Source organism: Ascaphus truei, chromosome 2, assembly GCF_040206685.1.
Source record: "Ascaphus truei isolate aAscTru1 chromosome 2, aAscTru1.hap1, whole genome shotgun sequence".
Classification (NCBI taxonomy): Eukaryota; Metazoa; Chordata; class Amphibia; order Anura; family Ascaphidae; genus Ascaphus; species Ascaphus truei.
The window spans coordinates 482,529,376-482,673,554 of NC_134484.1; the positions used below are offsets into that span (position 1 = coordinate 482,529,376).

The 144,179-nt window shown below is 46.1% G+C and overlaps 1 long non-coding RNA gene and 3 pseudogenes across 1 annotated transcript; 1 reads left to right on the forward strand and 3 right to left on the reverse strand.

Annotated features, from left to right (window-relative positions):
- Positions 1-6,037: 6,037 nt before the first annotated feature.
- LOC142488310 (uncharacterized) lies at positions 6,038-13,773 on the reverse strand (annotated as a pseudogene).
- A 23,694-nt stretch (positions 13,774-37,467) lies between these two features.
- On the reverse strand, positions 37,468-67,472 carry LOC142488035 (uncharacterized; annotated as a pseudogene).
- A 53,456-nt stretch (positions 67,473-120,928) lies between these two features.
- Positions 120,929-124,194, forward strand: LOC142488036 (uncharacterized). Its single transcript, XR_012799386.1, has 3 exons — positions 120,929-121,078; positions 123,734-123,910; positions 123,998-124,194. It is a non-coding gene; the product is annotated as an uncharacterized LOC142488036 (long non-coding RNA).
- Positions 124,195-136,758: 12,564 nt separating this feature from the next.
- Positions 136,759-138,668, reverse strand: LOC142488311 (uncharacterized; annotated as a pseudogene).
- Between the last annotated feature and the right edge of the window lie 5,511 nt (positions 138,669-144,179).

The following is a 144,179-nucleotide window of genomic DNA, read 5'->3' on the forward strand; positions in this document are numbered from 1 at the left end:
CCCCTCCCACTGTCCCCCTCTCCCCACTGTCCCCCCTCCTGTCCACTGTCTCCCCCTCCTGTCCACTGTCCCCCCCTCCTGTCCACTGTCCCCCCCTCCTGTCCACTGTCCCCCCCTCCTGTCCACTGTCCCCCCTCCTGTCCACTGTCCCCCCTCCTGTCCACTGTCCCCCCCCACTCCTGTCCACTGTACTCCCCTCCTGTCCACTGTCCCCCCTCCTGTCCACTGTCCCCCCCCCACTCCTGTCCACTGTCCCCTCCTGTCCACTGTCCCCTCCTGTCCACTGTCCCCATCCCCTCCTGTCCACTGTCCCCGTCCCCTCCTGTCCACTGTCCCCGTCCCCTCCTGTCCACTGTCCCCGTCCCCTCCTGTCCACTGTCCCCTCCTGTCCACTGTCCCCGTCCCCTCCTGTCCACTGTCCCCGTCCCCTCCTGTCCACTGTCCCCGTCCCCTCCTGTCCACTGTCGTCTGTCCTCTCCTGTCCACTGTCGTCCGTCCCCTCCTGTCCACTGTCGTCCGTCCCCTCCTGTCACTGTCGTCCGTCCCCTCCTGTCCACTGTCCCCGTCCCCTCCTGTCCACTGTCCCCGTCCCTCCTGTCCACTGTCCCCCGTCCCCTCATGTCCACTGTCGTCTGTCCCCTCCTGTCCACTGTCGTCCGTCCCTCCTGTCCACTGTCGTCCGTCCCCTCCTGTCCACTGTCGTCCGTCCCCTCCTGTCCACTGTCGTCCGTCCCCTCCTGTCCACTGTCGTCCGTCCCCTCCTGTCCACTGTCGTCTGTCCCTCTCCCGCCTGAAACACACCTCGGCGCGCCTTAACATGCCGGCGGGGAGCAGAGCAGTGGCGGCCGCAGCGGGGCTGACTGTCCTCATTCGCCCCCCCCTCCCCGTACCTCCATGTCGCCTCCCCAAAGGTTCCTCTCCATGTGAGGTGGGGGGGATGCCTAACCGCTATCTTCATGCCGCCTGAGGTGTGGGGGATGCCGGGACGCTAACTATTTGCATGCCGCTGCCACGTGAGGTATGGGGGGTGTGGGGAGGATGCCGGCCTGACCTCTAGCTTCATGCCTCACCCACTCACTAACTCACCCACTCACTCACCCACCCAGTCACTAACTCACCCACCCAGTCACTAACTCACCCACCCACACAGTCACCAACTCACCCACTCACTCACCCACCCACCCACCAGCTGAGACCCCCGCTCACTAACTCACTTACCCGCCCTCACTAACTCACCCGCCCGCTCACAAACTCACCCACCCAATCACTACTGACTAACTCACCGCCCAGTCACTACTCACCCAGTCACTAAATAGGGGGAGCGGGACCATTCAATCCCGGGCAACGCCGGGTATATCAGCTAGTTCTTAATACAATGTAAAAAGCAAATATATTTTCATTTTAAGAATAACAAAGGTTTCAATGAAAATGTTACACTAACTACACCCACACTAAAGCCCCCTTTCTTCACCATTTTATTTTTTATTTATTTATAAAAATGTTTTACCAGGAAATAATACCATTGAGAGTTACCTCTCGTTTTCATGTATTTCCTGGGCACCGAGTTAAGATGACAAATAATACATGGTTACAAATACAGTTACATAAGTGAACAGGGTATACATTATATACAAGACATTGCATGCACAGTTAAAGATAATATATATTACTAGCTGATATACCCGGCGTTGCCCGGGATTGAATGGTCCCCGCTCCCCTATCTCTGCTCCCCATTGCCCTCTCTCTGTGGGTGGGTGATTTAGTGACTGGGTGAGTTAGTGACTGGGCGGGTGAGTTAGGTCAGTTAGTGATTGGGTGGGTGAGTTTGTGAGCGGGCGGGTGAGTTAGTGAGGGCGGGTAAGTGAGTTAGTGAGCGGGGTCTCAGCTAGTGACTGGGTGGGTGGGTGAGTGAGTGGGTGAGTTGGTGACTGTGTGGGTGGGTGAGTTAGTGACTGGGTGGGTGAGTTAGTGACTGGGTGAGTGAGTGAGTTAGTGAGTGGGTGAGGCATGAAGCTAGAGGTCAGGCCGGCATCCCCCCCGCACGCCCCATACCTCACGTGGCAGCGGCATGCAAATAGTTAGCGTCCCGGCATCCCCCACACCTCAGGCGGCATGAAGATAGCGGTTAGGCATCCCCTCCACCTCACATGGAGAGGAACCTTTGGGGAGGCGACATGGAGGTACGGGGAGGGGGGGGGGAATGAGGACAGTCAGCCCCGCTGTGGCCGCCACTGCTCTGCTCCCCCGCCGGCATGTTAAGGGCGCGCCGAGGTGTGTTTCAGGCGGGAGAGGGATGGGACGACAGTGGACAGGAGGGGACGGACGACAGTGGACAGGAGGGATGATGACAGTGGACAGAGGGACGGACGACAGTGGACAGGAGGGGATGGACGACAGTGGACAGGAGGGGACGGACGACAGTGGACAGGAGGGGACGGACGACAGTGGACAGGAGGGGACGGGACAGTGGACAGGAGGGGACGAGGACAGTGGACAGGAGGGGACGGGGACAATGGACAGGAGGGGACAGGGACAGTGGTCAGGAGGGGACGGGGACAGTGGACAGGAGGGGATGGGGGACAGTGGACAGGAGGGGACGGGGGACAGTGGACAGGAGGGGGGGACAGTGGACAGGAGGGGGGGACAGTGGACAGGAGTGGGGGGTACAGTGGACAGGAGGGGGGACAGTGGACAGGAGGGGGGGGACAGTGGACAGGAGGGGGGCAGTGGACAGGAGGGGGGGACAGTGGACAGGAGGGGGGGACAGTGGGGAGGGGGGACAGTGGGGAGGGGGGACAGTGGGGAGGGGGGGACAGTGGGGAGGGGGAGACAGTGGGGAGGGGGGGACAGTGGGGAGGGGGGGACAGTGGGGAGGGGGGATGACAGTGGACAGGAGGGGGGACAGTGGACAGGAGGGGGGGTGAATGTGACAGGAGTGGGGGTGACAGTGGACAGGGGGGGGTGACAGTGGACAGGAGGTGGGGGTGACAGTGGACAGGAGGTGGGGGTGACAGTGGATAGGAGGGGGGGTGACAGTGGACAGGAGGGGGGTGACAGTGGACAGGAGGGGGGTGACAGTGGACAGGAGGGGGGTGACAGTGGACAGGAGGGGGGGTGACAGTGGACAGGAGGGGGGGTGACAGTGGACAGGAGGGGGGGTGACAGTGGACAGGAGGGGGGGTGACAGTGGACAGGGGGGAGAGTGGACAGGGGGGGAGAGTGGACAGGGGGGGGAGAGTGGACAGGGGGGGAGAGTGGACAGGGAGGGGGGTGACAGTGGACAGAGGGGGGGTGACAGTGGGCAGGAGGGGGGGTGACAGTGGACAGGAGTGGGGGTGACAGTGGACAGGTGGGGGGGTGACAGTGGAGGGGGGGGAAAGAGTGGATGGGGGGGAAAGAGTGGAGGGGGGGGGAGAGTGGATGGGGGGGTGACAGTGGACAGGGGGGGTGACAGTGGACAGGGGGGGGTGACAGTGGATGGGAGGGGAACAGTGGACAGGGGGGGACAGTGGACAGGGGGGGGACAGTGGACAGGGGGGGGCAGTGGACAGGGGGGGGACAGTGGACAGGAGGGGGGTGACAGTGGAGAGGAGGGGGGGTGACAGTGGACAGGAGGGGGGGGGGTGACAGTGGACAGGAGGGGAGCGTGACAGTGGACAGGAGGGGGGGTGACGGTGGACAGGAGGGGGGGTGATGGTGGACAGGAGGGGGGTGATGGTGGACAGGAGGGGGGGGAAAGTGGACAGGAGGGGGGGTGACAGTGGACAGGAGGGGGGGTGACAGTGGACAGGAGGGGGGGTGACAGTGGACAGGGGGGGTGACAGTGGACAAGAGGGGGGGTGACAGTGGACAGGAGGGGGGTGACAGTGGATAGGAGGGGGGGAGAGTGGACAGGGGGGGAGAGTGGACGGAGGGGTGAAGAGTGGACGGGGGGGGAAGAGTGGATGGGGGGGTAGAGTGGAGGGGGGGGGAAGAGTGGAGGGGGGGGAAGAGTGGATGGGGGGAAGAGTGAACGGGGGGGTGACAGTGGACAGGGGGGGACAGTGGACAGGGGAGGACCGTGGACAGGGGGGGACAGTGGACAGAAGGGGGGGTGAGAGTGCAGGAGGGGGGGGTGAGAGGTGGACGAGGAGGGGGGGGTGAGAGTGGACAGGAGGGGGGGTGAGAGTGTACAGGAGGGGGGGGGGTGACAGTGGACAGGAGGGTGGTCGGTTTGCTTTAAATTTACGGGTCCCTCCTCTCCACTCCCCTGTACCCCCCCCCCCATGTGTAGCTCCGGTCCCCACCCTACAGACACACACACAGTGTCTCTCACACACACACACACACACAGTGTCACACACAGTGTCACACACAGTGTCTCTCACAAACACACAGTGTCTCTCACACACACACAGTGTCACACACACACACACACACACACACACACACACACACACCACACACACACACACACTGAGACACAGACACAGTGAGACACACACACACACAGACACACACGTCACCTCTCCTGCCGGCCGACGCCATCTTAGTTACTCCGCGAGGGAGGGGGGGTCCTTCTGTGTGCCGCAAACTTAGGTGCCGCGTGGCAGCGGCAGGCTTCCCGCCCACTGCCTGTCCCCGCGCCGGGGAGGGGGGGGGAGTGGAGCGTGAGGTGAGTGAGGCAGGAGCGGAGGTGAGTGGAGCGGGAGCGGAGGTGAGTGGAGCAGGAGCGGAGGTGAGTGGAGTGGAGGTGAGTGCGCGGGAGCGGAGGTGAGTGGAGCGGGAGCGGAGGTGAGTGGAGCGGAGGTGAGGAGCGGGAGCAGAGGTGAGTGGAGCGGAGGTGAGTGGAGCGTCAGCGGAGGTGAGTGGAGCGGAGGTGAGTGGAGCAGGAGCGGAGGTGAGAGGAGCGGGAGCGGAGGTGAGCGGAGCGGAGGTGAGTGGAGCGGAGGTGAGTGGAGCGGGAGCGGAGGTGAGTGGAGCGGGAGCGGAGGTGAATGGAGCGGAGGTGAGTGGAGCGGGAGCGGAGGTGAGTGGAGCGGGAGCGGAGGTGAGTGGAGCAGGAGCGGAGGTGAGTGGAGCGGGAGCGGAGGTGAGTGGAGCGGGAGGGAGGTGAGTGGGGAGTGGAGCACCGGGGAGGGGGGGAGTGGAGCACCGGGGAGGGGGTAGTGGAGCACTGGGGAGGGAGGGAGTGGAGCACCGGGGAGGGGGGGAGTGGAGCACCGGCACCGGGGGGACCTGACACGGGGAGAGGAGGAGGTGCGCACATGGCATCCCGGGGGAGGAGAGCGCCTGGGCACGTGGCGCGTGCTTGAGAGCTGTGGGGGGTGTCCCGGGCGCTCGTCCCCCGATGACTGTAGCGGCGCGGGGGGGGGGGGGAAACCCGGGAAACAGGGGACACGGGACCGGCGGGTAAGAAACCGGGAGATGAGCAGTGTGTGGGTGTGTGTGTGTGTGTGTGTGTCGTCACTCCGCCTCAGGCCAATGAGAGGTGGGGGGGGCGGCGGCCCAAGGGACAATCAGATTTCCCCTAGGACACAGGCCATGCAGACAAACATACAGTCATTCAGAATATATAGTAGATAAGCGTATGTCACAGTTATAGACCAGATTAACATGTGAGAGCCTTAGTTTTGAAAGAACTTAAACTGGTGGTGGATGAGAGTCTCCGGTAGGTTGTTCCAGTTTTGGGGTGCATGGTAAGAGAATGTATAATTACACCCTCGACCCCCTTCTCCTGTACACATTAATAGGGCATAGAGAGGCGTGGTTTAATGGGCATGGGGAAGGAGGGGTCAAGAGGCACGTGTGGGTGAGAGCCAAGAGAAGTACAGGGGAGGAGAGAAAGGGGTTGAGTCATGGTGGAAGGGAAGGGGTAAGAGGCATGGCAGAGGGGAAGTTTTTTTTAATATGGAGGGGTGAGATTACCAGCAGGATTCCTTATAGCTGCAGCATGTGAAAGTCAAGGAGCTCCCAGACTCGATCCCACTCCACTGTCTCTACCAGACCACACTCAGTCCTCTCTCTGACACAGTCCCCATCCCCATGCCTCTCTGCCAGATGCACCCCCACTCTGCAGCTGCTGATAGGAATGCCATGGTAAGAAGTAAGGCAAGTATTGCGTTACCCTCCATTTTTATTACTGCAGTATTACTATGCTACTGGTATATTGCCCAACCCTACTTTGAACAATCACATATTTTATCTCATGTATGAATCCTCATGTGTGTAATGAGGCTGATCCTCTGCGAAAAGCTTTCCCCACACTATGTACATGGAAATGGTTTCTCCCGTGTATGAATCCTGTGGTGGGTGAGGAGGTGGCTCATTTGAGAAAAGCTGTTCCCCACACTCTGCACATGTGAATCATTTCTCTCCTGTATGAGTCCTCTGGTGTATGAGGAGACGGCTCTTTTTACGGAATTGTTTCCCCCACACTGTACATATGAATGGTTTCTCCCCTGTATGAAACCGCTCATGGATGAGGAGCTGTGTCTTCCAAGAAAAACTTTTACTACACTCTGAACATGCGAATGGTTTCTCTCCAGTATGAGTCATCTGGTGACTGAGAAGGTCGCGCTTAATACTGAATTGTTTCCCACACTCTGTACATGTGAATGGTTTTTGTCCTGTATGAGTCATCTGGTGTTTGCAGAGGCTTTCCTTATGTCTGAATTGTTTCCCACACTCTATACATGTGAAGGGTTTCTCCCCTGTATGAATCCGCTCATGGATGAGGAGCTCCGTCTTCCGAGAAAAGCTTTTACTACACACTGCACATGTGAATGGTTTCTCCCCTGTATGAGTCATCTGGTGTCTGAGGAGGTTGCTCTTAGTATTGAATTGTTTCCCACACACTGAACATGGGAATGGTTTCTCCCCTGTATGAAGCCGCTCATGTTTGAGGAGGGTCCTCTTGGTACTTAACTGTTTCCCACACACTGTACAAGTAAAATGAGTCACTGATGTCTGAATCATCTGGTGTGGAAGAAGTTTCCCCTGCACTGAGAAACCGCTCCCACCATCTGTACATGTAAAGGTTTGCTCCCTAGTGGGGACACAAAGGTGTGTGAGCCGGTCCCTGTCCAGTGAGAAGATTTTGCCACACTGACAACAGAGAAAACAGAGAAAAGGCTGAGCACCACAGCTTGTTCTTAAATCTCTCCCATACCTTTTGCTGGACCCATATTTAGAGCCCGTCTCTGCTGTGTGCTGTACAATGACTGTAAATTCACCATCAAGTTAAAAGGGGCCTGTAAAAGTGTATATACCAAAAAGATTTTGGAAAATGTATCCATTTCCACAGGAAGAGGTCAAATTTTGGGAAGCCAGCCCCAAGGTGGATGCTGCTATATCTAGAATAGCAAGGAAGACCACAATTCCAATAGAAGAGTCTGCAACCTTAAAAAACACCATGGATAGGAAAATGGATTACGTATTAAAAAAGGCATATGTCACAGTGGGGACAGCCTGTAAGCCAGCCATAGCAACTACATCTACGGCAAGGGCAATGCGTGTCTGGATTGCCAACATAGAGGAGGCACTAGACAAAGATGTAAAAAGAAGTTCTATCCAAAAGGCACTGTCTGAAGTAAAGTGGGCGACAGACTACATAGCGGAGGCTTCTTTGGATGCGGTCAGATTAGCATCTAGATCTATGGCCTTAGCAGTGTCAGCAAGAAGGGTGTTATGGCTAAGACAATGAATGGCAGACGCAGCATCAAAGAATAGCCTATGCGGATTACCTTTTGAAGGAGAATTCCTTTTTGGCAACAAGTTGGATGCTATAATAACGAAAGCATCAGGAGGTAAGAGCAGCTTTTTGCCACAGGAAAAACAGGAACAGAAGATTCCGTTTTCAGCAATCTGATAGAAATCAGTACAAAGAGGCAAAAGCATATAGACCTGGCAGATAGTCTTCAAGGCAAACAACATGGAGAGGCGGCCAGTACCGGCTTTTTCGAGGTGCCAGAGGAAGAGGATCATTTGCCAAGAACAAATTCGCATGAAGGTCAAAGGGCCCAGCAGTTGCCAGTGGGAGGAAGACTGACGCAGTTTTCTGCAAGATGGGCCCAAACAATACAGGACAAATGGGTATTGGAAACCATTCGTCAGGGATACAGCATAGAGTTCAAAGAAATGCCAAGAAGAAATATGTGCCTAACAACAAGGGTACAGACCAAAGCAAAAAGAAGGCAAATGAATTCAGTTTAAAAAAAGTTACTATAAGCAGAAGTAATAACGAAGGTACCTCAGGAAGACAAAGGAGGTGGAATTTATTCCAGAATATTCCTAGTACAAAAGTCTTCAGGAGATACAGAGCAATCCTAGACCTGAGAAAGGTAAATACATTCTTGAAAATAAGAAAATTCAAGATGGTGTCTTTGAACCTGATCATTCAGGAGGTACAACCAGGAGACTGGATGGTATCGATAGATTTAAGGGACACTTATCTACACGTGGCCATATCAAAGAGACACCAAAGATTCCTAAGGTTCACAGTGAACCAACATCATTATCAGTACACAGCCAGGCCATTCGGTCTGGCGACCTCTCCAAGGACATTTACAAAAGTTCAAGCCCCACTAGTGGCAGAAATGTGAAAAAGAGGGGTAGAAATATACCCATACCTGGACGACATCTTGGTAAAATCAAAAAGTCAGAAGAAATTAGAACAAGACCAGAAGATGGTCATAACCTTCTTGGAACAACACGGTTGGTTAATAAACAGAGACAAGAGTCACCTAACACCCACTCAACTGCTAAAGTTTTTGGGAGTGGCATTCAACAGGGCAAAAGGGCTGACGTCGCCAGACACATGAAGGCAAGACATAGCATTGCAAGAGAGGAAGCTCAGGAAAGCAGGAAAACAAGGAAAAGAATCCCAAGGGGATGCACTCACGTATAAGGAACTCAAAAATAAATAAATTTTAATGATATCAAAGCAAATTACTATTTAAAACCTAACCAACAAGGCGCATGTTTGTCACAGCTATTTACAGGGCACTGACTATCAACCTATTTCTGGATATGAGCACTATTGCAAGTGATCCAGACAAAAGGCTGAGTAGTGATAATCTGGTGATAACGATAGGTATCGCCCAGGTGAAAAATCACAGTCCCATCCACAAGTCTTAACACTCAGACCAAAGAGATAAAGGGGTAGGTGCACAGAGTCAAGGTTGGTGCTGGTGTTCCACTTATCTTTCAATGAAACATGGATTGATACACTTAGCCTTGACAGCTGTGTTACTTAGTAGATCTGCTGACATTGATAGCTATGGAAAAGCTATTAACTCTTGCCTATTTCTTTCAGGCATCAGGTTCTGCTGTATGCAGGTACACAATGAGTTAAAGCAAAAGCCCCCACCCCCTTTCCGTTTCCTAGAGACTGGTGTCACTGACCATGAGGCCACAAAAACGAAAGCAGAGGGAATAGAGACCCCTCATACCCCAGAGAACAAATTAGCTGGCAGTTCAGCCGGGTACCTGATACATGCAGTAATTGCCACAGGGATCCTCCAAGCTGCAGTGAAGGTATTTGTGCTCTCCCTAGCTAGTGGGATCCGCATTTGGCCCACATCTTAGTTAACTGGGTAAGGAAAGTGCTCCACGCTGTGTGAGCAAACAGACCGTGCTACTAATTAGTCGGTCGCGCCAATGACGTCACCCAGGACGTCTCAACCGGCACGTGTTTCGTTCCTGCCAATGGAACTTCTTCGGGGGTGGGCAGGTCAAGTCTCCCTTGTTATAGCAACCTGATAGCGTCGTTGTGGCTCAGTGTTAGATGATGCATAGGGAGGGGAGGAGTGAGGAGGGCTCACAGAGAGATTTGATTAAAACGGGTTCTATTAACCCTTACATTGGTTTTAAAAGGTATGTGTAGTGACCAGCTATATTGCTCATGAGAGGATATTATTTATAATTTATTTATAAAATATTTTACCAGGAAGTAATACATTGAGAGTTACCTCTCGTTTTCAAGTATGTCCTGGGCACAGAGTAAAACAAATAATACATGGTTACAAGTACAGTTACATAAATGAACAAGGTATACATTATATACAAGACAATGCGTGCACAGTTAAAGAAAATATATATTATGAGCGTATGAAACAGTTACAGACCAGATTAAAGTGTGAGACAGCCTTAGATTTGAAAGAACTTAAGCTGGTGGTGGATATGAGAGTCTCTGGTAGGTTGTTCCAGTTTTGGGGTGCACGGAAGGAGAAGGAGGAGCGGCCGGATACTTTGTTGAGCCTTGGGACCATGAATAGTCTTTTGGAGTCTGATCTCAGGTGATAGGTGCTGCATGTGGTAGGGGTGAGGAGCTTGTTCAGGTAGCTGGGTAGCTTGCCCAGAAAGTATTTGAGGGTGAGACAGGAAAGGTGAACTTTGCGCCTAGACTCTAGTGATGACCAATCTAGTTCTTTGAGCATTTCGCAGTGATGTGTGTTGTAGTTGCATTGGAGAACAAAACGACAAATTGAATTGTAGAGGGTGTCAAGTTTGCTAAGGTAAGTTTGAGGAGCCGAGCCATATACTATGTCTCCATAGTCAATAATTGACATTAGCATCTGCTGTGCAATACGCTTTCTGACCAGGAGACTTAGGGAGGATTTGTTCCTGTAAAGTACCCCTAGTTTGGCATAGGTCTTGGTTGTCAGGGTATCAATGTGCATCCAGAGTGTTAAGTGGGAGTCAAACCATAAGCCCAGGTATTTAAAACTAGTGACAGGTGTTAGGGTGGTGTTAGCGTTGGTTCTAATCAGGAGCTCAGTCACTGGAAGCTTTACAAATTTAGTCTTGGTCCCAAATACCATTGTTACAGTCTTGTCAGTGTTTAAAAACAGTTTGTTTTGGGAAATCCAGTTTTCGAGTCTCAAAAAGTCAGACTGAAGTATGTGTTGAAGGTCAGAAAGGCTATGGCTGTGTGCATATAGGATTGTGTCATCTGCATACATGTGTATTGAGGCTTCCTTACAAGCTGTGGGAAGATCATTAATGAACACTGAGAAGAGTAGGGGCCCCAGAACAGAGCCTTGCGGGACACCACAGGTGATATCCAGGGGGTTGGAGTCAGAGCCTGAGATGGACACATGTTGGTATCTTCCTGATAGGTAGGACTGAAACCAGTTTAGAGCATGTTTCCCTATTCCAGAGCTCTGGAGTTTGTTAAGCAGGATAACATGATCAACTGTGTCAAAAGCCTTTGCAAAATCTAGGAATACTGCACCTGGATAGGAGCAGGCATACTGCCTTGTCACACAATAAAGTGCTAGAAACTGGTGTTGTGTTGTATATTCCTAATGCATGCAGACAGCCTCCCTTGTGTGTAAACATGAGGGGGCTGAGTGTTAAAATCAGGTGACTGGTAAAAACTGGGTAATGGATAGTATATTGGAGGTGTAATAGAGCTGGGTTCACAAGAAGGGGGTATAGACAAAACCCTCATTGAGACCCCCTGGGGACAAAGTCCCCAGGGTGTAAATCCATTGAGACTCCCTTCTCAGTAGGGCTATGTCCAAATCACCCTTGCGTATACCCAGTTTCACAGATTCAATTCCCTGGAAAGATAGATTGGAAACATCTCCTCCGTGAAAGGAGTTGATGTGTCTGGCCACGGGCACATCTTTTTTGGTATTGATTGTGCTCACGTGTTCCAAAATTCTCCTCCGGAGCTCACGTGTGGTCTTGCCGACATATTTTATCCCACACCTGCATGTTATGAGATAGACAACTCCCTCTGTTTTAGTTTATGAAATTACGCATATTATAGTGTTTGTCATTGCGTGATCCATTAAATTGTTTAGAGGGGTGTACATATTTACATGCTTTGCAGGCACCACATCTATAGGTACCCATTACTTTGTTGGAACCAAGCCATGTAGTGCTGTTCTGGTTCTGGTTCTGGTAATGGCTATGTACCAGGTGGTCTGCCAAATTGTGTGGGCGTTTATATGTGATTGACGCATGGGGATTTAGCACCTTGCTGAGATCTTTATCCTCCATGAGGATGTGCCAGTGTTTATTTAGTGAATCCCTGATCTCTCTCCATTGTTTATTAAAGGTTCCAATTACCCTTATGACCTGTGTACCCTCACTTTCTGTTTTTTAGGAGTATAAGAGTGTTCGTCTATCCGTGTGTTTTGCACGTTTGTATGCCTTGTTAACACATGATCGACTGTACTCCCTATTTAGAAATTTATTTTTCATTATTGCTGACTGTTTTTCAAAATCTGTAGATGTTGAGCAGTTCCGTCTAACCCGTAGGAACTGTCCCGTTAGGATCCCCTGTATAAGGGGCCTAGGGTGATGGCTTGATGCCAGCAAAAGATTGTTGGTCGCAGTAGCCTGGTGTGTACCGTGGTGTGGAGTAGGCCCAGAGTATCCTTGTATATATTGAGATCTAAGAAGGTGACACATTCCTGGCTAATGTTGTATGTTAGTCTTAGGTTATGTGTGTTTTGGTTGAGCTTGTCTACAAAGGATACAAACATTTCTCGGGTGCCACACCACACCACCAGCACATCATCAATGTAGCGAGATCATAGGTCTACAAATTTAGTGTACTCCGACATAGTGTCAGTAAAAACACCACATTCTTCCCACCAACCCAGGTACAAGTTGGCATAAGTCGGGGCACACGTTGTGCCCATCGCTGTACCCTGGAGTTGGTGGTAATACTTGTTTTTAAATAGGAAGTAGTTGTGGGTTAGTACATACTTTAGAAGTTCAATTGTAAACGCATTATGGTCAGTGTGTTCAACGCTTCTAGTTTTTAAGAAGGATTCCACTGCTCTAAGACCCACTTGGTGCTGAATACTTGTGTATAAGGACTCGACATCCACGGATACCAAGAAGGTATTTGGTGTCACCTGGACGCCGTCAATTTTCCTGACAATGTCAGTCGTGTCTTTAGTGTATGATGGTAAATTTACCACAAACGGTCTCAAAACTGCATCCAGATACATACTGGCATGTTCATTCAAAGACTCAATGCCCGATACTATTGGTCTACCTGGGGGATTTTAAGCATCCTTATGTAATTTTGGCAAAGTATAGAAAGTTGCCACTTTTGGTTTGGTTACCAGGATGTAATTGAATTCCTGTTCAGTGATAACCTTACTGGTTAATCCTGTTTTTAAGATAAACTGAAGTTCTTTCTGGAAACATGTAGTTGGATCATCCTGCAAGATTTTATAACATGTTTTGTCGTTCAGGAGTCTGGTATTTTCACGGACATACTATTCTTATACTTATAACCACAATGTTCCCTCCCTTGTCGGAGGGTTTAATGATTATTCCTTTGAGTTTAATAAGTTCTTGTAGGGCCATTTTTTCTTCCCCAGTCATATTTTCTATGCCTCCTCTAGGTGATATTTGTTCAAGATCTTTAACTACCAACTTGATGAAAACATCCACATTGGTGTTAGAGCCTATGTATGGTGTGAAGTGGCTTTTAGGTCTTAATGATGTGAATGGGCCTTTGCCTAAATCTCTGCTCCCTTCAACTTCGAGCACTATAAGGTTCCTGTAAGCTTCCAGGTCTGTTTCAGTGGCATTTTCGAGGAAGTCAGGGGGTGTAGTTAGCTGTTCCCTCCTTTTAAACATTTTATGTAAGGCTAGCTTCCTACCAAAGAGATGGATGTCCTTGACCCAGTCAAAGAGGTTAAAATTGCAGGTTGGGGTGAAGGAGAGTCCTTTCTTTAAAACTAGTTCTTGTGCAGATGTAAGTGTGATAGTTGACAAATTCACTATCTGCAGTTCATTTAGTATCTCCTCCTTCTCCATGCCCTGCTTCTCCCTCTGTAACCCCATATCTCTCTGTCTCTTAGCCTGTCCGTGTCCTCTCCTTGTCTTGCGCCTCGTCCTCTGTTGTTCCCACCCCCCTGTGTGGTTCTGGGTATGTCTAAAAAAAAGTCCCGTCCGCTAGTGGTTGAACTTGTGTCTGTTCGAAGGGTGTAGATTCCTCATTCTCGGAATTCTCCCACTCAGTGGATGTGTCATGAAAGTCCTTTGTTTTAGTGTTTTTTGGAATTTTGTATATTTTGCCTGTTCTGTAGTCGTCTGTCTCTCATGAGTTTTTTTATGTTTTCTTGCTTTAATATCTCGAGTAAAATTGTCAATGTTTTTTTTGAGTTTATTCTCAAGATCTATGTAATCCGGATTATTCTCCCAAACATTGATGTTAGTGAGTTCTACATTAAGGTCTGTAGTGGCTTGTTCCAGTCTCTTAGTCTCATAATCTACAAGTAGTACCATAAATTCCTTGGAGCAGTTAGACAGAATATTTTCCCACTTTCTTTGGAAAACTTCGTCATCAACTCTAAATGATGGAAATAGATTGATGCGTAAGCCTCTTGGTATAAATTCTTTAGTGATATAATTTCTTAGGCTCAGAGTTTCCCATAATAGACGTGTCTCTTTTTTATAAAATCTTTCCAGATTGTTAAAGAATGACTTAATGTCAGGTGGAGGAGTGGTTGCTCCTTCAACAAAGTCCTCTGAAAACAGTTTTTCTGCTTCCAGAAGACGCTCCCTAAATTCTGTCTTAGAGGTGAGAAAACCTGTCATTGCTGAATTGACGGGCTGGGGTGTAAGAAAGAACAAACAAGTTCAAACTGTGTAATAACTGGGGGGAAAGGGGAGAGAGGTGGAGTAAACCCCGCTCAGTCAATGGCATAGGAGAGTAGAGACTGGAGTGGTGCTATCAGGGACAGAGGGTGTACTGGAAAACAATCCCAAGGGGATGCACAAGAAGGGGGTATAGACAAAACCCTCATTGAGACCCCCTGGGGACAAAGTTAAGTGGAACACCAGCACCAACCTTGACTCTGTGCACCTACCCCTTTATCTCTTTGGTCTGAGTGTTAAGACTTGTGGATGGGACTGTGTTTTTTCACCTGAGCAGATACCTATCGTTATCACCAGATTATCACTACTCAGCCTTTTGTCTGGATCACTTGCAATAGTGCTCATATCCAGAAATAGGTTGATAGTCAGTGTCCCGTAAATAGCTGTGGCAAACATGCGCCTTGTTGGTTAGGTTTTAAATAGTAATTTGCTTTGATATCATTAAAATTTATTTATTTTTGAGTTCCTTATAAGTGAGTGCATCCCCTTGGGATTCTTTTCCTTGTTTTCCAGTACACCCTCTGTCCCTGATAGCACCACTCCAGTCTCTACTCTCCTATGCCATTGACTGAGCGGGGTTTACTCCACCTCACTCTCCTTTCCCCCCAGTTATTAGCTCAGGAAAGCAACCAGAACTTCAGCAGAAGAATGCATGACGCTTCTAGGGAAATTCGCTTCAACACCAAGCGTCATAAAATGGGCAGCGCTTCATATGAGACCGTTACAAATAGTTTTTTTACAACAATGGAACGGGAACCACAAGGATACAAGACAAAGAATCTTGTTACCCCCACACACAAAAAAAAGAATTAAAGTGGTGGGAAGATATCCAAAATCTGGGGAAAGGACGAACACTACCCCCAGTACAGTGGGAAAGAATCACAACAGATGCGAGCAACGCAGGTTGGGGTGCCCAAATGGGAGAAACGACGAAAGGAAGGAGCGGTGCACTGAGGTAAGTAGGTAAGACCAAACGTAGCTCTAACAAAAACGACTATTTATTGAAAAAAGGGACAAACATCAAGAAGCTAGAAACCTCTGACGCGTTTCATCCCACAAGGGACTTTGTGAAAGAGTGAGAAACACTGGTGCAAGGAACCTGGACAAACCAGGAGCAGCGCCTCCCATCAAATCTGCTGGAACTAAAAGCAGTACAAAGGGCTTTGGATGCATTCCAAGACCAAATAAGAGATGGCAATATAAAGATAAAGTCAGACAAACGGTCAGTTGTAAAGTATATAGCCAAACAAGGGGGAACCAGGAGCAGAAAGCTGATGAACCTCACAGCAGAAATCCTCTTATCAGAGATCACAGCCGTACACATCCCAGGACTGGAAAATGTCACAGCAGACTTTCTAAGTCGCAATATTATACACCCAGGAGAATGGGCATTAGACCCACAGGTGTTTCAAGAGCTTGTAGAGCGATGGGGTCAGCCAGACATTGATCTCATGGCGACACATCAGAACCGCAAGGTAAAGAACTACTGTGCAATACTGTTTCATCCCAGCGCAAAAAACACAGATGCTCTCAGCTTCAAATGGGATTTCAAGTTGGCATACCTGTTTCCCCCAATTCCCCTAATTCCGAAAACAATCAGGAAAATCAGGGAAGACCAAGCGGAAGTGATATTGGTAACACCATTTTGGCCAAGAAGGCCTTGGTTCACACACCTGGTAAATATGGCAATAGATATACCATGGCACATACCAGATCGCAAAGAACTTATGCGACAGGGGCCAATATGCCACCCGAACGCCAAAGAATGGGCCATGAAGGCATGGCGATTGAGTGGGAAACATTGAGGTTGAAAGGTTGTTCAGACAAAACAATTCAGACCCTATTACTGGCAAGAAAGGGATCCACATCAAAAGTATACCATAGAATTTGGCTTTGTTTCCAGGATTGGTGCACAAAAGAAACACAAAATTTCTTCTCACCAAGAATTGTGTCAATAGTGGAGTTCTTGAAAAAGGGATTTGAGAAAGGTCTCAGCCTCAGCTCCCTGAAAGTGCAGGTGTCTGCACTATCAGCCTTATTGGAAAGAAATCTGGCAATGGAAAGATTAATCATCCGGTTCTTGCAAGCAGTTAAAAGACTAAGGGCCTCATGCAGTAAGCGTCGATTATGTGAAATCGGCAATCTTACCGATTAGTCATGTTATTGGCGTTTTTTCCTCTCCGTATGCAGTAAGTGCCGAATACATTCAAAATCAACCCGAAAACAAATCCGCCCACTCTCACGATGATTAGCCGATCACACACAGGTGTATCGGCGTGCGTGGCGCGGTGCTGATAGGTTGCCCAATCACAAATCTTGCTGAATCAGGCGAAACAAGCATGTTTTGGATTGCGCGCCATATTTAAAGGCAACGTGTACTGCTATTCATTCTCTGTGTTGTTGGGAGTGAGAGAGAGAGAGACGCACAGAGCTGGCTGTTTGAACATTTGCATATTGACTGAGAGACTTGTTGTGTATTGGGTGAGCTTTGTCCATTGTTGTTTTGTTTACATCTTTGTTTTGTTTTATATGTGGAAGTGTTTCGTGTGATTGCCTGTACATTTGTTGTCTGTTTTTTGTGAGTGCTGGAAGTATGCCCGCAAAGCGTGGGAAGAGTGATGCTGGTGGGAGTGGGAGTGCTACTCGTGCGAGTACGCGTCGGAGTGAACGTACTGTTCAGGGGAGTGATGTTGCTGAGAGTGAGAGTGGTGTTGCAGGGAGTGGGAGTGCTGGTGCTGCGAGTGGTGTTGCTGGGAGTGGGAGTGCTGTTGCTGGGAGTGGGAGTGCTGTTGCTGGGAGTGGGAGTGCTGTTGCTGGGAGTGGGAGTGCTGTTGCTGGGAGTGGGAGTGCTGGTGCTGGGAGTGGGAGTGCTGTTGCTGGGAGTGGGAGTGCTGGTGCTGGGAGTGCTGGTGCTAGGAGTGTGAGTGCTGGTGCTAGGAGTGTGAGTGCTGGTGCTAGGAGTGGGAGTGCTGGTGCTAGGAGTGGGAGTGCTGGTGCTGGGAGTGCTGCTGGTGGCGCAGTTGCTGATGGGGTGGATGGTGGTGGCGTGCTTGCTGGTGGGCAGCTTTTGGAGGCTCTTCCATTGGAAGAAGGAGAGTCCAGTCAGCACCAGCCAAGCTCTGACCCTAAACCTGCTCGGAAGAAACGTGTGGAGAAGCCACGTAATCCTCGCTTCAATGACCAGGAAAATACAGCTCTTGTCACTGGCATTCTGGAGCACTATGACAGTATATATGGACATTTACTAGGTAAGTGTACATTTACATTTATTATTCAAATACATGTGATCCTAGGTCATCTGAGTTTTGTTCATATGCAAATATGGCTTCACAATATCTTTCTATGTTAATTAGTCTGGAAACACAGCTTTTTAGCATGCCTTACAAGGACAACTAAACACAGGCGGTCAATTTTCCATAACTGCATACAATATGAATGCAACCTTGCTTACATGTATAGGTTTAGTAGTGAATGCTCATGTGCTTCACATATTACACATAAAACAGCATGTTTGCTATCTCTTGGAACAGCTAGCAGTGTAGGAAACTGGTGCTTATATTATTATTAATTTACCTCATATATTTGATATGTTTTTCAAGGGCGGACAAGTTCAGCAAGCAGAAAAGAAATGTGGGACACAATAGTCATTGGTGTCAATGCGTGTGGGAATCATGTGAGGGACAAGCGGAATTGTCACAAGAGATTTGATGATATTAGGTCCAAATTGAAAAACAAAATACAACACCAACGCGTGCATGCTACTGGCACTGGAGGTGGGCCCACACCACAACGTCTCATATTAAGTCCATTGGAGGAGCTGCTTCGGGCAAAATTACTTCCCGTCGTCGTGGAAGGCTTACCTGGTGACCGTGATATAGGAATTTACCCCTCACAATTTCCACCAGGTGAGAAATATTACTGTACTAGGCGTGTCGTTGCTTACAGTTATTTTGCATAGTTACACTGCTTTTTATACTGTCTTCACAATATAAGCATACCTGCATCTATATATGTATATGTCTGATTCTGTATATATATATATCTCAAAATAGAGGAACAAAGTTCATCAATAGTGCTCAGAATAACTGTAGAGGAATGTTTGTAATAATGTCAATGTAGACTTTCTTGATTGAAGATATAGTGATGCAGGCGTCTGATATAACTGTGAGTAATGGGTGTATAGGTGAGCGTAGTGTATAAGACATATATATTGAAGTCCTAGGGGTGCTGTGAGTGGAGAATGATTAGCTCCAACACATTACTCCTAATGAGGACAATGTCACACACGCTTGCAACCACCTTGAAAATACACCTTCCAGCAAAGAAAAGGAAAAAAACTCACATGAGAAAAGCCTGTCTTCTTCTTGTTGGTGGCGTGCATCCGTGATGTTGATGAGTAGATGAGTATGCTGCAGGACGCAGTGTGTCAGGGCACAGCCAAAGATGATCAGGATAACAGCTTGTGGTAAAAAGTAATCTTTATTCGAACATCATGGTGCAGACAGGATAATGGAGGGTAGCTCTTACGCGTTTCACGCCTAGCTGGCGCTTCGTCAGACGAAGCGCCAGCTAGGCGTGAAACGCGTAAGAGCTACCCTCCATTACCCTGTCTGCACCATGATGTTCGAATAAAGATTACTTTTTACCACAAGCTGTTATCCTGATCATCTTTGGCTGTGCCCTGACACACTGCGTCCTGCAGCATACTCATATCTCAAAATAGACATATATGTTGTAGTCCTACTAAAAGCAGTAACTAATATAGCACGTGCCATTGCGTGCTCATTTACATGTGAATTCCCAAAATGCATTGCTGCAGTGGAAGCAATTGATGGTGGGCGAAGATGGGGAACAACAGGGTAGTACACATGTGTAACACATGTTAATGAGAAATTATTACTAGCTACAGGTACAGAACAGAAATATGTAGAATATTATTGTGTATTTATTTATTTTACTCCGACAAACATGACATTACTGCCTATTTTAAGCATGCATCAAATATATTGCATGCAACGGCCTACAAACATCACTTGCACTAACACATCTATAGTTGTTTATGAAAAGGTCCATTTTTGCTTTAAGTCATATACAGACAGCATAATGAGGCACACGTATCATATTTTATGTCATTGTTTTCATAACTTCAAAACTGCACACGACTATTTAGCTCATCTACCATTGTGTTAAAGCAGCTGCAATTAATATCTCATCACAGCATACACTTCAACAGAGGGGGTGGGGTTCAGCACACACACTAATTACAGCCTCATTTTAGGGGCAACTTAGTTCACACCATTTTCACCTGTTTCAAGTAATTGAAAGGTGTGGCTCATTAGGCTTTTTGGGGAAGGGAATACCGTTCTTACAACCTGACTAGCACAACTGAAGTTAATCACACTCATTTGAAAGCTTCACTTTAGCTACTAAATGCCCCAACAACTCATTACTTATCAAACCGTACGTCACACATTAGTTCACTCATATCTATAGTTGAACTACTATCAACGACACATTATCACACACTGCATGTGTTGTCTTGTTTAGTCACAGCCACATTCATGTGTGCCACATCTTATATTAATGTACCACACATATCCTCTACCAAAAGCAACACTTTTTGCAATATGACCACCTTCATGATAACCATTGTGAATGGTCATCTCATGATAGTTATGTACATTATGATACTGATATCACTACACAACATATGATTTTTATGTACAAATTTAATGTATTTTTCCTCACGCATTACTGCAGAACCATAGTATGTTGTATGTTAGGGAACTCAAAACTTCTAAGTACACAGGCATGTACATTGTTATTACAACTATTTATGTTCACTTTCACACACACATTTTGGGTTAAGGAAATGATGCTGTTAGGTACTCATAAATACAGAACATACAATAACTGTTTGTTCAATATTTACACATGTAAATGTAAAACTTATGTTATTGTTATATATAGTTGCCCCTGAAGGACATGTGTCACCTGAGACTGAACAAGTGTCTTCACCTGGGTCAGCCAGCTCAACACACCTAGAAGGTGAGTGTATCAGTTGGTGGCCATATAATATGTGCTCTTCTATATGTTATGTTGTCATGTTCATTATTTGTTTTGCACATCTTCTTTAAATAGGATTACTTAGTGTCAGTGAAAATGAAGTGTAAGGCAACTTGTATTGTGTTAGTGATGTTAACTATCATGTAGGAGTTGTGAGTTTACAGCAAGTTTTCATTCACTCATATTTCATTCTGAGTCCAAACATTATTCTTAAGTCAAGGTAGTTTTTAATGTGAGGTTATAAAACGTATGGAAACATGTTAGTTGTTACTTATGACACAGTACAATTACATAGTAACACAGCAGAGATTAACATGACATTTAATAATTTGTACATTTATTTGTAGAACATGATGAAGAGGATTATGATGATGATGATGATGACGCCACCGCCATACACACACAAATAGAAGCAAGTGACCATGAAGACGTTCCAATTGAAACTGTTTTACCGGCAAATCGTCCAGCAAATACGACATACGATGCAATTGTAGCTTCTGAGGGAAAAATTGTGGAAGCAGAAAATCGTCGCCATTCTGACTTCATGACAGTGCTGGAAAGGATGATTGCACTGCAGGAAGAAACAGTTTCACAATTGGCACATCTCCACAGAGTCTTCATTGAAGTGCCGAAACAGTTGCAAAAAATCAACACCTCATTCGAAGCATTAGTTGTTCAGCAAACACAAGCTAATTACTGGAGAATGACTAATGTACCACAATTCAACACCTCCCAGCCAGGATCTGTTCATGCAGGTCAGTTTTCACCACATTCATCTGATATTCATTCACCAGGCCCAAATGTTACCGGTCAAGTAGCAGAGATTGCTGTGCAGGTTCCTGACGACATACTACCACTGCCATCTGTACAAAATCAGCAGCTGACACCTACAAAGGAGCCCACAAAAACAAAATACAAGCAGTTACTACTGACCAGTTTTTGGTCAAAAACAACAAAAGACACACATGAAACAGACCAACCATCACTTGTGCAGTGTCTACCAACTAGCTCACATGTGTCAGTGGGCACAAGCCCTGTCCGTGAACAGTCACTACCCAAAAGCCCTGTAGATGAATCACTGCCCAAAAGCCCTGTAGGTGAATCACTGCCCAAAAGCCCTGTAGGTGAATCACTGCCCAAAAGCCCTGTAGGTGAATCACTGGCCACAAGCCCTGTAGGTGAGTCACTGGCCACAAGCCCCGTAGGTGAACAGTCACTGCCCAAAAGCCCTGTAGGCGAGTCACTGCCCACAAGCCCTGCCCGTGAAGTGCCAGAGGCCACTCAAAGTGGCTCTGCTGTGCCTAAAGTTGGTGGCAAAAGAAAAAGGAAAATTCAAGAGACAACAAGCAGGCCTGTTACTCGCTCGCAAAAGGAACAAAAAAAATAAATGTTATAATTCAGAAAATATGTCTTTGGCCTTGTTTTGTTGACTTCACATTATCTAATTACTATTGTATGTATGCTGAAGACTGTGTTGTTTCCAAACTTTCAAGTATGTTCTTGTACACGTGAAGTTTTGGAAATGTTTACACTCCTAATTAATGAATAGTGTTCTAAATATTTATGTTTTAATCGTCTGTTCAGTAATGGTCCACCAGGAGCCAGTTGCTAAGTTTAGAGAAGCTGCCATTGACTTTGCAGCAAAACATTGCATTTGGGTGTGTTAATTGATGTAATCATTGCATGTGCATATTATTTTCATGCAATTATAAAAGCACCTATTTAACTGCAAACATCTTTCTTGTACGTGTACAGCAGGATTTTGTGTTACATATTACTTACCTTTGCTGCCCATTGTAATGTTGTCCTTTAATCATTTATGTGTTCTTGTTTCAAGAACATCTCTGAATTGATACTAATATATATGTAGTATGTATTGATATATGCACACACACACACACACAGACACACACTGTGTGTGTGTGTGTGTGTGTGTGTGTGTATATATAGTGCTATCTAAACTGGTATAGATGTATTTACAAGAAACATACACTTCATGCTTCCTTGTGAAAACACAGTATTTTAATAATACAGGCCTAATGTTTGAGAAGTATACTAAGTGTGAGCCTCTAACATTATTGGGCGCAAACAAATGTTTATTACTTAATTCACTCATGTTTATCACCATTTAAATAGGTTTCATACAAGGCCTACTTACTGCCATCAATATGTTGTGTGTACTCCAGCAATATTTAAAAAAAAAAAAAAAATTACTTTTATATATATATATATATATATATATATATATATATATATATATATATATATATATATATATATATATATAATATATAAAAAACAAAAAACAAAAAAAAAATTATTTTTTTATATATAATATATATATATATATATATATATATATATATATATATATATATATACATATACACATACACATACACATACACATACACATACACATACACATAGTACAATATACACTTTATATATATATATATATATATATATTTATGAGATAGATATATTTATATATATATATATATAGATACACACGTATTTAAACTCATGCAGACAGGGACTTAAACAGACTTTCAAATACACACAGAAATGGATGTGGGAAAAAAACATTTCATTTTGCAGGTGTGTGAATTTACTGATATGGCTGTCTAAGCACTATTTTCACACAGTGCTCTTTGTTATTTTGCAAGAAAACTCAATGTTACTGAATGAAAAGTGTACTAATTTTTTCAAAAAGGAGATAAAAAAAGGATACATGTTTGTCCCACATGCGGCTATCACAAACCACAAATCTTCAAGCAATTATAACTAGAAATCCAATTGGCGTTTGAAATAAGGAGTTACAGTTTATACTTTTGTTGACCTTGAAAAGGAAACACAGCAATTTGTTAGCCACTGAGCAGTTTCATTTTGATGAGCAAAGAACAGATACCTGCACACATCTTTTGTGCTACTCTGCAATGGCTGATGAATTGGTGACAATTATGAATCCGAATTTAGGTTATAAATACATGATATCAGAAGCTATTTTATCAAGTTGCGGATATCAAGCAAGCACACGCCAAATCTATGATTTGATTCGAGCAAAATATCCTTATTACCAAAACCGTCGGCATGCGCGCAATTTTAATTCATCAATAAGATTCACTTTATCAACAAATGACTTTTTTGAACGTGTGCAGGATAAGCTAGAACACAACTATGGTTTCTGGAAGATTGCCAAAGAAAAACATTTCACCGTGAAAGAAGGCACATATATTGTGGTTAAAGGCATATTTATTCCTAATGCCAATAGCAATGGATCCGCTACTACTGTTCCGTGTGAATCGATAGCTGCTGCAATATCTGCACCCTCCATTCCTGAAACCCACATTGTACAAGAACATAACTACTATGATTCTGTACCAAGCCTTTCAGCTGAAAAAGCATTGGAATGGGTACCCGAAGAAATGAACATACCTCCCGACCAATTGTTTGAAGAAAGCAGTGGCGATTCCTATGAGCGCTTCATGGAGGAGATGTGTGTCATACTGGATTCAGCGGGTGGGTCAAGCGTGGATGAAAAAGCCTTGCATTTCTGGAGCGACCAGTTGCAGCCAGACGAAGAGTTAATTCTAGAAGAATGGTAAATATAACAACCGTTATGAGTTGACTCTGCGTTTAAAGTTTTTTTTTTTTTCTAACCACCATTTTCCCTTTAAATGCGTGGATACAGCGTAACATAGCAGACTGCATAACATGTAGCGATCACAAACAAATTGTTTCCCAATACAATATAGTAGAACCTGAAAGAGTAGTACACATTGCTGACGGAATAAATATACGTACTTTCCTATAACTTTAAACATAGTAGCAACATTTTACCATAACTCTAACACATACCTGTTTTGTTATCATGCTAGATCTACAACATTTAAAAGCGGGTCCACCACGTATGACGTGGGACCCTTGTCATGGCCCAAGGCGTCCTTAAAAAGGATTACGGATGTAAGTCCCGCCCCCAAGCGACGTGCGCGCCTCAAAGCCTATTGGCTGTCATGTTTTGTTATAGTAACGGTAACTGCAGTGTGTCATGTGTGCGGCTCAGTGTTTGTAGCCGTAAAGTGGGCGTTAGCCGAATGTTAATTGAGTGGGAGGAGTGTTAGCGTGCGTTTCACGCTGGTTTAACATGACGTCACACGTATTGCATTTGCGCATTGTGTTATCGCCCGTCCTTTCTGTCCAAACACGTCTGTTTAAAAAGAATACAGATGTACTCGTTTAGAACGAATGTACTTTCGTATTCATTGTATTTTAAATAAAGATTTTATGTTTAATGGTATTTTCAAGATGTATTGAACGCACAACGTACGCTTTGTTTTGCGCATGCGCTAACAGTTAGTGCAGCCAAGCGTGAAGTGCGTGCGCACACTAAGATGTGCGCGCACATTTTTCAGTATACAGGCAACGTTCACATCATATACATAGTTATGCCTGCTACAAATTTAAAGAAACATTACATACTGATGTACACTTGTACTTCTAACATATAAGTGAGTGACGTGTGTATGTACACAATCATATAGAGCTGTGTAACGCGTTGTCACGGATACATATATAGTAAGGTGCCATCTTTGACCATCATGTGTTTGCTGTATTTCAGAGATGTCGTGGAAGATACTATCAGATCAATGTATGATTTCAGAAGAGTCTACCTTTATATGAGATGATTGTGAGGAGGAGCCACCGACTACTATACTACATATGGAACTAATTTTATATTGCTTGCAGCGCTTATTAACAAACAATTTAAAATGTGATACCCTTATGCCTATATTGCATAAGCACTTAATTAACATAATGATGTTGCAAAATAGTGCCTCATGATTTTTTATTGAGTGTTCTTTAATGACTACTATCATTTTATGGCATGGTGTGTTTTATATATAACAACCATTCCCACTCTGCTAACACATTTGTGTATTCTATTGTGTAATGGAACGTATGACTGTCGAAACTATGTAACAATAATAATAAGAATAATAATAATTATAATATGAGCATGTTCATGTATAGCGCTGCTAGTTGTACACAGCGCTTTACAGACACATTTTTCAGGCTGAGGTCCCTGGCCCGTGGAACTTACAATTTATTTTTGGCCGCCTGAGGCACAGGGAGATAAAGTGATTTGGCCAAGCTCACAAGGAGCCGACACCGGGAATTGAACCAGACTCCCCTGCTTCAAACTCTCAGTGCCAGTGTGTGTCTTTACTCACTGAGCCACTCCTTCTCCCAATGTAAAGGACACTTACAACCAACTAGCCCTTTATTGTTAAAAATCTCTTGTTACATGGGTATGTTGATAAAATGGTTTGGGACTGTAGCAATTAATGTTATTGGCCAGATGTTGTGGTCCCCTACAATGCATGCTGTTCTGAATATGACATCAACATCATGTAATGAAGTACGTTTCTGTGTATATTTCATTAACCTAACTAACTATAGTTTACTGTGTTTATTAAACTTTCTAAAAATACATCGTATAGTCAATATGATGATATAAGCTACCATAATAAAGCTGGTGTTATCATTTGTCGGTGTTATACATGGATCCTACACAAATTGATACAGACACAAACAGTTGTCTTAAAAAGTGTGTCTATGCTAATGTGCACGTGATTGACGTTACAATTGTGAGAATACTTGATAATTATCATCATGATAATGATGAAGTGACGTGAATTATATTGCAAAAATATTACCAACATTGTCATATAGGTACATTAGAAATGCTAAATGACAGTAACATTTGCAACAAAATAGTGTTTTCTGTTCACAGTTTTACACTTGGTACATGTAGGACACATCCACACACGTGTGACTTATACATACACATGTCACAAATTTAAATTCATGTTGACTATTAATTCCCAGCATTAAAAAACACCTACATTGCTAAATATAAGATGTAGTACGCATTGTTGTGATTACAGGCATTCATGCATGGAGTGTTATGATCAGTCAATTTCATCCGTGATGAATGAGCTCCCGTAAGTAAACAAATAAGTACAGTTATCCCCTTGTCTCCAAACAGCTCTATATTACATTAATGGAATTTATAAGGAAACATACATAAAATGTGATAAAATGTGAGTAATCATTTTCTAATACAATGCACATGAAAGCTCAAGAGTAGCTAAATGCATATACATGATACAGGAAGTACATATATGTAACATTTGTGTTTAAAACAATATGTTGGGTTTTGACTTCAAATAATTATAGGAAGATAGATGTAGGCACATCTTATGAGAGATGTCAGCAAATATACATACCATGATCAGTCATACTGGAGATATACCTATAATGCAAAGGAACAATATATAAATAGCAAACATTGACATGCCATCTTCAGTACCGTAAACAACACAGCAAAGTGTGTATTTGGTGTTAAATGTGCAACACCATGTATATTTAATGACTTTCAAAATGTAAATCAGCCTGGTGTACACATCATATGGATGTACATGTTACACTGCACCAATAACATTGTATGTAAGCATACTAGAAGCATGAATGAGTATGGGCATAATATGTGTATTGTGTTAGCATAAGGAACAACACAATGCTAAAATATGAGTGCTTTGTTACCCCAGTTGTATTCACATACACACAACTAAAGTACAATTGAAGAGGGATTCTATAACCTGTGCAACAATAACATACCGGTGCCACATCCCTTTGTGCACACAGCAGAGAAAAGAAAGGTGTGCAACCCATATTCATCTGTGTCCTACCAGAAGGGTATATAAAAAAACATTATTGTTAAGATAACATAATGTAAGTATAAAAGTATAACTTGGAACATATCTGTTTTTACTTACAAGAAAAAAATGAATTGATGAGATTCTGGCGTGTCTGGCCACCACTGGCTGTTTGTTCATTTTCAGCAGCTACATGGGTGGGATGCTCGTCTACCAAAGGCTCAGCTAGGTCTGATTGTACATTGTGCCTGAGTGCAACATTGTGCAAAATGCAACAGGCAAGGATAATGTCAGACACTTTTTGAGGCTTGTATAGAAGAGCCCCACCAGTTCTGTCCAGACACCTAAATCTGGTCTTGAGTAGGCCAAATGTCCTCTCTATAACAGATCTTGTAGAGATATGGGCTGCATTGTACCTCTCCTCTGCTTCAGTTTGAGGGTTTAGCACCGGAGTCAAGAGCCACGGCCTAATTCCGTATCCTGAGTCACCTATAATGAATGGAGCACACATAAGATGACATTAGTGATCAAATTGTACAATGCCAACATTCCTAAATAAAAATGTGTTTTGTGTTAGAACATGTAAATGTGTACTCACCCAGCAGCCAACCATGTTCAAAATGTCCCTCTTCGAACGCATGGAAGACTGAAGAGTTCCTCAGGATAGAGGAATCGTGACTGGAACCAGGGAATTTGGGTACCACATGCATTATCCTCATCGTGGCATCACATACCACCTGTACATTGAGTGAATGGTAGTGCTTCCGATTGCGGTACACATGCTCACTCTGACTAGGTGCAATCAAAGCAACATGTGTGCAATCGATTGCACCCAGCACACATGGTATCCCTGCTATATTATAAAAGCCAGTCCTGACTTCCAGCCACTCTGTTGCCTCTGTAGGAAAATGAATATAATTCCTAGCGCGTCTATTGAGTGCATAGAGAAACTGGGTAAAGGCCCGCGAGAATGTAGATTGCGAGACCCCGCCCACTATGCCCACAGTTGTCTGGTATGACGCGGAAGCAAGATAATGTAATGAGCACAGCATTTTCACAAGCCCAGGGACTGCACGACCTCTGGCTGTGAAAAAATCTAAATCTCCCCTTATCTCCTGATAAAGAGATAAGATTGCTGCTGAACTCAAACGATAGCGACTTACTATCTCCTCCTCACTCATCCCATCTAAAAGGGTTCTCTCCCTGTACAGACGCGGACGAGGCACAACTTGTCTCCTCTGTCTTCTCCTCTGATCTCCTGTCCCTCTCCCTGTCTCTGTCGTATCCGCGTGACTGTCCCTGTCACTGTCACTGTCCCTCGGTGTGTCCCTCCCTTGCCCTATATGATTGTCTTCATCATCAAGCATGTCATAGAAAAGAATGTTCCTCCGTCTCCTAAACAATCTCAACATTTTGAAATGAGTAGCTGTGAATGATCAGGTAATGGGCGTCCTTTAAATAGGTATGTGATGATGTCAGGTGACATAGTAAAATGCAAGGTGTTACATTAACATAATAAAGTACTTCTGTGGCAAGCTGTGTGCAGTTGTTGTTATAAGTATTTGTTGTGTGTATTCTGCAGGGAATGATGATATTTGCCAATGATGTGACGTGAAGCTTTGTACAAACATTGCTTGCAAATAATAGTTGCATGTGCAATGCATGTAAAACTTCTGAAGGCAACAGTCAGTCATGTAATTAGACAAAAAGGCTGAGATTGACGTGGGAAAAGTTGTGTGTAACATGTGTAATTAGCCATGTTATTGTGACATGTTGACAACAATGAATAGTCGTGTGCATATGCATGCATTTGTGTAATGAGGATAGTTGGTATAGAATGAGTTTACAAGGTGTCCCAATGCTGAATTACTGTACATGTGTGTACACTGGCGACACACTTTATTCGAGCTCGGCTAGTCCCACGAATTCGGGTATACCCGGGTGTATTGAGGTTTGTGACTGTTTTCTGCCCGAGTGCATTGAGGTATTTTCCAGGCAGGGATTGAAGCATTTTATTCCCGCTGGCTGCAATACTGCACAGTATATATATATATACTGCATTACAATTCATGAATTTATGCCATCTGGTAGACACGCGAAGCATTGCAGCCTATTAAATCCTAATCATTATCATTTAACAGATCAGCCGCCCATCAGCCAGGCATGAACCCAGGCTGGGAAGGCAAACGCAACGGGGCTTGTCAGAGGTGAGGAGCGGCGCATTCCAGGTATCTGCCAGGTACATACTGGGTATTTGCTCGAATAAAGTGTGTCGGTGCAGTATAAGTTAGGTTGAAGTGCTTGTAATGCTACGGTTACAATGTAAACATGCAATGTGATTGAGCGTCCAATAAGTGACGTCATGAAAATAGGGAGGACCCAAAAGTATATGTAAACATGAGAATACAGATGTACATGAACGTTTAAAGATGCGTGACACATTACTAGCATTGTGTAATGTAAAGGAAGATGAATATACTGTGTATGTGTGACATGTGTGACATGTGTAACATCATGTAAATAATTGTCGCTCAGTTCATTAAAATGTGTGATATGATGTGAGGTTCTCCTTTAAGAGTTGAGTATAGTATTTTCCCTTGCCACATCATCACATGATGAGTAATGTGACCCGCAAATGCTGAAAACATGTAAAAGTACAATGTTATGCAAATAATACACGTCAGCCGTGACACAATGCAGGGAATGCCCCCCACACTGTAATGCAAATGACGTTTGTATTGTGAGCAATGAAACGTAAACAGTACTATACTGTTATACGTCCCCGCTCCATTGACTCCATTGATGTACAGAAGATTTTTTTTTTCTAAGTGCCGTTCCGGCAGCCTTAGCGATCGTTCTCCCGTCCAAACTGCCAACTTTAGTTGGCGGGAGAAATTGGCCATAACATCTCAATTTCGTAGTGCCGATCAGGCCCGATAAGCTGTTTTTTTTTTGTTGAATCCAGCCGATTTAAAAAAGTGGCGATCAGTGGCGAAAACAGGCTTATCGGCAGCCGACTGGCCATAACAAAATAATCGGCTCCGAAACCTGGCGAAATCAAGCACTTATCGGCGCTTACTGAATCTCAAACCCAATTTTGGCTATAAAATGGTGATAATTCCCTTATCAACGCTTACTGCATGAGGCCCTAAGACCTCAAATTAAAAACAGAGTACCAACATGGGACCTGTCCTTAGTATTGGATGTATTAACAACACCTCCTTTTGAACCTATACAAGAGATAGGTTTGAGATGGTTATCGTGGAAGATTGCGTTCTTGATCGCGATCACCTCAGCAAGGAGAGTGGGAGAACTACAGGCACTATCAGCCAAGGAACCATTCCTAGTCGTGCACCAAGACAAGGCAGTTCTCAGACCAGTGCATCAATTCCTGCCAAAGGTTGTATCACAGATCCATATGGATCAGGAAATCGTGATCCCGTCATTCTGTCCAGATCCAAAGAACAAGAAAGAGGAGAGATTACACAAACTAGATGTTGTGAGATGTCTAAAGGTATACATGGAAAGGATGTGGGAAAGTCGGATAGACTATTCATCATACCAGAGGGACCGAAGAAAGGTCAAGCAGCATCCAAGACAACAATTTCCCAATGGATAGTGGCATGTATTAAAAAAGCTTATGAGACCAAAGGACAAGATAAACCTTTGAACATTAAAGCTCATTCTACAAGGGCCATGTCTACGTCATGGGCATTCAAAGCTCAGGCAACACCAGGGCAGATATGCAAAGCAGCGGTCTGGTCCTCATTCAACACATTTTTGAAATACTACAGACTGGACGTACAATCCTCAGCTAACGCAAGTTTTTGGCGTAGAGTTCTACAATCTGTGGTGAAATAAAGGGTATACGTGAACTAATAAAGGTCAACTGATAACGGCATTGACTGGTGGTTTATTCTTATGTATCCCTCCCTAATTTGTCACTGCTGGGGTATGTCCCAAAGGTGCCCACTGCCAGGGTGATCAGGAAAGAAGAAATTTAAAACAACTTACCGTAATATTATTTTCCTGGAACCATGGCAGTGGGCACATAGTTACCCTCCCTATGTATGTCTAATGCCTATGTGCCCACAGCTATGGTTCCAGGAAAAGAAAATTACGGTAAGTTGTTTTAAATGTTCTTCTTTCTGCAAGTAAAGTCTGTCTGGGTGCATGTTGTAATCATATACAACAAGAGGTATTGCCGCTCTCCACCAGTAGTGTGCAGTATGAAAAATAGGGTGCATACAGGATAGATGGTTACATATAAGGGGGGGGAGGGTACAAAGAGGGTAGCCCAAAAAGAACCTATTTGCACTCGCTATTTCAGATAAATGGTTAGGAACAATTGAATCCTTGGGAGAAGCCCATACACCATTTAAAAAAACATATTAAAACATTTTATTAAACACTTATGCAAAGACATATACCAAAAAATGGGTTAAAAATTAATCAGGGGTGAGGTGGGGACGGAGGGTGATACACTAGGTGCCTCCTGTGTGTGTATTGTTATTGTACTGGTATCACATAGGTAGTCCTAAGGCGCCAGTGGTGAAATCAGATACGAGATATACTATAACAACTCCCTCACTGGGATGTGAAAGCTTCTCTATTGCTCACATGAAGCATGGGAGCAGACCTGTAGTATTTTGCTCCTGCTCATAAACACACTGCACAACAACATTCATAGCCTGTTTTGGGGTATCAAAATTCTGCACACCAATTATGTAGTAACTACTATCGTGTGGTGTTGCAGTCTGGCTCGTGGACATGTGTCCTATCAAGGCGCCTTGGAGCTGTGGGTGGGGGGGGGCAAAAACAGAGCTGGGGGTGGGTGGGGGGGGCAAAAACAGAGCTGGGGGTGGGTGGGGGGGGCAAAAACAGAGCTGGGGGTGGGTGGGGGGGGCAAAAACAGAGCTGGGGGTGGGTGGGGGGGGCACAAACAGAGCTGGGGTGGGTGGGGGGGGCAAAAACAGAGCTGTGGGTGGGGGGGGGGGCAAAAACAGAGCTGGGGGTGGGTGGGGGGGGGCAAAAACAGAGCTGGGGGTGGGTGGGGGTGGGCAAAAACAGAGCTGGGGGTGGGTGGGGGGGGGCAAAAACATAGCTGGGGGTGGGTGGGGGGGGCAAAAACATAGCTGGGGGTGGGTTGGAGGGTCTCATTACGGTAAGTTGTTTTAAATGTTCTTTCTGCAAGTAAAGTCTGTCTGGGTGCATGTTGTAATCCCAAGATCCACAACGTGTGAAGAGTGAATGCCATAATACCCAAAGATGAGACTGAAAATTACTGAACTCAAGCAGAAAACCAAATTATTCTGCTGAAGCGGAGGGATTGCACATAGCAAGAAAATGGTGTAAAGCAAATGCCTTTTCTGAAGCAAGGAAATGGGCAGCGACACTATCAAGCATTATGTGAAAGAAATAGAGCAAAATCAGTTAAAGTGAAGAGTACACCTAAAGGGGGGAAAAAAAACCCTGGGAATTTAAAATGGCCGCCCAGCTGAAGTCAAATACAGACCCTGCAAGAATGGTGAAGAAAATATGTTCCTGGTGTAAAGAGCCCAGCCACACGGAGCAGTGTCCCTTCAGGCCTTATTAAGACGATGAGGATGGCCCCTACGTGGCCCTTGGAAAAGGGCAGCAGCCAGAGCACTATTTTTTTGGACGAGCCAAGGAACTGCAGCAGCCAGCAATGCGCTGAGACCCAAGGAAGGTACAGAAGTTTTACTTAGCAACTGCACATCCAGTATCACTGAGGAGAAAGAATGCGTGCACAGTACTGCTGATGTTGTAAAACATACCAAAGGAAAGAAAAAATCTACAGGGATGCCTGTGGGAGCTACGACCTCTACAAGCAAAATATGCCCACCGGTAGGACTATCACAAGCTGGGGTTCTAGAAAATACACTGGCAAAAGCTGCAATAGCGCCTCCTGAGGTCCGGAAGAAAAATACACCTGATGTCCTCCATTTTGGGGCAAACGAAAAGTATCTATCTGCAGAGCAGGAGGATTCAGGAGCCCTATTGGCTTATACGTGCTATGTAACTGTCCCAGAGGCTCATGGGATATGTAGTCCCTGCTTGGAGCCTCTTCCTATTAGCCGCCATTTGCACACTTGTCATGCGAATGCGCAGCATCTCGAACATGTGCAATTGCCTCCAAGATGGTGGTGCCCTGCAAAGGTAGCCGCCATCGTAACCTTCCCGGCACCTCCTGAACCTGCTCCGTGCCTCAGTTCCCACCCACAGCCCTCCCCGCACCCTCCCCATTCTCCGTTGTCAGTCACAGCCGCAGTGACAGTTAAGGGAATGAAGGGGAACCTGGGAGGAACCAACGGGGTCAAGGGGAGCCCAGAGGGAGACCCTGCTATACAAATCTGCACACATCTCATACACAAAGATATACGCCTTTTCTTCTGTTGCTCGACTGCTAAAACGCTGACACAGACCCACATTCTCTCCCGTCTCAATTACTGTAACCGCCTGCTGTCTGGCCTTCCTGCCTCTCACCTGTCTCCCCTATAATGTATCCTAAATGCTGCTGCCAGAATCACACTACATTTATTTAAGGTCGCTATAATTAATAGCGTTTGATCTCTAGTACCAATCAGGGATCATACTATATCTACCCACCTATACAAGGGTGGGTTACAAAAGGATACAGTCACGTGCTGTTCTACATATTATTTAATCATATTTTAACACCCTATTTTTTATTCATAGTTATAAAGTATTTTAAACTTATCACTATACAATTGTTGTGTACGAGTGCTATAAGACTGGGTTCTTTTTCTTTCATCGATATTATGGTTCTAGAAAATACACTGGCAAAAGCTGCAATAGTGCCTCCTGAGGTCAGGAAGAAAAATACACCTGATGTCCTCCATTTTGGGGCAAACGAAAAGAATCTATCTGCAGAGCAGGAGGATTCAGGAACCCTATTGGCTTATACGCGCTATGTGACTGTCCCAGAGGCTCATGGGATATGTAGTCCCTGCTTGGAGCCTCTTCCTATTAGCCGCCATTTACACATTTGTCATGCGAATGCGCAGCATCTCGAACATGTGCAATTGCCTCTAAGATGGCGGTGCCCTGCAAAGGTAGCCGCCATCGTAACCTTCCCGGCACCTCATGAACCTGCTCCGTGCCTCAGTGCCCACCCACAGCCCTCCCCATTCTCCGTTGTCGGTCACAGCCGCAGTGATAGTTAAGGGAATGAAGGGGAACCTGGGAGGACCCAGCGGGGTCAAGGGGAGCCCAGAGGGAGACCCTGCTATACAAATCTGCACACATCTCATACACAAAGATACGCCCTTTCTTCTGTTGCTCGACTGCTAAAACTCTGACACAGACCCTCATTCTCTCCCGTCTCAATTACTGTAACCTCCTGCTGTCTGGCCTTCCTGCCTCTCACCTGTCTCCCCTATAATGTATCCTAAATGCTGCTGCCAGAATCACACTACTCATTCCTAAATCTGTCTCAGCATCTCCCCTGCTGAAATCCTTCTCCTAGCTTCATATCAAATCCTGTATCACACACAATTCTCCTCCTCACTGTTAAAGCTTTATACTCTTCTGCTTCTCCTTACATCTCAGCCCTAATTTCTTGCTATACACCATCCCAACTCTTGCGTTCTGCCCAAGGATGTCTTCTCTCTACCCCTTTCGTATCTAAAGCCTTCTCCTGCCTTAAATCTTTCTCACTGACTGCACCACACCTCTGGAAGGCCCTTCCCCGCAGTATCCGACTAGCACCATCTCTATCCACCTTTAAGACCCACCTGCTGAAGGAAGCATACGAGTAGCTCCATGGCTGATAATTTACAACTCATACATAAACCTTGGCCCCCTGCAGACACACTTACCAGAACGCCCTCCTACTGTCTCTGTACGTTCTTCCTACCAAACAATTTGATTGTAAGCTCTTTGGAGCAGGGACTCCTTTTCCTAAATGTTACTTGTGTCTAAAGCACTTCTTCCCATTATGTTTTATTTGTATTATTTGTTATTTATACGATTGTCACATGTATTAGTGCTGTGAAGCGCTATGTACACTAATGGCACTATGTAAATAAAGACATAGATACCTATCCTGTGTAAACACTTGGGTGACAAGGTTTTCTTACTGAGAAACATTTTATACACTCTGCACATGGGAAAGGTTTCTCCCCTGTGTAAATTCTCTGGTGTCTGAGGACTGTCCTCCTATTACGGAATTGAGTATGATGTAATCCCCTTTTATGAATTGTCTGGTGTGTGTTGAGGTGACTCTCAGTGCTGAAATGTTTCCCAAATTCTGTACAAATAAAAAGTTGGTCCCTTGTGTAAATCTGCTGGTGTAACAAGAGGTCGCACTTTCTATAAAATGGTTTACCCCACTCTGAACAAGCAAATTATTTCCCCTGTGAGAATCATGTGGTGTGAGGTCATTCATCCAAGAAACGTTTTTCCTATACTCTGTCCATGTGAAAGGCCTCTCCCTGCATGAACTTCTTGGTTTCTGAAGAGGTGGCCCTTAACACTGAATTGTTTCCCACACAGAACAAGCAAATGGTTTCTCCCATGTAAATACTTGGGTGTGACAATAACAAAAATACTTCTCACCATAAGAGTATTACGTAATTTATTGTGATAACAATATTCAGCAATATATTAACACCCAATAGAAAGCAAAAAAGCAAAAGTCCTCAAAATGTTCAAGGTAATTTATTGTGAAACATATTTCTTATACAAATCCATTTCATTCTTAATACAATGTAAAAAAGCAAATACTGTATATTTTAATTTTAAGAATAACAAAGGTTTCAATTAAAATGTTACACTAACTACACCCACACTAAAGCCCCCTTTCTTCACCATTTTATTTTTATTTATTTATAAAATGTTTTACCAGGAAATAATACATGTATTTCCTGGGCACAGAGTTAAGATGACATATAATACATGGTTACAAATACAGTTACACTAGCTGAGACCCGGCGTTGCCCGGGATGTAAATGCGTAATAGGTAGTATTATTTATAAATCGTGGAACAATAGGTGAGTATTTGTTGGAAAGGTTGGATAATAATATTGAAAAGAAAGATGGAATAAAATGTAATACGATGTTGTTTAAAAATGTTTTATTGTAAACACACCACAGTACAATGTATATTTTGGTGACATAACAGATATAAAAATGTGAGGCGTGTGTCCTGCTAGGGTGTGAGGCGGCGGGTGGCACATGGGTTGTGAGTGCTGTCTGTGAGTGGGGGTCCTGCTAGGGTGTGAGGCGGCGGGTGGCACATGGGTTGTGAGTGCTGTCTGTGAGTCGGGGGCCTGCTAGGGTGTGAGGCGGCAGGTGGCGCGTGGGTTGTGAGTGCTGTCTGAGAGTCGGGGCTAGGGTGTGAGGCGGTGGGTCAGTGATGTCGGTGCGTAGGGGCGGGAGTCAGCAGGTGTGTGTGGCGGCAGGTATGTGTCGAGTGTGGCAGGTGTCTGTTGAGTGCATGCAGCGGCTGTGAGGCGGTAGGTGAAAGGCAGAGGCGGGCGGGTGAAAGGCAGAGGCGGGGGGGGCGCGAAAGCAGAGGCGGGGAGGCAGAAAGGCGAAGGGTGGTGGGAAGGGGTGGAAGGGTGGAAGGAGGGAAGGGGGTGGGAGAGGGGAAGGGTGTGGGAGGGGGGAGGGGAAGGGTGTGGGAGGGGGGAGGGAAAGGGGGGGAGGGAGGGGGGAGGGAAAGGGGAGGAGGGGGGAATGGGGAGGGAAAGGGGAGGAGGGGGAGGGAAAGGGGAGGAGGGGGAGGGAAAGGGGAGGAGGGGGGGGAAGGGGAGTGGGGGGGGAAAGGGGAGCGGGGTGGGGAAAGGGGAGCGGGGGGGGGAAGGGGAGTGTGGGACGGGGTGGAGAGCAGTGGGCATATGTATTGTCATAATTAATGTATGTGCATGTCCCCCCCCCGTTCTCGGTGACTCCCCCCCCTCCCCGTGACTCCCCCCTCCCTCCCCGTGACTCCCCCCCTCCCAGTGACTCACGTTCCCCCCCCCCCCCGGCGCCCGCGTTCCCCCCCCCCCCCCCCCGGCGCCCGCTTGGTCCCCCCCCCCCCCCCGGCGCCCGCTTGGTCCCCTGATGTGCCGTCCGGCTGAGTGAGACGCGTGCAGGCGGCGGCAGGAAGCGCCCTGTGTGGGCCTGAGGCGCGAGGCTGCGCGGGTGGGCCTGAGGCGCGAGGCTGTTACTGGCGCCATAAGCTGAGGCGGGACGCGCAGTGCCTTACCTGAGCGGGAGGTAGCGCCGGGGAGGTAAGGGAGCGGCTGGGGTAGGAGGGCCGCGCTTCCCGTCCGGAGCCGGTGCTGGGTGAGGGGCTCCGGAGCAGCATCGTGCGGTGGCATCGTGCGTTGGATGGTGGGGGTGGGGGCTCCGGTGGGGGGGGGGGCTCCGGAGCAGCATCGTGCGTTGGATGGTGGGGTGGGGGGGGGGGGGGGGTGAGGGGCTCCGGAGCAGCATTGTGCGGTGGATGTATGGGTGAGGGGGGTGGGGTGGTTTTGGGTGTGCTCCGGGGATGTTCGGGTGAGGGGGGGGTGTGATGGAGCATCGTGTGTTGTATGTTCAGCAGCGTGCGTTTGCTGTTCGTGAGGGGGGGGGGGGGGAGATGGAGTATCGTGCGTTGTATGTTTGGGTGAGGGGGGTTGGTGATGGGCTGCAGTAGCGGGAGAGCTGTGGCGTGCGTTCGTAGTGTGCATGAGGTTGAGGGGGGTGGTGGTGGAGGGGGGTGCATGAGGTTGAGGGGGGTGGTGGTGGAGGGGGGTGCATGAGGTTGAGGGGGGTGGTGGTGGAGGGGGGTGCATGAGGTTGGGGGGGGGTGGTGGTGGAGGGGGGTGTTTGTAAGAGGCAGTGCGGTGAGTGTTAGGTGCTTAGAAGCATTCCCAAAGGTCACTGAGGGGTGGGACAATGTGGCAGTGGTGTTGGCCGAAGGCCAATGAGTCAGAGGGGTGGGACAGTGGGGTGAGGGGTGGGACAGTGTGGCAGTGGTGTTGGCCGAAGGCCAATGAGAGTCAGTGAGGGGTGGGACAGTGTGGTGAGGGGTGGGACAGTGTTGAGGTGGAGTGACAGGCCAAAGGTGCAATGCGATTGGCCCTAGGGACACAGGGCATGCAGACAAACATACAGACATTTCAGAAATATATAGTAGATAAGTGACCAGGGTATACATAATATACAAGACATTGCATGCACAGTTAAAGATAATATATATTACAAGCGTATGTAACAGTTACAGACCAGATTAAAATGGGAGAGCCTTAGGCTAAGGCCCCGCTCCCTCAGTCAGCGCGCCTGCACTGTAGGGAGCCGAAGGGGGGCGGGAGTAGGCGGGATCTGATCGTGGTGCCGTCCACCCTCCCACCACCACCCCCACACACACAACACATACATACACACACACACACACAAACTTAAACCCGCAGCTCCTTCCCTGCTCCCCGTCCAAGGCGCCTCCCATCTAGCTCCTTCCCTCCCCTCCTCCCCATTGGCTGACTCGCGTACCATGTGACGAGTCAGCGCTGAAAACCACTAGGATCTTGCAGCATCGGCCGGCTGACACGTCACAGAACATAGTCAGCCCTGCCTGAAGGAGGCAGCGGGTGCAAGGACCATTAGGGTAAGGGTCTGGTGGCCCGCAGCCGCGCACGCCGTCATCCGCAGCGGGTTCGCAGCCTTAGTTTTGAAAGAACTTAAACTGGTGGTGGATGAGAGAGTCCCTACGGTAGGTTGTTCCAGTTTTGGGGTGCATGGTAAGAGAATGTATAATTACCCCCTCAGCCCTCCTTCTCCTGTACACATTAATAGGGCATGGGGAGGCGTGGGTTAATGGGCATGGGGAAGGAGGGGGTCAAGAGGCACGGGTGGGTGAGAGCCAAGAGAAATACAGGGGAGGAGAGAAAGGGGTTGAGTCATGGTGGAAGGGAAGGGGTAAGAGGCATGGCAGAGGGGAAGTGGTTAATATGGAGGGGTGAGATTACCAGCAGGAGGATTCCTTATAGCTGCAGCATGTGAAAGTCGAGGAGCTCCCAGACTCGATCCCACTCCACTGTCTCTACCACACCCACCACCCAGTCCTCTCTCTGACACTGTCCCCACCCCCACGCCTCTCTGCCAGACCCACCCCCACTCTGCAGCTGCCGATAGGAATGCCATGGTAAGAAGTAAGGCAAGTATTGCGTTACCCTCCATTTTTATTACTGCAGTATTACTATGCTACTGGTATATTGCCCAACACTACTTTGAACAATCACATATTTTATCTCATGTATGAATCCTCATGTGTATAATGAGGCTGATCCTCTGTGAAAAGCTTTCCCCACACTATGTACATGGAAATGGTTTCTCCCGTGTATGAATCCTGTGGTGGGAGAGGAGGTGGCTCCTTTGAGAAAAGCTTTTCCTACACTCCACATGTGAATCATTTCTCTCCTATATGAGTCATCTGGTGCCTGAGGAGGGTATTCTTAATACTGAATCGTTTCCCACACTCTGTACATGTGAATGGTTTCTCTCCTGTATGAATCATCTGGTGTCTGAGGAGACCCTGCTCAACTGTGAATCGTTTCCCACATTCTGTACATGTGAATGGTTTCTCCCCTGTATGAATCCGCTCATGGTTGCGGCGGTCCGCCTTTGTAGAAAAGCTTTTACTACACTCTGTACATGTGAATGGTTTCTCTCCAGTATGAGTAATCTGGTGTCTGAGGAGGTGGCTCTTAGTACTGAATTGTTTCCCACACACTGTACATGTGAATGGTTTCTCCCCTGTATGAATCCGCTCATGGATGAGGAGCTCTGCCTTCCGAGAAAAGCTTTTACTACACGCTGTACATGTGAATGGTTTCTCCCCTGTATGAATCACCTGGTGTAGGAGGAGGCTGCTCTTAGTACTGAATGGTTTCCCACACTCTGAACATGTGAATGGTTTCTCCCCTGTATGAGTCATTTGGTGTATGAGGAGGTGGCTCTTTTTACTAAACTGTATCCCACACTCTGTACATGTCAATCGTTTTTCTCCTGTATGAGTCACCTGGTGTTTGCAGAGTCACCTGGTGTTTGCAGAGGCTTTTCTTATGTCTGAATTGTTTCCCACACTCTGTACATGTGAATGGTTTCTCCCCTGTATGAATCCGCTCATGTATGAGGAGCTGTGTCTTCCAAGAAAAGCTTTTACAACACTCTGTACATGTGAATGGTTTCTTTCCTGTATGAATCTGCTCATGGACGAGGAGCAACGGGTTTGTAGAAAAGCTTTTACTACACTCTGTACATGTGAATGGTTTTTCCCCTGTATGAGTCATCTGGTGTCTGAGGAGGTGGCTCTTAGTACTGAATTGTTTCCCACACTCTGTACATGTTAATGGCTTTTCTCCTGTATGAATCATCTGGTGTATGAGGAGACTGCTCTTAACTGCGAATTGTTTCCCACATTCTGTACATGTGAATGGTTTCTCCCCTGTATGAGTCATCTGGTGGCTGAGGAGACTGCTCTTAACTGCGAATTGTTTCCCACACTCTGTACATGTGAATGGTTTCTCCCCTGTATGAATCCGCTCATGGATGAGGAGGCCTGTCTTCCAAGAAAAGCTTTTACTACACTCTGTACATGTGAATGGTTTCTTTCCAGTATGAGTCATCTGGTGACTGAGGAGGTGGTGCTTTCTACTGAATTGTTTCCCACACTCTGTACATGGGAATGGTTTCTCCCCTGTATGAGTCATCTGATGTCTGAGGAGGTCGCGCTTATTACTGAATTGTTTCCCACATTCTGTACATTTGAATGGTTTCTCCTCTGTATGAGCCATCTGGTGATTGAGGAGGGTCCTCTTGGTACTTAACTGTTTCCCACGCACTGTACATGTAAAAGGAGTCACTGCTGTCTGAATCATCTGGTGTGAATGAAGTTTCCCCTTCAGTGAGAAACTGCTCCCACCATCTGTACATGTAAAGGTTTGCTTCCTAGCGGGGACACAAAGGTGTGTGAGCAGGTCCCTGTCCAGTGAGAAGCTTTTGCCACACTGACAACAGAGAAAATGCTGAGCATCGTGGCTTTGTCTTAAATCTCTCGCATACCTTTTGCTGGACCCATATTTAGAGTCCGTCTCTGCTGTGTGCTGTACAAGGTCTGTAAATTCACCATCATGTGGCACTGGTTCCTTGCTCGTGTCTAAAACGTGGCAGGAATCATTGTTTTTTGGCACTTCTGGGCTGCGAGGAGTCAGACAGCTTCTGGATGTATCAGAGCTCAAGTTCTGTTCCGCATTCAGGCCGATCTCTAACAGAAGTAAACAAAAAAGACTGAAAACATTTGTTCTATCTGTAAATCAAATTACTGAAAGCAAATTACAAATCCAAAACACTGAAGAATTTATTTCACCAATACTTAATTAACAAAATATATTCTTCCCCCAGGGATTTAAAATTGTGACCCATGGACATTCGGTGACCCCTAATGACTGTGGTGGTGGTTCCCAAAGGCCTGAAATGTATTTGTAGCAGCTCTCAGTGAAATCATTGATACATATATAACTTGGATTTATTATGGTATTCATTATTTAAGTGTACATGTACACTGGCGACACACTTTATTGAAGTGTGGCCAGTTCCGCAAGCCGGGAGATTTCCCGGCTTGCAAGTGGCTTCCCCTCGGCGTGCCGCACGTCACCGATGCGCGGTCACGCGTCATCGGGTGCCTGCGCCCCCTGCACGCACGTCCAGTGCTCCCCGAAGGAGCCCTGGTGTCCCGCGATGTGGGGGACGGCGGCAGGGGGTTCCGGGGGACCCGGCGGACCCGGAAAGGAGAGGGGGAAGCCACGATCGGCGGGCCTCTCCTCCGCTGCTTCGGCGCGCGCCCGGCACCCTCCGGCGCGCGCCAGGTAACTGCTGCGGCCGAGAACGGGCAAATGCTCGAATAAACTCGGCCGCAGCAGTACATCCTCCAAATAATTAACACTGAAAATGTCCATGAGAAGTAAAGTTAAGGAACTCCTGGTCTATCACATTAGTGCGTTAATAATATCAACTAAACCAGACAGCAATCTATAGTGTAAAGATACTGTAGATGCCCATGTATGTATGTCTTTATTTATATAAGGCCCGCAGTGTACTCAGTGCTTTACAGCAGAAACAATACAGTACAGGGAATTATAATACAATAAGTGCAACAAACACAATCAGACAATAGAAACGGAAATCCCTGCCCTGGAGAATTTACAATCTAAGGGATGCAGTGACTACACTGCCCATGTAATCTTCTGCCATAAGACCCACATAAACTAAACTGCTCCATTTTGTGTCATATTTTGTCAGTCACAAATACTATTCATATCATTTCCCAATCACGCGGCCTTGGTGTAATATTTGACTCCTCTCTTTCCTTCTCCTCTCACATTCAAAATAAAGAAAAAAGGCGCACTGCAGAAAAGAAGAACTGGAGGCAAAAGTAGAAAAAATAAGAGTTATTGAGACACAGCCCAAGATACAAGAGAAACCTCCAACGCGTTTCTCACCATGGGCGCTTTATCACAGAGTGGTTTCCTGAGTCTAGAGAGTATCACATTATGGGCACACCCCGCCGGAAACACTGCCTACCTGTATCCCAGGTAAAAACGTCCCATGTGAACAAAACAGTCCAGGGAAAATATAACCACGGAAAAAGGCAGAATAACTGTGGGGGAGAAATCCAGCAAAAGGACACAATAAAGAATACAATAACAATAAACTTAAATAGACTCATAAGGACAATAAAAATGAAATGAAAAATAATCAAATTTAAAAGTGGATAGGATGTGGAGGGAATAAAATTATCTTAGATTAAATTAACTGTAACACCAAATAATATAATCATGTAATAATATACATATATAATAAATGTAAACTCAACTACCAAGGCAAAGAACAATTTGAATCTTGATAAGGGGAATATACATAATGAATAAGATGTAAATAAATAAACCGCACTGAGAAAATTGCATACAGCATACACAGGGAAAAGTGTGACAAGTATTGACGCAATAGCACCTCCAGAGGTCAGGGTGAAAAATACACGTTAAAATGCAAAAATGAAGGAAAACATGTGTTTAATGTGTAACGTGTCTATCCAGTCGGTGAAGACGTCCCCATCATGACCTTCACTGTCCTGAAGAATTGCCTGGACTCTTGGGACGCTGTCCCCATCTATCAGTTAAGCTATGTCTAAAGACTGTGGCTATTATTGCGTATCTAATGACCCTAAATGAGAGGGTATTGTTTAAGCCGGGAAACCAGGTTAGTTAGGGAAGGGTCCCTTGAATTTGTTGTCCCAAATGCATTTTATTGCATCTATTGATGGTCAGATGCCCATAACTCTGCATTTCCAACCTTTATACGTGTTTGAGAGCCATATTGCACTTCTTACTCTGCTGCATGTGGCTTGTCCCAGAACACCCAGCAGGCCTGGGAACTTCCTATGAGAGGCAATTAACCATGAATATTCACTAAATGTGACCATGCGCCTTGTAACAAGATAACATCCCTTTGTGCAGGCAAACGGGAAAAGGTACTCACCAGAGACAGGAAATGGGACAGTTTCACTCTTTATTGGGGTCAGATGTTCCTCAGCGTTCGGTTCTTCTTTCTCCGACTTAATCTCTAAACTCTCCAGTACAACCACTGGGAAACCTGGCAACAAGAAAAGGGAAATCCATCATGTAAAGCTGGGAGTGAGGGCTCTTCTTGTGATATCAGTATACAGAAATACTCCCTACTGATTCCTATGGGGGAGGGGTGAAGTGATTGATTTTACTTTGTTATTAACCCTTTGAGTGCAAATAAGTTTTTACCCCCAAGTGCTGAAAACATTTTTGAGCTACCAATGTTCAAACCTCAATAACAATAATATTCCCAATATAACCTTAGACAAATGATTTTTTTCATTAGAACAGGTATCTTATTATTCTATGCACGCTTTAATATTATGTCCCAAAATATTGCAGACATTTCAGTCCATTTTTAAACATCTTATACTATACTAGTGAAAGCACTGTATGTTTGCCTGCCTGGATGTCCGGTGTCCCTAGCGGCAATCTCATTGGTCCCTTGGCCCGCCCGCCCCCGCACACCTCTCATTGGCCTCACACACTCACACCACCCCCTTGGCCCGCCCCCCCCACCTCTCATTGGCCTGAGGCGGAGTGACGGGCCAAAGGTCAAAAAAAATAAATAAAACACACACACACACACACACACACACACACACACACACACACCTCTCTCCCCGCTCCAAATCACCTCTCCCCCCTCCCCAGTGGCATCACCTCTCCCCCTCCCCGCTCCAAATCACCTCTCCCCCCTCCCCAAATCACCTCTCCCCCCTCCCCAGCGGCATCACCTCTCCCCCTCCCCAAATCACCTCTCCCCCTCCCCAGCGGCATCACCTCTCCCCCCTCACCGCTCCAAATCACCTCTCCCCCTCCCCGCTCCAAATCACCTCTCCCCGCTCCAAATCACCTCTCCCCGCTCCAAATCACCTCTCCCCGCTCCCCAGCGGCATCACCTCTTCCCCCTCCCCAGCGGCATCACCTCTTCCCCCTCCCCAGCGGCATCACCTCTTCCCCCTCCCCAGCGGCATCACCTCTCCCCCTCCCCAGCGGCATCACCTCTCCCCCTCCCCAGCGGCATCACTTCTCCCCCTCCCCGCTCCAAATCACCTTTCCCCCTCCCCAGCGGCATCACCTCTCCCCCCTCACCGCTCCAAATCACCTCTCCCCGCTCCAAATCACCTCGCTTCCCGCAGCTGCCACGCGGCGCGTAAGATGGCGGACCCCCTTCCTCCCTCGCGGCGCCGAGTCAGACGGTGGCGGCGCCCGGAAGTACAGGTAGGTGTCGCTCCCCACCTCCGGCGCCAAACGGAACTGAGAAAGGGCGCATCAACTGAGGTGTGTGTGTGTGTGTGTGTGTGTGTGTGTCACTGTCCACTGCCCCCCCCTCCTGTCCACTGCCCCCCCCCCCTCCTGTCCACTGCCCCCCCCCCCTCCTGTCCACTGCCCCCCCCCCTCCTGTCCACTGCCCCCCCCCCCTCCTGTCCACTGCCCCCCCCCCCTCCTGTCCACTGCCCCCCCCCCTCCTGTCCACTGCCCCCCCCCCTCCTGTCCACTGCCCCCCCCCCTCCTGTCCACTGCCCCCCCCCCTCCTGTCCACTGCCCCCCCCCCCTCCTGTCCACTGCCCCCCCCCCCTCCTGTCCACTGCCCCCCCCCTCCTGTCCACTGCCCCCCCCCTCCTGTCCACTGCCCCCCCCCCCCCTCCTGTCCACTGCCCCCCCCCCCCCCTCCTGTCCACTGCCCCCCCCCCCCCCTCCTGTCCACTGCCCCCCCCCCCTCCTGTCCACTGCCCCCCCCCCCCTCCTGTCCACTGCCCCCCCCCCCCTCCTGTCCACTGCCCCCCCCCTCCTGTCCACTGCCCCCCCCCCCTCCTGTCCACTGCCCCCCCCCCCTCCTGTCCACTGCCCCCCCCCCTCCTGTCCTGTCCACTGCCCCCCCCCCTCCTGTCCACTGCCCCCCCCCCTGACCACTGCCCCCCCCCCTCCTGTCCACTGCCCCCCCCCTCCTGTCCACTGCCCCCCCCCTCCTGTCCACTGCCCCCCCCTCCTGTCCACTGCCCCCCCCCCTCCTGTCCACTGCCCCCCCCCTCCTGTCCACTGCCCCCCCCTCCTGTCCACTGCCCCCCCCTCCTGTCCACTGCCCCCTCCCTCCTGTCCACTGCCCGCCCCCTCCTGTCCACTGCCCCCTCCTGTCCACTGCCCCCCCCCTCCTGTCCACTCCCCCCCCCCTCCTGTCCACTCCCCCCCCTCCTGTCCACTGCCCCCCCCCCCTCCTGTCCACTGCCCCCCCCCTCCTGTCCACTGCCCCCCCCCTCCTGTCCACTGCAGGAAATGCAGGGGGAGGAATCCATGCCTTTGAGGCGCCCCCCCCCTCCCTTTGACGCCCCCCCCCCTCCCTTTGACGCCCCCCCCCCTCCCTTTGACGCCCCCCCCCTCCCTTTGACGCCCCCCCCCCTCCCTTTGACGCCCCCCCCCCTCCCTTTGACGCCCCCCCCCTCCCTTTGACGCCCCCCCCCCTCCCTTTGACGCCCCCCCCCCTCCCTTTGACGCCCCCCCCCCTCCCTTTGACGCCCCCCCCCCTCCCTTTGACGCCCCCCCCCCTCCCTTTGACGCCCCCCCCCTCCCTTTGACGCCCCCCCCCCCTCCCTTTGACGCCCCCCCCCCCCTCCCTTTGACGCCCCCCCCCTCCCTTTGACGCCCCCCCCCCCTCCCTTTGACGCCCCCCCCCTCCCTTTGACGCCCCGCGCGCACACACTGACTGACTGCCGCACGCACGCACACACTGACTGACGCGCACACAAACCCTGACTGACGCACGCACACACTGAATGAGGCACACACTGACTGTGTGTGCGTCAGTCAGTCTGTGTGTGTTTGTGTTTCTGCCTCAGACTCACTGACGCGCGAGCAAACACACAGTGACTGACGCACACACGCTACATGAAGCTGTAAAGGAGGGAGGGAGGGGGGGGACTGGATTGATGTGAATGGGGGACAAACAGAGAGAGGGGGGAGGAGAGAGAGGAACGGGAACATTACATCCCGGGCAACGCCGGGTCTCTCAGCTAGTACTGAATAAAGACAAGTGAGGATGTAAGGGTACTTACCACAAACCGGAAATGCATCTATGTCTTCCTTTATTGGGGTCAGATGTTCCTCTGTGTCGGTCTCTGCTTTCTCTGACATAATCTCTAACCTCTTTGGTACAACCACTGGGAAACCTGGCAATAAGGAAAGGAAAATCCATCATGTAAAGCTGGGAGTGGGGGCACTTCTTGTGATTTCACCTCCTCTGATATTGGTATAATATAATACCTCTTGTAAAGAAATGTATTACTAGCCCTTCTGGCAGAAAATGACAGAGGTGAAGATATATTATCTTCTTACCTGCTGAAAGTTCTATAAGAAAACAGGATTAGTTTGGGTGTTTGACTCGCATAACTGCAAAATAAATAATCAGATATTCCCTCCTTGCAGATTCCAAAGACACCAAAATATCTTCTCAACTCACTAAACAAGCGTGGATCCATGCTGGCAGTGGTCCTCTGGAGATGCTGGCAGTGGGCAGTGCTGCTCTGGAGGTGCTGGCAGCGGTCCTCTGGAGGTGCTGGCAGTGGGCAGCGGTCCTCAGGAGGTGCTGGCAGTGGGCAGCGCTGCTCTGGAGGTGCTGGCAGTGGGCAGCGCTGCTCTGGAGGTGCTGGCAGTGGTCCTCTGGAGGTGCTGGCAGTGGTCCTCTGGAGGTGCTGGCAGTGGGCAGTGCTGCTCTGGAGGTGCTGGCAGTGGGCAGTGCTGCTCTGGAGGTGCTGGCAGTGGGCAGTGCTGCTCTGGAGATGCTGGCAGTGGGCAGTGCTGCTCTGGAGGTGCTGGCAGTGGGCAGTGCTGCTCTGGAGGTGCTGGCAGTGGGCAGTGCTGCTCTGGAGATGCTGACCGGAGGTTACTTAATCTATATGTATTGGATTTTAGAATGTGCCTGTATATAAAACAGAATTGGAATGATCAGTTTTTTGGACAAATATGCAGCATTTAGTATCAGCGGTTTCAAACCTAAATCATTAACCCCAAAGGAGTCGGAGAAGACAGGGGCACCAAAAAACACATATGGTCCATCCGCAAACAGGAACTTCATTTCAAACACTGCAAAACTTTAATGGCTCAGGATTGTGTCACAACATAACCATCTAGAAAAGTATAAAGAGAGTCGGAGATTAGCAGCCAAAATACCAGTAAAGTCCTCATAGTGTAACATAGTAACGTTCTGTACAGTTCTATAGTATGAATAAAAAGCAGATACAGTACATGAGTGAGACTTTGATAAATGCTCCCGATACTCTCTCAGGTCCAGCAGTTCTGCTCCATACTGACACAGTCTCACTTTCCTATTTCATACGGTGAGAAGTGGGTAATGCAGAGGAACCAGTGCAGTAACTTCCCCTCACCTTACCCCACCATAATAAATAGTGGGGTTTGATCCCTCACATCCTCATTAATTTGTTCCTCGATCACCTCCAGTTTCTCACATTCAGCACATTTGTACCTTGCAGGACATGCTTATGTAGCCCTCTTTCCTACGCTCTAGAGTGACTACGGGTACTGCACACACCGGTTGGCTCAAGGAGATCTGAGCCTCCGCTAACTGGGAGCCTGGGGTAAGAGTTATCTTATTGGCAGCACCTCCACTTACCCAGGATCCCCATTGCGTAAGAATCCCCTGGGTAAGAACAATAGCAGCACACATCAGGTTATAACGGTTTACTGTAAGTACGAATAGAACCTTATCATATAGGTATAGCAATAACACATATAACACACATCAACTAACTTATACTATGACACTAGTGGCTCGGCAACATTCATAAGGAGAAATGTCTCTGTCCCATCACCGCGTCCATGTAACTGTAATATGTTTATAGGCTCAGTCCTTTGGCCACTCCACGTAGTGTCCCCAAAGAGTGTTCCCTAAGGCGGGATCAGCGCCTGTTGACTGGTGTTGGTGCACTTTAGTAAATACCTTCCGGTCACTGCGGTGACCGGTAACAACTTCAAAAAGTATCCGCCGATCCAGCGCAGTCTCTCCGAGTTCACGATGCACAGCAGCCTGGTCCCAGACGACTAGCACCAACCTCAGCTCCGCACGCTTTGTCCCTATCTGCTATACAGTAAGGGCTGATGTAGCTTTCACTACAGGGCGTCCCTGCAGCACCACAATCTACGGTGGCTCAGGGAATATCCTGGGGCCTACGGGGAAGATCTAACCTATGCAGGTGGGTCACGGACCCCCTGCACCTACACTACCTCTTCCCTTGCTCCTCCGGTGCCCTCTGGCTAGCGTGGTCTCTCACCCACGCTTCCCTTTCCTGCCTCCTGCGAATCCGGCCCTCCTATTCGCTCCCTGGCGTCAGGTGACTGCGCTAAGGCTCCTGGGAGTTGTAGTTACTGGCTGAGCCTCTTACTTATTGGCCAGCCGTTCGCACGCTTGCCCTGCGCATGCGCGACCGCTCGCCGCTCTAACAGTGCCCCTAACTATTGCACAACAACATGGCGGCGCCCTATGCTGTCGGGCCGCCGCGGAACCTCCCAAACACTCTCTTTGAAGACACGCTGCAGCGAAGGGAAGCAAACTAGACATCCCTACACTTATATAAAGGAGTGCCTGGGAAACACTGACATTTTACTCACTGATTATTTATTTTCCCCTCGTCTCTCAATGTCAGCACATGACATGAGGGAATAGGCTCTGCCCATCTGAAGGTAGGACACAGACTTCTGACCTGCTCACACCCTTATAAGCCCGTCCTATTATGACGGGATCACTGCTTCCCGACCCAGATAATTTCCAGCGGAAAAGTTATATTCTGATACTGAATCTAAAGCACTATTCTCTGTGTTATATCTGTGGAACGTATCTACACGTATAATACAAGTATTGTAAACACAATAAGACAGTGTCTGTGAGTGGGATTATTGGCTTTGCATCGCATCCCAGGCTATGTTTAAAAGCTGTGTTTAAAGCAGCAAGCATTGGCTTAAGGGGTTTCCATGTAATAATGGACTTGACAAAAGGTGGCACTGTGTGCTCATTTGCATGTCATTTCCCAGAATCCCTTGCTGCAATATATATTTATTTTTTTCTAAGCAGGGTTATGTGAAATAATTATATAAACTTACTCAAGATGGCATTCAAAATGAATTAGTATGTATCTTCTGTGCTAGGGGGAAGAATGCTAAAAAGGTTGGAGGAGATTTTAAACTAGTATGGAGGGGGGAGGGGAATAAAACAGATAATTAACTAAATTGAATAGGAGGATACAAGGTGGTATGAAGGTAGAATGGGGCAAGTGCGAGTTTGACAGGCAGTGAGACACCAATAATAAATACATATAATATTAGAAACTTCTAAAGACTAAACCAAGTGGGCGCAGAAAGGAAGGAGCAGATAAGATAATAGTACAGGCTGAAAAAAAACTGAAATGCATGCTTGCTAATGCAAGAAGCCTGACAGATAAAATGTTGGAGCTTGAATTAATAGCTGCAAGGGAGCAGTATGATATCATAGGCATTACTGAAACAGGATATCATAGGTGGGATGAAACTCATGACTGGATAGTTAATTTAGAGGGTTATTCCCTTTTTTCGGAAGGATCGAACAAATAGAAGGGGAGGTGGAGTATGTTTATATGTTAAACCGGATCTTAAACCTATTATAAGGGATGATGTTTATGAAGGGAATGATGAAAATGTAGAGACTTTGTGGATAGAAATTAGCAGTGGAGGTAAAAGTATAAAGAAAATGTTTGTGGGAATATGCTACAGTATAAACCACCAAATATCTGCAAGATTGAGGAAGCTAAAATACTTTTGCAAATGGAGAAGGCATCAAAACTAGGTCATGTTTGCATAATGGGGGATTTTAATTATCCAGACAGACTCGGGCAATGAGATTAGCATTACAACAAAAGAAAACAGGTTTTTGAGGGTGCTTAAAGACAATAATACGACCCAAATTATTGAGGATACCAAACAGGAGAGGGGCAGTACTGGATTTGGTCATATCAAACAATGTAGAAGTAATACCCAAATATTCCAGGGCTTGAATATTTGTTAACAGTGATCATAACATGGTCTCATTTGAAATAAATTATCAAAAAATAGATTTCTTGGGTTCAACAAAGACCTTAAACTTTAGAAAGGCAGATTTTAATCAACTGAGGTCTAATCTAGTACTAATACAATGGGATGATGTTTTTGCAGGGAAAAATGTAGAAGATAAATGGGCAGTGTTTAAAACATTGTTAGAAAAGCACACGTATCAGTGTAAACCCTTGTGTAATAAGTATTAAAGAAATAAGTCAAAACCAATGTGGCTAAATAAACAGGTAGGGGAGGAAATGGACAAGAAGAGGAAGGTGTTTAGATTCTTTAAGTCAGAAGGGACGGAGACATCGTATCAGAATTATAAGGAATGTAACAAACATTGCAAAAGGGCAATCAAATTAGCAAAAATGGATAATGAAAAAAGGATTGCAATAGAAAGTAAGGTCAACCCTAAAAAGTTCTTTAAGTACCTTAATAACAAAAAAATGAGAAAAGAAAATCTAGGACCCTTTCAGTGTGAGATGGGCAGGCAGATTATTGGAGATAAGGAAAAAGCAGAGGTATTAAACAAATTCTTTGCCTCTGTGTTTACCAGGGAAGAATCAAGTTCAATAGTAGTGCTGCAGGAGGAAGCCACAACCTCCATATTAATGAACAATTGGTTAACTGAGAAAGAAGTTCATAAGCGACTTGAAAAAATTTAAGTAAATAAGGCACCTGGCCCCGATGGCTACATCCAAGAGATCTCAAGGAGTTAAGCTCAGTAATAGCCAAACCATTATATTTAATATTCAAGGACTCCATTTTCACAGCCTCAGTACCACAAGATTGGCGTAAAGCAGATGTGGTGCCTATATTTAAAAAGGGAGCTAGATCACAACCGGGAAATTACAGACCTGTAAGCCTGACTTCAATAGTGGGGAAACTACTTGAAGGTTTAATACGGGATAATATTCAGGAATACCTAATGGAAAACAAAATTATTAGCAATAGTCAGCATGGATTTATGAAGGATAGATCATGCCAAACTAATATTATTGGTTTCTTTGAGGAAGTAGGAATTTAGACCAGGGTAATGCAGTTGATATGGTCTACTTAGATTTTGCAAAGGCTTTTGATACGGTTTCACACAAGAGGTTGGTGTACAAAATAAAGAAAATTGGACTCAGTAATAATATAAGCACCTGGATTGAAAACTGGTTAAAGGACAGACAACAGAGGGTTGTCATAAATGGAACTTTTTCAGGTTGGGTTAAAGTCGTGACTTGAGTTCCTCAGGGATCGGTACTGGGACCCCTGCTTTTTAACTTGTTTATTAATGACCTCGAGGTTGGCATCGAGCGCAACGTCTCCATCTTTGCTGATGATACTAAATTGTGTAAGGTAATAGAATCAGAGCAGGATGTAAATTCTCTTCAGAAGGACTTGGAGAGACTGGAAACGTGGGCAGGTAAATGGCAGATGAGGTTTAATGGAGACAGAACGTTAGAATCCGGAATATCCCGGAAACTATCCCTATGGATGGCCTTCGCCACAATTTCAACAGATTATTTAAAAACATTGATCCATCGCTGGACGAAAAAGAGATTGAGATGGACAGGGTCCACAGGGCCTTAGGCCCTAGATCAGAAGAGCCCAAGAGATGCATGGACGTGATCGTCAAAGATGCATCACTACACCACTCAAGAAAGAATCATCAGATGCTGCAGGGAAAGAGGGGACATCCACTTCGAGAACAACAACCTCCAAATATTCAATGATCTTGCTAAAGAAACAGTGACCAGATGGAGAGACCTAAAACCAGTGACTTCCCTCTTGAGAGAGAGGGGAATCAAATACAGATGGGGCTTCCCATTCAAACTAATGGTCATAAAAACGGAAAACAATTTGTCCTGAGATATCCAGAAGAAAGTCCAAAATTCCTACATACCCCGGGATTATGCCACCTCCGGACAGCACAAGTCCAAGGCCCAAACATCAGAGACCAGAGCAGCCAGAAGTCCCCCACGCGCCTCAGAATGGTTAGCCTCCCAGAATCACCAAAGACCAACAAGCAAGAAATAGGAGCCGACCCCACCCCCCTTTACATCCCCATCTCCTGCTCAGCGACCTACCGAAGTCCCCAGCCTCAACAAAAGAAAAGAACCAGAACCACAACGAAAGAAAAAAGATCCAATCAAAAACAAACAAAAAAAAAAAAAACACAAAAAAGCAAAAGGTCCAAATAGAAACATAAGAAGCAGGTGCTACCTCTCCACTCGGGCCGGCGGGACATCTTGGGAGCCACCCCGGTGCTGGGGATCAGAAGATCAACGCAGAGAACATCCGTACCACGAGTGGCGGGCCTGGCGGTGAGCGCAACAAAGAAGATCCAGATTGGAGAGAAACACGTGGGCTCCAGAGACCAAGCGTGGCTGGAGCCCCAAGCGCTGCAGGAGATCGGGCCTATTCCAATTCCAACAAATTAGGCATTTCCTCCTGTCCATCTCTAGGAACTCAAAATTTCCGTAGATGACCAACCACGAGCACTTATGCACGCAGGGTCCACTACAGACCATAGTTATATGACAAAATGGACCAGAGACCTGGGGATGGAAATTGACAGAGAAGACTGGGAAGATATCTGGGATAATGTGGCAAAAACCTCCATCTGTACAGCCACAAAAGAAAACATATATAAAATAATATACCAATGGTATCTCGCACCAAAGAGGCTAAAACAGATCTTCCCAGAATCCTCTGACCAATGCTGGAGGGCATGAGGCCAGGTAGGCGACATGGCCCACATATGGTGGTTCTGCCCGGCAATACAAAAACACTGGAAGATGATCCATTAGATTATAAATGAGACCACATGCTTAGAAATCCCCCTGTGCCCCCTGGTATAACTGCTGGCCAAATCAGTAGAGGAAATAAGCCACCCTATTAAGCGCCTGATATCGCATATTCTGACAGCAACCAGATGCGCGATAGCAGCCGCTTGGAAAAAAACATTGCCTCCATCCAGATCAATGATAACAAATAAAATTAACGAAGTGATGTTGATGGAGAGGCTCAAGGCCTTCCTTAAACACTCTACCGAAAAATTCCACAAAATATTGGACCATTGGCTAGAAGCCTAATAGAAGACAATATAGGCCAGATAAGTAGGATTTCGAGTAGCTCGAGACCTAGGGTTGGGCCTGGAAGGAAGGGAGATAGACAGCAGAAATGAGAGTGACAGAGGCTCGCTGCCCAGGGAGCAAAACCAAACAGGACAAGATCATTGGTACCCTACCGCCCTCCATTTTATTTTCTCTTCATTTGTTGTTTCTTCCATCCTCTTCTCTTTTCTTATATTAAAATCTGATGTATAAATCTAAAATCAGTTTGGGTTCCACGGTTCCCTCATGAAATAACTGTATGTATTTACAATTGTTTGAAAACACAATAAAAAATGTAAAACATAAAAGAGACACTTGGGTTACAGAAGGTGTCCATGGAAAAGATGGAAATAGAAATACAGGATATACTCAAGAAACAGAGGTCTCTCGCGGATTAATTAAACTTGCACAAAAGCCTAGAAGTGGAAGAGCTTGAAAGATTGAGAAATTAGATTACAGTTCTGCAGGGAGAGAGGGAGTATGCAAAGACTTTACGGTCAGTGGTTAAAACATTGGAGTCTGAAATGATGAAGTTGGAGAAAAAGGTTACAGAATTAAGACAGAGTGAGGCTCTGCAGACCAGTAAAGTGCAGGTTTCTCCAATACAAGAAAAGGTATTGGCTCTACCCAAGCGCCTGCATCCCACAGAGACTAAAGCCCATAATATAGTGGGCGCGCTTGCTCCGCTGTGCGTGCAGCAATTATAATTGGCTGTGGTTAGTCAGCCTTTCTATATTAGGGCCGAACACACGCACGGCAGTGAGCGTGGAGCCAGCCGATCAGGGAGAAGACAGTGAAAAGTATGTTTTCGCGCAGCTCAGTGAGGCTGCAATGTGTGTGTGTGTGTGTGTGTGTGTGTGTGTGTGTGTGTGTGTGTGTGTGTGTGTGTGTGTGTGTGTGTGTGTGTGTGTGTGTGTGTGTGTGTGTGTGTGTGTGTGTGGTGTGCATATATGTATCAGAGTTGCACAATGTTAATAAATACTTTATTCTCACAACGTGTCCTTTTAATTTTTAAACTATATAATAAATTATACACACACACACACACACACACACACACACACACACACACACACACACACACACACACACACACACACACACACACACACACACACACACAAAGTGTGTGTCCCGTGCACCAACGTTCACGTATGCCAACTATAAAACAAGCCTAATACACACGAAGACAAAGGCATTAGTGAAGAATCAAAACCAGAAGAATCCTTATCTGATGAAGCTGAAAAGATAGGATGTTCTATGGAAATGTATGTAGAATCCACTGCTCCATTATTAAGTATATTGAGTTACATGGAAGAGGCGGCGGCGAAAAACCATTCTGCAGCCTAGAAAGCACGGTAATAGCCCCAAAAGGAAAAAAAACAAAGTGACTGGTTGGAGTAAAAAGGTGCTTGGGAAAAGACGTCTCACCGAGGAGAACCAAGCCCATGGATCCAGCCGGAAGGTGGACCCAGAAAAGATTGGTGGGAAGGATGAAAACCTCTTCAATTGCAAGTCGAGAAAGAATAGGAGTCCGAAAGACTCCCTCGTGAGGCTGAGCTAAAAATTGCATGTGTGGAATCGTGTCTGGCCTCGCCTACTGGCCACTCCGTCACATGGTTACTACTTGCTAAGTTAGACATGTTTGCTGCGTGCTTGCGGAAGCGTGCTGACGCAATTAGAGCGGCTTTAGTAGGGGCTCACCTGCGCTTCCGCGTGCTTGCGGAAGCGCAGGTCTTGGGGGAATTTAAAATTCCCCCGCTTGCCGGCGAGACAGGCCGATCACGTGAGCGGTTCGCCCAATGAGGGCGAACCAGCTCCGTGACGTCACTGGCCCGCCCCCGGACCGCCCCATGACGGCTGCTGAGAGCGGTTGCGGTAAGCAACCGCAAGGCCAGGGAAAGCACCCGCTTTCCCTGCGCCTCAGCACGCCAGCAGGGACCATGGACTCGGCCTTAGTTAGTTTGTTTTTTTGTTGTAATGCTGCTGCTCATGGAGGACAGGGAGGAAGACTAGGACGGCCTTCATCCTGGCAGGGGTAAGTAGAACTTTAATTTATGTCATGCTGGCTGGATAATGTTTTATTTTTAATGGGCAAATGAGCAATTATCCAGATCTTATTAATAGGGAATTTGTCCATTATTGTACTGTATGTGTTGGTTTTTTGGGGGGAAGAGGGGGTGAGTAGTAGGGTTGTTGTATTTTAATATTTCTTGGGGGTATATGTGGTGGGTGAAGGGGTAGTTGCCCCCAGGGTGGGTGGTTAGGCCTCTCAGGTAGGTAGCGGGAGGGTTTAACCCCCTCATTACCATAGAACTCACTATGGTAGTGAAGGGTTAACTCCACCCGCTAGCCTCCCGAGAGGCCTAACCACCCACCCAAGGGCAACTACCCCTTCAACACCCCCAAGAAAACAGTTACTCTGGTTACTTCTTGCGTCACTAGGGGGTGGGGCATAGGCTGGCAATGTTCGTACTCGGGATACTCTGTGATAGCTACGGAGTATCTGACTGTATTCACAGCTGGCAAGCCATAAGAGACACAGCCCTACGCGTTTCAAGGATATTCTCCGCTCCGTCAGGGGCGCTGTCACAGTGAAAACTTATCACGTCTGTAAGTGATTTTTAACCATTTATTTTGCTGTACAGTAAACAGTCTTCACTATGGCCTTTGCGCTCTTTTCTTTTTGCATCGTCCACATTTTTTAGTGTGTTTGTTGGTTTTATTTGGAAACTATTTTTTAGATTAAAAAATAGTACCAGCACTCTCTGTCTCACAGCTACAGATATAAGCGAATACCAGTCTAGGGAATACGAATAATTTAATGACACTAATAATAAACTGAAAATATAGCAACAACAGCCAATACGCCAATGCAAGAATAAATATCACCATAGAGAAAATCAAAAAATAAAGGGGGTAGAGGGGAAAGAAGGAGAAGAGGAAAAAACACAAAAGAAAAGCAAACAATCACAAAAATGGAAAAAGGAAAGCAAACTAGGGGGGCGACGTTTCGAGGGGTGACCTCTTCATCTGGCCCATTACCCCTGGTCCCAAGGGGTCCCAGAGGTACTTCCCTAAGCCTTCCCTCCCCACTGTCAAATAATCCCACACTCAGCTAATGATATAAATCTAAAGTCTAAAGAGGGCAAATCACATAAGCAGATATCTAATATCAAACAATAAATGTAGATACAAGAATATTGTAAAAGACATAGAACATATGCAGATATCAGATGTCAATCAGTGAACAAGTATAAGCAAACCCTCTTCCTGGTGCACACAACCGTGCAGCCGTGGTGGAACCAGGGCAGGTGACCCCCCCCTGGTGGCACGGGGACCGAAGGAGAGGGGGAGACCCACCTGGAGAGAAGGAGGCTGCTAGCCAGAGCGGCCCTGCTGCGGGGAGGCTGGCGGCCATCTTGGTACACCCCAGCTGTTCACTGTAGCTGTGCTGCAAGCTGCAAGCAAAAACTTTATTAAAAAATAAATAAAAATAAAAAAACACACAAATAAAGAAATACTCCTGTCCCCCCCTCCAATTAAAGCCTACCTTGAGTCACACTACCCCCTTCAAATTGACCACTGGGCCCAGTGCAGAGTCAGCCCAGATGAGACAAAAGGGTCCAAAACACTAAGGAATAAAGGCTCAACCAAAACCAAATAAAGAAATGTCAATAATGTGTGTATGATCGGGACATTTTAAGAATGAGGGGGCTCATCTCACTTTAAAATCTGTTTACACCACTTAAACACATCCAGCTCTACTCTCAGCAAAAATTGACTGACTAAACAAAAATGCCGTCCACTAAACAACCAAAAAAACCAGCGGTCCAACGTGAGGCTTCCCTCTTCTTCAAAAAACAAAGCTTAAAAGACCAAGAAGCGTCCACCGCAGGCGGAGACGCAGAATCAGATCCAGACTCTGGAGAGGAGACGGACGCCCCGCTTACCCGCAAAGCAATGATGGGGTTTGTACAGGAATTAAAAAGCTCCTTTCACTCCGAGATGCAGAGCTTTCGCCACAGCATCAGAGCGGAGATAGCGTCCATAGGAGACCGCATTGTGGAAGTGGAGGAGAAGGTGGATAATACCACCCTGGCACAAGAGTCCCAGGTGCAAGAAATCGAAGAATTAAAAATTCAAGTCAAAACAATCTTCGAGAAACTAGAAGACACGGAGAACCGGTCACGACGCAATAACCTGCGGATCAGAGGCGTCCCGGAGGAAGTGGACAACGCCCAATTAGACGCACATCTCACCCGGCTTTTCAAGTCCCTGTTACCCGAAACATCGGATGAAAAACTTCAGATGGACAGAGCACATAGGCTTCCTAGACCGAAAGGCCTAGACCCAGCGAAGCCACGGGACGTGATCACACGCCTACACTATTTCCGTATTAAAGAGGAAATATTGAGAGTCGCTAGAACAACTCCAAACATAGAGCAAGATAATGTTCCACTCCTCATCTTCCCGGACTTGGCTCAAACCACGCTGAATAAGCGGAGAATATTCGCACAGATCACCAACTCGCTGCGGAACAACAAAATCCGCTACCGCTGGGGCTTCCCGTGTAAACTACTGTTCACCTACCAAGAAACTATGCATATTCTACTCTCACCAGTGGACGGTGAGGCAAAACTACGAACATTGGGCCTACTCGAACCAGGAGATCCGGAAGCCTCTCAAAGGCCTAGTCAATCACCTCTGGCACAACACCAGGCATGGGCGAAAGCCCCAACCACTGGGCGAGCTAGGACCCAACCCACTTGAAAAACTAGAGCTGGAAACTCTCCTAATACCCATTCAAGACGACTGGCAAACCAAAACGTGGTCTGGTCATAAGGTACAAGCTGTGACGTGGTTCACTCCAACAATCTATCTAAAAACTAATCAACGGTCGAGATATCTGGAGCACGTTGACCAACTCGACAAAGCCACAATGACCACGACAACCCGCACATCAAGAAACCACTGAGTTTAGCCTCTAAAGTTTCCAAAGTGTGCAAACTCCAAAACTCAGGCTATGCCTTTGTTCATTGTGGAACTGTTCTCCCAAGTTATCCACAAAGTTGAGACATTTAAAGTTTGACAGTCAGTTTGTACTAATCTGAACATTCAGAGGGACTGATATACAATGTTTGTTTGGTACTGCTTTCTAGATAGAAATGTTTTTACAATACACGTTCTAGACCGACATGTTGCCTATAATTGATTTGGTCTCCCAAAGTTCAACTACTAAATTTTTATTAGACTGAAATATCAGAGGCTACGTCCTAGGCGATTTTTTCCATGTTTCTTGTCTCTCTCCACCCCCTTTAGACTTCGAGTGCAGAGCCTGCCAATTTATAGCTGCCAACCAATCCTACTTAATGGTCTTTTATAAATTGAGTAAGGACATGTTGCTGTAAACAGTTATAACGTTCAATACCCCCCATTCTTGTTTTTATTCCCCTGATGTGTAAGATCACACACACAACCCACCCCGTACTCTTTGGGGTGATTTTGTTTTCCCTTTTTGAAAGCTTAGCTCCTAAACAAAGGAGCACTGCGGTGTCGAGCCGCTGGGCCACTGCCCGCCCCCCTCACGTTCACTTAACCTGTGAGTTCGAGACTCGCACCACGGGTCCCACTATGGCTGGTCCCCCCAAACAATGTTTGGAAGCCGGGGTCCTCGGTTTACCCCTCCCTCCCCCCTCTACCCTTCCCCTCCTCCAAGTTTTGTAAGCATTTGCCACTTTTATGGAATAATATGTATATCTCTCGTTATATATGTTCCCATACCAGATTGTTTCGGAGGACGGAGGTACCGACCCTTCAACTATATGTAAGTTATCACTCTGTTCATTTGTATCACAGAACTCTGAACCACCACCATGCCGATTAATATAATATCCCAAAACACCAAGGGCTTAAATACCCCCCGAAAGAGACGCATTGCTCTTTCGGAAGCCAAAAGACTGGCAGGAGATATAATTTTGTTACAAGAGACCCATCTGAAAAAAGAGGACCAATCGCTGCTATTTAGCAGTGACTACCCTCTAGTCTACCACTCATCAGCTCCCACGAAAAAGAATGGTGTAGCTACAGTCCTCCATAAAAATTAAAATTTAAAAGTAGACAAAATTAAAAGTGACCTCGCTGGAAGAATTCTAATTATTACTGGGTCATTGGACTCCACCGATATAACAACAGTCAACACTTACGCCCCTAATGACAATCAAGAATCTTTCTTCCAAGAACTAAAATGTTTAATCCTTTCCATCCAGAAAGGTCTATTAATTTTAGCAGGAGACCTAAATGCAATTATGGACCCAAATCTAGATAAATCCCCCAGTCTCCCACCGCCACAAAAAATAGCTCCCTCTACTCGGGGTCTCATATCTATGACCAAGGAGCTGCTGTTGGTAGACTCCTGGAGATTAGTAAATAACAAAGTAAAGGATTTTTCCTTTTTTTCTCACCCCCATAATAGCTATTCTCGAATTGACTATATCCTAACAGACCAACAAATTAGTGATAATATCTCCTCAGCAGTAATCGCCCCCTCTGCTTGGTCAGACCACTCTACACTTATAACCAGACTAGTAGGCCTCACTCCCAAAAATACAACAAGGTCGTGGTCCCTGAATGAATCCCTACTATTGAACCCACAAAATCGCCAACTAATAGAAAAAGATCTGGCCCAATATTTTGAAATAAACAATACCCCAGAGGTTTCCTCTTTTACCCTTTGGGAAGCCCACAAATCAGTGATAAGAGGCAAACTGATTGCCCTGGCTTCTCGAGAAAAAAAAAGAAAAAACAAAACAAATTGAAATACTAACACAGAAATCAGAGCTAGAATTTATTCACAAGTCAAACCCCTCCCGGAAAAATTACAGGCAAATAATCTCAGTGAGGGGCGAACTAAACCTCTTGTTAGTGTCAAACGCAGAGAGAGCTATAAGATGGACTCAACAGAAATACTATGAAAAAAATAATAAAGCAGATAGAATGTTGGCACGTAAATTAAAGCAAAAACAAGCTAAAGCTAAAATTCATAAGATCTACACTAAAAATGGCTCAGTATCCCACAACCCCAAAATTATAAGTGACGCATTTAGAGACTACTACACATCCCTTTACAATCTACCAGGCCTAGTGGGAGACTCGGCTAAAAAGAAAAGAGCAATAAAGATTCGGAATTATCTAGCAGAATGCCGACTCCCCACTCTAGACCCAAATGACATCACAAACCTTGAAAAAAATATAGAGCCCCTGGAAATTATGGAAGCAATAAAATCCCTGAAAATTGGGAAGGCCCCTGGTCCGGATGGATTTTCTAATCTTTATTACAAGAAATATTCCACAACTCTCCTCCCATTTCTTACCAATGTATTCAATGAGATGCAACTAGGCCTTCCCCCCCCTAGGGATATGCTTCGCTCTACCATAGTAGTAATCCCCAAAGAGGGGAAAGATCCTCTGTTGTGTTCGAGCTACAGACCTATTTCGCTGTTAAATACAGACCTAAAACTATACGCAAAGATCTTGGCCAGCAGATTAAATAGTATACTCCCTAAATTGGTTCATCCGGACCAGGTGGGGTTTGTCCTGGGCAGTGAATCTAATACACGTAGCAAATCTCACAAAGTGCCCATCTCTATTACTCTCTTTAGACGCAGAAAAAGCGTTCAATCGATTAGATTGGCAGTTTATGTCAGCTATGCTTTCGCAGATGGGATTCACAGCCAAAATTTTAAATAGTATAAACACACTATACTCCACACCAACGGCCACTGTGAGGACGAACCGCTCTTGGTCTGACCCCTTTTCAATATTAAATGGAACTAGGCAGGGTTGTCCGCTCTCACCTTTGTTGTTTGCCTTAGCCATAGAACCATTAGCATGCCAGATAAGGATGAACCCCAATATTGCGGGTATTTCTGTTGGTCAGGAAGAATTCAAAATAGCTCTTTTTGCAGACGACATACTATTGACGCTTTCAAAACCTCTCACATCCCTCCCTAACCTTTTTTCTGTTCTATCAGAATTCGGCTCACTTTCAGGTTATAAAATTAATCATTCTAAATCCATGGCCCTTAGTTTAAATCTCCCTAAAGAATTAGTAAAATTACTCCAACTAAATTTTGACTTTAACTGGAACGCGAACCATATTAAATATCTAGGGGTTCAACTAACAAAAAGTTATTCAACGCAAATTTTAAACCCTTCTTTGACCTGATAGCCACTTGGAACCCATATATAATATCTTGGTTTGGGAGAATAACCACTATTAAAATGAACATTTTACCTCGACTATCTCTTTCAAACTCTCCCGGTTAAAATCTGTCAGAAAGATCTAAATAATATTCAGAAGAAAAATTTTGAAGTTTGTCTGGCAAAACAGGCGACCTAGAGTTCGCAAACATATTCTTTATAAGTCCAAATCAGAAGGAGGCTTAGCTCTTCCGAACCTACTAAACTACTATAGAGCACCCCCAATTGGGGCAACTTGTTAGCTGGCATGCAAACCCAACTGAAAGGAGGTGGGTCGAGATAGAGGATTTGATTTGTTCCCCATGCAGAATAAAAAATCTTCTCTGGCTCAACAAAAAGTCTAGACCACCCGAGAGTTTGAAGAACCCGGTGATATCCTTTGCCTGTAATCTCTGGGACTCCCTCAAATCCAAGTTCCAACTAACCGGTACCCCTTCCCTCATGCAACCCCTATTCTCGGACCCCTCTATTCCCTTTTACACAGAAAACCCGCTCTCCCATACCTGGGTTCAAAAAGGACTCACGAGAGTCAAAGATATTCTCGTCCAAGGGAAAGTCCCCCCATTCGCTTCTCTACAAACGAATCATGATATCCCCTCTAACGATTTTTTCAGATTTCTCCAGGTTAGGCATTATATCCAATCAGTCTACAAATCAAGCCAACCCCATGCTTTAACTCTGTTTGAGGACTGGTGTCTACACCAGCCCCACACAAAGGGCATCATCTCCAGAATTTATCAAAGCCTATCCTCCATCAAGAGAAATCAAACCCCCGATAAATATATGGTATCCTGGGAAAAAGACCTCAACTTCTGTATAGATCTCGATACCTGGAAAGACATCTGGGAAGCTGCCACCAAAAATTCATCGTGCGTAGTAATAAAAGAGAATATTTACAAGTTAATATTCAGATGGTATATGACTCCTGCCAGACTGCACTCTTTTCTCCCAGCGGTCTCCCCTCTGTGCTGGAGTGGTTGTGGTGAAGTGGGGAATATCCTGCATATATTCTGGTCATGTCCCAAAATCCAACAAACATGGACGGAAGTGTTCACCTTAATACACAAGATCCTAGAAATCACTGTCCCACATGACCCAGTATATATATTGCTAGGCAGGCCAATAGCCAATATTCCCCAGAAAAAAGCTAGATTACTAGCACAAATGTTAAATGCTACACGGTGTACAATTGCCAAAAATTGGAAACAACCTGCCCCCCCATCCTTAAACCAAATAAATAACAAAATTTGGCATATAGTTTATATGGAAAAACTCTCAGCCTATCTGGTCGGTGACTGACTGAATGGGTGGTTTTGGGTGACTGACTGGGTGGGTGACTGACTGGGTGGGTGGTTTTGGGTGACGGACTGGGTGAGTGAGTGTCAAGAGAGAGGGGATTTGGCCCGGGATTAAAGGGTTTACACCCCATTTGGCCACCCTCTACTCTCACCTGGGAAGCAACGGGTTAACTGGACTGGGGTCCAGTAATGTGGTTTTGCCTTGCTTCAGCCATCCAACTGTTTATTCCCCTGTAAAAATGTATTGTTTCTGTTCCAGTGACTGCACCACACAAACACCGGGATCCATCCTGGAGGGCAAGGGTTAATAGTTGAATAGTGATTCTAGCCCTTTGTTTAAGTTACCCTCAAAGATGCCTGCCTACTAAGGAATGCAACCAAATGTTTAGCCGGTCCTAAGAGACAGATATTAATATCTCTCTTAATTTTAGTATTACACGGTAATATTTAGTCTCATTGGGAGCATACTCTCCCCCGGCGCCACCCACCCCAAACACACCACCACAGCCCTCTTGCTGTGCTGGAGGCGGCACAACGCGGGGAACCTGCGCACCCGCCGCCCGGTTACGGCCGGAGCCCCCACCCGCCGCGCGGGAGACACGCGCTCCCGCCCGAGCACCCTCTCCCTGGCGCCAAACCACCACCGACCACCTGCTGTGATGGAGGCGGCACTGAGCGGGCAACGCGCGCCCCCCCATCCGTCAAGCGAGATGGGTAGGCAGATTATTGGAGATAAGGAAAAAGCAGAGGTATTAAACAAATTCGTTGCCTCTGTGTTTACCAGGGAAGAATCAAGTTCAATAGTAGTGCCGCAGGAGGAAGCCACAATCTCCATATTAAATGAACAATTTGTTCATTAAGGAAGTAGTTCATAAGCAACTTGAAAAAATGTAAGTAAATAAGGCACCTGGCCCCGATGGTATACATCCAAGATATCTCAAGGAGTTAAGCTCAGTAATATCAAAACCATTATATTTAATATTCAAGGACTCCATTTCCACAGGCTCAATACCACAAGATTGGCATAAAGCAGATGTGGTGCCTATATTTAAAAAGGGATCTAGATCACAACCAGGGAATTACAGACCTGTAAGCCTGACTTCAATAGTGGGGAAACTACTTGAAGGTTTATACGGGATAATATACAATAGGGGAAGTGGGGGAAGGGAATGATAACCTCTGCTCAGCTGATAGTGATTAAAGATAGGTGGGTAAGTACTGGTGCTGTGCTGAGAAATATACTGATAATACAACTAAGAAAAAGAACACAGCTGATCGCACAGCTGAGTTCTTTTTTTTAGGTGTATTATTAATACGGGATAATATTCAGGAATACCTAATGGAAACAAAATTATTAGTAATAGTCAGCATGGATTTATGAAGGATAGATCTTGCCAAACTAATCTTATTTGTTTCTTTGAGGAAGTAGGAATTTAGACCAGGGTAATGCAGTTGATGTGGTCTACTTAGATTTTGCAAAGGCTTTTGATACGGTTTCACACAAGAGGTTGGTGTACAAAATAAAGAAAATTGGACTCAGTAATAATATATGCACCTGGATTGAAAACTGGTTAAAGGACAGACAACAGAGGGTTGTCATAAATTGAACTTTTTCAGGTTGGGCTAAAGTCATGAGTGGAGTACCTCAGGGATCGGTACTGGGACCCCTGCTTTTTAAACTTGTTTCTTAATGACCTCGAGGTTGGGATCGAGAGCAAAGTCTCCATCTTTGCTGATACTAAATTGTGTAAGGCCATAGAATCAGAGCAGGATGTAATTTCTCTTCAGAAGGACTTGGAGACTGGAAACGTGGGCAGGTAAATGGCAGATGAGGTTTAATACAGATAAATGTAAGGTTATGCATTTGGTATGCAAGAATAAAAAAGGCGAATTACAAATTAAATGGGGATGAATTGGGGGAATCCTTGATGAGGTCTGCCATGCTTTCCAAGCATGCCCCTGGTCAGACCTGACTTTTTACAATCTCCCCCAGACTTAGGGCCTCATGCAGAGAGCAGCGCTATTTAGAATTGGAGAGGGGAGTAAAATTTAGCTTTATTGGAGAGTTTTTTTCTCCATATGCAGAAAGGGCATAAAACTGCATTTACAATCCTTTCTGCATATGGAGAGTTTCAACCAGCGCTATGAGCGCTATGAGCGCTGTTGAAACTAGTGGGAAAGAAATCGTTTTTTTGTTTTTTTTCTTCACCGGCCGCGGAGCGCCAGCTTCTTGGTGGAGAGGAAAAATGTTGAAAATCGTGCCATTTTTTTGGCGCGAACAGCCACTAGATGGCGCTCGCGGCTCTCTGCATACGGCCGTTTTAAACACTGGAGAGATTAGGATCTCTCCAGCCGCGCGGCGAGTTTCAAGAAAAAAAAAAAAAAAAATGGCTCTTTTTTTAAAACTTGCCATTATCTGCCTTTCTCAAGGCAGAATTCGCCAAAACATGCCGCTATCCCTGTTAGCGCTGCTCTCTGCATGAGGCCCTTAGATACAATACTTTAAGGCACAGTCATAAGCCCACCCCTTTCTACAGAATACTTTGAAGCTGCTCTTCTTTGATTAAGACAATTGGCACCTTGAGTGGGCTATCCAGGATGGACCCCGCCCCAAGTAAGTTCCTTTGAAATTCAGCAGACAAACAGTCCTGACCAGTTTCAAACCCAGCATTTGGTATTTTGTTAAACAAGTGTAGCTCATTAACCCCTCAAGCACCAAAGGGATTAAACATACCCGATATCTCATGACATTATCATGACAGCAACATGTAGAAAATGAGGGGTTAACCCCTTGTATGCTACAGACGTGAAGCTACCACATGTTTGGGTTTCTATATGGCGGCGCATACACAGAGACCCAGACACAGCACCCACCTCTATGCCTGGGGTCACCCTAATCTCCCTCAGCTGTAGTTCTGCACTGCAGATTGGGGGAGGGAAGAGGGCTCTGTGTCTCACTTCTACATCTCCAGTTCTGCACAGACCTCCCCCCCCCCCCCTCCCCTCCCCTACACAGACCTGCTCCCCTCCCCCACCCAGACACGTTCTGTAAAACTGGGACATGAAAGAATGCAGCAGATATTTGGGACATCAGAACATACTGTCAGACCAGGACTGTCCCCGGGCAACAGGGTCAGTCTCACACAGAGAAGCTATAGCCCATAACACACACATGATGCTGCCCCTGTGGTAATGAAGGAGTTAAACTCCAACCAATACTCCCTCAATCTAATTACTTTCTAACTCTATTTAATAACTTTCCCAATCTTATCCTCACTGATTCCTAATGTTAATTCCCAATGTAAAATAACCCCCATTATCTCCCAGTCCCTGTGATACAGGAGGAGTAACCCCCCCAGTGCCAGAGGCTCCCCCTCACTATCAGAGGCTCAGCCTCTCAGGCTCCTGTGTGTAAGGAAGCTCAGAGCAGCACTGGGATAATGTGCACAGGTCACACAAGGGAGGGGAAGGGAGGAGGAGGAAAGCACTTACCCAATAACACAGGCTGAAGATCTCTGTGCAGCAGGGGGTGGGCAATGTGAGGGGGGCACAGGAAAAGGGACTTAGAGGCTGCAGAGCCTATTCCTCAGTGTGTGTGCTGTGTGTGTAGTGACGTCTGGTGATATACTCTGTGTGCTGTGTCTGTGCTCAGGATCAGTGTTTCAAACACCAGTACATCTGGCTGCAGCAGCTGGACCATAGAGAGGGAAGAGGAGAGGCCAGAGCGCCTCTAACCAGCTCCTCCTGAGCTCATATGGAACAGTGACCCCTGGTGGGCTCCCAAGCAAGGTGCGGTGAGCGCCCCCTGGTGAGAGCTGCACGTGGTGCTGGCTGTGGGCTGGTGAGAAACAGTGATAATCTCACCCCGATCTCCCACCGTATATAGTGAGGTCTGGTGATATACTCTGTGCCCGTGTGTGTAGTGACGTCTGGTGATGTACTCTGTGCTGTGTGCAGGGCCGCCAACAGAAATCATGGGGCCCAGGACAAATGAAAACAGGGTAGTCCCTCTAGTATGACCCACCCAATCTCATATTGTTCCGTGTGGTCTAACCAGCCCCCATACATGGTCGTGTCTGGTGGTGCACCTGTAGGCAACAGGACTCCTGAGTCTCCCGCATGATGGTATTAGGGGATTGTCACTCCAGACAGGCAGCTGAGGTAGTGGATGCGAGTCCTACCTATATCATGTGCAGCGCCTCCACCTCATCAGGATCTAAGCGTCCGCAGGGAGATGGTTCTGATGAGGAACTCCTTCTTGGTGGTGATTGCCCCTGGAGAGTAATTTCAGACTCACACCATGGGGGTCTCGTTGAACAATAGTGAAACCCAGTGATTTAGACCGACGCTAAATAAACAGTGCAGTGATAAAGTGATGAATTCACATATAAGATGAAGTGTAACTAAAACAAATTCTCAGCCTTCCTATGGGGAATATGTACAGATTCCCCTCAAGTAGAATGGACACAGGTGGTTGGAAGGGAGCAATGGTAGCAGGAACACCCCAAAAAATAAGATACAAAAAAATGATTGTGCAGTATATAAAAATGTTGAAGACAGAGGAAAATCTTGGCTCTAGAGATTGCCTACTTACAGCAGGTAAGTGAAAGAATCAGCATGTGGATAGGCCAGAAGGTATGTTGCAGACCGCAATTGCAGGATCCCAAACGACTGGAGGTGAAGGAGATCTCACTCGGGTTTAAAAAGCGATATAAGAAATGTACTTACAATAAGTACATATAAAATGTACACATAGCGTTTTCTTTGAGGTATAACGAGCGTCGGTAGATGGACCTCTAGCTGTTGCAACTCCAGGTGATCCTCACCGGATCACGGTGAATGGCGTGTGACGTCACTTCCGGCGCAAGGGTGACGTCTTCCGGTCTGGAACACACAGGGGCTGGCAGCAACGAAAGAACCGCAAACTCGGCACCTTCACCTTCTCGGCAGCTGTGCAGGCTGCGGATGTCTTGAAGATAGCTCTACGCGTTTCGCTGTGTAGACCACAGCTTCCTCAGGAGCGAAAATGAGTCCATTTCTTATATCGCTTTTTAAACCATAAATTGATTTGTTTGATCTGCACTATAGTTTCCTTCTGTTTTTCTGTGGTACCCCTACCCGAGTGGTATGGGCCAGCTGCCCCTCACAGTTAGCCACTTCAGCCGCACATTTCTCCGTGCTCCCCTTTAAAAGGTACGCCCTCCCAATGGAGTGGGATCCCTTCTCCCTCGCAGGGAGATCACCCCTGTGCCAGGTCCCTGGACACAGTTGGCCTTCTATGGCTGGATATAGAACAGTGCCACTAGTTACTGCACTAGTAGGCACATCGATTCCGCCTCTGCCTCAGAACTTGCTGCTCCACACTTCACCTCGCAGCATCAACACTAACTTTTGGCAGTGCAGTGCCTTATATACCTCAGGAGGCAGGCACATCTCTGATGTCATTAACTGTGGACTCAGAGCATGTAGCCACTCCCATCCATACATAGGGCACCTCACCAGGGTGTGAGGGCAAACCTCCATGATTACTGCTGACATCCCTGTAACTTACCAGGTTTACTGTCAGCAGAGGAGACAACTGCAGACCATTTTACATGTATGGCTACAATCTCCCCTTGGTGAATCCCCACCGTCCCGGCTGGGACCTAAATTTGGTGTACCTTTCTCCAGGAAGTACTGTAAAGGAACACATAATTAAGCAATAGCATACTTCCTTTTTATAATTGGGAACAATATAGCGCACACTAACCAGCAGGGGCGCTCACGATTACACACAGACCTCACTATGCTGCCTACCTAATAATAGTGGCGAGGATCTGGCTTCTTCACCTTTCTGCCCGCAATGTCGGTCACGGTAACACTATACTCCCGGGGCAAACCATGCTTGGGTCTATACACAGCCTTGTGCATATATATGCTGCGCCCGATACTCCACACTCTCATTAGTTGGGAGATTCTTCTGCGTGGCGGCCCTTGATGGCACCTCCCTTATTAACCACATAGAGTTCTATATCCTCCCTGAGCCACCTATCCCTGTGGTCCTCTATCTCCTGCATGAGGGGTTCGGGGATATAGGGGTATTCCAACCCATGGGAGCGTTTGTATTTGGTTACAATGGCCCTTTCTGCTCGGCAGGCCCTTGTTAACTTAGCATTGCCTGCTCTCCCCGGCAACACCCAGGACAGGGGTTCATCCGGATCCGCCGGATCATCTAACCCACTCGGACCCTGTCATGATAAAGAGGATTTGGCCCGGGATTAAAGGGGTTACACCTCATTTGGCCACCCTCTACTCTCATCAGGGAAGCAAGGGGTTAACTGGACTGAGGTCCAGTAATGTGTTTTGCCTTGCTTCAATATCCAAATGTTTATTCCCGTGTGTAAATGTATTGTGTTATCCTGGTGTTTGCACCCACACATACACTAGGGTTGATGCGGGAGGGAAGGGGTTAATGTTAAAATAGTGATTATAGTCCTTTGTGTAATTTTCCCGCCTTTTCAGGCTCCATTTTGCAGCCATCCATAGGTTGCCATTGAGCCTCCATGCTTTCTAATGGCAGAAGTAGCGGTTCTGGACTTGTTTTCCAGCGACGACCAGCAGGTAGCGTCCGAGAGGAGGAGCGGCGGTTTCCCATTGTAAGTCAATGGACTCATTGACTTCAATGGAGATTCCTCAAACCGCAGACCGCAAAAGCGGATACAATGTCTTTTAAAAGAGTTTAATCACTACGGTCAAGTTCAAAGACAATTGGCGTGGGAATCTTGGGTTCTAGGGCCCCCGGGAATAAAGTTCTTTTTGTCCCTAACCCCTAGGAACGCCCACACACGATCCAAACCGGGTCCGGGAATGAGGGACCCCCGTAAAGGGTCGAGCGGAGAAGGAGGGTCGCACCATTGAATCTAATGGCGGCGGGCGCCATGCATTGTCAATGGTGGCGCCGGACATTGATTCCAATGGGGAAAAGCCGCATGGCGAAAAAACGACTAAGTGTGAATGTTGAAATGTGTAAGTCCAATTCTCCGGTTCTGAAAGGACCAGAGGGATGGAATTTGGGTGACATATAGCCAAGGTTCTGGCTTTAATGCATGCCCATTCCCAGCCCCCTCAGACCAATCAGACAGAGTGTGGACGCAGGTAAAGATTTGTGAATTTTTTCATAGACTTCAATGGCGGCGGTTCCTCCATTGACAGTCTATGGCGGGAAACTCCACTGACTACAACGGCGGAGTTGCTCCATTGAAACCCATGGCGGCGGAGCCCGTTGTTTTCAATGGGGATTTAGTGAAACGCTGAGATTTCTTTTTAGCGGAGATTTTTATAATAAAATATGAAACGGTTTATGTGATATTTGTATAACTCCGGTTCCGAAGGCCGTAGTGGGCTGAAAATTGGACCCTATAGTGTACCACTTCCGGCATAAAGGTCTGGAAAGTTTGGACCTGCTGGACCTACCAGAACCAGGTATTTTAATATGTGTAGGTATTAAAATGTATATGGGGTTTTGGGTCTGCTCTGAAAACTGCAGACTCCATCTGCTATGTTAATAGGCAGGAAGACCATCCTGCAAGAATTAACATAGCCCGGTGATCAAAAGATAATTGCCCTAATTGTTTATACTGGGGGCAGGAACCAAGGAACTGAGTGTTTTTTAAGTGTCGGTCTTCACACTTACAGGGAAGCCAAAATCTCCTTCAAAGAGATTTTTGCTAGACAGCTCGGCGCCTTGAGTGTAAGAGAAGGGTTGAAATGGTATATAAGTCAGAGTCACCCCTTACTCAATTGTCTTCATGTGTCCTTCATGTGTCTTCATGATCTGCATTATTGCTGTGATGTCAACTGAATTATGGAAGAAATGGCCCATCCTGTATCCTGATGGCTTTCTTGTCCTAACCTTTAAGTAAGTGTCCATATTTTGTCTGTTATTTGTATATCTCGTGTGTTCACCTTTATCAAGGAATAAATTATATTTTATCATATCTAAGCCTCGTCCAGTTCAACCCAGTTATATCTTTGGTGGTGTATTATTATAGCCTGTCACAAAGCCCCCGTCACAGGCTTATAATAAAACTGGTGGCAGCGGCGGGATTGAACTGGACCTGTATTACAGAGTAATGCGGGATTCTGTGATATAGTGGGAACTCGATGGTAATTGCGAGTTCCTGGGACTAAAGATATTGAACACACAGTGTACAACATATAACACAAGATATGGCACCTCCTCACTGTTCCCCTACTTGTGAGAAGCATTGCCTCCAGAACCAAAGTGCCGGCCATCCGTCTGACTGGAGCCAGGCACCGAGAGCGGAGGAGTGCATCAAGTCGGCGCGGGGACCAGCAGCCGGCGAGGCTGAGAGAGAGGCAGCGATCGGTGAGCATGAAACCCGGCAGGCTGAGCAGAGATCCACAGCTGCAGCCGCTGTAACCATCAAACCGTCTGGGGAGCAGGGAATGGACCCAGCTCCGGGACGGCAGTGTCACGGTAGTGCTCGCCACAAACCTGGGTCGGACCGCGAGGCTGAGGTGGGGTTGTAAAAGCACCGACCTTAGACCGCGCAGGCTGATCCGGATTGCGCAGTTCATAGTCATACGTAGCAGGATCAGGATAGGAGAAGACAGCATCGTCGTTGTACAAGCCAGGGTCAGGACAGGAGACGTCAGGATAAACATTGTCAAAACAGGAGTTCGGCAACAGGTAATCAGGAAAGCCCCGCTTCAGCTTAGGAGTGCGGGGGTGGCCTCTGCGCGTGCGGCGACCATGGCCCATGGTACTGGTCTCAGGAGGTGGTAGGCAGACCAGAGTAGCACACCGCCTAGCTGCACGGGTAAACCAGTGCACAGCGCAAGAGTCCTGAGTGGGCTGGGGAATCCTCCGTCACAGCGCAGGAACCAGGACACGGCCTCTCTAGATTAGGGTAAGAGTAGGCCCCAGGAACCAGGAAGCTGAAGATACACAGGGAATACCTCTGCTTCAGTGCAGGAAGCAGGAAGCAGGAAGCTGAAGTGAACCAGAAGAGTACTCAGCTGCAACATAGGAGACTGGAACAGACCGCTGCATGAATATAGCAGCCGGCCTAGGAAACCTGGAACTGCAGACAACAAGAAGAATACTCAACTTCAGCATGAGAGACAGGAACAGTAACAAGCGGAAGCTTGTGGCAGAACAGTAGTGACATCCGGAAAGGACTATGCTCGGCGGGGAGCATTGTGGGAAAGCAGTACTTAAAGGCCAGCGGGCCAATCCCCGGAGGGGGTGTGAAGGTACTGCTCCAATGAGTGAATACAAGGCTAAGTTGCAGTGATAGGCTGCACAGCTGCAGTAGATACCAGAGGGAGTGTGTATAGTTTTGGTGAGTGAATCCAGGCTGCAGCAAACATCAGGAGAGGTGTTCCAGGACTGCACACGTCTGCAAGGTAAGGCAACCAGTAAACCGAGGAGCGGATTCCTTACAGTACCCCCCCCCCCCCCCCTTCACGCGAGACCTCCGGGCGAACAAGACAACTCATAGAGTTGGGGGACCTGGAATAGTTCCTGAACTGTCTAGGATTGGGGGTAGAGTCATGGTCCAGAGACTCATGGTCACTCCTTTGTGAACCCCCACCCCCCGGTGAGAACTGCGGCCAGACAGGCCCATCCATGGGTCTCGGGGACATTGAGTGGTTTCGAAAGTTTTTTAGGCGGAAAGGGGATCCGTAAACGAGCAGTTCCTTGGTGAGTACTGTTCTAGGATATGAGAGTGGTGGCAGAGACATCACTGGTACGTGGCTCGCCACGCGAAATGGCTTGGGAATCCAAGGCTGTGAAGAACCAAGGGGTTCCGGAGCAGAAACGGCAGAAGAACCCCCACTGGGAGCCCCATCTTTAGTAATGGGACCAGAATTTAGGATAAGCGGCATCGATAGTTGATCGAATATACCAGGGCGACCTTCGGGACAGACAAAGTCTTGGCCGACTTCTGCATGTAGGAATTTGAGGTAGAAAGAGATTCTGAAGGGAGGTCTTTACTTCTCGGAGTGTCAGGACCGGCAAGGCAAATTTCAAAGAGAGGGAAAACTGTGTGCAGGCTTCTAGCTAGCACATATGAAAAAGCATCACTTTTGAGTGAAAGCAGTGTGTCAGCAAATATTCCTGGGAACACAACCTGAACCCCAGGAGGGGCATACTGACCACTGTACGCTTATAACCCTAAACTTTGAGAAGGGGAGAACACAGACAGTACACGGGGGTTAATCATAACTGTACTGGTCTCTGAAGTGGGTATTTGATAAGGAGTGTCTGGGAAACCAGAAATGACTGCAGATTCCACGACGTGGGAAGTATGCGCTGAAGCAGGGATCATCGCTCTCTGGGTGACAGGCTGGTTCAGCCACATACCCGGGAATGGGAACTCTGCGACCAAGCTTAGGGAAAAACTTGGTAACTGAATACATTTAACTGGAATCAGAACTTTAGCCGAAGTTTCAGGGGCACAGCAGCTGAAACTTGAGCTGAAGCAGAGGCTTTAAAGCAAAGACTAACTAAGGACTCCGCAGCATTAGGGTAGTCATTCAATGCAACCTCTGCTGTCGGACCTGGGGAATCATTCTCTGAGGTTAGAAAGGAGACATTAACTTGGAGGCAGCATGAATTTACAGGGGTTAATGCAGATAATACCAGAGACAAAAAAGTAGGGAGCTTTTCCTCTCTAATGGGAGATATAAGGGATATCTCTTCTGGAGCTAGGGACGTGGCCTTGGCTGGCGAAGAACAGGGAATTACCAAAGGAGGCTCATAGGGGTGACCTGCAGGGGTTAATACAGGAATGACCTTGGGAACAGCACTTAGGAATTCAAACTTAGTATGTGGAGGAAGAAGGGATTCCTTCTCTGACGGGAAGGGCGCACAGGACTGCCTAGCAGGGGTTAAAGCAGGAAAAACCTCAAGGGTAGGAATGGGAGATTCAGAGTTAGAAATAGAGGGAAAAAGGAATTCGTTCTCGGATACTAGAGCCTTAGTGTTGGCTAGAGAAATATACGTATACTCCAGGGGAACCTCACAGGACTGATCAGCAGGGGTTAACGTAGACATATCATTGGTGTCAGAGTACCCGGGCGTACAATTCTGTGACAGGGCAGCGTAGCTGGCCCGAGGGCGATCCAGCTGTCCCATGCTCTGGCGTGAGAGTGTAAACCATCTTCCAGACGGGGACGTTTTTTCCCACAGGGTCAGGTTTTCAGGCCGGGACAGGTTTTTAGACTGGGACCAGTTTTCAGACAGGGATCGGCTTTCAGACAGGGAGGTTAAATCAGGGCTAGGGACCGTGGCAGCTTCTACGTTAGGGGGCAGTGATAGTGGGTCAGTTTGGTCATTTCCTGGAGAGGGAGATACGTCCCCAGGTTTAGCGACAGGACTGGCAGCATAGAAATTGTGATTGGAAAGTGCATAGGCAGCGAGAAGAGGATCCTGCTCACTTATGATTAAGTCAAAATCTTGGTATAACACACAGGCGGCATCTAGAATCTGATCTAGAGTCTTTAGTTCTGAGGAGGAAAAAACCCGGGACCATTGGGAGAGCAGGACCTGTTGAGACTTTCTTTCCTCTCTAACTTGCTGAGATCTAGTAAGGAGTTGTTTGCGAATCAGTCTTTCCTGAGGGGTTAAACCTTCATACAAGAACGCACTCTCAGGCGGAGGCAGTCTCTCAAACAGGTATGGTCTTCCAAACAGGGACTGTTTTACAGACTGGGACTGGTTTTCAGAGGGGAACTGGCCAAGCCCCACCTCAGCGGGGTCCGAGTTTGTGGGGCCGAGCATACTGTCACGGTAGTGCTCGCCACAAACCTGGGTCGGACCGCGAGGCTGAGGTGGGGTTGTAAAAGCACCGACCTTAGACCGCGCAGGCTGATCCGGATTGCGCAGTTCGTAGTCATACGTAGCAGGATCTGGATAGGAGAAGACAGCATCGTCGTTGTACAAGCCAGGGTCAGGACAGGAGACGTCAGGATAAACATTGTCCAAGCAGGAGTTCGGCAACAGGTAATCAGGAAAGCCCTGCTTCAGCTTAGGAGTGCGGGGGTGGCCTCTGCGCGTGCGACGACCATGGCCCATGGTACTGGTCTCAGGAGGTGGTAGGCAGACCAGAGTAGCACACCGCCTAGCTGCACGGGTAAACCAGTGCACAGCGCAAGAGTCCTGAGTGGGCTGGGGAATCCTCCGTCACAGCGCAGGAACCAGGACACGGCCTCTCTAGATTAGGGAAAGAGTAGGCCCCAGGAACCAGGAAGCTGAAGATACACAGGGAATACCTCTGCTTCAGTGCAGGAAGCAGGAAGCTGAAGTGAACCAGAAGAGTACTCAGCTGCAACATAGGAGACTGGAGCAGACCGCTGCATGAATATAGCAGCCGGCCTAGGAAACCTGGAACTGCAGACAACAAGAAGAATACTCAACTTCAGCACGAGAGACAGGAACAGTAACAAGCGGAAGCTTGTGGCAGAACAGTAGTGACATCCGGAAAGGACTATGCTCGGCGGGGAGCATTGTGGGAAAGCAGTACTTAAAGGCCAGCGGGCCAATCCCCGGAGGGGGTGTGAAGGTACTGCTCCAATGAGTGAATACAAGGCTAAGTTGCAGTGATAGGCTGCACAGCTGCAGTAGATACCAGAGGGAGTGTGTATAGTTTTGGTGAGTGAATCCAGGCTGCAGCAAACATCAGGAGAGGTGTTCCAGGACTGCACACGTCTGCAAGGTAAGGCAACCAGTAAACCGAGGAGCGGATTCCTTACAGGCAGAGACTTGTGGAGGGAGCGGGTGGTCTCGGAGACCACAGAAGTCTTGCACCAGGAGAGGTAACGGCCTTTGCAGTGGCCCGTCGATTTTCCCTGAAAGAGCTAGCACTGGTGTGTGCGTTGGGCAAGACGTGGTTCCCGGCGAAGTGGACCTAGTTCCTGGCGTCGGTACCACACCGACCCGCTTATCCCCTCCCAAAGCCCGGCGCTCAAGCAACTCCGCTCTGGACTCCGTTGCCCCTTGCTGGGGTTAGTCCATCGGTGGCGGTGAAGCTGCGGCACTGCCAACAAACGGGCCAAAATAATGCCCGGTGCCCGGACCGTGCACGGTCGGGCGAAGAAGCCCCTCAGGGCCAGCGCTCACGAGCTGCGGAAAAGATGCCCCAGTTAGCGGCATCCTCTGATGGCTCCCGCCCAGCCGGGGCGACAACCCTCCTCGGGATGTCTCCTGGAGAACCTGGACGGGCTGCATCGGCAATAGCAGCGGAGAGCGGCGGCCATCCATCTGATCCCGGCGGAGAACCGATGGCGGCGGAGGAGAAGAAGCCGCCACTCCGGCGTCCTGCCGGCGGCAATTTTATTTGGGGGGAGGGTTGGGGTGTGCGGGAGGTGGGTGTTTCACATTGTTTGGCGGAGTCGGCGATTCCCAGCGATGACCGGAGCCCCACAATCCACGCCGGCGACCCTGCATCAAAGCCGGGTACTGCTGCGGCAGCTACCCGGGGCTCGCCCATGGCGGCGGCGGCGGCAGAAGAGCCGTGATTCCGGCAAAGTGCCGGAGTCCTTTCTGAGTGGGGGGAGGGACAGGGTTTGCGGGAGGGGGTTATGTTGCCAAGTTTGCATGGAGCTGTGTTTCTCCACAAAGATCTGGGACCCTTGTCCTGCACCGTTTCCCCTGTGCCAACCCCGGGCACTGCTGCGGCAGCGACCCGTTGCTTCCCGGCCCAGATGATGGCGGTGACGGCGGCGGAAGAGCCGCGATTCCGGCAAAGTGCCGGAGCCCTTTCTGAGTGGGGGGATGGACAGGGTTTGCAGGAGGGGGTTATTTTACCTGGTTTGGCGGGAGCCGTGTTCCTCCACAAAGACCTGGGACCCTTGTCCTGCACCGCTGTACTTGTACCCAACCCGGGCACTGTCGCGGCAGCAGCCCGTTGCTGCCCAGCACCAATGATGCCGGCGGCGGCCACTCCAGTACCCCTGCAATGGGGACCAACGAAGGCGGCGGTCTCTGCGGGGACCAGCGAGGTAAGCCAGACCAAGTCGCAGACTGACCCTGACTTATTTTTCCCTATGACTGTACCACGTTGTTTCACTATAGGGGTGACCGGGGGGTGGCAGGAGATAGGGGTACCAGGGGAGGAGAAGGTAGGGCAGCTAGTAGGGCAGCCAGGCTTCCCCATTACCCTGGCGGAGCAGTAAGGGGACTCTAAGTTAAGAGCCCCACTGTTGCAGCCTTGCTATGGGCTGGAGGTATCAGGAGTTGTGGCAAAGTTAGACCACCCCCAGATTACCTGCCAGCCAGGAGCTAAGGTGGGTGCATCTGCACCAGCAACCCTGAACTCATCCCCAGTAATGGGGAGGCAGTGTCAGGGAGATGGCCTCACTCAGGTGTCTCTAGGATCCAGGTTAGGATTAGCTAGGGAGAAGCGGAGTGAGGGGAGGCTGCAGGTAGGCAGCCAGCATCAGATCTCAGTGAGAGAAGAAGGGCTAGTGGTAGCCGGGGAGGGAAAGCAGCCGGTAGGGCAGTTAGAGTTCCCCTTTACCCTGGCAGAGCCTCAGGGGGTTTCTCAGATCAGCAACCCCCTTGTTGCAGCCTGGCTATGGGCTGGGGGTATCATGGGCAGTGGCCAGCTTGTGCCACCCCAGGGTTACCTGCCAGCCAAGAGCTAAGGCGGTTGCATCTGGAGAGGTGCCCTGAGCTCATCCCTGGTAAGGGGGAGACAAGGTCAGGGAGGTAGGTGCACTCAGGTAGTTCCAGGGTCTGGGTTAGGATTGCCCAGGGGAGAGAGGAGTGCAGGTGGGCTGCAGGGAGGTAAGCAGCAGGAGTCATCAGCAGGGGCTGAGGTGCTGGGCCTAGGGGAGGCTAAGCAGGGGGAGACAGGAGGTCAGTGGGGTGTCAGGCAGCTGGCAGAAGCTAGGGATGGGCCAGGTAGGCAGGAGGTCCCTTGTTCTGACTGGCCAGGAGTGACCCCCCTGACAGATTCCCCAGGGTTCCCAGAGGAGGGGCTGTGGGTAGATAGGCAGCCAGGGAGGAGAGTCAAGGGTATAGCATAGCAGCTACAGGTGGGCACAGGGCCAGGGCAGGTAGGTTCCCTACAGGATAGTGACATAGCTCTTTCCCAGACTTGGTTGACAGGAAAGCAACGGGCTGTGCTTGATAGCTGGTCTCTTGCTGGTGCAGAGACATGCCAGTCTCTGGGCAGTGTGCAGCCTGGTCTGCAAAGAGGCCCCTTCACCATGGACTTGGTTCACCAGGCACTGGGTAGGGGGCAGAGGGAGGCAAAGGAGAATGCCCGGAGGCCACGGTGGAGCCCTGCTCAGCAGGATCTGGACTTCACTATCCACTGTGGCCAGGACAATGTGCAGGACAATGCCGGAGGACAATTTTGCCAGGCCAATCCCTCAGGACTTATTGAGTGCTTCAAGGGCACCAGTGGTGTCCCAGTGCCAGGGGAGGCAGCTGGGGCACCAGGCACACATTGAGCAGGGGAGGTAACATGATAGAGAGGATTCAGCCCGGGATTAAAGGGGTTACACCCCATTTGGCCACCCTCTACTCTCATCAGGGAAGCAAGGGGTTAACTGGACTGAGGTCCAGTAATGTGTTTTGCCTTGCTTCAATATCCAAATGTTTATTGCCCTGTGTAAATTTATTGTGTTATCCTGGTGTTTGCACCCACACATACACTAGGGTTGATGCGGGAGGGAAGGGGTTAATGTTAAAATAGTGATTATAGCCCTTTGTGTAATTTTCCCGCCTTTTCAGGCTCCATTTTGCAGCCATCCATAGGTTGTCATTGAGCCTCCATGCTTTCTAATGGCAGAAGTAGCGGTTTTGGACCTGTTTTCCAGCGACGACCAGCAGGTAGCGTCCGAGAGGAGGAGCGGCGGTTTCCCATTGTAAGTCAATGGGCTCATTGACTTCAATGGAGATTCCTCAACGCCGGCCTCGAGGAACAGGTTGGCAGCCATCCAAACCGCAGACCGCAAAAGCGGATACAATGTCTTTTAACAGAGTTTAATCACTACGGTCAAGTTCAACGACAATTGGCGTGGGAATCTTGGGTTCTAGGGCCCCTGGGAATAAAGTTCTTTTTGTCCCTGACCCCTAGGAACCCCCACACACGATCCACACCGGGTCCGGGACTGAGGGACCCCCGTAAAGGGTCGAGCGGAGGAGGAGGGTCGCACCATTGAATCTAATGACGATGAGCACCATGCATTGTCAATGGCGACGCCGGCCATTGATTCCAATGGGGAAAAGCCGCATGGCGAAAAAACGACTAAGTGTGAAATGTTGAAATGTGTAAGTCCATATCTCTGGTTCTCAAAGGACCAGAGGGATGGGATTTGGGTGACATATAGCCAAGGTTCTGGCTTTAATGCATGCCCATTCCCAGCCCCCTCAGACCAACCAGACAGAGTGTGGACGCAGGTAAATATTTGTGAATTTCTCATAGACTTCAATGGCAGCGGTTCCTCCATTGAAAGTCTATGGCGGGAAACTCCATTGACTACAACGGCGGAGTTGCTCCATTGAAACCCATGGCGGCGGAGCCCGTTGTTTTCAATGGGGATTTAGTGAAACGCTGAGATTTCTTTTTAGCGGAGATTTTTATAATAAAATATGAAACTGTTTATGTGATATTTGTATAACTCTGGTTCCGAAGGTTGTAGTGGGCTGAAAATTGGACCCTATAGTGTACCAATCCGGCATTAAGGTCTGGAAAGTTTGGACCCGCTGGACCTACCAGAACCGGGTATTTTAATATGTGTAGGTATTAAAATGTATATGGGGTTTTGGGTCTGCTCTGAAAACGGCAGACTCCATCTGCTATGTTAATAGGCAGGAAGAGCATCCTGCAAGAATTAACATAGCCCGGTGATCAAAAGGTAATTGCCTTAATTGTTTATACTGGGGGCAGGAACTAAGGAACTGAGTGTTTTTTAAGTGTTGGTCTTCACACTTATAGGGAAGCCAAAATCTCCTTCAAAGAGATTTTTGCTGGACAGCTCAGCGCCTTGAGTGTAAGAGAATGGTTGAAATGGTATATAAGTCAGAGTCAGCCCTTACTCAATTGTCTTCATGTGTCCTTCATGTGTCTTCATGATCTGCATGTATTGCTGTGATGTCAACTGAATTATGGAAGAAATGGCCCATCCTGTATCCTGATGGCTTTCTTGTCCTAACCTTTAAGTAAGTGTCCATATTTTGTCTGTTATTTGTATATCTCGTGTGTTCACCTTTTTCAAGGAATAAATTATATTTTATCATATCTAAGCCTCGTCCAGTTCAACCCAGTTATATCTTTGGTGGTGTATTATTATAGCCTGTCACAAAGCTCCCGTCACAGACCCATTGGTTATATTAACCCTCGTCTAATCTTATACCACCGCTCCTGTATTTCCTTTAGGTGATCCTCCTCAGTAAACTCTCCCTTGGCCCACCAATGATCCACCACCCCATCCCGCTCTAGGATGAACCGGGTCCTATCGATCCAGGCCACATATCCCTCAAACAAGGGAGCCCACCATCGGGTTTCTCTAATCTCCTCTAGGGATACCTCTTCTAACTCTTCCTCTTCTGGCACACCCCCGGAAGATATGCCAGATGTACCCTTGTACGATGTTCTGACACGCATGTGTCTCACCGCCATCTTGGGTTGGGTCCCCAATCGAGACCTCTTCCTCCACCACGATATCTGGCAACGCCTTCCTCCACCGTCGCCACCTTGGGAGCCTGGTGCAAGCAGGGACTCTGCTTACCGCTCCGTGGTGTTGGGGTGGATCGGCCGCCATCGGATCCGCTGGTCGCCACAGCCGTGGGACTTCGCCGCGGTGTGGGCGACACTCGACTCCTTTCCTCGCCGACACAGGTGAGTGGCACCCGCCTGATAGTACCGCTGCTGTGGCTCACCGGTGGTCTGATCGTTACTGCAATAAGGCTGGCGGACTCCTCATCCGAGGACTCCAATTTGACATTAGGCCGGGGCATCCCACTCGGTGATCTGCAGTGAGCCCTTCTTTTATCACCGCGTCGGTGACCGTTCTTCTCATCTGGCTCATCCTTGATGACCGGAGCTGGTCCCTGTTTTCCGGGATCCGTAGTCTCCCTCCAGAGCGCACCGGGAAGTTCCGCTGTTAGCAAAGCGGCATCTTCCGCAGCCTCTACCGCCTGGACCGGCACGAATGTCGGCATGGGCCATAGGTATTGTAGGCCACTGTAACAGGGGAGTAATCCCTGTTCAAGTAATGTGCCTTTAATCTAGCAGTGTGGTGGTTAACTGCTGGTAGTCAATTAATAAACACCACCTGCCTGATTTAGATTGCTTACAAAAGCCTGTCTGTTGAGACAGGAAGGGAATCCTTAGCTCACTTGTGAGCTGAACTTTGGAGACAGAGCAGAGGTTCTTGAGTCTCCCAGGAGAGACTGACCAAAAGAACACAGATCTCTGGAGCTGACCTGTCTTGAGCTCTGCCAGAAGACACAGCATAGCTGATTTCAAGACACAGGGAAAACTTCTTAACCTGAATGTTGACACACCCTGAGGGAAGGGAGCTGAACCAGGAACTGAGAAGATTTTCCCTCCAAGAAACAGATAAGACTTTCATTCTTAAGAGACTTCTTATATCTGCTTATTTCATGCTATATGTTTTGGGGCTGCGAGACATGCTTAACCAAGGGAGTTGTGACTTGCATAGAATTTCACTAGAACCACTCCCAAGTGAATAGAAGCTTTGTTTCCCCCTTGTTTGGATGGTTTCCTAATGTTTAGGAAAAGGCACAATAAAGCCTCGTTATAATTTCACCTTATAAAGTCTCCAATTGTGTACCTCTGTGAACGTCTGTCTACATATGGTGTCCGAAGTGGGACGAGAGGTCGTCTTTGAAGTTAGAAAGGACCGGAGATTTTTTTCTGTGAATTTTTTTTTATGATTTTTGCCTACAAACAGTCTGAGCAACTTAAAAAAAACAAACAAACCCTCTCATGCAGCAGAGACCAGAGTTAAAGGGATACACACCACTGAAACTTACAAAACCACAGATGGACTCTTTTCCCCAATCCCAAGAGGAGAGAGACTGCTGAAGCAGCTAAACCTTATTTGCCTATCACAAAGTGTAATATGGTCATTGAAATAGGGGTTTTGCCTTCCACCCATAGTCAGGGTTCAAGAAGTGAGTCAGCCCTTAAAAAGGGATAGGTGTTTGTTGTTTTCAAAAGTTTCGCTGAAGCAGTGAATACAGATGGTGACCCACGAGTGGTACTGATTTTGCAAATAAAGGTTGCCACACCGCATAAGGCTACCAGCTGTGAATGGAGTATATGCAGAAAAGTGTGAAAATTGATACAAGACTGTGCTGAAGCAGGGGAATTTTTAGCAAACAAATGTTGAGTGTAAAATTGCCCTATAGGGGAAAAAGGGATTGCTGAACGGTGTAAAATGTATTTTAAAGCCAATTGCTGAGTGTTGAGTCACCCTGCCGGGAATGAAAGAAATAGTCCACTGCAAAGAATGTTTTTTTTTCTGCAAGTAAAAATGTCTGCCTATATATATCTTGGGAGCAAAACAGACACCCAAAGGGTGAAGTGTGAATGCCAAAATACCCAAAGATGAGACAGAAAATTACTGAACTCAGAAAGAAAACCAAATTCTGTTGCTGAAGCGGAGGGATAGCACCTAGCAAGTAAAAGGTATAAAGCAAACAGAAGTTTTTTTCCTAGCAACTACACATTCAGCATACCTAATGAGAGATTAAACCTAGCAAGTAAATGGTATAAAGCAAATAGACTTTTTTACCTAGCAACTGCACATCTTGTATACCTGATGAGAGAAAATGCATGCACAGTACTGCTGATATTGTAAAACTTATCCAAGAAAGAAAAATTCTACAGAGATGCCTATGAGAGCTACGACCTCGACACGCAAAATATGCCAACCTGTAGGACTACCACAATTGGGGGTTCTAGCAAATACAGTGGCAACAGCTGCAATAGCACCTCCTGAGGTCAGGAAGAAAATTACACCTGATAGCCTAAAAATGGAGGACAAGATGCAGCGTTCCTGTAATGAACCCTATCCCACGGAAGAGTGGCCCTTCCAGTCCAATAAAGAGGAAGACATCTCTTACGGGGAACCCGAACCGAGTCACACCCACAAAACACCCCAAGAATGGTGGGGGTGCCTGAACTCGGCACGAACAGAAAAGACCGCTCCCTTTGATGACGAATATGATCAGCAGGAGACAGAGCGGGAGCAGTGGATAACCGAATATCCAGAGGGCCCAAGGCAGAAGTCGTGTACCCCAAAGAAGTGTCTGTCTGGTGCCAACAGTGAGGAACCCTCAACCAGTCATCCCAGGGAAGCAGAGCCGGAACCAGTGAGTGACGATCCATTGACCAGCCCTGAAGACGCCCTGAAAATTGCCAGGCGTGACTGTGATCTACTTCGAGAACAATTGAAACTTGAGAGAGCAGATAATGCTGAGTTACAGATGATGGTGCTCGCAATGTACTCTGAATCTGGGACAGAATTGGACGATCTCAAGACTGAGCTAGATACTGCAAATGCTACTATTTCCGCCATGGATGAAAAGCAGAGCCAATCTGATAAAATGGTGGCTACGCTAAAGGGGAAGTATGAGGAGGCACTGAAGCAGATGACAGTCTTCCAGCAAGAGGTTCCCACTCTTCGCATAGAGCTGAATGCCTCACAACAGGAGGTCAACAGTGTCCGGATAGAGGTGGACGTATCTCAGAAAGAGGTTCAGACACTCCGCAGAGCACTGGATGCCTCACATCATGAGACCAACAGCTGCCGCACAGACCTGGAAGTTTCCAGAAAGGAACTACACAGTCTCACTGAGGAGCTGGACATTGCTAAAGAAACTATTGCCAATCTTAATACAAATCTCCAAGTCTCCCAGAAGGAGCTTCAGACCCTCAACCTAGAGAAGGATGTCTCACGCCAGGAGACTGTCAGTCTCAAAGCAGATGTGCTAAAATGGAAGTAGGACTGCAAAGAAGCCATGAATAGTACAGAGACTGAAAAAGGAGAACATTTAAGATTACAAAGAAAAAACGTAAAACTCAAAGAAGAAAAATTTAATTTGACAAATGACGTCAAGGAAAAAAATTAAAAGCTGCACGAGCTTAAAGAAAAAAATAGACTTTTGGAAGGTGAGAAGTTTGAAGCAGAGCACAGACTGCAGAACCAACTGCAAGGTCTGCGTACGCACCTCGAGAAGGCAGAGGAGAAGCAGCGAACTCTGCAGGATGACAATCTGCAGGCTGTTAAAGAAATTCAAGTGCTGCAGGAACGTCTCATGACCCAGTATGTCCCCGCAAAGCAGCATGAGAAACTGAAGGCTACCCTGAGCATCACCAAAGCAATGCTAAAAGCCAAGCTTAGAACCCAGGTGACACGACACAAAAGGGAGCACAAGAAGGTCCAGAAACTGAAACAAGTAACTGTGGCCCAAGCAAAGAAGTTCATAGTGCTTCACAATGCAATAAAAATGTGGAAGCAAGCTCAGAGAAAGCAAAGCATGCAGATAAATTCCCTGAGAAGAGACTTGCAAGACGCACTCAAAAAACAGGGATCTCTCGCGGATGAGATTACAGTCCTACAAGGACAAGTATTGACCCTGACTAAGCGTCAGTATTCCACAGCCTCAAAAACCCATGAAGACAAGGGTACAGTGAGAGCTGGGAATACCGCTCATCTGAAAGACAAGGTTGCAAAATTTGAACCACCTAAACAAGCACTAGCAAAATCTTCAGCCACCCAACAGGCAACACAAGAAGGTACACGTGCTGAATAAAACCAGAAGAATCCTTAGCTGATAAAGCTGAAAAGATGGGACATTCTCTGGAGGTGGGTGTGGAATTGCAACTTAATCTCAGAGGCTGAACTAGCAACCCCATTGAGTGGGAAAAGGGCAGAGAGACAGCTTCAAGAGCGGAAAACTCAAAGGGCTGTTTTTAAATGCTCTGCAACTGCTGCCATACAGTATGCCTACAATAAGACGAGCACCCAACGCGAGGGAAATCTCATGACCGCGCACGTAGAAAAAAGACTATACTTGGAAAAAGTCCTCCTCGAGCGACTGAGGGGTGCTGATCTCAAGCACCTTCAAGAGGAGACACAAATAAACTGGAGAAAGGGCTCTGTGACAGAGTGAAGTCAACTCCTATCAGTTACGCCTGGGAGACATATGTCTGAGTGCTTCATCCAGCACTCATAAGGGTTAACTCAGGTGGAAGTTAGGAACTCAGAACTCTTTAGCTGACGAGAGAGAGAGAGAGAGAGAGAGAAAGAGAGAGAGAGAGAGAGAGACTGCTGCGTGAGCCCTTAGCCAGAGGGATTTCACCAAAGACTACTTCAACTAAAGTAAGGATTATTCATTTGTTTACTGACTGCTTAAAGTACCCTTATGGTTTGGTTCTGGTTTAGCCAGCCAGCCTGCTAGATAGGTCTGCTGTGTTATTAGTCAGTTTTTCTTCCAAAGTGGAGCAGGATTAATTTTGTTAAAGGGACAGTGTACCCGCATGTTATGTTACTGTGGAGAAATAAAGCCACTGAACGTTTTTATTTATCCTGAAACTATACGTGTGGACTGTTCCCTGACCTCGGCTACAGGCCGTCCTGCCACAGGCTCCAATCCCAGCAGGACTGAGGGTTCTCTTCCTCCATCCACTCTCATTCAAGTCACAGAGATATCTAGAATGAGAGTGGAAGGATGGGCTTTGGCCGTGGCAAGCCCGAGCTTCCCACAAACAGGGGAGGTATGTAACAGGGGCATATCGGCATCTCCGCAGCCTCTACCGCCTGAACCGGCACAAATGTTGGCATGGGCCATAGGTATTGTAGGCCACTGTAACAGGGGAGTAATCCCTGTTCAAGTAATGTGCCTTTAATCTAGCAGTGTGGTGGTTAACTGCTGGTAGTCAATTAATAAACACCACCTGCCTGATTTAGATTGCTTACAAAAGCCTGTCTGTTGAGACAGGAAGGGACTCCTTAGCTCACTTGTGAGCTGAACTTTGGAGACAGAGCAGAGGTTCTTGAGTCTCCCAGGAGAGACTGACTATGCCAGGACGGCCTGTAGCCGAGGTCAGGGAACAGTCCACACGTGTAGTTTCAGGATAAATAAAAACGTTCAGTGGCTTTATTTCTCCACAGCAACATAACATGCGGGTACACTGTCCCTTTAAGCAAATAAATCCTGCTCCTCGTTGGGAAAAAACTGACTAACACAGCATTCCTAGCTAGCAGGCTGGCTGGCTAAACCATAACCAAACCTTAAGAGTCTTTTTAAGCAGTCATGCAAACAAATGAAACAAATCTTACTTTGGCTGCAGTAAGTAGTGTGCTGTATCCTTCTGGCTAGCAGCACATCTATCCATGTGCTCTCATCTGAGACAGGCAGCTACTGCTGGTAACAAGATCCTTATCTACCTTCCTGGCTCTCAGGTGTCAGCTTACTTCCTGATTACCTAACTTCCACCTGAGTTAACCCTTATGAGTGCTGGATGAAGCACTCAGACATATGTTTCCCATGCATAATTGATAGGGGTTTGACTTCACCCTGTCACATACCTCCCCTGTTTGTGTGTGGCTAGTGTCCCACACTGCTGAAGCCCGACCCTCCACTCCTTCTCTTGACAAAAAATCAGCATTTCCATGGTCCTTTCCAGGTCTATGCTGAATCTCAAAAGAGAAGGGTTGGAGGGCCATATACCACCTGGTCAACCTTGGATTTGTGTCCTCCATGGTGTTTAACCACTTCAAGGGCGCATGGTCAGTGACCAGGGTGAAGTGCACTCCGGCGACATAATGTCTCAAGGCCTCAATTGCCCATTTTACAGCGAGGCACTCCTTCTCAATAACGGAATACCTCACTTCCCTTGGGAACAGCTTGCGGCTGATGAACAGTATGGGGTGTTCAACACCATCAAATTGCTGAGACAGCACTGCTCCCAGTCCTACCTCTGAGGCATTCATCTGGATGATGAAGGGCTCTTTAAAATCTGGGCTCCGAAGAGCGGGGCCCTCTGACAGGCACTTTTTTAGCATGTCAAAGGCATCTTGGCACTCCCAAGACCATTTAACTTGGGTCGGGCACTCTTTTTTGTCAGATCTGTTAGGGGTGCCGATATTTCTGAAAAATTGGGGATAAACCGCCGGTAATACCCTGCTAACCCCAAAAGGGAGCGGACCTGTGTCTTTGTCTGTGGGGTGGGGACTTCCTTTATGGCGGCCACCTTGCTAGCTAGTGGCCTTACTATCCCTCCCCCAACGGCATAGCCCAAGTACTTTGTAGTGGATTTACCCAGGGCACATTTTTTTGGATTTGCAGTGAGCCCTGCTTCTCTTAAAGACATTAGGACTGCCCTTAACCTTTTTATATGAGACTGCCACTGTCTGCTATAGATGACAATGTCATCCAAGTAGGCCGCGGCATATGCCCTCTGGGGTCGTAGTACCTTGCCCATTAACCTTTGGAACGTGGCTGGAGCCCCATGTAACCCAAATGGCATAGTGACGAATTGGTATAACCCGAGATGGGTGGCGAAGGCAGTTTTGCATTTGGATTCTTCCGCTAGAGGTATCTGCCAATATCCTTTCGTGAGATCTAGGGTAGAGATATACTCTGCTTTACCAAGCGAGTCAAGCAATTCATCCACCCTAGGCATTGGATATGCATCAAATCTGGATACAGCATTTACCTTTCGCAGATCCACGCAAAACCTCACCTTCCCATCTGGTTTAGGGACCAACACGATAGGGCTACACCATTCGCTGTGGGACTCCTCGATCACGCCCAATTCCAACATGTCTATTATCTCCCTCTTTACCAGGTCTTTTCGGCCCTCTGGCAATCTATAGGGACGGGACCGTACTTTTACGCCAGGTTCTGTCTCAATCCTATGGGACACTAAATTAGTCTGTCCTGGCAGCTCCGAAAAAACATCTGGGAACTAGTCACATAATTCTAGTAGGTCTGACCTTTGTTCCGTTGTTAACTGCCCCCCCATGGGAACCTGATGGTCATTGTACGTACTACCCTTTGGAAGCTGCGGACCCAAATCCGTCTCTCCTTCCCGAGGGTGGATGAACAGCGATCTCATAGTTTTCCAGGGTTTCAGGAGGTTCACGTGGTAGATTTGTTTACCCTTCCTGGACCCTGGTTGAGAGATCTCATAGTTCACCTCCCCGGTGCGGCGGAGAACTTGGAAAGGACCCTGCCACTTCGCAAGGAGTTTACTCTCTGATGTCGGTAGTAGTAGCATCACTTGGTCCCCAGGTTGGAAGACCCTCAAGCGAGCATTTTGGTTATACTGCCTTTCTTGACGTTCTTGAGCAGATTTGAGGTTTTCCTTAGCAAACCGACCTATCATGTCTAGGCGATTTCTAAGGTCTATGACATACTGAAGGGTATTCTTGGAGGGGGAGGGCTCCTCCTCCCAGGATTCCTTCAGTAGGTCGAGAATACCCTGAGGTTGGCATCCATATAGGAGCTCAAACGGGGAGAAGCCTGTGGATGATTGGGGAACTTCTCGTACCGCAAACAACAGGAAAGGGAGAAGTTCATCCCAAGCTCGCTTTTCAGTGTCCACAAACTTCCTAAGCATGGTTTTTAAAGTACGGTTAAACCTCTCTACCAATCCAATAGTCTGAGGATGGTAGACTGAGGTCTGGATGGATTTGACCTCCAATAACTTCAGGACATCCTGCATTAACTTTGCCATAAAATTTGTTCCCTTGTCAGTTAACATTACTTGGGGAAGTCCTACCCTAGAAAACAGTTCTAACAGCCTGTGAGCAACCTGTTTAGCAGTGGCTGATCTCAGAGGGAAGGCCTCAGGATATCTGGTGGCATAATCTACCACAACGAGTATAAATTTATGTCCCTTCGCAGAGGGTTCTAAAGGTCCGACCAGATCTACCCCAATTCTTTCGAACGGGACAGCTACTAAGGGCAGAGGAACCAAGGGAGCCGGCTTCTGTCCTTTTTGGCTAGTTAACTGGCATTCAGGACATGTCTCACATAGTTTCATGATGTCACCATGTATGCCTGGCCAGTAAAACCGGGACGAGATGCGGTCCGTGGTTTTATCTCTGCCCAAATGACCACCCCATGGGAGAGTATGGGCTAGGGTGAACACCGTTTTAATCAACCCTTTAGGGACTAGCATCTGTCGAATGACCTCCCCTGTTTGTGTAACCTTATTCACACAATATAGAATGTCATTCAACAGTTCAAAATGTGGAAACACTTTTACACCCTGTTCATCCATTATCTTGTTGTTGACCTGTACCACCTTCTCATATTGTCTAGCCAGAGCTGGGTCTTCCCTCTGTCTCTGACGGAAGTCAGGAAGATCCAGGTCTGGCAAAATTCCAGTGTCTATCTGTTCCCCACCCTGGTCATCCCCGGCCATGACCTGCAGTCCTTTGGGCTGACTAATGTTACCAAGAGTCCCAGCCTTTCTTAACCAGTCTTCTTTTTCCGCACGTCTCTGTTTACGTGTCTTTGGGACATGGTGTCTACGGGGAAAAATCTCTGGGGAAAAAGGGAACAAGTCTCCGGGCTTCTCCGGTACCAGAGAAGTAGGCTCCGTAGGAGTAGGGGCCAACAATGTTTCGAGGTAGGGCCAGTCTCGGCCAAGTAGAACAGGAGCAGGTAGCCAGGGAGCAACTCCCACTAGTAGGCTAGCCTCTTGATCCTGGATACGCAGTAGAACGTTCGCCGTCGGGTATCTCTTTGTATCCCCATGGATACACTCGATATTCCAAGGAGAGTCATAAGATAGTCTATTGCTTGGAATTAGGCCCTCTATGATCAGGGTTTTTCCAGAGCCCGAGTCCAGCATGGCGTTTACTTTTGTCCCCTCCAGAGATGCTGGGACTAACCACGGATTGTGTTCCCCTCGGAGACAAGTTGTGGCAGTGGTTCTGCCATATGAACAGTCCATCTCATCATCTCCTGAATCCGCAACCTCGGTCGTCAGCGGAAGCTCTCGACGGGGCTCGGTGTTTGGGCCTCTCCGCTGTTGGATGGGGTCCTCCCTTCTGATTGGTGGGGTTATCCTCTCCACTGGGTGGGTGACAGGAGTCCAGGTTCTCGGGGAATACTGTGGGTGGCGGCCTCCCTTGAGTGATCCAGTGGCCTCGGACCCAGGATGGGCGTCTCTGCGGGAGTTTGTACCAGGAACCCTCCGAGATGGGAAAGGGTCTTCCGATCGGGTTGACTGGATCTCCCGAGCTGGCGGGTTGTAGCCCCCTCGATTGTCTGCTCTCCTGCCTCTAGCATCACCGGAAGCAACTGGTGTTTGCACCAGCTATCCTGTTGGGTGTTGTCGCCCAGGAATTTTTCCACCAAGTGGACCGCTGAATCCAGGGAAAATGCAACGTGTCTTTTTACCCAAGAGCGGGAGGAGGGGGGCAGTATCTGTATGAACTGCTCGAGCACAAACTGTTCAAGGATCTCTGCCTTGTCATGTTTTTCCGGTTGTATCCACCTGGAACATAAGTCTACTAAGCGGTGGGCTACGACCCGGGGTCTGTCTCTGTTTGTATATTTGACTGTCCGGAACCGCTGTCGGTAGGTCTCTGGAGTGAGGCCTAGGCGATCCAGAATAGCCGCCTTTAGTTGCTGATAGTCCATGGCCTCATCTGCTGTAAGAGCCTGGTATGCTGCCTGAGCTTCCCCTATGAGGAGTGGAGCCAGAGTCGTTACCCAGCGATCAACTGCCCAGCCGTGGGCCGTGGCTACCCTTTCAAAAGTGAGGAGAAATGCCTCTGGGTCTTCGTTTGGCTTCATTTTATGCAGCATCACCAGTGGGTTATTTGGAATCCCTGGTCTGCCTGGGGCTGGGCCTTCGGTCAGCAATTGGAGATGCTTTTCCTCTCGCCGGGCCTGTTGCTCATCTTGCTGGGCCTGTTGCTCAGCTTGTTTCTCTGCTAGCTGGAGCTGTTGCTCAAGGAACTAAGAAAAAATTGTCTCCAATTTTTTTTTTCCGTCTGTGTGTGTTTGTGGCCCTTCAGATACAGGGGCCGTCCAACATCCCACTTCTGACACCACATGTGGCAGGACGGTCTGTAGCCGAGGTCAGGGAACAGTCCACACGTGTAGTTTCAGGATAAATAAAAACGTTCAGTGGCTTTATTTCTCCACAGCAACATAACATGCGGGTACACTGTCCCTTTAAGCAAATAAATCCTGCTCCTCGTTGGGAGAAAACTGACTAACAGAGCATTCCTAGCTAGCAGGCTGGCTGGCTAAACCATAACCAAACCTTAAGAGTCTTTTTAAGCAGTCATGCAAACAAATGAAACAAATCTTACTTTGGCTGCAGTAAGTAGTGTGCTGTATCCTTCTGGCTAGCAGCACATCTATCCATGTGCTCTCATCTGAGACAGGCAGCTACTGCTGGTAACAAGATCCTTATCTACCTTCCTGGCTCTCAGGTGTCAGCTTACTTCCTGATTACCTAACTTCCACCTGAGTTAACCCTTATGAGTGCTGGATGAAGCACTCAGACATATGTTTCCCATGCATTATTGATAGGGGTTTGACTTCACCCTGTCACACTGACCAAGAGAACACAGATCTCTGGAGCTGACCTGTCTTGAGCTCTGCCAGACGACACAGCATAGCTGATTTCAAGACACAGGGAAAACTTCTTAACCTGAATGCTGACACACCCTGAGGGAAGGGAGCTGAACTGAGAAGATTTTCCCTCCAAGAAACAGATAAGACTTTCATTCTTAAGAGACTTCTTATATCTGCTTATTTCATGCTATATGTTTTGGGGCTGCGAGACATGCTTAACTAAGGGAGTTGTGACTTGCATAGAATTTCACTAGAACCACTCCCAAGTGAATAGAAGCTTTGTTTCCCCCTTGTTTGGATGGTTTCCTAATGTTAAGGAAAAGGCACAATAAAGCCTCGTTACAATTTCACCTTATAAAGTCTCCAATTGTGTCCGATTTTATCGTCACTCACGATGTTCTCCCGTGGAGGCTGAGGACCCAAGTCCGATTCCTCCTCCACCGGGTGGATGAATAGAGACTGCTGCATCTTCCAGGGTTTCAGCAAGTTCACATGGTAAATTTGTTTACCCTTCCTGGACCCTGGTTGAGCGATCTCGTAATCCACATCACCCGTATGACGGAGTACTTCGAATGGGCCCTGCCATTTGGCCAGGAGTTTACTCTCGCAACTGGGTAACAATAACATCACCTGGTCTCCTGGGTGAAACACTCTCATGCGAGCATTCTGATTGTTATGTCTCTCCTGACTGTCCTGGGCTGATCTAAGATTCTCCCTGGCAAAATGGGCGACCACATCTAGGCGCTTCCTAAGGTCTAGTACATATTGCAGGGTATTCTTAGAAGGGGACTGCTGTTCCTCCCAGGACTCCTTTAGGAGGTCTAGGATACCCCAGGGTTGGCGGCCATACAGCAGTTCAAATGGAGAGAATCCCATGGAGGCCTGGGGAACTTCCCACACTGCAAATAGCAGAAAAGGGAGAAGTTCATCCCAGGCTCTCTTCTCTGAATCAACAAATTTCCTCAGCATCCCTTTTAGAGTTCGGTTAAATCTTTCCACCAATCCGTCAGTCTGTCGATGGTAGACCGATGTCCGAACAGACTTGACCTCTAGTAACTTTAAGACATCCTGCATCAGTTTAGCCATAAAATTTGTACCTTGGTCTGTCAACATAACCTGGGGAAGTCCAACCTGTGAGAACAGCTCCAAAACTTGTTGGCTACTTGCTACGCCGTTGCTGTTCTCAGGGGGAACGCCTCAGGATATCTTGTTGCATATTCAACTATTACAAGAATAAACCTGTGTCCTTTCACAGAAGGTTCTAGAGGTCCTACCAAGTCTACCCCAATCCTCTCAAAGGGAACTGACACCATGGGTAGAGGAACCAAAGGGGCTGGTTTTTGTCCCTTTGGACTAGTTAGCTGGCACACCAGACATGCCGCACATAACTTAACAATATTACTATGCATCTCTGGCCAATAGAATCGGGACGAAATACGGTCCAATGTTTTATCCCTGCCCAGGTGACCACCCCAAGGGACAGTATGGGCTAGAGTGAACACAGATTTAACAAACGCCTTGGGAACCAATATCTGTCTGGTGACCTCCCCTGTTTGTTTCTGCCTATTCACCCTATACAGGATATCATTTGATAATTCAAAATGGGGGAATACTATCACCCCCTGTGCATTCAACATTTGCTCATCAATTTTTACCACCTTATCATACTGTCTAGCAAGGACTGGGTCTTCCCTTTGCCTCTGGTGAAAACCAGGGAGGTATAGGTCTGGTAAATCTCCAGGGCCCATATCCCACTCCCTCTGGCCATCCCCAGTCATCACTTGTGACTTCATGCTATTAGAATGGTCACCTTGAGATCCAGATTTTTGAAACAGTTCTGTTTGTCATAGCGTCTTTGCTTCCGAGTCTTTTGAACCCAATGTCTATTGGGAAAAAGGTCTGCCAAGAAGGGGAACAGTTTGCCAGGGTTCTCCTGAGCCATAGAATAAGGCTCCTCATGAAAGACTGGAGCCATTAGGTCTGAAAAGAAAGGCCAGTCCCGGCCGAGCACAAAGGGGGCAGAGAGCCAAGGAGTGACTCCTACTTCGAGGTAGGCCTCCTGGCCTTTTACCTGTAGCCGGATTTTGGCCACCGGATACTGCTTTACATCGCCGTGTATACATTCTATAATCCATGGGGAGTCAAAAGAACACACGTTAGGCGGTAACAGTTCCTGGAGGACCAGAATTTTCCCAGAGCCCGAATCTACAAGGGCCTGGACGGTTTTCTCCCCAACCTGGGCTGGAAGTAGCCAGGGCTTGTAACTTTCTCCAGTGAAGGCCGAGGCGACGGTCCTGCTGAAGGAACAATCCATCTGTGGACAGTCCACGTGCCGGAGGCCTTGTTCTACGCAGGTGGAACATGGAGAGGGTTCCCTTACAGGAGGGTGCCGCGGATAGCGCTCCGCTGGACCGGATACTGGAGACCAGGCATCTGGTGGGTCCTGTGGGCGATGTCCTCGGAAGTTCCTCTCATTTGGCGACCAGTCGACATCATGAAGGGGATGAGGGTCTCGGCAGAGACCAGCATTTGGACTCCGCCCTTTCTGGAACGACTGCTCCTTCCATTGGACTTGGCGGTTGCGTATGAACATGCCGTAGGTTCCCCGTTGATCCGACCTCCCTCTTTGGGTGTCCGCAAGTGCCGGTGGAGTCTGATCCGTTGGGTCCAGGACACTCGCCTGCTCCTCAGCCCCAAGGAAGTTCTCCACGAGTCGGACCGCCAAAGCTAGGGTTTCAGCAGCGTGGAGTTTTACCCATGAGCGTGCGGAAGGGGGTATTATCTGTAGGAATTGTTCCAACACCACCTGCTCAAGAATTCCTCCTTAGTGCGCTCCTCGGGTTGTATCCAGTGCGTACACAAGTCCAATAACCGCTGAGCGAGGACCCGGGGTCTCATCTTAGCAGTGTACTTCATGTTCCGGATGTAAGGAATCCGCTCCGCGGTTTACTGGTTGCTTTACCTTGCAGACCTGTGCAGTCCTGGAGCATCTCTCCTGATGTTTGCTGCAGCCTGGATTCACTCACCAAAGCAATACACACTCCCTCTGGTATCTACTGCAGCTGTGCAGCCTATCACTGCAACCTAGACTTGCATTCATTCATTGGAGCAGTACCTTCACACCCCCCTCCGGGGATTGGCCCGCTGGCCTTTAAGTACTGTCTTCCCATAATGCTCCCTGCCGAGCATAGTCCTATCTGGATGTCTACTGTTTTGCCACAAGCCCTCGCTTGTTCTCCTATGCTGATACCAGGTTCCGCCCTGCGTCCTTCAGCTTCCTTCAAGCCGCTTGTTCTCCTATGCTGATACCAGGTTCCGCCCTGCGTCCTTCAGCTCCCTTCAAGCCGCTTGTTCTCCTATGCTGATACGGAGGTTCCGCCCTGCGTCCTTCAGCTTCCTTCAAGCTCCCGCTTGTTCTCCTGCGCTGAAGCAAAGGTATCCCCTATGTCTTCAGCTTCCTGCTTTCCTGCACTGAGGCAAAGGTATCCTCCGTGCCCTTCAGTCTCCTGATTCCTGCACTGTAGCGGAGGTTTCCCTGTGGATCTTCAGCTTCCTGGTTCCTGGGGCCTACTCTTTCCCTAATCTAGAGAGGTCGTGTCCTGGTTCCTGCGCTGTTACAGAGGATTCCCCAGCCGCTCAGGACTCTTGCGCTGTTGCACTGGTGCACCCGTGCAGCAAAGCGGTGTGCTACTCTGGTTTGCCTACCATCTCCTGTGACCAGTACCATGGGCCATGGTCGTCGCTCGCGCAGAGGCCAACCCCGCGCTCCTAAGCTGAAGCGGGGCTCTCCTGACTACCTGTTGCCGAACTCTTGCCTGAACAATGTTTATCCTGATGTCTCCTGTCCTGACCCTGGCTTCTACAACGACGACGCTGTCTTCTCCAATCCTGATCCTGCGATGTACGACAACGAACTGCGCAATCCGGATCAGCCTGCGCGGTCTCAGGTCGGTGCTTTTACAACCCCACCTCAGCCTCGCGGTCCGACCCTGGTTTGTGGCGAGCAGAACCCTGACAGTATGCTCGGCCGCACAAACTCGGACCGCCCTGTGGTGAGGGTTGGTAAGTTTCTGTCTGAAAGCCTGTCCCAGCCTGTAAACCAGTCCCAGTGTGAATACCAGTTTCTATGTGAGATATTACCCATGCTTGAGGATCTGATTGTGTTTGTAGGTTTAACCCCTTTGCAAAACAAATGCCGTAGTGATCTCATGATGAAGGTTTACCGCCTCCGGGACTTAAAACAATCGCTGGCCGCTTGTATTTGCTTTCCTGGTTACCCCTTAACTTGGGAAAATGTGTACCCTTTAGAATTGGACGACGCCCAAAAGGAACTCTCTTCCCTGGCCTTGTCTTTAGACATTTATATAGCAAAAGTGGACCCTCTCCTCATGTTGGCTGATGCCCAAAAAACACTCCATATCCTTTCCATGACATTGGACATTTGCATAAAGGAACAGGATCCTCCCCTCGCCAGCTTCGCTGCCGCTTGGCTGTATCCCTGGTCTACCACGGATCCTTGCCCTGAGTGTATGGCCGGGTTCCCTGACACCAATGATATGTTTTCGTTAACCCCTGCCGATCAGTCCTGTGAGGTCCCCCTGGAGAATACATATGTTGCTCTACCCAGCACTAATGTTCTTGTATCAGAGAATAAGTCCCTTTGTTCCCCTATTTCTAACTCCGAATCTGTCACTCCAGCTCTTGAGGGTTTTCCAGCTTTAAACTCTGCTAGGCAGTCCTGTGCGCTTTCCCCGTCAGAGAAAGAATCCCTAAGTTCTGTTCCCAGGGTCATTTCTGTATTAACCCCTGAGGGGCAGCTCTCTGAGTCTCCTTTGATAATTCCCTGTTCTCTGCCAGCCACGGTCACGCCCCTAGCTCCAGAGGAGAGATCCCTTGTCTCTCCTAATACAGAGAAAAAATTTCCTGTGTTTTACTCTCAGGCACTGTCTGCATTAACCCCTGTAAATTCTTGCTGCCTCCAAGTTAATGCCTTCGTTTTAGCCTCAGAGAATGAGTCCACAAGTCAGACAGCAGAGGTTGCATTGAGGGATTCCCATAACCGTACGGAGTCCCTAGATATTCTTTGCTATAAATCCCCTGCTTCAGCTCAAGTTTCCGCAGTTTCGTCTCCGGAGACTTCGGCTAAAGTTCTGGTTCCTGATAAATGTATTCAGGAGTCAGGTTTTCCCCTAAGCTTGCTCGCAGAGTTCCTTCTCGCGGGTGTTTCGCTGAACCAGCCTGTCGCCCACATAGCGGTGATCCCTGCTTCAGCGCGTAGTTCCCACATTATGGAGTCTGCAGTAATTTCTGGTTTCCCAGACATTCCTTACCAAATGCCTACTTCAGAGACCAGTACAGTTATGATTCACCCCCGTGTACTGTCTGAGTTCTCCTCCTCTTTAAGCTTAGGGTTAAAAGCATACAGTAGTCTGTATGCCTCTCCTGGGGTTCATATTATGTTCCCAGGAATGTTTGCTGACGCACGGTTTTCTCCCAAAAGTGACGCTTTTCCATATAGATTAGTAAAAAGCTTGCACACTCTTTCCCTTTTCGCTGAATTGTGTCTTTCTAGTTTTGAGACTCTGAGAGGTAATGATTCTCCTTCTGATTCTGAAGCTCATCCTACAAGGAGTATCCTGTCTGGGGGTCCCCCTGATTTCTCTCTCCAGGCTAATTCTCCAGGGATCAGCATATCTGTGGTCACTTCCTTAGTACTGTCTGAGGTCACCATGCATATATTACAAGTCCTGGGGTTTAAATCTGAGCTATTTAGCTGTCCTGCCTTTGCTGAAACCCAGCCCCTCAGTACTGTGTCTAAATATGTCCCAGCAAACATGGGGTTACTCTGGGAAGAAATTAAAGCTCCTGTCTTAAAGGGTATTTTTTCTCACATGTCCAGCAAATCTAGAACCTCAGTAATTGTTTCTAAGTCACTTATCAATACATCTGATTTTTTCTATAATCAAACCCAGACACCCTCACTATCGGTTAGGAGTCCTGTGATCAGAGATTTTGCACTAGAAAACACACCAATTCATGTTTTTGTCAGGTTAGGTACCCCTGTGGTTAGGGCCATTGCAGTTTCGGAGAAGACTCCTTGTACTCCTAAGGTGCCTGTCATTAAGAGTTTTCATAGTTCATACTTGCTGCTTGTTGATTCTCAAGGCCCTGTCACTGAGGTACAGACTTCAGCTTCTGATGTTAGCTTCCCTCCCACCACTACCCTGGCTCTGCCTTTTTCTCAAGCTACTGATTTGAAGATCCCAAGGACTATTCCTGATTCACTGACAATACTATCTCCCAATGAAGATTTCCCAGTATTGGAGAGCTCTACTGTTGTTTGCTTCTCTGCCCCTGCTAAACCATGGTTTTGTCCCTCGGAATTTTCGGTTGCCCCTGTTATTTCCTCTCAGTTGGAAATACTCTGTACGTATCCCAAGATTTCGGTCCCTATGCCGGGTTTACTACTTGCCTTGTCACCTTCCATACCAATACCGGGAGATGCTTCCAACCAGCCTATACCCTTACTAACCATTACCTTGGAGCCTTCTAGAGGAAATATTTCTCGCAAATTTCAACATGCAGTGGTCAGCCAAGACTTTTTCTGTTACAAAGTTCCTCCTGGTGTATTCGATCTACTATCAGGGCCGCTGATCCTAGATTCAGGTTCCTTTATTAAAGACTGGGCTTCCTGTAGGGGTTCTTCTGCCGTTTCTGCTCTGGAATCCTCTGGTTCTTCACAGCCCTGGATTTCCAAGTCATTTTGCGGGGCGAGCCATGTACCAAGGATGTTTCTTCTACTACTCTTATTTCTTAGACCTGTACTCACCAAAGAACTGCTCGTTTACGGATGCCCTTTCTACCTAAAGAATTTTAGGAACAACTCAATGTCCCCAAGGCCCATGGATGGCCCTTTCTGGCCACAGTTCTCACCGGGGGGTGGGGGTACACTAAGGACTAATCATGAGTCTCTGGAGTACGACTCTAACCCCAATCCTAGACTGTTCAGCAACAATTCCCGGTCCTCCAACTCTATGAGTGCTCATGTTCGCCCGGAGGTCTCGCGTGAAGGGGGGGGTACTGTAAGGAATCCGCTCCGCGGTTTACTGGTTGCCTTACCTTGCAGACCTGTGCAGTCCTGGAGCATCTCTCCTGATGTTTGCTGCAGCCTGGATTCACTCACCAAAGCAATACACACTCCCTCTGGTATCTACTGCAGCTGTGCAGCCTATCACTGCAACCTAGACTTGCATTCATTCATTGGAGCAGTACCTTCACACCCCCCTCCGGGGATTGGCCCGCTGGCCTTTAAGTACTGTCTTCCCATAATGCTCCCTGCCGAGCATAGTCCTATCTGGATGTCTACTGTTTTGCCACAAGCCCTCGCTTGTTCTCCTATGCTGATACCAGGTTCCGCCCTGCGTCCTTCAGCTTCCTTCAAGCCGCTTGTTCTCCTATGCTGATACCAGGTTCCGCCCTGCGTCCTTCAGCTCCCTTCAAGCCGCTTGTTCTCCTATGCTGATACGGAGGTTCCGCCCTGCGTCCTTCAGCTTCCTTCAAGCTCCCGCTTGTTCTCCTGCGCTGAAGCAAAGGTATCCCCTATGTCTTCAGCTTCCTGCTTTCCTGCACTGAGGCAAAGGTATCCTCCGTGCCCTTCAGTCTCCTGATTCCTGCACTGTAGCGGAGGTTTCCCTGTGGATCTTCAGCTTCCTGGTTCCTGGGGCCTACTCTTTCCCTAATCTAGAGAGGCTGTGTCCTGGTTCCTGCGCTGTTACAGAGGATTCCCCAGCCGCTCAGGACTCTTGCGCTGTTGCACTGGTGCACCCGTGCAGCAAAGCGGTGTGCTACTCTGGTCTGCCTACCATCTCCTGTGACCAGTACCATGGGCCATGGTCGTCGCTCGCGCAGAGGCCAACCCCGCGCTCCTAAGCTGAAGCGGGGCTCTCCTGACTACCTGTTGCCGAACTCTTGCCTGAACAATGTTTATCCTGATGTCTCCTGTCCTGACCCTGGCTTCTACAACGACGACGCTGTCTTCTCCAATCCTGATCCTGCGATGTACGACAATGAACTGCGCAATCCGGATCAGCCTGCGCGGTCTCAGGTCGGTGCTTTTACAACCCCACCTCAGCCTCGCGGTCCGACCCTGGTTTGTGGCGAGCAGAACCCTGACACCGGAACTGCTGCCGGTAGGTCTCTGGGGTCAGACCTAAGCGATCCAGTATGGCGGCTTTGACTTGTCGGAAGTCCATTGCCTGATCTGCAGGGAGACCCTGATATGAGGCCTGGGCTTCTCCTATGAGGAGCGGGGCCAAAGCAGTGGCCCAGCGATCTGCAGTCCAGCCCTGAGCTTCGGCAACCCTTTCAAATGTCAGTAAAAAAGCCTCTGGATCCTCGTTCGGAGCCATTTTCCTCAGGAGTATTGGGGGTTTGTTTGCAGGTTCGGGACTGGCAGACCCATGGAATTGGGTCAGCAGTCTGGCCATTCGCTCATCCTGTGCTGCCTGCTGCTGCAATAGTCTTTAATCTCTCTCTGCATGTAGTTGGGCCTGCTGGCACAGAAACTCTTTTAAAAATTCTTCCATTTTTCTCATTCTTGTGTGTGTGTGGCCCTTTTACTGCAGGAGCCTTTCAAAATCCCACTTCTAACACCATATGTTGCAGCGTACATGCAACTACAAATGGGGGGTTTCTTGACAAGGCTTATTTATTTAACCTTAAAATATATACAGCACACAAAACAAAAATAGATTTTCTTCAGCAGACAAAACAAAATTCCTTGTCTTCAGCATGGCAAACAAAATAGCTTCTCTTCAGCATGGCAAACACAACAGTTCATAAAACATGTACTTTGCTAAACAGACCTTAAATCAAGCTGTTCTCTCTCCAGAGTTTCGGGGTATTTCCCTGCTTCAGACAGCATACAAAAAGACAGACCTTATATCAGTAATCTACTTCAGTATTTCCCTCCTGTCTCTTGTCCAGCTAGACTGCATGTGTGCACATCCTGGGGGTTTTAACACACCTTGATTAGGCAGCTGAGATTCAACTAATTGCCATGAGCTTCCCAGCTGAAGTTAACCTCGTCACTGCTGCACTGCAGACTAAACATATGTCTGCCAGGCATATAGCTGGTAGCTTTTATTTACCCTGTCACAGTACCCCACACAGGAACCCACCCAGAAACCAAATACAACAGGGTTATGGCTAAAAGGTTTACTGAACGAGCAACACAACACAGAGTATCATATATAACAGTGCAACAATATCAGCATACACAACAATATATATGCCACCCTCTGCCACTAGCTGGCAGCTATATCTTTGCCCCTAACTGGGCTATACCTTCTTAGCCCCTACTGGGCTATACCCTTCCACCCCCTTCCCAACCCCATGTCTAGAGAGTCCAAGCCCACCCAAGTGTGTGAACAGGCCTGTCACATGTGAGGAGCAAGATAACGTTGGTGGACGTGTGGAAGGTTGTAAATACCTGCCCAGGTGTCCCTGCACCTGGGTGTCTTCACAAAGGGTTTACCGGCACCGCTTGGTTCAGCGCTGATCTGTACCTCCGCGTGGGATGGGGTCCAGCTGGACGTCCCACCGTAAGGACAGTCTCTGGATCAGCAACACAGCTTACAGGAACATGCAGCAAACCCTTTCACTGAGTCACTGCACTAAGGAACTATACAGGGTCTCTCCCTGCTCTAAGGAACTGCACAGGGTCTCTCCCTGCTCTAAGGAACTGCACAGGGTCCTTACCTAAGGGCCTGTCCCTATGAACACCCACCCTCACTAGTGGGGGAGTCAGGGCCTCAACTCTAGCCCGGAGGATTTCTGACCTAGGGCAGAAGCTCGCAGCTCTCTGCCCCCCTTACTTCCCCCAGTGTCTCCTTAGCCTAACTGACTCATGTGCTGTGATGGATCAGGGGACTTGCACTTCCCAATGTGTCCCCGTCACCTCTGCTCTCACTGCCTCTAACCTTCTTCCCTCTCTATCACATCAATCTGCCCCTTCTTCCTCCTGCACACGTTCCCTGCAAGGTTCGCACGCATCCGCAAGCACCTGATCCCCTCCGCGGTACTCACGGCTTGCTGCGTCTCGCTATTTCCCCAGCCTCCATATTACCTTCTTCCTCCTCCTCTCCTGCTCTCTCGCCTTCCTTGGTGAGCGCCCCCGCGGCGCAATGCTCTTCACGTTCCCTGGCGCACATGGTACACACGCATCAGACACTTACAGAGGGCGCGCGCACACGCTCCAGATATACCCCTTCCCAGAACTCAAGCTCTGCCTCCCATGGCTTACAAGCCATATCCCTGTGTGATTCTCCTGTCTCCTCCCCTGCTTTGTCTGACCTATCCCTGCAACCTCTCACTCAACCCTCTGCTCCTCCTCTCTTTCCCATTGGTGCTCCCTCCTTTATAATCCCTGTCTGTCCTCTAGCTCATTGCTCTGCATAGCTTCTTGTGACCCCTGTGTGTGCAGTCTCTATGCTTGGCTCTCCTGTTTGTTTCAGCGCTGGTTCCTGTCCCTGCTTACCTTTGGTTCTCCCTGGCTTGAACTCTGCTTTGAATTGGACTACTCTGCTTTCTCCTGCCCTTGAACCTTGCTTACGGATTCTACTAAGCTGCTTTCTCCAATCCCTGGACACTGGCTTACGGACATCACCATGCTGCTCTCTAAATCTTTGAACTCTGGCACACGGACATAACTACCCGAACTCTGGCATCCTGGCCATTGCAAGTATATGTTAACCCTTTCTCAATAGGCCCGGCAACGCATTACCACACTCCGGGCATGCCCTCACTGCTGTGGGTGCGTGTTATAACCTTACACACCTCAGTACTGGGGACTGGCCAGGTCTGCGGGCATACAGGCGTTACATGTGCTTCACAGTCTGCTTCCTGACTCTGCACACAACAATGTATCCTTCTCCAGCAGGAGAAGCTGCAAGCTCTATTGGCTGTCTGGCTGCCTGTGACCAAGGTGAAAGTGCAGTCCCCAGAGGCTGCTGGGAATTGTAATCCTTTATGGCCCTCTTTAACATTGGGGCCACGTGTGCGCACTATAATAGCCACCGCTACTCTCCATGGAGCCTGTGCAAACTTGTAATGGCCGCCGCATTGCCCTAACTGCGCATGCGCGACTTCTAGGGGTCCCTGCACTATGGAGCACCTCTTGTGCCAGTTCTCTCACACTAAAATGGCAACCGTGTCGCGTCTGCGCGAACCTCCGCGCCCGTGCGGACATAACAAAGATGGCGGCGCCGTGCCTCCGACGCCACCGGGAGACGCGCTCACCCCCGCAACTGCCTTCTCACTGGTGAAGGTAAGGGGAAGAGGAACGGGGAACCGGGGAGCCAAAGGAGACCTGGCTACATGTAATTTGACAGTAGTAACTGTGTAGTCCAATATAGTGATTTACCCAATGCCTAAAAAGGAAGGGGGGGAAGAGGGGATCATGTGTAAAATTAGTCAAATGCCCTTTCATGCACTAATTTTTTCTTTTCAGAGCTGTCTGCTGCACTAAAAAAGGAAGGGGGCATGTGTAAATGTATTGGACTGTGTGTAAAAAATTTTTTTTATTTATTATTTCTATTTCTGTTTAGCATGTGCATGTCTGGAGGTGGGCAAAGAAAGTGCAAGAAATGCCCCCGTACCCCCCCATACTGGCAGGAATGACACTGCTCCAATATAGTGATATATCCAATGCCTTACAGTACGGTACCAAGACACATTTCCCTAGCCAGTTCCAATCTGGCTTTCGTCCCAAACACTCCACCGTAACTATCCTGCTAAAAGTTTGCAAAAAAATCCAGTGTGGAATGGAATGGGGACAACTCACTGGTGCAATATTCCTAGATTTTGCAAAGGCTTTTGATATTGTTGATCATGCTATCTTGCTAAACAAACTCCAGTGCTCTGGAACAGGGAAGCATGCTTTAAACTGGTTTCAGTCCTACCTATCAGGTAGATCCCAACATGTATTCTGAGGCCAGAGTCATGTTGGTATGAATAGCCCAGATAGGTTCAACTCAGCTCTCTTTTCAAAGCACACCAAGTCCTGTTATATTTTCTTCACTTTATTAGAAAAGCAGCAGTAAATACAGACACTTGTGGATGTAATGTTGTGTTGGGAGAGTGCTTCTCTATGGATGCTTTGTAGTTAAGAGCAGGTGAAAAGGATGAGGCCTTGCCAGTAGAGCAAATTACAGAAGGGTATTCACTCAGCCAGTGTTGAAGGTGGAAAAGGAAGTGCCAGTGTATTCTGGGTAACAAGATAGCCTGGGGACAGACCATCTGTAGGCAAGGCAGAGGGGGAGAAAGCAGACTAGCCCATTCTGAGTAAAAGGCTGAGGTTGCTATAGCAACTCACTGAATATGTCTAAGTAAACAACAAGTGTAGCAAAATGTTGCCCTTTCACATGCAGCAAGCTGCTGGAACAGGGGAAATAACAGGCAACTGAACTAGGGAGAAATGAATCCCATAGGCTGTAAAGGGAGACAGAGGAATATCGAATCTAGTTCCAGGACAACATGTGTCTATCTCAGGCTCTAACTCCAACCCCCTGAATATCACCTGTGGTATCCCGCAAGGCTCTGTTCTGGGGCCCCTACTCTTCTCCGTGACCATCAATGATCTTCCCACAGCTTGTAAGGAAGCTTCAATACACATGTATGCAGAAGACACAATCCTACTGTATATGCCCACAGTCATAGCCTCTCCGACCTTCAACACATACTTCAGTCTGACTTTTTGAGACTCGAAAACTGGATTTCCCAACACAAACTGTTTTTAAACACTGACAAGACTGTAGCTATGGTATTTGGGACCAATACTACATTTTTTTTTCTTTTATAACTTTGATTTTATTGTTTTTTTCAAACAATAAAAATACAATGATGACATCCAATATATTTTCCACATTCATGTTGTTCAAGTATTAAGTACCAAACACCAAATAAAGAATGGTATTGGGGGAGGGAGGGGAAGACAAGAGGGCCGGGTAAGGGGGAGGTTGTGGCGCGGGTCTGTCCCCCGACACAGGTCCATTGTTGACTCTTTTAGCTCTTTCTCCAACTATCTTAGAGGCTGTAAACTTATTCAGTTGTCCTTTCTGGAAGAATGTCTCTGGTTCTAAACCCCAATACTCCTTACGGGCCACCAACCCCTGACCTTCCCTCTATATTCCCCATCTCATGCCCCCATCAAAGGAGAACACATCTACTACTATCATAGCCATATTGTATCTTGCTCTACCCCCGGGATGTCCGCCTGGGCCAGCCAAGGCGTCCAGGTTTTTAGATCATTTCTGCCAGTGTCATTAACTAAACTCGTTCATTTCTCCATCTGGCACACAAACCAAATTCTATTCCTTATCTTGGTAATTGGTGGAATTTCGGATTTTTCCATAATGCTGCGATCTCGCACCGCGTCGCTGTTGCAAAATGAGCAACTAGTTTGCTGCTTGATTTTCTTAGGCCCGGTGTTGGTATATTCAGGAGGAACAGCCACGGGTAAAAGGGGATTGCGAGGTTAAAGATCCTCTGAAGCCGGGCTTGACAGAGAGAACAACTGTACTCGAAAACAAGCTTGATGAAGCCCTCCTTCGTCAATCTGAAACAGAAAAGGAGATAGAATGCTTAAGGGAAGAGATCACCCTTCTCAAAGAAGGAATGGAGGAGCAGGAAAATAGGGACAGACACCAAAACATCAGAGTCAGAAACGTCCCTGAAACGATTCTCCATGATCACCTCCGTCCCTACATTACAAAATTTACATTACACATATCCTCCCCTTCCCCCCCCCATATCCTCTCCTTCCCCCCCACATATCCTCCCCTTCCCTTTATAAGTCAAGAGTAGAATACGTCGTCAATATAAATTTACGCACCACCATTTGTCCGGTTTGGTGACCCCTCCCCCCCCCGTTCAAGTTAATTCTGTTTAAATCAAGTCTTTAAGATGTGGGTCAAGTGAATGGTTAATGTTTTTGAGGGTCTGGACTCTTCCGTCCCTCCCGGTTGTTGCCGCCGGAACTTCCCCCCCAGGGGCCTTAAGCCCCAACAGCCAGTTGCTAGTTAAACTGGCTGTATCTTCTACAAGGTCTAGCTTAGACCTATTCTTTCTGATCTCCTACCTGCTGGATCTGTCCCAGCGGGTCTCTCCCCCCCTCCCTCTTCCCCCCGCTTTCCCTTTTTGGCCCTGCCCCCGACCGACCGAAGTCGATCTCCTCAGTAACGATATCAAATATAGTGCCTCTGCCACCCTAGAGCCTTTAAAATGGCTGATAAATCAAGACCGCACCGTTGGGAAAGGTGCGGTCCCAAATCCCCTTACAAACAAATTGTACCATGGCTAGTCAACACGCAATTAAATTAATATCATTAAATGTAAAAGGTCTACAAAATAATAGGAAAAGGAGACTGGCCTTTCAGGAAATGAAAAAGTCAGGCGGAGATATCATATTCCTTCAGGAGACGCATTTCACGAAACAAGACCCGTCCAAAACATTTCAAAGTACTTTCCCATTTGGTTTCTACTCTTCCTTCAGTAGTAAAAAAAGAGGAGTAGCCATATTGATTCGGCAAGGAACCCCGTTCAATCTTATCAAAACAGTGTCAGACCCAGATGGTAGATTCTTAGTGGTATATGGTACCCTCTCGGGATCGGCAATCGCCCTGATCAACTTATATGCGCCAAATGATAATCAGATTGACTTTATAAAATCGGTCATGGAGGAAATTAATCCTGCTTATATGTCCTCACTGATAATAGGTGGGGACCTAAACATGGTCCTAAACCCAGTTGAAGATAAATCACTCCTGGTAGGTCGTCTTCACTCTGACTCCTCTCTGAGAACAGGGAAAAGACTCAAAGAGTTAATCAAAGAATTCTCCCTAGTGGATATTTGGAGAACCCAACACCAGGGCCAAAAGACTACACATTTTACTCCACCCCTTACCAGTCCTATTCTCGCATAGACTATTTTCTGGTTACCAAGAATGTTTTGGTGGCCTCTTTAGATTCGGACATTGGTCCTATTACATGGTCGGACCATGCGCCCATTAAATTAACCCTCTCAGTTCCCTTTGTCAAAACCAATGCTTATACTTGGAGGCTAAATGACTCATTGTTGAATCACCCAGAAATAGAAAGAGAGATTAGAAAAGCTCTCACAGATTATTTCTCACAAAACACAGGCTCAGTCACATCCCCAGCGGTCCTGTGGGAGGCCCATAAGGCAGCTATCAGAGGTAACTTCATCTCCATTGCAGCCCACAGAAAAAAGACTAAACTAAAATTATTTAAGGAATTGACGGACAAAATTATTAAATTAGAACTACAGCATAAGGCTAACCCTTCAAAGAAAATTGATAAAATTATATCCGCTACTAGATCAGAACTAAAACAAGCCCAGCTGGAAAATGTAGAAAAGGCCCTCAAATGGACTAACCAGAGATACTACGATAAGGGAAATAAGGCCGGCAGACTTCTTGCTAGCAAGTTAAGAGGAATACAAAAAAGATCTCAAATTACAGCGATTAAAAATAGGGCGGGTGAGGTTCAATTCAATGATAAAAAAAATTCGGACGAATTTACAAAGTTTTATAATAAATTATATAACCTAAGAACCCAGAATGCAAGTCCTGGTCCTAGGGCAACAGAACTAATTTCGGAATACTTGGATAACTTCCATCTTCCCTCATTAAATGAGGAAGAAAATCTACTACTCAATGCCAAAATAACAAAAGAAGAACTAGAAGATGCTGTGAAGTCGCTAAAGATTTCGAAAACTCCGGGCCCGGACGGTTTTACAAATGTTTACTATAAGAGATTCTTGCCAATCTTGTCTACCCACCTGTTGAGTCTGTTTAATTCTTTCCTAGAGGGGAGTCAGATCCCAGCTTCAATGTCTCTAGCAGACCTGGCTATTATTCACAAAGAAGGCAGAGACACTATGATTTGCGGTAGCTACCACCCGATCTCCCTCCTAAATAATGACCTCAAATTATATAGTAAATTTTTGGCGAGTAGGTTGAACCTTATACTCCATAGACTAATTAATATCGACCAGGTCGGGTTTGTCGCAGGTAGACAAGCCTCGGACAACACCCGGAAGATAATCAATATAATAGATCATGTCCATCTCACCGACAGCAAGGCAGTTCTGCTAAGCTTAGATGCAGAGAAGGCGTTTGACCGTATTGACTGGCTGTTTCTGGACCATACCTTGAGGAAATTTGGCTTTAAAGATTCATTTTTGGAGGGAGTCAGAGCCCTCTACCGTAACCCAACAGCTGTGGTCAGGCTTCCAGGTGGATCCGGAATTTCATATAAAAAATGGCACTAGGCATGGTTGCCCCCTGTCCCCCCTTCTCTTTGCCCTGACTATTGAACCCCTCGCATCTAAAATACGAGAAAATCTAAATATCCAGGGCGTAGTAATTGGGAAAACAAACTACAAAATGTCTCTATTTGCAGATGATGTTATTTTAACATCAACTCATCCTCAAACTTCCCTTCCTAACCTTCAAAGGAAACTAATGGAATTTGGAAAAATATTTCAGCCTTGGAGACCCCCTACTTCCCGAGTTACAGGCCCAGTTATGGGGTGCCGGTATCCCCGCCATGTTAAAATCCTGTGGGTCACGTGACCGCGGGACTAGAGAGATACGGGCACCCCATAACTGGGCCTGTTTTTTTTCAAACAATACAAATACAATGATGACATCCAATATATTTTCCACATTCATGTTGTTCAAGTATTAAGTACCAAACACCAAATAACAAAGAATGGTATTGGGGGAGGGAGGGGACGACAAGAGGGCCGGGTAGGGGGGAGGTTGTGGCACGGGTCTGTCCCCTGACACAGGTCCATTGTTCACTCTCTTTCAGCTCTTTCTCCAACTATCTTAGAGACTGTAAACTTATTCAGTCGTCCTTTCTGGAAGAATGTCTCTGGTTCTTACCCCCAATACTCCTTACGGGCCGCCAACCCCTGACCTACCCTCTATATTCCCCATCTCGTGCCCCCATCAAAGGAGAACGCATCTACTACTATCATAGCCATATTGTATCTCGCTCTACCCCCGGGATGTCCATCTGGGCCAGCCTAGGCGTCCAGGTTTTTAGATAATTTCTGCCAGTGTCATTAACTAAACTCGTTCATTTCTCCATCTGGCACACAAACCAAATTCTATTCCTGATCTTGGGAACTGGTGGAATTTCGGATTTTTCCATAATGCTGCGATCTCGCACCGCAGCGCTGTTGCAAAATGAGCAACTAGTTTGCTGCTTGATTTGCTTAGGCCCGGTGTTGGTATATTCAGGAGGAACAGCCACAGGTCCACGGGGATTGCGAGGTTAAAGATCCTCTGAAGCCGGGCTTGACAGAGAGAACAACTGTACTCGAAAACAAGCTTGATGAAGCCCTCCTTCGTCAATCTGAGGCAGAAGAGGAGATAGGACACTTAGGGGAAGAGATCACCCTTCTCAAAGAAGGAATGGAGGAGCAGGAAAATAGGGACAGATGCCAAAACATCAGAGTCAGAAACGTCCCTGAAACGATTCTCCATGATCACCTCCGTCCCTACATTACAAAATTTACATTACACATATGCTCCCCTTCCCCCCACATATCCTCCCCTTCCCCCCACATATCCTCCCCGTCCCCCAACATATCCTCCCCTTCCCCCAACATATCCTCCCCTTCCCCCCACATATCCTCCCCTTCCCCCCACATATCCTCCCCTTCCCCCCACATATCCTCCCCTTCCCCCCACATATCCTCCCCTTCCCCCCACATATCCTCCCCTTCCCCCCACATATCCTCTCCTTCCCCCCACATATCCTCTCCTTCCCCCCACATATCCTCCCCTTCCCCCCACATATCCTCCCCTTCCCCCCACATATCCTCCCCTTCCCCCCACATATCCTCCCCTTCCCCCCACATATCCTCTCCTTCCCCCCACATATCCTCCCCTTCCCCCCACATATCCTCCCCTTCCCCCCACATATCCTCCCCTTCCCCCCACATATCCTCCCCTTCCCTTTATAAGTCAAGAGTGGAATGCGTCGTCAATAGAAATTTACGCACCACCACTCGTCCGGTTTGGTGACTCCCCCCCGCCCAAGTTAATTCTGTTTAAATCAAGTCTTTAAGATGTGGGTAAAGTGAATGGTTAATGTTTTTGAGGGTCTGGACTCTTCCTTCCCTCCCGGTTGTTGCCGCCGGAACTTCACCCCCAGGGGCCTTAAGCCCCAACAGCCAGTTGCTAGTTAAACTGGCTGTATCATCTACAAGGTCTAGCTTAGACCTATTCTCTCTGCTCTCCTACCTGCTGGATCTGTCCCAGCGTGTCTCTTCCACCTGCCTTCCCTTTTTGGCCCTGCCCCCGACCACCCGAAGTCGATCTCCTCAGTAACTATATCAAATATAGTGCCTCTGCCGCTCTAGAGCCTTTAAAATGGCTGATAAATCAAGACCGCACCGTTGGGAAAGGTGCGGTCCCAAATCCCCTTACAAACAAATTGTACCATGGCTAGTCAACACGCAATTAAAGTAATATCATTAAATGTAAAAGTTCTACAAAATAATAGGTAAAGGAGACTTGCCTTTCAGGAAATGAAAAAGTCAGGCGGAGATATCATATTCCTTCAGGAGACGCATTTCACAAAACAAGACCCGTCCAAAACATTTCAAAGTACTTTCCCATTGGGTTTCTACTCTTCCTTCAGTAATAAAAAAAGAGGAGTAGCCATATTGAATCGGCAAGGAACCCCGTTCAATCTTATCAAAACAGTGTCAGACCCAGATGGTAGATTCTTAGTGGTATATGGTACCCTCTCGGGATCGGCAATCGCCCTGGTCAACCTATACGCGCCAAATGATAATCAGATTGATTTTATAAAATCGGTCATGGAGGAACTTAATCCTGTTTATCTGTCCTCACTGATAATAGGTGGGGACCTAAACATAGTCCTAAACCCAGTTGAAGATAAATCACTCCTGGTAGGTCCCCTTCACTCTGACTCGTATCTGAGAACAGGGAAAAGACCCAGAGTTAATCAAATAATTCTCCCTAGTAGATATTTGGAGAACCCAACACCAGGGCCAAAAGGACTACACATTTTACTCCACCCCTCACCAGTCCTATTCTCGCATAAACTATTTTCTGGTTATCAAGAATGTTTTGGAGGCCTCTTTAGATTCAGACATTGGTCCTATTACATGGTCGGACCATGCGCCCATTAAATTAACCCTCTCAGTTCCCTTTGTCACAACCAATTCGTATACTTGGAGGCTAAATGACTCATTGTTGAATCACCCAGAAATAGAAAGAGAGATTAGAAGAGCTCTCACAGATTATTTCTCACTGAACACAGGCTCAGTCACATCACCAGCGGTCCTGTGGGAGACCCATAAGGCAGCTATCAGAGGTAACTTCATCTCCATTGCAGCCCACAGAAAAAAGACTAAGCTAAAATTATTTAAGGAATTGACGGTCAAAATTATTAAATTAGAACTACAGCATAAGGCTAACCCTTCAAAGAAAATTGATAAAATTATATCCGCTACTAGATCGGAACTAAAACAAGCCCAGCTGGAAAATGTAGAAAAGGCCCTCAAATGGACTAACCAGAGATACTACGATAAGGGAAATAAGGCCGACAGACTTCTTGCTAGCAAGTTAAGAGGAATACAAAAAAGATCTCAAATTACAGCGATTAAAAATAGGACGGGTGACTTTCAATACAATGATAAAAAAATTTCGGACGGATTTACAAAGTTTTATAATAAATGATATAACCTAAGAACCCAGAATGCAAGTCCTGGTCCTAGGTCAACAGAACTCATTTCGGAATACTTGGATAACTGCCATCTTCCCTCATTAAATGAGGAAGAAAACCTACTACTCAATGCCAAAATAACAAAAGATGAACTAGAAGATGCTGTGAAGTCGCTAAAGATTTCGAAAACTCCGGGCCCGGACGGTTTTACAAATGTTTACTATAAGAGATTCTTGCCAATCTTGTCTACCCACCTGTTGAGTCTGTTTAATTCTTTCCTAGAGGGGAGTCAGATCCCAGCTTCAATGTCTCTAGCAGACCTGGCTATTATTCACAAAGAAGGCAGAGGCCCTATGAATTGCGGTAGCTACCACTCGATCTCCCTCCTAAATAATGACCTCAAATTATATAGTAAAATTTTGGCGAGTAGGTTGAACCTTATACTCCATAGACGAATTAATATCGACCAGGTCGGGTTTGTCGCAGGTGGACAAGCCTCGGACAACACCCGGAAGATAATCAATATAATAGATCATGTCCATCTCACCGACACCAAGGCAGTTCTGCTAAGCTTAGACGCAGAGAAGGCGTTTGACCGTATTGACTGGCTGTTCCTGGACCATACCTTGAGGAAATTTGGCTTTAAAGATTCATTTTTGGAGGGAGTCAGAGCCCTCTACCGTAACCCAACAGCTGTGGCCAGGCTTCCAGGTGGATCAGGAGTTTCATATAAAAAATGGCACGAGGCAGGGTTGCCCCCTGTCCCCCCTTCTCTTTTCCCTGACCATTGAAACCCTCGCGTCTAAAATACGAGAAAATCTAAATATCCAGGGCGTAGTAATTGGGAAAACAAACTACAAAATGTTTCTATTTGCAGATGATGTTATTTTAACATTAACTCATCCTCAAACTTTCCTTCCTAACCTTCAAAGGGAACTAATGGAATTTGGAAAAATATCTGGTTACAAAATTAATAACGATAAATCAGAAGCCCTACATTTAAGCCTTTCGGACTCGGAAGTGAAATTACTCAAACTCAACTTCAGCTATAAATGGAGTTTCTCATACATGAAATATTTGGGAGTTAATGTATCAAGGAACTACCACTCCTTATACCAACATAACTATCCAGCCCTATTTGGGAAAATTAAAAAGAACCTGGACAAATGGGAAGGTGACCAGATATCATGGATCAGCAGAATGATTTCGGTAAAAATGAATATACTCCCTAGACTTCTTTACTTTTTCCAAACACTCCCGATTCATGTGCCTGGTTCTGAGCTGAAAAACATTCAAAACAGAATTTTCAAATTTATTTGGCAAGGAAAGAGGCCCAGAATTGCTAGGTCAGTTTTGATGGCGGCAAGGACGAGGGGGGGCCTGGGAGTCCCCGACATAGCTAAGTACTACAAAGCTGCCCAGCTTTGCCAGGTAGTGGTTTGGAATGCTGATCCGGGCAACTACTGCTGGAAAGATATAGAGTCCCACCACGCTGGAACGCTCTCTCTGCCAGCTTGCCTCTGGGGTATGGATAGAGAAGACATGCAAACACATAAATTTGAGCTGGCAACAATGAGACATACCTGGGAGGTATGGATGAAATCCAAAGTCCAATTCGATCTTGCCCCCGCCAGCTCACAGTTTATCCCAATTTTCAATAACCCTAAATTTCCACCCGGTTGTGAACCTAAACAATTCGACCAATTTAAAACAAAAAGGATCAGGACGATTGCTGACCTACTGCGCTTTGGGAAGCTCCTGAGTTCTCAAGATCTATGAACAAAATATGAATACCCAGAGCTAGATACGTTCAAGTTTCTCCAAATTAGGCACTTTTTACAAAAAATCTCCCCAAAATTAGAATTTCCCCCTCACTAACTTTGAAAGGATGTGCCAAGTGGGTACCCATCAAAAAGGACTGATAACTAAATTAAACGCTGAACTGGAGATATCAGCAGACTTCCCTGCCCATGATTATATGCTCAAGTGGGCAGCAGACCTAAACACGGTTATCGATAGAGAGGATTGGGAAGCAATATGGGACTCTGCCTCAGGAACTTCCATTTGTACCACGATAAAGGAAAACATTTACAAAGTTCTATCCCACTGGTATCTTACCCCAGTGAGACTTCAAAAAATCTACCCTCTGGAGTCAGACCTATGCTGGAGAGGCTGCGGACAAAAGGGGGATATGGCCCATATTTGGTGGTCATGCCCAGAAATTCAGAAATATTGGCTTATGGTTCAAACATTAATAAAAGAGGTAACAGACCTCACGATACCTATTGATCCGGTGACCTTCGTTCAGGCCGGACCGTTGGTTAAAATTGTCCGACCAGTAAGGAAATGAATCTCCTTCATTCTCACAGTGGCAAGATGTGCAATTGCGGCCTCCTTGAAGAAATTAGCTCCCCCCTCTAGGCAAATGTTAAAAAACAGGATAAATGAGACTATGCAGATGGAAAAACTAACTGTCTTCTTAAAACACTCTACAGAGGCTTTCTATAAAATCTGGGAGCCCTGGTTGATTAAGTAAGGAAAAGAAAGGCTGATCCCAGCTAAGGGAAAAATAGACTGGGTCCTGAGGGCTCTGGTCTCTCGCCAATTCGAGACCAAAGTGATGGTATTAGGTACCTGGCGGTTGGGAGGGAGGATCAATTCCCCTTCCTTCACCCCTCCCCCCCCCTTACTTTCCCCTAGACTCCCCCTCCCTCCCTTTCCTCTCTTTCTCTAGTCTCGTTTTTCTAGGGCCATTATGTGGTCCAGGGGCCTCACCCTATAGGTGATATTCTATCCTATCTTAATTATCTAAAAATGCCTTTGAATTGGATAAATTGCAATCTATTATGTTTGTCATCCATGACTATGGGCCTCATGCAGTAAGCGTTGATAAGGATTTTTTCGCCATTTTATAGCCAAAATTGGGTTTGAGATTCAGTAAGCGCCGATAAGTGCTTGATTTCGGCAGCTTTCGTAGCCGATAATTTTGTTATGGCCAGTCGGCTGCCGACAAGCCTGTTTTCGCCACTGATCGCCACTTTTTTAAATCGGCTGGATTCAAGTACCAAAATCAGCTTATCGGGGCTGATCGGCACTACGAAATTGAGATTTTATGGCCAATTTCTCCCGCCAACTAAAGTTGGCAAGTTGGAGGGGAGAACGATCGCTAAGGCTGCCGGAACGGCACTTAGAAAAAAAAAATCTTCTGTACATCAATGGAGTCAATGGAGCGGGGACGTATAACAGTATAGTACTGTTTACGTTTCATTGCTCACAATACAAACGTGATTTGCATTACAGTGTGGGGGGCATTCCCTGCATTGTGTCACAGCTGACGTGTATTATTTGCATAACATTGTACTTTTACATGTTTTCATCATCTGCGTGTCACATTACTCATCATGTGATGATGTGTCAAGGGAAAATACTATACTCAACTCTTAAAGGAGAACCTCACATCATATCACACATTTTACTGAACTGAGCGACAATTATTTATATGATGTTACACATGTCACACATGTCACACATACACCGTATATTCATGTTGCTTTACATTACACAATGCTTGTAATGGGTGACGCATCTTTAAACGTTCATGTACATCTTTCTTCTCATGTTTACATCTAGTTTGGGTCCTCCATATTGTCATGACGTCACTTATTGGACACTCAATCACATTGCATGTTTACATTGTAAACCTTGCATTACAAGCACTTCAACCTAACTTCTACACACATGTACAGTAATTAATCATTGTGACACCTTGCAAACTCATTCTATAGCAACTATCCTCATTACAGAAATGCATGCATATGCACACGCCAATTCATTGTTGTCAACATGTGACAATAACATGGCTAATTACACATGTTACAGCAAACTTTTCCCACGTCAATCTCAGCCTTTTTGTCTAATTACATGACTGACTGTTGCGTTCAGAAGTGTTACATGCATTGCACATTAAACTATTGATTTTCAAGCAATGTTTGTACAAAGCTTCACGTGACATCATTGTCAAATATCATCATTCCCTGCAGAATACACACAACAAATACTTCTAAGATCAACTGCACACAGCTTGCCACAGAAGTACTTTATTATGTTAATGTAACACCTTGCATTTTACTATGTCACCTGACATCATCACATACCTATTTAAAGGACGCCCATTACCTGCTCATTCACAGCTACTCATTTCAAAATGTTGCGATTGTTTAGGAGACGGAGGAACATTCTTTTCCATGACATGCTTGCTGATCAAGAGAATGACATGGGGCAAGGGAGGGACAGACCCAGGGACAGGGACAGGCACGCGGATACGACAGGGACAGGGAGAGGGACAGGCCGAGGGAGAGGTAGAGGACAGGAGATCAGAGGAGAAGACAGAGGAGACAAGTTGTGCCTCGTCCGCGTGTGTACAGGGAGAGAACCCTGTTAGATGGGATGAGTGAGGAGGAGATAGTAAGTCGCTATCGTTTGAGTTCAGCAGCAATCTTATCTCTTTATGAGGAGATAAGGGGAGATTTAGATTTTTTGACAGCCAGAGGTCGTGCAGTCCCTGGGCTTGTTAAAATGCTGTGCTCATTACATTATCTTGCTTCCGCGTCATTCCAGACAACTGTGGGCATAGTGGGCGGGGTCTCGCAATCTACATTCTCGCGGGCCTTTACCCAGTTTCTCTATGCACTCAATAGATGCGCTAGGAATTATATTCATTTTCCTACAGAGGCGACAGAGTGGCTGGAAGTCAGGAATGGCTTTTATAATATAGCAGGGATACCATGTGTGCTGGGTGCAATCGATTGCACACATGTTGCTTTGATTGCACCTAGTCAGAGTGAGCATGTTTACCGCAATCGTAAGCACTACCATTCACTCAATGTACAGGTGGTATGTGATGCCACGATGAGGATAATGCATGTGGTACCCAAATTCCCTGGTTCCAGTCACGATTCCTCTATCCTGAGGAACTCTTCAGTCTTCCATGCGTTCGAAGAGGGACATTTCGAACATGGTTGGCTGCTGGGTGAGTACAGATTTGGATGTTCTAACACAAAACACATTTTTCTTTAGGAATGTTGTCATTGTAGAATCTTATCACTAATGTAAGCTTATGTTTGCTCCATTCATTATAGGTGACTCAGGATACAGAATTAGGCCGTGGCTCTTGACTCCGGTGCTAAACCCTCAAACTGAAGCAGAGGAGAGGTACAATGCAGCCCATATATCTACAAGATCTGTTATAGAGAGGACATTTGGCCTACTCAAGACCAGATTTAGGTGTCTGGACAGAACTCGTGGGGCTCTTCTATACAAGCCTCAAAAAGTGTCTGATATTATCCTTGCCTGTTGCATTTTGCACAATGTTGCACTCAGGCACAATGTACAATCAGACCTAGCTGAGCCTTTGGTAGACGAGCATCCAACCCATGTAGCTGCTGAAAATGAACAAACAGCCAGTGGTGGCCAGACACGCCAGAATCTCATCAATTCCTTTTTTTCTTGTAAGTAAAAACATATATGTTCCTAGTACTACTTTTATAGATTAATTATGTTATATTAACAATAATGTTTTTTTTATATAACCTTCTGTTAGGACACAGATGAATATGGGTTGCACACCTTTCTTTTCTCTGCTGTGTGCACAAAGGGATGTGGCACCGGTATGTTATTGTTGCACAGGTTATATAATCCCTCTTCCATTGTACATTAGTTGTGTGTATGTCAATACAACTGGGGTAACAAAGCAGTAATATTTTAGCATTGTGTTGTTCCTTATGCAAACACAATACACATAGTATGGCCATAGTCATTCATTCTTGCAGTATGCTTACATACAATGTTATTGTTGCAGTGTAACATGTACATCCATATGATGTGTACACCAGCCTAGTGTACATTTTGAATGTGATTAAATATACATGGTGTTGCACATTTAACACCAAATACACACTTTGCTGTGTTGCTTACGGTACTGAAGATGGCATGTCAATGTTTGCAATTTATATATTGTTCCATTGCATTATAGGTATATCTCCAGTATGACTGATCATGGTATGTATATTTGCTGACATCTGTCATAAGATGTGCCTACCTCAATCTTCCTATAATTATTTGAAGTAAAAACCCAACATATTGGTTTAAAGAAAAATGTAACATACATGTACTTTCTGTATCATGTACATGCATTTAGCTACTATTGAGGTTTCATGTGCATTGTATTAGAAAATGATTACTCCCATTTCATCACATTTTATGTATGTTCCCTTATAAATTCCATTAATGTAATATAGAGGTGTTTGGAGAGAAGGGGATAACTGTACTTATTTGTTTACTTACGGGAGCTCATTCATCACGGATGCAATTGACTGATCATAACACTCCATGCATGAATGCCTGTAATCACAACAATGCGTAGTACATCTTATATTTAGCAATCTAGGTGATTATTAATGCTACAAATTAATAGTCAACATTAATTTAAATTTGTGACATGTGTATGTATAAGTCACACGTGTGTTGATGTGACCTATATGTAACAAGTGTCAAAGTGTAAACAAAACCACAATTTTGTCGAAAATGTTACTGTAGTTTTGCATTTCTAATTTCCCACAATGACAATGTTGGTAATATATTTTGAATGTCATTCACGTCACTTCATCATTAACATGATGATAATTATCAAGTATTCTCAAAATATAAACGTCAATCACGTGCACATTAGCATAGGCACACTTTTTAAGACAAGTGTTTGTGTCTCTATCAATTTGTGTATGATCCATGTATAACACCGACAAATGATAACAGCAGGTTTATTATGGTAGCTTATATCATCATATTGACTGTACTATTTATGTTTAGAACGTTTAATAAACACAGTAAACTATAGTTAGTTTGGTAAATGAAATATACACAGAAACGTACTTCATTACATGATGTTGATGTCATATTCAGAACATCATGCATTGTAGGGGACCACAACATCTTGCCAATAACATTATTTGCTACAGTCCCAAACCATTTTATCAACATACCCATGTAACAAGAGATTTTTAACAAGAAATGGCTAGTTGGTTGTAAGTGTCCTTTACATTGGGAGAAGGAGTGGCTCAGTGAGTAAAGACACACACTGGCACTGAGAGTTTGAAGCAGGGGAGTCTGGTTCAATTCCCGGTGTCGGCTCCTTGTGACCTTGGGCAAGTCACTTTATCTCCCTGTGCCTCAGGCGGCAAAAAATAAATTGTAAGCTCCACGGGCCAGGGACCTCAGCCTGAAAAATGTGTCTGTAAAGCGCTGCGTACAACTAGCAGCGCTATACAACAACATGCTCATATTATTATTATTATTATTATTGTTACATAGTTTCGACAGTCATACGTTCCATTACACAATAGAATACACAAATGTGTTAGCAGAGTGGGAATGGTTGTTATATATAAAACACACCATGCCATAAAATGTTAGTAGTAATTAAAGAACACTCAAGAAAATTTCTAGCGACACTCTTTTGCAACATCATTATGTTAATTAAGTGCTTATGCATTATAGGCATAAGGGTATCACATTTTTAATTGTTTGTTAATAAGCGCTGCAAGCAATATAAAATTAGTTCCATATGTAGTATAGTAGTCGGTGGCTCCTCCTCACAATCATCTCATATAAAGGTAGACTCTTCTGAAATCATACATTGATCCGATTGTATCTTCCCCGACATCTCTGAAATACAGCAAACACATGATGGTCAAAGATGGCACCTTACTATATATGTATCCGTGACAACGCGTTACACAGCTCTATATGATTGTGTAGATACACACGTCAGTCACTTATATGTTAGAACTACAAGTGTACATCATTATGTAATCGTTCATTAAATTAGTAGCAGGCATAACTATGTATATGAAGTTAACGTTGCCTGTATACTGAAAAATGTGCGCGCACATCTTAGTGTGCGCACGCACTTCACGCTTGGGTCGACTAACTGTTAGCGCATGCGCAAAACAATGCGTACGTTGTGCGTTCAATACATGTTGAAAATACCATTAACCATAAAATATTTCTTTCAAATACAATGAAGGCGAAACTACATTCGTTCTAAACGAGTACATCTGTATTCTTTTTAAACAGACGTGTGTGGACAGAAAGCACGGCCGATAACACAATGCGCAAATGCAATACGTGTGACGTCATGTTAAGCCAGCGTGAAGCGCACGCAAACACTCCTCCCACTCAATTAACATTCGGCTAATGCCCAGTGTACGCCCACAAACACTGAGCCGCACGCATGACACAGTGCAGTTACAGTAACTATAACAAAACAACACAGCCAATAGGCTTTGATGCGCGCACGTCGCTTGGGGGCGGGACTTACATCCGTAATCCTTTTTAAGGACGCCTTGGCACATGATAAGGGTCCCACGTCATACGTGGTCGACCCGGTTTTTTATTTTGTAGATGTTGCATGATAACAAAACAGGTGTGTGTTAGAGTTATGGTAACATGTTGCTAATATGTTTAAAGGGATAGGAAAGTACGTATATTTATTCCGTTAGCAATGTGTACTACTCTTTCAGGTTCTAATATATTGTAATAGGAACCAATGTGTTTGTGATTGCTACATGTTATGCAGTCTGCAATGTTACGCTGTATCCACGCATTTAAAGTCCAAATTCTGGTTAGAAAAAAAAAAAAAAATTAAACGCTGAGTCAACGCATAACGATTGTTATATTTACCATTCTTGTAGAAGTAACACTTCGTCTGCCTGCAACTGGTCGCTCCAGAAAACCAAGGCATTTGCATCCACGCTTGACCCAAACGCTGAATCCTGTATGACACACATCTCCTCCATGAAGCGCTCATAGGAATCGCCACTGCTTTCTTCAAACAATTGGTCCGGAGGTAGGTTCATTTCTTCGGGTACCCATTCCAATGCATTTTCAGCTGAAAGGCTTGGTACATAATCATAGTAGTTATGTTCTTGTAGAATGTGTGTTTCAGGAATGGAGGGTGCAGATATTGCAGCAGGTATCGATTCACACGGAACAGTAGTAGCGGATCCATTGCTATTGGCATTAGGAATAAATATGCCATTTAGCACAATATGTGTGCCCTCTTCCACGGTGAAATATTTTTCCTTAGCAATCTTCCAAAAACCATACGTGTCTTCTAGCTTATCCTGCACACGTTCAAAACAGTCATTAGTTGATAAAGTGAATCTTACTGAGGATTTAAAATTTGGCGCATGCCCAGGTACTTGGTAATAAGGATACTTGTTTCTAATCAAATCATAGATTTGTCCCGCGTTGGCTTTGTGTCCCGAAGTTGACAATATCGCTTCTGCAATCATGAATTTGTAGCCTCTGTGCGGATGCATATTTTTTAATAATTCATCAGCCATTGCAGATTAACAGAAAAGATGACTGCAGTTCTCTGTTCTTTGCTCATAAGAATGAAACGGTTCAAATGCTAACTATTTGCTGTCTTTCCTTTTCAAGGTCAGAAAAAGTTTCAACTTGTACTCCTTGTTTGAAGCACCAATTGGATGTGTAGAAATAATTGGTTTCACATTTGTGGTTTGTGATAGCCATTTGGCTGACCAACATGTAGCAAATTTTATCTTATTTCTCAAAACATTGGTAGACTTTTAATTAAGAAACATTGTGGGTTGAGGAAAAATAACATTGACCACTGTATGAAAATAGTGCTTACACAGCCATATAATGAAATACACACACACCTGCAAAAGTAAATGTTTTTTTTCTTCATAAATTGCTGTGTCTATTTTAAAGTCTGATTAACTCCCTGTCTGCATCAGAGTTTAAGTACGTGTGTATATGTAGATATATATATATATCTCTCTCATAAATATATATATATATATATATATATATATATATATATATATATAATGTGTAAATGTATATTGTAGTATATGTATATGTATATTGTAGTATATATATATATACATAGTTATATATATATATATATATATATATATATATATATATATATATAGTTATATATATTACAATATGTCTGTAAAACCAAACTTTAAATGTGTGTGTGTGTGTGTATAGTACAACTTTTAAGGGCTTATATGTAAAGAGGGATTTTTATATTGGTGTGATTTATTTAAAGGTTAACATAATAGAGGCTTAAACTTTTATGGCCTATTGCATTGACCTGTCTGGTAAATGTGATTTACCATCAAAAAAGGTTTTTTTTTAATTTAGAAGGCCTGTAGTGTTAAAACCAATAATATATATATAATGCAGGAGTACACACAACATATTGATGGCAGTAAGTAGGCCTTGTATGAAATCTATTTAAATGGTGATAAACATGAGTGAATTAAGTAATAAACATTTGTTTTAGGCCAATACTGTTATAGGCTCACAGTTACTATATTTCACAAACATTAGGCCTGTATTATTAAAATACTGTGTTTTCACAAGGAAGCATGAAATGTATGTTTTCAGAAAATACATCTATACCAGTTTAGATAGTACAAATCATAAATAATATATATATATATATATATATATATATATATATATATATATATATATATACACACACACACTGTGTGTGTACATATATCCATACATACTACATATATATTAGTATACATTCACAGATGTTCTTGAAACAAGAACACATAAATGATTAAAGGACAACATTACAATGGCCAAGCAAGGTGAAGGTAAGTAATATTTTACACGTAATCCTGCTGTACACGGACAAGAAAGATGTTTGCAGTTAAATAGATGTGTGTTTTTAATTGCATGTGAATAATATGCACATTCAATGATTACATCAAGTAACACACCCAAATACAATGTTTTGCAGGTAAGTCAATGGCAGCTTCTCTAAACATAGCAACTGGCTCCTGGTGGACCATTACTGAACAGATGATTAATACATCAATATTAATAACACTATTCATTAATTAGGACTGTTAACATTTCCAAAACTTCACATGTACAAGAACATACTTGAAAGTTTGGAAACAACACGGTCTTCAGCATACATACAATATTAATTAGATAATCTGAAGTCAACAAAACAAGGCCAAAGACATATTTAGTGAATTATAACATTTTTTTTTTTCCTTTTGAGAGCGAGTAACAGGCCTGCTTGTTGTCTCTTGGATTTTCCTTTTTCGTTTTGCAACAACTTTAGCCACAACAGAGCCACTTTGGGTGGCCTCTGGCACTTCACGTGCAGGGCTTGTGGCCAGTGACTGTTCACCAACAGGGCTTGTGGCCAGTGACTCACCTACAGGGCTTGTGGGCAGTGACTGTTCACCGACAGGGCTTTTGGGCAGTGACTGTTCACCGACAGGGCTTGTGGGCAGTGACTCACCAACAGGGCTTGTGGGCAGTGACTCACCGACAGGGCTTTTGGGCAGTGACTGTTCACCGACAGGGCTTGTGGGTAGTGACACATGTGAGCAAGTTGGTACACCGTGCACAACACATGGTTGGTCCGTTTCATCTTTCCTGGTCAGTAGTAACTGCTTGTGCTGTTTTGTTTTTGTCGCCTCCTTTGTAGGTGTCAGCTCCTGATTTTCTACAGATGGCAGCGGTAGGATGTCGTCAGGAACCTGCACAGAAATGTCTGCTACTTGACCGGTAACATTCGGACCTGGGGAATGAAGATCAGATGCATGTGGTGAAAAATTACCAGCATGTAAAGATCCTGCCTGTGAGGTGTTGAAGTTGAAATTGGGTACAGTAGTCATTCTCAAGTAATTAGCTTGTGTTTGCTGCACAACCATTGCTTCTAATGACGTGTTTATTTTTTGCATCTGTTTAGGCACTTCAATGAAGACTCTGTGGAGATGTGCCAATTGTGATATCGTTTGTTCCTGCAGTGAAATCATCCTTTCGAGCACTGTCATCAGATCAGAATGGCGACGATTTTCAGCTTCCACAATTTTTCCCTCTGAAGCTACTATTGCATCGTATGTGTTACTTGATGGACGAATTGGCTGTGTAACTCTTTCAATGGGAACCTCGTCATGGTCACTTGATTGGATTTCTGTGTCTATGGCGGTGGCATCATCATCTTCATCTTCATCATCATCATCATCATCATCATCATGTGCTATAAATAAATGTACACATTATGAAATGGCATATTAATCTCTGCTGTTTTACTATGTAATTCTACTGTGTGATAAGTAACACCTAACATGTTTCCATATGTTTAATAACGTCACATTAAAAACTACCTTGACTTACGAATACTGTTTAGACTCAGTATGAAATAAGAATGAATGAAAAGTTGCTCAAAACTCTCAACTCCTACATGATACTTAACTTCACAAACACAATACATGTTGTGTTTAAAAACTTCATTTTCACTGACACTAAGTAATCCTATTTAAAGAACATGTGCAAAACAAATAATGAACATGACAACATAACATTTAGAAGTGAACATATTATATGTCCACCACCTCATACACTTACCTTCCAGGTGTGTTGAGCTGCATGACCCAGGTGAAGACACTTGTTCCGCCTCAGGTGACACATGTCCTCCAGGGGCAACTATATAACAATAACATAAGTTGTAAATTTACATGTGTAAATATTGAACATACAGTTATTGTATGTTCTGTATTTATGACTAACTAACAGCATCATTTCCTTAACCGAAAATGTGTGTGTGAAAGTGAACATAAATAGTTGTACTAACAATGTACATGGCTGTGTACTTAGAACTTTTGAGTTCAGTAACATACAACATACTATGTTTCTGCAGTAATGCGTTAGGATAAAATTATTAAATTTGTACATACAAATCATATATTGTGTAGTCATATCAGTATAATAATGTACATAACTATCATGAGATGAACATTCACAATGGTTATCATGAAGGTGGTCATATTGCAAAAATAATCTTTTTTGTTAGAGGATATGTGTGGTACATTAATAGAAGCTGTGGCACGGCTGAATGTGGCTGCCACTGACCAGCACAACACATGCAGTGTGTGATAATGTGGTGTTGATATCAGTTAAACTATAGATTGAGTGAACGAATGTGTGACGTACGGTTTCATAACTAATGACTTTTTGGGGGATTTAGTACCTAGACTTAACCTTTCACATGAGTGTGATTACCTTCAGTTTTGCTATTCAGGTTGTAAGAACGGTATTCCCTCCCCCAAAAACCCTAATCAGCCAGACCTTTCAATTACTTCAAGCAGGTGAAAATGGTGTCAACAAAGTTGACCGTAAGATGACCCTGTAATTTGTGTGTGTGCTGAACCCCACCCCCTCTGTTGACGTGTATGCTGTGATGACATATTCATTGCAGCTGCTTTAACACAATGGTAGAGGAGCTAAATAGTCGTGTGAAGTGTTCAAGTTATGAACACAATGACATAACATATGCTACGTGTGCCTCATTATGCTGTCTGTATATGACATAAAGCAAAAATGGACCTTTTAATAAACAACTAGACATTTGTTAGTGCAATTGATGTTTGTAGGCCGTTGCATGCAATATATTCGATGCATGATTATAATAGCCAGTAATGTCGTGTTTGTATGAGTGAAATAAATAATATACACATTAATATTATACATATTTATGTTCTGTAACAGTAGCTAGTAATAATTTCTCATTAGCATGTGTTACACATGTGTGCTACCCTGTTGTTCCCCATCTTCGCCCACCATAAATTGCTTCCACTGCAGCAAAGCATTGTGGGAATTCACATGCAAATGACCACGCAATGCAACGTGGTATATTAGTTACTGCTTTTAGTAGGACTACAACATATATGTCTAATTTGACACACACACATATATATATATATATATATATATATATATATGTATATATGTATATATATATATATATATATATATATATATATGCAAATATAACTGTATGCTCATCTGCATGTCTTAGCCAGGTCTGCAACCCCGCCTTTCCCCATCATCACCCAGCATACAGCACTTCCACTGCAGCAAGGGATTCTGGGAAATGACATGCAAATGAGCACACAGTGTCACTTTTTGCCTCAATAACCATTTTTAACATGGTTCCTATATATAGAAACACACATATACATATATAGATGTAGGTATGTTTATATTGGGAAGACACTATAAAAAGCAGCGTAAATGTTTAAAATAACTGTAATCAACGACACGCCTAGTACAGTACCATTTCTCACCTGGTGGAAATTGTGAGGGATAAATTCCGATGTCCCTGTCACCGGGCAAACCCTCCACGATGACGGGAAGTAATTTTCCCCGAAGCAGCTCCTCCAATGGAGTTAATATCAGACGCTGTGCTGGCGGGCCACCTCCAGTGCCAGTAGCATGCACGAGTTGGTGTTGTATTTTCTTCTTTAATTTTGTCCTAATATCGTCAAATCTCTTGCGACAATTCCGCTTGTCCCTGACACGATTCCCACACGCATTGACACCAATGACTATTGTGTCCCACATTTCTTTTTTGCTTGATGAACTTGTCCGCGCTTGAAAAACATAGAAAATATATGAGGTTAATTAATAATAATACAACCACCAGTTTCCTACACTGCTAGCTGTTCCAAGAGAAAGCAAACATGCTGTTTTAGGTGTAATATGTGAAGCACATGAGCATTCACTACTAAACCTATACATGTAAGCAAGGTTGCATTAATATTGTATGCAGTTATCGCAAATTGTACGCCTGAGTTTTGTTGTCCTTGTAACGCATGATAAAAAGATGTGTTTCCACACTAATTAACATAGAAAGATATTATGGACCCATGTTTGCATATTAACAAAACTCACATGACCTAGGATCACATGTATTTGAAGAATAAATGGAAAAGTACACTTACATAGTAAATGTCCATAGAGACTGTCATAGTGCTCCAGAATCCCAGTGACAAGAGCTCTATTTTCCTGGTCATTGAAGCGAGGATTACGTAGCTTCTCCACACGTTTCTTCCGACCAGGTTTAGGCTCAGAGCTTGGCTGGTGCTGACTGGACTCTCCTTCTTCCAATGGAAGCGACTCCAAAAGCTGGCCACCAGCAAGCACGCCACCACCAGACACCCCATCAGCAACTGAGCCACCAGCAGCACTCCCACTCCCAGCAACAGCACTCCCACTCCCAGCAACAGCACTCCCACTCCCAGCAACAGCACTCCCACTCACAGCAACAGCACTCCCAGCAACAGCACTCCCACTCCCAGCAACAGCACTCCCACTCCCAGCAATAGCACTCGCACTCCTAGCAACAGCACTCCCCTGAACAGTATGTTCACTCTGACGCGTACTCGCACGAGTAGCACTACCACTCCCACCAGCATCACTCTTCCCACGCTTTCCGGGCATACTTACAGCACTCACAAAAAACAGAAAACAAATGTACAGCCAATCACACGAAACACTTCCACATATAAAACAAGACAAAGATGTAAACAAAACAACAAAGGACAAAGCTCTCACAATACACAACAAGTCTCTCAGTCAATATGCAAATATTAAATCACCCAGCTCTGTGCGTCTCTCTCTCTCTCACTCCCAACAACACAGAGAATGATTAACAGTACACGTTGCCTTTAAATATGGCGCGCTATCCAATACATGCTTGGTTCGCCTGATTCAGCAAGATTTTTGATTGGCCAACCTAACAGCACCCCGCCACGCACGCCGATACACCTGTGTGTGATCGGCAAATCATCGTGAGAGTGGGCGGATTTGTTTTCGGCTTGATTTTGAATGTATTCGGCACTTACTGCATACGGAGAGGGAAAATCGCCAATAACATGACTAATCGGTAAGCTTGCCGATTTCACATATTCGTCGCTTACTGCATGAGGCCCTATGTCCAATAAAAAATGTTTGGAAAAAAAAAAAAGATCCTCTGAAGCCAATCTCTAATCGATTGCCATATAGGGCTAATCCGTGGGCAAGACCACAGCATATGTAACAGGTCAGCTGATTCTCTGCACTGTCTAAGGCACAGCGGGGAGTATCCTGGGATAAATTTAGATAATCTCATAGGGGTGAGATACCAACGCATTAATACCTTATATGCGTTCTCCCTTAATGTGGTGCAAACTGAGCTCTTAGCTACTACCGTCACTATTTTTGATCATTCTTCTTCCTCTAGGGTCTTCCCCAGATCCGATTCCCACTGCACCATATATATCAGTTTTTGTCCCACCTTTTCCTCTGAACCGATGACCTCCCTGTACAATTGTGATGTGAGTCCGCTAGTATCAGTCTCAACCAGACAAAGCTTTTCGAATGTGGTCAATTGGGGCCTGGGGGAAATTTTATTATAAAATGCTCGAATTTGAAGGTATCTAAACCCTTCCTGCAATGGGACGTTTTTGTAAGATCTAATTTGCTCGAAGGTTTTGATTGCCTTTCTCCCTTCCAGGTCTCTAAGCTTGTGCATTCCATTTTGTTTCCAAATGATAAATTCCGCTCTATTCAGGCCTGGAGCAAAGTCTGGGGTGTCATCAACGAGTCCCTAGTGGTGAGTTCACATTTAAATTTGGTGGATTCCCAGACCGACAGTGAGTTGGTCACTGAGGCCAATGGCTTACTTATCGGTCTAGTTGCTTTTTTGGGTAACCAGATTAAATTGTTCAGCTCCAATGGGGAGCAGACTTCCCTCTCCAATGCCACCCATCTTTTCAAGTCAGGGTTCGTGTGCCATTGGGAAATTTGGCATAATTGCGCCGCTTTATAATAGGACAACAAACAAGGTACCGCCAGCCCCCCGGCCAATGGTGTTTTTTTAAGAATCATACCCTTTTACTCTCTGTTTTTTACATCCCCATATGAATTTGGTTATAGCAGACTGAAGTGAGAGTATGTCCTCTAGTCTGAGTGGCACCAGAAATGTCTGAAATACAGCCGCGGCCGCTTTTATTTGAATACTTCTCGGTTATTTTCCGGTGGCTTTTTCAGAATGCCACGCGCTTGACCACATTCATGCCGCATTCATGCCGGCCGTCACCCGCGCTTGATCTGTTTAATGATAATGGTTCGGATTTAATTGGGTGCAATTCTTCGCGGATCCGCCAGGTGGCAGATATTCATAAATTGTAATGAATTCTAATGTGTACACTACAGTACTATACATGTGCTTCAGTAACGTGTCGACTTGCAGGTGTTTAAAAAATACCACAGTGGTCCATTGTGAATTGACCTTGGTACTGAAGTTACAATACTGTATCAATTTAGGCTTTTCATATTAAAAAACTCAATGCAGTGTCTGGTGTTCCATTGTCCAGAGAGTTCCGAGATGAGTACACCACCGCAGTGCGTATGCAAAAAGCCCGACATAACGTACGCTTATTTAATATGGTCCGCAATTAATGCAGCAGATAAGATGGCCACAGTTGGTCAAATGTATCAATATTTTATCGAAAATTATGACTTTTACAAATTTTCACCAGATGCTCGTGTGTGGAAGCGTGCAATAAGGAAAAAGTTATGTATCGATCCGTGGATTTTTCGTATTGATCCCGCACCCGGAGTTAGAGGAGGGTATTGGTGTGTTGCGCCAGATTTTTCCAGTATCTTTGATCATGGAGACTTCAAAAGGCAAAAGGTCATGGTAAAATATACTATATACATACAGGCACTCTATTTACTACTAACCATATATACTTACCTCACTATATGGTAGATCTATAGATATATAGTATATCTGAGATATGTGTGGTGGCTATAATTAATTATTCTGCTACCTCGTTATATGGCATATTTAGCTATATTAGATACATCTGATAGCTACAAGTATCCTGTTCTGCCAGTTGCACAAGAGGGCCTTTTGCTACCCTATATCTACTTTACTCTCAGTTCAGCAGCTTTTTAGGCAGCAGAGATATACACCTATAGGCATTTTGTCTACTGTTAGCCATATATATTTACCTCACTATATGGCATTTTTGCAGTACACCAGATACATTTGGTGACTATCAGTTCTCTGTCTTGTTAGCTGCAAAATAGGGCACTATCACTATATATATAAATATATATATATATATATATATATATATATATATATATACAGTGTTCGACAAACCTATACATTTGCTCGCCCCGGGCGAGTGGATTTAACATCGTGGCGAGCTCCTATTGGCCCAAGCAGCACACGTTTGGTACTAGGTGGCGAGTAGATTTTTTTGTGTGGCGAGTAGATTTTTTGGTGATTTGTCGACCACTGTATATATATATATATATATATATATATATATATATATATATATAGGAAAACACAGGGGGTGCCCAGTGCTACATCCAAATGACAAAACATACATGGTAATAATTACAAGAAATGATGCTTCAGTACTAATAACAATGCTAATGCTAATAATAAAATATGTTTTTTTAGTTAGAAATTTTGGCCAAAACATCATAAGCTTGCACACCAAACGTCAAGGTAAACCATAATAAGTGCAAGTCCTACACTACACTGCATTTGTTCCCAATACCTCTGTATGAGGGGGAAGAACCATAATAGATTCATTACCTGCAGCAAGATGAGACAATCCACCATTAAAAAGGGGGAGTTGACGTGAGCTCTGGGGGAGGTGCCACAACCTCCATACAACTGATACCAGTCAGAAATTAATTAAACACACAAACCCAACAAGCTCAAACGCCCACACCCTCCTAATCTTGACTATATGTAATGCCACATAGAGTGCAACTGGGCTGTGGCACATGAATATAGGAAAACACAGGGGGTGCCCAGTGCTACATCCAAATGACAAAACATACATGGTAATAATTACAAGAAATGATGCTTCAGTACTACTGCACCGACACACTTTATTCGAGCAAATACCCGGTATGTACCTGGCAGATACCTGGAATGCGCCGCTCCTCACCTCTGACAAGCCTCGTTGCATTTGCCTTCCCAGCCTGGGTTCATGCCTGGCTGACGGGCGGCTGATCTGTTAAATGATAATGATTAGGATTTAATAGGCTGCAATGCTTCGCGTGTCTACCAGATGGCATAAATTCCTGAATTGTAATGCATTATATATTTATATACTGTGCAGTATTGCAGCCAGAGGGAATAAAATGCTTCAATCCCTGCTTGGAAAATACCTCAATGCACTCGGGCAGAAAACAGTCACAAACCTCAATACACCCGGGTATACCCGAATTCGTGGGACTAGCCAAGCTCGAATAAAGTGTGTCGCCAGTGTAATAACAATGCTAATGCTAATAATAAAATATGTTTTTTTAGTTAAGGTAATGAATCTATTATGGTTCTTCCCCCTCATACAGAGGTATTGGGAACAAATGCAGTGTAGTGTAGGACTTGCACTTATTATGGTTTACCTTGACGTTTGGTGTGCAAGCTTATGATGTTTTGGCCAAAATTTCTAACTAAAAAAACATATTTTATTATTAGCATTAGCATTGTTATTAGTACTGAAGCATCATTTCTTGTAATTATTACCATGTATGTTTTGTCATTTGGATGTAGCACTGGGCACCCCCTGTGTTTTCCTATATTCATGTGCCACAGCCCAGTTGCACTCTATGTGGCATTACATATAGTCAAGATTAGGAGGGTGTGGGCGTTTGAGCTTGCTGGGTTTGTGTGTTTAATATATATATATATACTATATTACTATGTTCAAACAGTCAAGTGTATATACATTACATTGTAGCATTTCTGACGCTCGTGCTACCATGGTACCATTACGTTGCATCATTTACCTCCATTCAACATATGGGGATTTTATTGTATTATTTTAGCCCTCTGTTTCATCGGATTTTATTTACGGTTTAATAAAACTTTATTATTTTTGTGCACTCTTGTGTGACCTTGTGCGGTTGACCCTATCAATGGGTTGGGCTATTTATAGCCTGTATTATGTTCACACTATTACTGCTAGTGTGACCTATTTTGAGTACAACTATTAGGGGCTTTCTGGTGATCTCAGATCACTTATATGTGTGTATATACCTGCAGCCTGAGCCAGATTTCACGTACAGATACCAGCAAGGTTGCATGTACCAAAAAGATTTCCAGCTTCATCAGCTGTCAACTACAGGTGTAGCAGGCCCGCTGTCACCTGTCAACTATGTGTACAGGTACAATAAAGACTACGGGACTGGCAGTGGCTCGGCGCCAACCGAATGGCAACGTCTATGGTGGGTACAGCTGCCGTATTTAATTTTTTTTTTTTACTATATCAATATCAATGCACAGTAAAGCGATTCTCCTGTAATCAATCGCTTTGCTTATGGTTATTTAGTTCTTTTAGTCACATTCGCCAAAATATAGTCCAGCAACATCATTGGCTGAGCAGCTTCTACAGTAGATACTGAACAATTGGTGGCCAGCAAGGCGCATGCGCATTGGAACCTGCTGAAACGCATACTGTATGCATCTCATCACATCTAGGCGCATGCGTGTATGTGAACAAGCGACGCCCCCGAGAAAATTATTGTTGGGACTGACCGAGGGGACTTCTTAAGGGCACGTACAGTACTGTACTAATTTGAACCAACCATTACAGTAATACTTTTATTTTTCTTCCTCAGATAAGAAACTTTGTCATCATGCTGAGACCGGCAAATGGAGGGATTTCGATGGATAATATCGCTTTTTGTAACGATGCCTGCACATTGCTGAATCTGAATCAGTGCCATTTCTACTGATTAGGATAGAATAACTGAGTTTTATAGAAAACCTGAAACAGTATGCTGTTTTTTTCATAAAGTATACACTACTTTTTTACATACTGTACTGTATAATAAACCCCAAAATTAAAAAGTATGCATTTATTCTGTACATGTATTACAGTACTGTATGTGTGTTCTAATAATAATACTAATACTAATACTAATAATGCGTTTTAATACTGTTTTGATGTAATGCGCATGCCTACAGTATACAGTACAGTACAGTATGCCTCATAGAACTGTACAGTATGTTCTAGAAACACTGTACAGGCATACCCCATTTTACATACACCCGTTTTACGTACACTCGCAAGTACGTACATTTATTTTTAATTGCACCATACCCACCTTCATTGCAAGAGAGGAGAAAACAATGCCTGGCTACAAGCCAGCTAAAGATAGAATAACCCTTCTGTTAGGTGGCAATGCTTCTGGTACCTTAACCCTTTGCGGTCCAATTAATTTAATTTTCGGAAAAAAAAACATACAGCTTTTTATTTTTGCACACACACACTGCGCGCGCGCACACACTGCGTGCATGCACAGACACACTGCGCACGCACACCGCACACACACTCACTGCACACACACCACACTCACAGCCCCCTCACCCCCCCACCTCACCCCCCTACCTCCGTGTCAGCTGTTGGGGCTGCCTGCCGGGATCGGTGCAGGGCTGGGGGGGTGGTCGGATCGGCGCAGGAGTGGGCGGAAGGGAGGGGGGCCCCATCAGTGCGGCTGCTGGGAGAAGTGTTCGGGGGATGTGCTGCCGGCGCCTCCCCTTCCCCCCTCCCTCCTCCCTCCACGCGATCCGACATTGGACCGCATGTACAAAATAGTAGTGTCGGATATAGTCCGACATTCGACCGGAAAGGGTTAAAGTTAAAGCCTATGCTAATTTATCGTTGGCAAAACCCTAGAGCTTTAAAGAACTATGTTAAAAGTAGACTTCCAGTGCATTGGAGTTCTAATAGAAAAGCATGGGTGACTGCAGCCCTTTTCGAAGACTGGTTTGCCACCTGCTTTGTACCTGAGGTGAAAGCCTATTGCAGGGACAACAATATCCCTTTCAGAATTTTGCTCCTTGTAGACAATGCTCCTGGCCACCCTGGATCATTAAATGAGCTGAACCCTAACATTCAAGTGGAATTCCTACCACCTCAATACAGCAGGCCATGGACCAATGTGTCACAGCCACCTTCAAGTTGAACTACTTAAAAAGAATATTGAGTAAGTGTATTGCAACAATAGACAGTGAAAAGGGAACAGGGCAAGAAGTCCTAAAGAAATTCAGGAAAAGCTACAATATCTTGGATTGCTTCAAAACTGTAAGAGATGCTTGGAAAGACATAAAGGAAACAACAATGAAAGGGATCTGGAAAAACTTATGCCCACACTTAGTTGACGATTTTGAAGGCTTTGAAGATTCTGATTCTGAAGATACTGTTACAGAAAATATTGTAGAGATGGCAAGGCAGTTAGAGCTGGAAGTGGAGGCAGAAGATGTTGCTGAACTTCTGGCGTCCCATTCTGAGCCCCTCAGCAATGAAGATCTTCTGGAACTTGAAGAGGAGAGAGAAGAAGATGATGTGCAAGATGAGGTTGAGACCATCGAACAGCCTGAAGGCCTATCTTCAAAAATTCTCTTTGAAGCTTTCCGTCATCTTGATAGCGTCATGGCTCTTTTTGAAAAGCATGACAGGGACTTTGAAAGAAGTTCCAAAGTCAATGCAATCATTTCGGGGGGCTATGCCTGTTACAAAAATCTACAGAGAAAAGAAAAGAGCTACACTTCAACCCTCCTTAGACACCTACTTTCCTAAAAGGTCAGCAGCAGCCAGTCAATCTCCCAGACCATCAACATCCACTGAAAGTCCACCTCGAGCATCGACATCAGCCCCAAGCCCTACTCCTATTATTATTTCTACTTTAAGAAGACCATCGACATCGCCCGCAATAATGCGTCTAGCCCTTGCTGACTCTACTTAATCTACATAACAGCCCCACACAGCAGGAATTAGAGAGAATGTGTTGCTGCCAAGGATCATATGGTTTGATTTTCTGTTTGCTGTTCACTGGATTGGAACTCTTGCTGGTTCTGGACTCCAGCTACTTTGAGCTGTTGCTCTGTTTTGCTGTGCATCACATTATCTTTGATTGTGGGATTTGGCTGATTATTGGTTGGGGAAAGAGGGATAAGGGAAGTACCTTATGGTCCTTCTGGACCAGAGGGAATGGGCCTGAAGAAGGGGTATCCAGCCTGAAACCTTGCCCCCCTAATTTACTCTCCCCCCATTGTTTTTCCCCCACACCCTGTCTATTGTCTCTCTTGCTCCCTTACCCTGTGTTCTTTCGCCATACCACGTATATCCTAGAGTTCTATTATCCGTTTGTGTGACATCTCTCCAAGCTATTGTTATCTTGTGTATGCATTAAATTATTCTCATTTTTGGCTAATTTCCTGGTTGACAATTTTTCGGTAGTCAGTGAATGCTGGAACATTGGTTGATATTTGGTTACTGCTATAGGGGGAATTAGGGTTCTTCTTGTTCCTGCTGCACCTGGCATTTAGTCATTTGTTATTCCAATTTTGAGTGCTGTTTATCGCTTTGTGTTTTGTGCTACAGTAAAAATACTGTACAGTAGAAGATTTGCCCTCTCTTTCATCCTTCCTACACATTTTTTACCTAATTTTCTGTTCATCCATTTTGCATCTGCCAGCACTAGTAAGAAAAAAAAGATTTTCTTTTAATAAAGCCAACTGTATTTATTTTGGTTACAAATGCATTATTTACATCAGTTATGCACATATATGATGTTTGCAGTACAGTACATGCATTGTAAAGTGGAAAAAGGGTAGTGCTTCACTTTAAATACATTTTCACTTTACATACATGCTCCGGTCCCATTGCGTATGTTAAAGCGGGGTATGCCAGTATTTAGTTACAGTATAAAAGGAGACACAATTAAACATTTTAAAACAATCAACTTTTTTTTATTGGTGGAGTAAGTAAAAAAAACATTTATGGTGTACAGCAAGTAAAAACATATATTTATGAATACAATTTAAAACAAGCAGCATTTTTTTATTGGTGGAGTAAGTAAAAAAAACATTTATGGTGTACTGTAAGTAAAAAGGTGCGTCAACTGCGCATATTCTTGCCTGCGATATCAACTGGGTGAAGACGCCAGCGGAGTAAGTACGGTAACCGTGTCTCGTTTTTTCCCACTCTTTACTGTGTATCTCTCTAACTAATTCTCCTTTTTTTCCCCCTCCAATGACAGATCACCAGACTTCAATTCTATCGAAATGGTCCGGCATCAGCTGAAGGATCATATCCGAAAAGTGGTGAAACCCTCAAAAAAGGATGAGTTGGCGCAAGGCATACTGAGTTTTTGGAACAATGTACTACTCACCGTGGAACGATATAATAAATATATCGACCATATTGCAATTGTGTTGCCCATTGTGATAGAGCGTAATGGGCATGCATCAGGAAGGTAGTATGGTACAGTACTGTACTATGGTAAGTACAGGCACACCAAGTACAGTATGATACAGGTAAGTATGGCACAGATTGTTTTACAGTATACAGCATGCACTTTACTGCACTAATTTTTTATTTTCAGAGAGCTGCACTACCAATTGTAAGGAATCGGGAGCCACGTCCCTTGCAGCGTGACCCCTCCTTACCCACTACCAGTACTGCAGCGGCTGCTGCCCTTGCCCCCCATCGCTACCCATGCCGCCGCCCAGTGCATACTGTATAGATACAAATCCATTTCATTCTTAATACAATGTAAAAAAGCAAATATATTTTAATTTTAAGAATAACAAAGGTTTCAATGAAAATGTTACACTAACTACACCCACACTAAAGACACCTTTCTTCACCATTTTATTTTTATTTATTTATAAAATGTTTTACCAGGAAATAATACATTGAGAGTTACCTCTCGTTTTCATGTATTTCCTGGGCACAGAGTTAAGATGACAAATAATACATGGTTACAAATACAGTTACATAAGTGAACAGGGTAAACATAATATACAAGACATTGCATGCACAGTTAAAGATAATATATATTATAAGCGTATGTAACAGTTACAGACCAGATTAAAATGTGAGAGCCTTAGTTTTGAAAGAACTTAAACTGGTGGTGGATGAGAGAGTCTCCGTTAGGTTGTTCCAGTTTTGGGGTGCATGGTAAGAGAATGTATAATTACCCCCTCGACCCCCCTTCTCCTGTACACATTAATAGGGCATGGGGAGGCGTGGGTTAATGGGCACGGATGAGAGCCAGAGAAATACGGGGGGAGGAGAGAAATGGGTTGAGTCATGGTGGAAGGGAAGGGGTAAGACACATGGCAGAGGGGAAGTGGTTAATATGGAGGGATGAGATTACCAGCAGGAGAATTCCTTATAGCTGCAGCATGTGAAAGTAAAGGAGCTCCCAGACTCGATCCCACTCCACTGTCTCTAACAGACCCACACTCAGTCCTCTCTCTGACACAGTCCCCACCCCCACGCCTCTCTGCCAGACGCACCCCCACTCTGCAGCTGCTGATAGGAATGCCATGGTAAGAAGTAAGGCAAGTATTGCTTTACCCTCCATTTTTATTACTGCAGTATTACTATGCTACTGGTATATTGCCCAACCCTACTTTGAACAATCACATATTTTATCTCATGTATCAATCCTCATGTGTGTAATGAGGCTGATCCTCTGTGAAAAGCTTTCCCCACACTATGTACATGGAAATGGTTTCTCCAGTGTATGAATCCTGTGGTGGGTGAGGAGGTGGCTCATTTGAGAAAAGCTTTTCCCACACTCTGCACATGTTTATGGTGTCTCCCCTGTATGAGTTCTCTGGTGTATCAGGAGACTGCTCTTCGTACGGAATTGTTTCCCACACTGTGTACATGTGAATGGTTTCTCCCCTGTATGAATCCGCTCATGGATGAGGAGGTCTGTCTTCTGAGAAAAGCTTTTACTACACTCTGTACATGTGAATAATTTCTCTCCAGTATGAGTCACCTGGTGTATGAGGAGACTGCTCTTATCTATGAATTGTTTCCAACATTCTGTACATGTGAATGGTTTCTCCCCTGTATGAGTCATCTGGTGTCTGAGGAGGTGGCTCTTTTTACTAAATTGTTTCCCACACCCTGAACATGTGAATGGTTTCAACCCTGTATGAATCCGCTCATGTACTGTATGAGGAGATCTGTCTTCCAAGAAAAGCTTTTACTAAACTCTGTATATGTGAATGGTTTCTCCCCTGTATGAATCTGCTCATGGTTGAGGAGCTCCGCCTTTGTAGAAAAGCTTTTACTACACTCTGTACATGTGAATAGTTTCTCCCCAGTATGAGTAATCTGGTGTCTGAGGAGGTGGCTCTTAGTACTGAATTGTTTCCCACACTCTATACATGTTAATGGCTTTTCTCCTGTATGAATCATCTGGTGTATGAGGAGACTGCTCTTAACTGTGAATTGTTTCCCACACTCTGTACATATGAATGGTTTCTCCCCTGTATGAATCCGCTCATGGATGAGGAGCTGTGTCTTCCAAGAAAAGCTTTTACTACACTCTATACATGTGAATGGTTTCTCTCCAGTATGAGTCATCTGGTGACCGAGAAGGTGGCGCTTAGTACTGAATTGTTTCCCACACTCTGTACGTGTGAATGGTTTTTCTCCTGTATGAGTCATCTGGTGTATGAGGAGACGGCTCTTAATACTAAGTTGTTTCCCACACTCTGTACATGTGAATGGTTTTTCAACTATATGAGTCATCTGGTGTTTGCAGAGGCTTACCTTATGTCTGAATTGTTTCCCACACTATGTACATGGGAATGGTTTCTCCCCTGAATAATCCGCTCACGGATGAGGAGTTGTTTCTTCACAGAAAAGCTTTTACTACACTCTGTAAATGTGAATGGTTTTTCTCCTGTATGAATCCGCTCAAGGTTGGGGAGCTCTGTCTTCCGAGAAAAGCTTTTACTACACACTGTACATGTGAATGGTTTCTCCCCTGTATGAGTCATCTGGTGTCTGAGAAGGTTGCTCTTAGTATTGAATTGTTTCCCACACACTGAACATGGGAATGGTTTCTCCACTGTATGAAGCCGCTCATATTTGAGGAGGGTCCTCTTGGTACTTAACTGTTTCCCACACACTGTACAAGGAGAAGGAGTCACTGATGTCTGAATCATCTGGTGTGGAAGAAGTTACCCCTGCAGTGAGAAACCGCTCCCACCATCTGTACATGTAAAGGTTTGCTCCCTAGTGGGGACACAAAGGTGTGTGAGCAGGTCCCTGTCCAGTGAGAAGATTTTGCCACACTGACAACAGAGAAAAGGCTGAGCGCCACGGCTTCTTCTTAAATCTCTCGCATACCTTTTGCTGGACCCATATTTAGAGCCCGTCTCTGCTGTGTGCTGTACAAGGCCTTTAAAGTCACCATCATGTGGCACTTGAAGTTAAAAGGGGCCTGTAAAAGTGTACATACCAAAAAGATTTGGGAAAATGTATCCATTTCCACAGGAAGAGGTCAAATTTTGGGAAGCCAGCCCAAACGTGGATGCTGCTATATCTAGAATAGCAAGGAAGATCACAATTCCAATAGAAGAGTCTGCAACCTTAAAATACACTATGGATAGGAAAATGGATTACGTATTAAAAAAGGCGTATGTCACAGCGGGGGCAGCCTGTAAGCCAGCCATAGCAACTATAGTTGCGGCAAGGGCTATGCGCGTCTGGATTGCCAACATAGAGGAGGCACTAGCAAAGATGTAAAAAGAAGTTCTATCCAAAAGGCACTGTCTGAAGTAAAGTGGGCGACAGACTACATAGCGGAGGCTTCTTTGGATGCGGTCAGATTAGCATCTAGATCTATGGCCTTAGCAGTGTCAGCAAGAAGGGCGTTATGGCTAAGACAATGGATGGCAGACGCAGCATCAAAGAATAGCCTATGCAGATTACCTTTTGAAGGAGAATTCCTTTTTGGCAACAAGTTTGATGCTATAATAACGAAAGCATCAGGAGGTAAGAGCAGCTTTTTGCCACAGGAAAACAGGAACAGAAGATTCAGTTTCCAGCAATCTGATAGAAATCAGTACAAAGAGGCAAAAGCATATAGACCTGGCAGATAGTCTTCAAGGCAAACAACATGGAGAGGCGGTCAGAACCGGCTTTTTCGAGGCGCCAGAAAGAAGAGGATCATTTGTCAAGAACAAATTCGCATGAAGGTCAAAGGACCCAGCAGGTGCCAGTGGGAGGAAGACTGACGCAGTTTTCTGCAACATGGGCCCAAACATAACAGGACAAATGGGTATTGGAAACCATTCGTCAGGGATACAGCATAGAGTTCAAAGAAATGCCAAGAAGAAATATGTGCCTAACAACAAGGGTACAGACCAAGGCAAAAAGAAGGCAAATGAATTCAGTTTAAAAAAAGTTACTACAAGCAGAAGTAATAACGAAGGTACCTCAGGAAGACAGAGGAGGTGGAATTTATTCCAGAATATTCCTAGTACAAAAGTCTTCAGGAGATACAGAGCAATCCTAGACCTGAGAAAGGTAAATACATTCTTGAAAATAAGAAAATTCAAGATGGTGTCTTTGAACCTGATCATTCAGGAGGTACAACCAGGAGAGTGGATGGTATCGATAGATTTAAGGGACACTTATCTACACGTGGCCATATCAAGGAGACACCAAAGATTCCTAAGGCTCACAGTGAACCAACATCATTATCAGTACACAGCCCTGCCATTCGGTCTGGCGACCTCTCCAAGGACATTTACAAAAGTTCAAGCCCCACTAGTGGCAGAAATGTGAAAAAGAGGGGTAGAAATATACCCATACCTGGACGACACCTTGGTAAAATCAAAAAGTCAGAAGAAATTAGAACAAGACCAGAAGATGGTCATAACCTTCTTGGAACAACACGGTTGGTTAATAAACAGAGTCAAGAGTCACCTAACACCCACTCAACTGCTAAAGTTTTTGGGAGTGGCATTCAACAGGGCAAAAGGGCTGACGTTGCCAGACACATGAAGGCAAGACATAGCATTGCAAGCGAGGAAGCTCAGGAAAGCAGGAAAACAAGGAAAAGAATCCCAAGGGGATGCACTCACGTATAAGGAACTCAAAAATAAATAAATTTTAATGATATCAAAGCAAATTACTATTTAAAACCTAACCAACAAGGCGCATGTTTGTCACAGCTATTTACGGGGCACTGACTATCAACCTATTTCTGGATATGAGCACTATTGCAAGTGATCCAAACAAAAGGCTGAGTAGTGATAATCTGGTGATAACGATAGGTATCGCCCAGGTGAAAAAACACAGTCCCATCAACAAGTCTTAACACTCAGACCAAAGAGATAAAGGGGTAGGTGCACAGAGTCAAGGTTGGTGCTGGTGTTCCACTTATCTTTCAATGAAACATGGATTGATACACTTAGCCTTGACAGCTGTGTTACTTAGTAGATCTGCTGACATTGATAGCTATGGAAAAGCTATTAACTCTTGCCTATTTCTTTCAGGCATCAGGTTCTGCTGTATGCAGGTACACAATGAGTTAAAGCAAAAGCCCCCACCCCCTTTCCGTTTCCTAGAGACTGGTGTCACTGACCATGAGGCCACAAAAACGAAAGCAGAGGGAATAGAGACCCCTCATACCCCAGAGAACAAATTAGCTGGCAGTTCAGCCGGGTACCTGATACATGCAGTAATTGCCACAGGGATCCTCCAAGCTGCAGTGAAGGTATTTGTGCTCTCCCTAGCTAGTGGGATCCGCATTTGGCCCACATCTTAGTTAACTGGGTAAGGAAAGTGCTCCACGCTGTGTGAGCAAACAGACCGTGCTACTAATTAGTCGGTCGCGCCAATGACGTCACCCAGGACGTCTCAACCGGCACGTGTTTCGTTCCTGCCAATGGAACTTCTTCGGGGGTGGGCAGGTCAAGTCTCCCTTGTTATAGCAACCTGATAGCGTCGTTGTGGCTCAGTGTTAGATGATGCATAGGGAGGGGAGGAGTGAGGAGGGCTCACAGAGAGATTTGATTAAAACGGGTTCTATTAACCCTTACATTGGTTTTAAAAGGTATGTGTAGTGACCAGCTATATTGCTCATGAGAGGATATTATTTATAATTTATTTATAAAATATTTTACCAGGAAGTAATACATTGAGAGTTACCTCTCGTTTTCAAGTATGTCCTGGGCACAGAGTAAAACAAATAATACATGGTTACAAGTACAGTTACATAAATGAACAAGGTATACATTATATACAAGACAATGCGTGCACAGTTAAAGAAAATATATATTATGAGCGTATGAAACAGTTGCAGACCAGATTAAAGTGTGAGACAGCCTTAGATTTGAAAGAACTTAAGCTGGTGGTGGATATGAGAGTCTCTGGTAGGTTGTTCCAGTTTTGGGGTGCACGGAAGGAGAAGGAGGAGCGGCCGGATACTTTGTTGAGCCTTGGGACCATGAATAGTCTTTTGGAGCCTGATCTCAGGTGATAGGTGCTGCATGTGGTAGGGGTGAGGAGCTTGTTCAGGTAGCTGGGTAGCTTGCCCAGAAAGTATTTGAGGGTGAGACAGGAAAGGTGAACTTTGCGCCTAGACTCTAGTGATGACCAATCTAGTTCTTTGAGCATTTCGCAGTGATGTGTGTTGTAGTTGCATTGGAGAACAAAACGACAAATTGAATTGTAGAGGGTGTCAAGTTTGCTAAGGTGGGTTTGAGGAGCCGAGCCATATACTATGTCTCCATAGTCAATAATTGACATTAGCATCTGCTGTGCAATACGCTTTCTGACCAGGAGACTTAGGGAGGATTTGTTCCTGTAAAGTACCCCTAGTTTGGCATAGGTCTTGGTTGTCAGGGTATCAATGTGCATCCCGAATGTTAAGTGGGAGTCAAACCATAAGCCCAGGTATTTAAAACTAGTGACAGGTGTTAGGGTGGTGTTAGCGTTGGTTCTTATCAGGAGCTCAGTCACTGGAAGCTTTACAAATTTAGTCTTGGTCCCAAATACCATTGTTACAGTCTTGTCAGTGTTTAAAAACAGTTTGTTTTGGGAAATCCAGTTTTCGAGTCTCAAAAAGTCAGACTGAAGTATGTGTTGAAGGTCAGAAAGGCTATGGCTGTGTGCATATAGGATTGTGTCATCTGCATACATGTGTATTGAGGCTTCCTTACAAGCTGTGGGAAGATCATTAATGAACACTGAGAAGAGTAGGGGCCCCAGAACAGAGCCTTGCGGGACACCACAGGTGATATCCAGGGGGTTGGAGTTAGAGCCTGAGATGGACACATGTTGGGATCTTCCTGATAGGTAGGACTGAAACCAGTTTAGAGCATGTTTCCCTATTCCAGAGCTCTGGAGTTTGTTAAGCAGGATAACATGATCAACTGTGTCAAAAGCCTTTGCAAAATCTAGGAATACTGCACCTGGATAGGAGCAGGCATACTACCTTGTCACACAATAAAGTGCTAGAAACTGGTGTTGTGTTGTATATTCCTAATGCATGCAGACAGCCTCCCTTGTGTGTAAACATGAGGGGGCTGAGTGTTAAAATCAGGTGACTGGTAAAAACTGGGTAATGGATAGTATATTGGAGGTGTAATAGAGCTGGGTTCACAAAAAGGGGGTATAGACAAAACCCTCATTGAGACCCCCTGGGGACAAAGTCCACATAAAGTTTACACAAAGTCCCCAGGGTGTAAATCCATTGAGACTCCCTTCTCAGTAGGGCTATGTCCAAATCACCCTTGCGTATACCCAGTTTCACAGATTCAATTCCCTGGAAAGATAGATTGGAAACATCTCCTCCGTGAAAGGAGTTGATGTGTCTGGCCACGGGCACATCTTTTTTGGTATTGATTGTGCTCACGTGTTCCAAAATTCTCCTCCGGAACTCACGTGTGGTCTTGCCGACATATTTTATCCCACACCTGCATGTTATGAGATAGACAACTCCCTCTGTTTTAGTTTATGAAATTACGCATATTATAGTGTTTGTCATTGCGTGATCCATTAAATTGTTTATAGGGGTGTACATATTTACATGCTTTGCAGGCACCACATCTATAGGTACCCATTACTTTGTTGGAACCAAGCCATGTAGTGCTGTTCTGGTTCTGGTAATGGCTAAGTACCAGGTGGTCTGCCAAATTGTGTGGGCGTTTATATGTGATTGACGCATGGGGATTTAGCACCTTGCTGAGATCTTTATCCTCCATGAGGATGTGCCAGTGTTTATTTAGTGAATCCCTGATCTCT